This window comes from Terrapene carolina, unplaced genomic scaffold (genome assembly GCF_002925995.2).
Source record: "Terrapene carolina triunguis isolate 2854851 unplaced genomic scaffold, T_m_triunguis-2.0 Scaffold58, whole genome shotgun sequence".
Taxonomy (NCBI): Eukaryota; Metazoa; Chordata; order Testudines; family Emydidae; genus Terrapene; species Terrapene triunguis.
Window position 1 is genome coordinate 37,079,628 of NW_020664409.1, and position 144,179 is coordinate 37,223,806.

At 42.3% G+C, this 144,179-nt stretch overlaps 3 protein-coding genes across 8 annotated transcripts in view; 2 read left to right on the top strand and 1 right to left on the bottom strand.

Moving 5' to 3' along the window:
* Positions 1–19,775: 19,775 nt before the first annotated feature.
* SS18 (SS18 subunit of BAF chromatin remodeling complex) lies at positions 19,776–80,631 on the bottom strand. 5 transcript variants are annotated; one of them, XM_024202673.3, is made up of 11 exons: positions 80,463–80,631; positions 78,089–78,165; positions 76,105–76,189; positions 56,758–56,911; positions 43,639–43,860; positions 31,582–31,752; positions 30,469–30,573; positions 28,030–28,122; positions 27,160–27,282; positions 25,468–25,601; positions 19,776–21,484 (listed from the first exon to the last, which is right to left on the bottom strand). In XM_024202673.3, exons 1-11 carry the CDS (start codon positions 80,529–80,531, stop codon positions 21,458–21,460), a joined length of 1,260 nt encoding a protein of 419 aa, XP_024058441.1. In that variant the 5' UTR covers positions 80,532–80,631; the 3' UTR covers positions 19,776–21,457. The 5 variants fall into 5 exon arrangements, with proteins under 5 accessions (XP_024058441.1, XP_024058442.1, XP_024058445.1 ...); XM_024202674.3 differs by lacking the exon at positions 80,463–80,631 and adding an exon at positions 79,965–80,083; XM_024202677.3 differs by lacking the exon at positions 30,469–30,573.
* A 14,902-nt stretch (positions 80,632–95,533) lies between these two features.
* Positions 95,534–111,383, top strand: PSMA8 (proteasome subunit alpha 8). 2 transcript variants are annotated; one of them, XM_024202651.2, is made up of 7 exons: positions 95,534–95,635; positions 100,815–100,941; positions 103,244–103,368; positions 104,287–104,409; positions 105,750–105,869; positions 105,970–106,032; positions 110,859–111,383. In XM_024202651.2, the coding sequence occupies exons 1-7, from the start codon at positions 95,534–95,536 to the stop codon at positions 110,946–110,948; spliced, it is 750 nt and encodes a 249-aa protein (XP_024058419.1). In that variant the 3' UTR covers positions 110,949–111,383. The 2 variants fall into 2 exon arrangements, with proteins under 2 accessions (XP_024058419.1, XP_024058420.1); XM_024202652.2 differs by lacking the exon at positions 105,750–105,869.
* A 5,001-nt stretch (positions 111,384–116,384) lies between these two features.
* TAF4B (TATA-box binding protein associated factor 4b) overlaps positions 116,385–144,179 on the top strand; it is a 111,186-nt gene continuing 83,391 nt past the window's right edge. Inside the window, exons 1-3 of the mRNA XM_026659456.1 lie at positions 116,385–116,775; positions 139,483–139,631; positions 142,920–143,027. Coding sequence (XP_026515241.1) covers positions 116,385–116,775; positions 139,483–139,631; positions 142,920–143,027 — 648 coding nt within the window. The remainder of the gene's footprint in view (positions 116,776–139,482; positions 139,632–142,919; positions 143,028–144,179) is intronic.

The window sequence follows — 144,179 nt, forward strand, 5'->3', positions numbered from 1 at the left end:
TTGCAAGATATTTACGTGCCAGATGGGCTAAAGATTCATATGTCCCTTCATGCTTCAACTACCATTCCAGAGGGCATGCTTCCATGCTGATGATGGGTTCTGCTCGATAATGATAAAAAGCAGAGCGGAACAACGCATGTTCATTTTCATTATCTGAGTCAGATGCCACCAGCAGAAGGTTGGTTTTCTTTTTTGGTGGTTCGGGTTCTGTAGTTGCTACATTGGAGTGTTGCTGTTTTAAGACTTCTGAAAGCATGCTCCACGCTTCGTCCCCCTCAGGTTTTGGAAGGCACTTCAGATTCTTAAATCTTGGGTCGAGTGCTGAAGCTATTTTTAGAAATCTCACATTGGTACCTTCTTTGCGTTTTGCCAATCTGCAGTGACAGTGTTCGTAAATCAAACAACATGTGCTGGGTCATCATCTGAGACTGCTATAACATGAAATATATGGCAGAGTGCGGGTAAAACAGAGCAGGGGACATACAATTCTCCTCCAAGGAGTTCAGTCACAAATGTAATTAATGCACTATTTTTTTTAACAAACATCATCAGCTTGGAAGCATGTCCTCCGGAATGGTGGCTGAAGCATGAAGGGGCATACGAATGTTTAGCATATCTGGCACGTAAATACCTACACAAGTGCCATGCAAATACCTGTTCTCACTTTCAGGTGACATTGTAAATAAGAAGCAGGCAGCAGTATCTCCCGTAAATGTAAATAAACTAGTTTGTCTTAGCGATTGGCTGAAGTAGGACAGAGTGGACTTGTAGGCTCCAAAGTTTTACATTGTTTTATTTTTGAATGCAGTTATGTAACAACAAAAAATCTACATTTGAAAGTTACACTTTCACAATAGAGATTGCACTACAGTACTTGTATGGTGTGAATTGAAAAAATACTATTTCTTTTGTTTATCATTTTTACAGTGCAAATATTTGTAATAAAAACTAATATAAAGTGAGTACTGTACACTTTGTATTCCGTGTTGTAATAGAAATCAATATATTTGAAAATGTTGAAAAACATCCAAAAATATTTAATAAATTTCAGTTGGTATTAAGAGTGCAATTAATCGTAATTAATTTTTTTAATTGCAGTTAATTTTTTTGAGTTCATCAGGTGAGTTAACTGCGATTAATCGACAGCCCTACTCAACATATATAATATTCCCAAGGGAGTCCTTCAGGCAACATAATTTGGCTTCGCAGAGGTTGATCTCAAACAATATTTGGGCCTGCTATTACATTTTCTTCTCTCAAAGAACAACTTAGTCCTTATCTGATGGCATCACTTGACAACCATTATCTAATTAATCCTCACAAAACCTCTACAAAATTGCTAGAGGCCTGATCTACAGCCCATGGAAGTCAATGGGTGCAGGCCCCAGGTATGAAACATTGACCTCATTTTATAGATGGGAAACTGATGCAAAAAGGTTAAGGGACTCGTCCAAGAGCACACAGCACACATGAAGCCAGTGTCAGAGCTGGGATTAGCATTCTGATTCCCCCATCCTGCACCCTGGCAAATAGACCATGGCTCTCTCCATATTAAATTGAACAAGAATCATCCTGGTTTGATGTCTTAGAAATTAAAATACAGATATCATGAACATTATAATACCTAACAGCACTTTTCCTCCATTGATCTCAAAGTGCAACATTCATGAAACAGAGAAAATTGCAATCCTTTTAATACACAATCCTACTGATACCCAGTCTCATTCCATTAAAGATATTTAGAAGAATATCATGATACACAGCACATGACCACAAAAATGAGCTTGGGCAGATTTCATTTGGAGGCATGAAAAGGAGTCAAGTTTCATTGATCTACAACCTCACATTCAATTCTTGCAAAAAGAACAAGGCATTTATAATCTATTAAAAATCCAGGCTAGTTTTAGTCTTTTTGTTGGATAAGTCAGTCTCTCAGAATAACCTGAGAGTTGTGAATAAAGAAAAACTTTGCTGTGTTTATTTAAAGAATCTAACCCCTTGGAGCCAGAGTATACACTAATGCATTTTACATTAGTGGGCTGCATCAGAAAATCTTGATTTTTAGTGCCGGGGGGGTAATTAATATCAGATCATGTTTGCACAATGGTTGTGTTTATGTGGGAACGAGGACTAAGCACTAACTTGTAGGGTTTGATGTATTCAACTTTAATGTGGAGCTGGAGCTGGCTGAAGAGTGAAATACTGAAAATAATGGACAGGAAGTAGGATTTCTATGGCTAGAAAATGCATTGCTGCTGAAGGGGGTGTCAGCCTAGGTGCTCTGCTCTTTCCCTAGGAATTTTGTATTCAAAGAGGAATGGTAGGTAGAAGCTAGAAAATGGTTCATGTGACCTTAGGAGTCACATGTATATATTTGTATACTATGATTCTTTCCTAGAGTGTCACCTCATAGTATGCTGTTTTCCAAGTCTGCATGCTTATTGTTCAGCCAACGTCAATATATGCTCAGAAAATATTTCTGTTCTCACATGTAACTGGAAAAGTGGTTGCTTGGGTGTGAACAATGTGCGTTGCCATACTGCATAGGCATGGGGAAAACCCAACCTTCTGTGTGACCTGATTCAGACACTGAGGAAAGTACGATCAACAAGGCATTGCTCTGAACTGAAACATGCCTCCGTTTATGTCTCCTAAAGTCTATAACAATCTGAACTAGGAACCTCAGCTCAACTTCCTAATACCAAACATTAGGTTCAGAGCTGCTCAGTCAGTTTTTCAGAGCACCAGCTGTGCTTGGAATACAGAAGTGCCGGCTTCCTTTCCCCAAGCCTGCCTTTAGTGCCTCCATCCCTCAGAAATACACCCATCACGGCCTTCTTACCCAGCCCAATCCCGGTGATGCCATCCTCCTCAGACCCCATCCCTAAACGAAACATCTGCTTCCATTCCCCGGAGCCCACAGCCCTGTCTCCCTTGTCTCTCTCCACATACTGCCCGTGTTCCCAGGAACACACCCTCACCCCCAAATCGCTCTCTCCTTCCCAGTTACACTTTTCAGGAATAACCCCATCCCCACAAGTCCCTCCTTCACAGGGCTGGCTCTAGGCACCAGCAAAACAAGCTGGTGCTTGGGGCGGCACATTTTTAGGGGCGGCATGGCCGGTGCCAGAATGCCGCCCCTAAAAATGTGCCCCGGCCGCCCTAGCTCACCTCCGCTGCTGCTGCCGCTCGCGCGCCGCTACTCGCCCTCCCTCCCAGGCTCTCAAACCTGGGAGGGAGGGGGAGATTCCGAGCGGCCGCGGCGCGCAAAACAGCCGTTTCGCGTGCCGCTGAGAGCCTGGGAGGGAGGGGGAGACTCTGAGTGGCCGTGGCGCGGGCGCCGCTTCTCCCCCTCCCTCCTAGGCTTGAGAGCCTGGGGGGAGGAGGCAGGGAAGGGGCGGAGTTGAGGCGGGGCCAGGGGTGGGGTAATTAAAAAACGGGGGGGGGGCAAAATTGTTTTTGCCTTGGGCGGCAAAAATCCTAGAGCCGGCCCTGCTCCTTCATCTGCCACTATTCCCCAGCACTGCCCCCCAAATCAATTAAAGCCTTTTACTGAGCCCCCATAATCTCCCTAAAATTAATTGCTGCCACCCCCTACTTCTTTTTGTCGGGCTGCTGCTGCCCCTCTTCCTAGTGATCTCTGTCCCAGGAGCCCCAGCTCCTTCTCGACTAGCTGCTGTGCTGTTTGATTGCTCCCATCCTTCCCGCCCCCCGCCATGAAGACTACGTGGCTCCAAGCCCTGTTTGCTCTCTCACTATCTGCTCCCCCCTTCTGAAAGAAGCAGGAGCTCAGAGGCTGCTTTGCTCTTTATTGGGGAACACGTGTTGAGTTTGTAATCACTGCACAAATACAAATTTTCTTGTTAACACAGATAACGTCTGAGGCCACAGCGTTGGATAGCTTCAATTTAGTGGTACACATTGGAATAATATTGGGTTAAACAAACGAACTAGATGGGTGTTCCTAAGTATCCAATGAGTGTCAGGTTTTCCTTATAAAAAGGGAACTGATAAGATAACAATAGTATTCAGTATTTATGAAGGGCCAGTTTAGTAAGTCTTGGGGCATCCGAAGCTACCTAGCGCATCCCCGGGGTGATGGGTGGGGGAGCGTCCACATGTGGACAGCTCCAAAAAATGAAAAAGGAGCGATGAACCTAAAATTGTGCATGGGGCTGGTAATCCCACCTCATAAAACAAACTTACTACAGAAATGTTTACCCGGAGTCATATCGTTATGCAGCAGGCTTGAACAAGAGACCAGCTTCAGGAAGAATATGATAGGCAACCCATTAAGAAAGCCCAGGTCCTGAGAAGTCCCTAGCTCAAAGCCAGATCAACAATAAAAATAGAATTTTGGAATTTGAGAACAATGTACGAAGCTACTAAAACTGCTCAAGTAATTACCATCTTGATGTCCTTGGAATCAGTGAATGTAGATGGGCAGGTTGAAATGAACTACACTTTAGAGAAACAAATAAGACCATCATCTACTCCAGGAATGTGGATGGCAGACATGAAGATGGTATAGCGTGGGAATCAGTCAAGCAAAGAATTATTAGAGTTCGCTTTCAGATTAGAGTCTTCAAACTAACAGTCATACCATACTATGCATGAACCATTGAAAAGACAGATAAGGAAAAAAAGATTATTTTTATGATTTATTAAAGAATGTGTTAACCAAGGTCCCAAAACACAATATCGTGACTATGAGTGATTTTAATGCAAAGGCTGGAAGTAAGAATGATGGGCTGGATAAAGTTATGGGCAAATGCATCAGGGGGTTGGAAATGAACCAAAATGGTGAACAATTAGTACAATTTTGCAGTGTGAACAATCTAGTAATAGGTGGAACAATATTTTCTCATAAAGTGACATGGAACTCCCCAGATGGTAGAAGAAAGAACCAGATAGATCATTTCTGCGCTACAAGAATATTTCTCAGCTTGCTGGCAGATGTATGTTTGTACAGGAGAGCAGATGTGGCCAGTGACCAAAACCTTTGTATAGCCAAATTGAAGATTAAGTTAAAGAGGATGAAGAAAGCTAAAAAAATACCATGCATCAATAGTGCACAATTAAAACACCGAAACACAAAAAGTGCTTTTCAGCTTAAACTGAAGAACAGGTTTGGTGTTCTAATGGAGTTAACTGAAGAAATCCAAGACATTGATATTCTGTGGGGAAAATACCAGAGAGTGCTATCTAGAAAGGACAAAGACAGTTCTTATAACAAAGAAATCTAAAATGGAAGAATGGATTAGCGGTGCTACCTGGGAAGCAGTGGAATAGAGAAGATGTGTAAAGCAAAAACTCATGAATGCTAAGACATGTGAAGAGACAAGCAAGTAGAAAGAAGAATACGAGCTCAAGACAGAGAGGTAAAAAGAAGGGCTAGAGATAAAAGGACATATGTTGATAGAAAATGTCAAGAGGCTAAAGATGCCAGCCAAAGAGGTGACCTTATAACTTTGTATAAGACAATAAAACAGCTAACAGGAAACTCTGGGAGTATTGAAGGCCCTATTAAAGATGCAAATAGAAAGACTCTTAGTACAGAAGAAGAACAAAGGAAAAGATGGGTAGAACATTTTCAGGCTGTTTTAAATAGACCAAGCCCAACTAAACTACTAGAAATACATGATGAAGACCTATCACTAGAGCTTGAGATTGATGTAGTAGATATTACAATGGAAGAAGTTAGAAAAGCCATCAGTAAACTCAAAAAAGGGAAAGCACCTGGAGAGGATAACATTACCGGAGAAATGCTTAAAGCAAGTGATGAAAGAGCCCTCCAGACTTTCCCTGTGTTTTTGGATAGAATATGGAATGAAAAAACGAACCTAACCCAGTGGAAGAGAGGCCTTATAGTAAAATTGCCAAAGAAAGGTGACTTTGCCAACTGCAATAATTGGAGAGGAATAGGTGTCTGGGAAAATCATGTGCAACATCATCCTGGAACATATCAAGAAATTAATTATAGAGTGGCTTTTGAAGGGTTAAAAATAGAACATTTCAGCTAAATAGTGGCAGGAGCTTGGTACTGTCATGAGCAAGGAATTCACCTACATCCCCCAGCTTTATCCCCCCTCCTGCCCCCAGTTTCAATGGAAGAGGGTGGTAGGCAGGATGTTCTCTGTGAGGGAGTCTCCACACTGGAATTTACTCTGCCCCATGCCCACACCTGTACTCTTAGCTGGAATTTCAGGGATATTTGGTGGAGGGAGAGGACTGAAGGCAAGAGGTAGTCTGGCAAAGGGCCTGCCTGCCCTCTCACACCCTTTCAGGACAAGTGTGGCTCTGCAGCACCCTGCCTCGGTTTCCCCTTCTTTCAGGGCCCCTTAACAACTCCACACAGTCCAAAGGTATAAGACAAAATCCCTTTTTGGGGGTTCTCCTTTATGAAGTCTAAATAAAGTTGAAATAAAATCTCTTCCATCCAGATTAAAAATAATCCTTTAATGCCTCCCTGGCAGGTAGCCTCCCCTTGAGGTTACACAGCCCTCCTTTCTTGGGGCCTGTGTTTCTGGGCTTTCAGCAGCACCTTCAGCAGTTTCCTCAACTTCTTCCTTCAGGAACCCTTTCAGCAGCTCTCATACAATATTTTTCCATACCTCCCTGGGCTAAGAGAGGTTCACAACTAGCAGTCTTTCCCCTCATGCTGTCTCCCCCTCTTTATATGGCCTAGGTGCCTTCCCTTAAGCTCAGTTGGGCAGCAGGTAATTAGTCACAGGTGCACTGGTCCCAGCTCCCTCATAAAGGAGCCAGTCACCCTATAACAGTCAGATATGAGATTGTTGTTATGCTGGGCAAGCATTATTGTGGATCACATGGTTAGCCCAGTCCATATGATACATATTGTGAATTTTATGTTCTATTGACTATCTTAAAATGAATAAAGGGGCCTTGATCCAGAGATCTGTGTCTAAATTATAAAGTAAAATAAATAAATGAACTATAAGTGAGAAACTAATTATGCCAACTTCTAACCACTGGAAACCAAGCAACCTTGACTATGTCACATAGGATAGTTAATTTCACATGAGCAGGCTTCTCTGAAGAAAGTGAACAATGGGAACCATTTTGTTTTGTCACAAGATACAAGGAGAATTATGCTCTAATAAATTTGTTAGTCTCTAAGGTGCCACAAGTACTCCTGTTCTTTTTGTATTCAAGTGAGTTCAACGGCAATCAATCAGAACTATACACTACAAACATTCAAATTAGCATCAAGTTGGCTGAGCCCAAGTTAAAAAGAAATACTGCGTAGTTGGATTCTTTTTATTTACCATCTTATCTTTAAGGCTTTAGTGTTCACAGTGACACACACACACACACACACTTCTGTACACCTTTCTCACACAGAGAGCATGATCAGCCAACCAACCCGACCCTCCCTGACCGGCGCTCTCTGCCCTCCATGCCTGGCTGAGCCCCCGGGACGGACCTGCCTCTCCTGATACCTGGTGCCATGTCTTCCTATAGCAACACAGGGGAGTGGGGGCGGGGGGGGCAAGTAGGGTCACATTCCCCCCCACCGATTTCTGCCAGGGTTCACACCAGAATGTGGCCAGCAGTAGCCTTTCAGCACAGTGCAGGAGGGAAGGGATGGGAGCTGCTTCCAGTCGTAGGGGAGGAGGGTGGGCGGGAAGGGATGAGGTCCATGTCTTTACAGAGCTCATCTCTTCTTCTTTCCTCCGCCCCCCCCACGCCCCCCTCCGGTGGCTGGAAGCAGCTTGTTACTTCCTGTCCGCACAATGTGGAAAGGCAGCTAACATCTCCAGGCTGCTGCTGGCCACCAACATAGCCCAGCTGCCTCCTGTCCCATTCCCCCACCACCACCTCCCCCCGCAACTACAGCATGGGCAGGAAGGGGTTAAGCCCTATGGGTGCCTTGTACACCAGGGCCCAGGGAACCTGACTGCAGGGGCTTCAGCGAACCCAGCCAGAAAGGTGGCTCAATGGGTGAGGGTGCCTAGGGGACAGAGCAGCCCCACGCTCCCTGGGGGCAGGACTTAGGGCAGGGGACTGGGCGCTGAAGAGAGTGCTAAGCCCCCACCCTGGGCAGGGCCAGCTCTACCATTTTTGCCACCCCAAGCAAAAAAAAAAAAAAAGCCGCTCGGACTGCCACCCGAACTGCTGAAGTTGCTCTGACTGTGCCGCCCCAAGAATAGACAGAATGCTGCCCTTTAGCACGTGCCGCCCCAGGCACGTGCTTCCTCCACTGGTGCCTGGAGCCGGCCCTGGCCCTGGGGGCTGCTGTGGAGCCTGCAGGTTCAGGGCATGAACAGGCTGGAAATCGCTCTCTCCCCCCGCCACTCCAGAGCTTAGCTGAGGGGCAGAGAGGCTGCCCCATGCCCATGCTGTGCGGGACTTTGGCACATGCAGGTCTCAGCTCCTCCTGGCCAGCGCCCTGGAACAGAGAGTCTTGGGCTTTCCTGGGGCACCGGCTCAGCTAGAGGCAGTGGGGGAAGGAAGGAGCCTGCCGGCCAGGCTGTTGGCGAGCTGAGCGCTCCGACCAGGGGCTGGTTCTTCAAACAATAGGGATATGGAGGAGCAGCGGGGCTGGGGAGACGAAGGGGCAAAGCAGGGAGAGGACAGTGAGAGGGGAGCACGTAAAAGGCTGATGGGTGGGCAACAGAGGCGACACGTAACTGGCTGCTGCCTGGAGCCTGCCTGCACTCACCAGCCACCGCAGCTCACGCACCAGCAGAGGGAGCACCAGCCCCATGCACTGCATCTTCGCCCCACCACCAGAACTGCACACCCACCCCCATGGTCGGCCACTAGACCCCCCTCCCCACTGTGAGGAGCACCGCTGGCGAGCAGGGATCTGGCCAGTAGCAGGACCTGCCAGTACTGATGGGAGGGAGATAGAAAATATGGGGAAATTTGCCCATTTTAAAGAAAAAGCCAGGACACCTGCAGGAGGGCTTAAGTATGGGACTGTCCCTTTAAAAACAAGATGTCTGGTCACCCTAACTATATGACATTGTGCAGAATTGGGGCTCTTGAGGCCATATGGAGCAACAATGGAATTTTTCAAGACTGTCAGACTCACCAGAACAGTCACTCTCCATGACAAAGTGATGATGGCATTCACATCTGCCATTGTACATGTGCTCCAGTGAATATATGGCAACGTTTGACTTGTCAGTGCACAGATGTGATTGCTAAGACTGATTAAAGATTTCCAGTTACCTGTTGGGAATCCATTTGCAGGCCTGAAAACAGCCATCTACCAGCAGTCAAAACCACCCAGGATGTAGCAAAGGCTTCCAACTTTGCCACATATTTTGCTCTGCCTTTACATTACTCGGTCCTGGGAGTACATGGATGTCTGAGGAGAGGACAAAAGTGCAAATTACTGCCAAGTTGGTTAGTAATTTGCTACACTTGGATGAACTATTCCTCTGGTACAGAGAAGTTAAGAAAACCTTGTGAGAAGTATTTATAGCTGATATCCCTCTCCATGAACATTAATTATTTTTTTATATGCTATCTCATGGCAAAAGACAAATATTTCATCCGAGCTGAGGAAATGGCCCTGGGAGCAAACAGATAAGGGCAGTTATCTAGGCTCTCCAATAAAAACAGCTAGCTCTCAAAGGATCTACATCAATGAGGGGGGAACAACAAAAAATCCAGACACACAGATCAGAGTTGGACACCTTGGAGATTGACATCTGATCCACATATCAATTTGACAAGAAGGAATCTCAAAAAGTAGGGCCGTAACCAGTGTTTAGAAAGATACTGTAAGAAGCGGTAGCCCTTGGTTGTACTGTACTTCATGAAAAGGAGCAGAACAACAATCTGAAGACTGTGTGCTGAGAATCAGCAATCAAAAGAGCAACCTTTACAATTGCATATCTAATTTGTTCTCTGGACTTAAAATTAGCTGAAAACAACAAGGAGCTGGTGAATCCTAATGTACCCCAATTTCATAAAAATAAAAAGGACAGTTACCTGTTCCGTAACTGGCCTTCTTCGAGATGTGTTGCTCAGGTGTATTCCACAGGAGGTGTGCGTGCTCGCCACGTGCACCGGTGCCGGAAGTTTTTCCCTTAGCAGTAGCCGTACGGGAGGAGCACCGCTGCGACCCCTCGAGTGGCGCCTCTATATCGCTCTATAAGGGGAGCTGCGCATTCCCCCCACCCTCAGTTCCTTCTTGCCAGACAACTCCGACAGAGGGGAAGGAGGGCGGGATGTGGAATACACCTGAGTAACACATCTTGAAGAACGCCAGTTACGAAACAGATAACTGTCCTTTCTTCTTCGAGTGATTGCTCCTGTGTATTCCACAGTAGGTGACTCCAAGCTATATCTGAGGGTTTCCGGGACGTAGTACCGCCCTACCAAACCCGGCGTCATCCCGTGCTTGGGAGACAATCGCATAATGCGAAGAAAAGGTGTGGACAGAGGACCACGTGGCAGCTCTACATATGTCCTGGATAGGGACGTGAGCTACATAGACAGCCAACGAGGCCTGAGCTCTCATAGAATGTGCCCTAATGATAGGTGGCGGGGGAATCCCTGCCAGGTCATAACACGTGCGTATGCACGAGGTGATCCAGCGGGAAAAGCGCTGGGTGGAAATTGGTTGCCCCCTCATACGTTCGGCCGACGCAACGAACAGCTGTGAGGATTTCCGGAATGCTTGGTTCGGTCCAGATAAAAAGCCAGCGCCCTACGCACATCTAGCGTGTGGAGGCGGCGTTCCTCGTTGGAGGAATGGGGCTTAGGACAGAGTACCGGTAGGAAAATGTACTGATCCATATGGAAGGCGGAGACCACCTTCGGGAGAAATGCGGGGTGTGGGCGAAGCTGGACCTTATCCTTGTGGAAGACAGTATACGGGGGTTCCGAGGTCAAAGCCCTAAGCTCCAAGACACGTCGGGCTGACGTGATAGCAACAAGGAATGCTACTTTCCATGACAGGTGAGACCAGGAACATGTGGCCAAGGGTTCAAAGGGTGGACCCATGAGGTGGAATAACACTAGGTTTAGATCCCATTGCGGAACGGGGGGCCTAGCATACGGGAATGAACAGTCCAGGCCCTTTAGAAAGCGGGAGGTCATACTGTGGGAAAAGACCAATAAGCCCTGTACCGGTGGGTGAAAGGCCAATATGGCAGCCAAATGCACCCTGACGGAGGCGGGAGCTAGCCCTTGGGTTCTAAGGGACAGGAGGTAATCGAGAATGAGTTGGAGCGATGCGGACGATGGGGAGGTTCCCCGCTCCCCCACCTACCTAGAGAATCTGGACCATTTGGTCAGGTACATCCGCCGTCTGGACGGTTTTCTGCTTTTCAACAGAACTCGTTTGACGTTCTCCGAACACCTCCCCTCCTCCTCATCTAACCACAGAGCATCCACGCTGTCAGGTGAAGCGCGGCCAGGTTGGGATGGAGGAGGCATCCCCCTTCCTGGGAGAGGAGATCCAGGTGAAGCGGCAGTCTCCGTGGGGGAGCCGCTGAGAGTTGCAGGAGGGTCCCGTACTAGTGTTGACAGGCCAAATCCGGGGCTATGATGACCCGCGTCCTGTCCGCTTTTACTTTTTGCAGGACCTTGCCTATCGGGGGAAGGATGGGAAGGCATAGAAAAAGTTGGCCCGACCACTGCAGGAGGAAGGCGTCCGAGATCGCCCCCCTCCCTACCCCTTCCCTGGAGCAGAACTGGGGGCAGCGTCGGTTCTGTTCGGTTGCAAAGAGGTTGACCCGGGGAACTCCCCACTCTCGGAAGAGCTGTAGGGCAACCTCCCAGTGGAGTGACCACTCGTGCTGGTGGGAAAAAACCCCGCTGAGGTGATCGGCTCGCACATTGCGGACGCCGGGTAGCTGGAAGGCTGGCAGGGAGATATCGTGGGCTATACAGAACTCCCATAGGCTCAGGGCTTCCAGGCATAGGGCCGAGGAGCATGTTCCCCCTTGCCTGTTGATGTAATACATCGCAGCAGTATTGTCCGTGAGGACTCTGACCACCTTCCCACGAAGGTGCATGCTGAAAGCTATGCACGCCAATTGTATTGCCCTGAGCTCCCTGACGTTTATGTGCAGGGACAATTCTGAGGCTGACCATCTGCCCTGGGTTTGAATGCTCCGTATATGGGCTCCCCAGCGCAGGTCCGAGGCATCTGACACCAGGTCTAGTGAGGGGGAGATTTCTCGGAAGGGGACTCCTTGCAGCATGTTGTGCGGGAGGAACCACCATTGTAGGGCAGCAACTACCTGTTGTGGTATCATGATAACCTTGTCCAGCCCATCCGGGGCCTGGGAATACTGGGAAGCCATGCTCCGGGTCCCCGAGGCTCGCAGGGGGTGAGGTGAACTGCAACACGTAGCCCTTGGAGATGGTGTTGAGGACCCACTGGTCCGACCTTATACGAGACCACTCCACTCGGAAGGCAGACAAATGGTTGCAGAACACAAACTTTATTAACTGGGGGGGTTTCCCTGGCAACAGGCCCGTTGGCCCCTCGCAAAGAGTCAAAACCGCCTCTTTCCCTGCCCTTTGCCCTTCGAGGGGCCTGGCCGCAGGGCTGAGCGGGACTGCCATTGGGACCGACGCCTCTGTTCCCTCAGTCTCTTAGGCGGGGGCTTGTATCTGCTCCTAGCAGGAGGAGCCGAAATTTGCGGCCTGGACTTGTCCTTCGCCAGAAGGACGTACAGGCCCAAAGTTTGCAGGGTGGTGCGGGAATTCTTCATCCCATGCAGACGGACATCTGTTTGGTCTGTGAACAATGCTTTCCCGTCGAAGGGAAGGTCCTGCATCAGGGACTGGAACTCCGCGGACAGTCCGGACAGGAGAAGCCACGATGCCCTGTGCATGGATATGGCGGAGGCCATCGAGCGGGCTGCCGTGTCGGCTGCGTCCGACACCGCCTGGAGGGCTGCTTTTGCCGCTGCCACTTCTTCCTCTACCAGACCCCTGAACTCCTTTTTGTCCCGCTCCGGGAGGAGAGGTTCAAATTTTGTTAGGGATCCACATAAGTTGAAGTCATACCAACTCAGTAGGGCTTGATGGTTGGCCACCCTGAGCTGGAAAGTCGCTGAGGAATAAACTTTCCTGCCAAACGTCTCCTGGCATCCTTATCTTTGGGGTGGGTGCGCGGGCTGACCGTGTCATTCCCGGTGGTTTACTGATTCCACCACCAGGGAGTTAGGTGCCGAGTGGGAATACAGGTACTCATGGTCCTTAGCCAGCACGAAATATTTCCTCTCCGCTTTCTTGGAGATGGGGGCCAAGGAAGCCAGGGTTTGCCACAGGGTAGTTGAGATGTTGGCTATTCCCTGGTGGAGAGGCAGGGCCACACGGCCTGGTGCCAAGGACGAGAGTACGTTAAAAAGAGAGTCAGACGGCTCCTCCATCTCCTCAGCCCGGAGCTGGAGATTGGACGCCACCCGCTTAAGGAACTCTTGGTGTGTCTTGAAGTCCTCCTGTGGGATGGGCAGCGGTGCCACTATGGCATCCTCCGGTGCCGACGAGGGGACTGGTAGGGAGCCAAGGGCGTCGGGCGGTACTGGTGGGTCGATTCCCAGGTCAGAGTCCGGGCACGGTGCTGTCGGCTCGAGACCCATTGACTTTTCCCTCTGCCGAGGAGGGGAGGCCGAAGGAGCCCGGCACGCTCCGGCCACCGAGCGAGATCTTGCCTAGGCGGGCATCTGCGGCCACGGTGCCCATTGACACCACTGCCCTTGCCACGGTGCCCCGTGCCACTGACCGACTTGGGGGCCGGGCGGCGCAATTTGTTCCAGCTGAGCAGCACGACTTGGTGACGGGCGGCTGGGTGCCGATGCTAAGGTCACCATCGACTGTACGGTACCATAGGAGCGGCAAGAGCGGCGGTGCCTGCGACGGTGCCTTCCGCAAAACCCAGACCTCGACGTCGAGGATCGGTACCCGTCTGAGGTGCTGCTCCTGTACTCGCCCCGGCTGCCGGAGCTATGACGTGTCGGTGCTGGTGAACCGTGAGGGGAGTCCCGAGTGTGATGCCTTGCAGAGCGGGAACTCGAGGTGGATCATCGACGTCGATGGTGTTGGGATCGGCTACAGTAGCTGCAATGCTTGTCACGGTGCCTGTGTCCCTGGTCGCGAGGTGTGGAGGAGCCCTGAGACCCCCGTGTGGGCGGCGAGCCAGTCAGCCTGAGTGGAGTAGAGGGCTGGCGCAAGCCGCGGGAGGACCACGTCGAGCGAGGCAGCGAGTGGTCCTCAGAGCAGGGACTGTGCCGCATCGGGGAGGTCTGTTGTGCTCCCAGTGGCGGCTTCCCTCGAGACCGGGGGCCCGTCCCCAGTGGCGCCCCGGGTACCGGGAGGGTCAAGATGTCACGCGCAGCCTGAGTGGCCTCCAGCGTCAACAGCATCCTGACCGCAGGAGAGGCACGCGCGGATGGGACCAGGCTGCTCCGCTCGAGTCGGAGGCCTGAGTCCCGAGGGGGATTGCGGGCTGCCTGCCTCGGGCCCGGCCTCACCCCTTTCCTTCTCTCGACGCCGCTGAGTCTTCCCCTGCTTCTTGGAGGGGGAGCGGTGCCGGCTAGTGGAGGGGACTTCACTCCGCACCAAAGACACAGTGCCGGGTGCCAAATCCGTTCGGCGTGCCGGTGCTGGGGCCAACGCTGAGCGCGAAGCTTAATGTCCCTCTCCTTCTTAGTCCGCGGCTTGAAAGATCCCCAGATCCTGCAGCGCTCACTTACGTGAGTTTTGCCCAAGTAGCGGAGACACTGAGAGTGCGGGTCACTTCTTGGCATAGATCTGCGACAGGAGTCGCACGACTTGAAGCCTGGGGCACGAGGCATGCCCCGAGCCCAGTCAATTAACTTGAGAAACTATTCAACTATTGGAATAACTGTACTACTAAGGCTAACTAGAGAAAGCTGCAGCAAAGCTGGAGCACGAAGTTCCAACTACCTTCACTGGCGGCAAGAAGGAACTGAGGGTGGGGGGAGTGCGCAGCTCCCCTTATAGCGCAATATAGAGGCGCCACTCCAGGGGTCGCAGCGGTGCTCCCCCCATACGGGTACTGCTAAGGGAAAAACTTCCGGCAGCGGTGCACATGGTGAGCACGCACACCTTCTATGGAATACACATGAGCAATCACTCGAAGAAGAATGGGTACTTCCACTACTTAACCCGCCCCAACAAATTATCTTTTTCTATAAAATATTTCCAATGGGTCTATTCAGAGATGCCAGCGTTCTATTCCTGGCAACACCCTCCTGAAGTAGGAAATTAGAAGTTATGCAGTGTAAAATTAACTTTTAGCTGAAGTAAAAATGATAAAAAAAGAAACTATTTTTTTAAAAGGCTCCATAGTGTGATTCACCTACACTGATTGCTTTAAACAAAAAACACCAAGTCAAGCAAACACAATGCACTGTTCTGAAGATTTCACAAACTGTAATAGCTTTGGTTAAACTAACAAAAAAGAGCGAGCTAATATGTTTCTATAATATTTATGATGCTGACATTCTTCATTTCTGATGAACAAGTGGTAAAGCAGTATCAGCAGCTTAGAAAAAAGTTATGGGTTGTTTTGTTTTTTATTTGCTGGACACTGAAAAAAAAAAAGAAAAGACCTACTTAAAAATGATTAAATCCCAGGCATGTGTAAATCACACATTCTGTTAAAATAGTCTAATATTTTTCTTGTAGAAGGATATTTTTTCTCTTTTTTCAGGGAAGTTTGTCTGCGGTCAAAAGAAAGCTGCACCAAACATGGATTAGCGCTTTTCCTCTCTTCCTGATTAAATTAAAAGTAGATGTTTTGTTTGCATTTAAATGGTCCCAATCAGGAGCTGGAAACTCTTCCTGGCTACACACCCCTCCCTTGTCATCCCCTTATAGGCTCAATTCCTGCAAGATGCTGAGCACTTTGGCACTTTAAGCACATGAGTAGACCTGTTAAAGTTAATGGAACTACTCGCAGGCTTGCTGGTCTGGGGCCAGCACACTGGGCACCTTGAAGACTGGATTCCTATGTGGGCCATAGAGGAGAGGGGGAAGGAAGTAGCTCTGCAGTTCGTGCCTCTCTCTGTGAGAGACCTGGAAGCCTCTCTACGTGATCACTGCATTGTGAATTCTGAAGAGCGAAAGCTGAGACAGTGGCTGCTCTAGGTGGCATGTTACCCAGAGAGCCCAATCCAACACTGACTAAAATCAATAGGGGTATTTTCACTGACTACAGAGAGCACTGGATCAAGCCCTAAACTAGCAAGTGTGCCCCCTCAGTGGCTTTGGCAAATAGCAACATGAATCCTCAGTAATCTACTGTCCACCACCCAAAAAACAAAACAAAACCTCCCACCCCCAAAGAGCTGCAGTTTCCAGGGCCCCCAGTGATCAGAGACTGAAATTAAGCAAAGTAAAGACAATCTGTACGTTATTAGCATGTTTCACCAAAATGCTAGAGTTGGAAAGGTAATCATATACTTAAGAAATACTTAAATTTATCATACAAAACTAATTGAGTTTTTGTAAAGTTTGAATCAAATATAAACTTACATGTTTATACACATTCCCACATCTACATTACAGATTTCGCTCTTGTAGATTTACATCAAATCTGTACTTTATCATAAAAGCCACAAAATGACGTAAGGATTTCATGTTCAGAAATGGATAAGAATTGCCATACTGGTTCAGACATGGCCAGTACCAGACATGTCAGAAGATGATGATGAAAAAATAAAAAGTAACCCAGACCCACAATGGACAATGAGGGAAGTTTCTTCTTAACTTTAGTGGGTTAGTTGTTGGCTTATTACAACAGAGCATGAGGCTGCATATCCTTCTAAATAAACTCTTTCATCTGATCTAATGTAACTGGGGATGTTCTCATCCATATAAAAATTTAATTTTTTTTTAAAACCTACTAAGCCTCTGGCCTCCGTGATATCTTGTGGATTGTGCAGTTATGCATTTCCTATTATCAGTTTTAAATGAGTTGCCTTTCAGTTCCATTGACTATTCCCCTTGTTCTTGCATTATCAGAAAAAAAGGAGTAGAAATGCTCAATTTACTTTCTCTTTTCTATTTATAATTGTATATACCTCTACCATATGCATCTCCGCTCTGAACTAAACAGTCCCACTCTTTTCAGTATCTCCTTATATTGAAGTTTTTCCCATACCTCTAATCACTTGTTGCTCACCTCTGGACCCCCTCCTATTTCTGCTATCCCTTTTTTGAGATGGGGTGATCAGAACTGACACAGCATTCCAGGTAAAGACAGAAAATTTAATATAATGGCAATCCCCTTCTTGACATTTTGTTTGCATTTTGACCCTGACTGCATATTGAAAAGGTTTTCATTGAACTGTGCACAAAGGGTATATCTACACAGCAACTAGACACCGACAGCTGCCCAAGCCAGCTGACTTGGGGTCACAGTTCACTGCTGTGTAGACTTCTGGGTGTAGGCTGGAGCCCAGGCTCTAGGACCCTGCAAGGTGGGAGGGTCCCAGAGCTCAGGCTCCAGCCTGAGCCCAAAGGTCTACACTGAAACTGCCACGCAGCCCAAGCCCCATGACCCCGAGTCAGCTGGCACAGGCCAGCACGGGTTTTTCTTTGCTGTGTAGACATACCCAAAGGGGTCTAGGTCTTTCTCCTGAGCAGCTAACATTATGTATGAGTAGTATGTTATTCCTTCCAATGTGCATTACCTTGCTTTTGTCAATATTGAATTTCATCTGCCATCATTGCTGCCTATTTGTTAGCTTTGTTATGCCCCTATGAAGTCTCCCAAAGTATCTAATCTTGATTAACCTAAGTGTTGTCTATTTCAAATCTGGCCACCTTCTTGGTCATCCCCTTTTCCAGACTATTTGAGAGATACAATAAACAGTCCTCATAATCTTGGTGCACTCCAATGTTAAACTTTACCATGTTAAACATTTACGCCTACTCTTTGTTTTCTCAATCTTAACTAGTTTTCAAACTATGATGGTACTTTTTATCTTATGACTAGTTTCCTTAGGGCCATCTTTGTTGAGGTTATTTTTTTGAAAATCCAAATAAATATCAACTAGTTATTTACCCACTATATTGCTGAAACATTCAAAGAATTCTAGTAGACTAGGGAGGCACAATTTTCCTTTACAGAAAACACGCTTGCTTAGCATATCATATTCATCCAAGTGTTGTATAATTCCATTTTAAAATTACTGCTTCAACCAATTTGCCTGGTACTATAGTAAGGTTCATTGGTCTGTATTTCACAAGATCAGGCCTCCAAGTCTTCTGGCACAGTAGCTGATGTTAATGAGAGAGCATATAAAAAGCAGCTCACAGCCACCTTATTCTCAAATTCCTTCTGAGCTATTGAATAAATTCCATGTGGTCCTGGTGACTTGTTACTCTTTAATTCATCTAGTTTATTCACCCTGAAGATCCCCTGAAAATAATGGGTAATTCCTCAACATTCTCTGTGGCGAAAACTGTAGAGAAGCTAAAGGATATTTTTTTGCATCAGTGTCCTTAACCCTCTTTACAGGAGCACCATCTATTTAAAAGTCACATCTACATGATTTTTAATGAACTTTTATTACAAGTAATATCTGAGATTACTTTAACTGAGAGCCTTTATAGCAAAAGTATATATTTCTCTATTTTTTTCAGTTTGTTTACTTTGTTTATTTGACAGAGCTTTGTATATGGTCAGTTTCGCCATTTTTCTCCCGAACAATTAGTCAATTTTCTGTTTTTGAGAGTCTCTCACACAGCAGCAAGGGAGAGAAAACCTTTTTTTTTTTTTTTTTTAAAAGAGGAAAATGGTTGTTCAAATCAATCACAGAAACTGTCCATGGACTAATGTGGTATCCGAAACTGCTTTTAACTCATTAATCGTCCTCTTTACTCTCAGGACATATTATTTCACAGGCTTCCCACATCTGATAAGCTAATTATGTTTATGTTTCAAGTGGATGTTCAAATTCCTTATCAGCCCTCATATTTTCAACAATCCATTCTAAATCCAAGCTTAAGATCCTTTCTGTTGGATTTACATGGGTTGGATTTCCATTTATTGAAGGATACTTGGCTCAAATAACCTCTTGTACCTTGCCATTTTGTCTCCTCCTCTCCTTTCCCACCCCCCCATACCTGGCATACCTGCTTCGTTTTTTGTTTAGGGGGATGTGAATAATGTATAGGTATAATTTAAATGGGAATACTAACTTTTACGGGGAACTACCTCCTCTCAAGTTGTTCTTCTAATGTGGTACCAGAGGAATAAAGTAATTTTTGTCACCACCAATTAAAAACTTTTACGAAACAGGACCGTTATAAAACAATTAAACTTGCAAATGCACTAGTCTCTAGGAGGGAAACCCTGGAGGAAATTCTGCTTATTAAAATTGCAATTTTAGTTTCCATTAAAAAGGAGAATAAGACAACAGAAGATGGGTTGGCAAGACAAATTATTTCTTAATGTCAGTTGAGCTTATTTCAAATGAGATAACGTATCTTTACCAGGTTGGGTTCAGCACATTTTTTGTCTCTTCAACTCATTTATCTAATTCAGTCATCTTGATTATAGCCTCATGGACCTTCATTTTCAGAGGAAGAATTTTGTAACAAACAGCCTACACAACATGCTGATTACTGAACAGTTAATTCTAATTAACTTGGCTATGGCAAGAGAATTTTGATAAAGTCCTAGAATGCAAATATATTTTGGTTATCCTGGACCAACGTCTATAAAATAAAAACTCTCAGCAAAGTCTCCAGATGAGACATCAGAGTGATAGAAATCTAATTTAAAGAAACAAATGAGAAAATTAAAATCACAAATAATTTATTCTTCCTTTAGAGTTGATGGAATACAGTTTTAAATAGCAATGAAGTACACAGTGGTGGAAAATTGGCACAGAACCTACAAGCATTTCATTCATAATAATGCTCCTCATGCGTTATCTGTTCAAACCTTGATGTGCATTTTCTACCGATCAACTTTAAGCTTAAAAAAAAAAAAAGGTCTCCCTTTAAAAACAATGGACAAATTGAAACTTTTGTTTTCCGTGTTTGTTTTGCTCATTCAAATACGATGTATTACAATTGCTTTCTCCCCGTTAAAACATTATGGCCAACTGTGAAAAAAATATTATTTTACTCCTGGGCTAATTTTATTTTTAAGTTATGTCCTTCATAAAGGTTGCCAAGAAGTCCTGAACGCATGTATTCTTGCACAACAGAATATCCCTTCACATATCTGAACTACAGTCGCAGGATGGTCTCAAAACCAATTTGTCTCCTATGCTATTGATCAGCGTGCTGCCTCTATCTCACATGCAACACTATAAGCATCAATGCAGTTCACAACAAAATTTGGCATTTACCTCACCAGCAGGTTTATATGTGATAATCTAAAACATACCTTGGTCTCATATTAACCAGTAAGAAAAATGGATACACACAAAAAATGCCTCCTTTCTAAGGGTATTAATTCCCAGTTAAGAAAGTTTAGATAGAGGTTTACAAATTCTTCTATCCTAGTTTGTTACATACAAATTATCCAACTAAAGGTTAAAATACACTTATACAATACAGTTTGACCTGTCTTCAGTATTAGTTTTTTAATTCTTTGCATATTCAAACCAGGTAAAATTAACATTGTCATATTCTTTGTTACTGCATTTAGAAAGGGATTACGGCTTGGTTTATGTTAAGCTGTGACAAAATACCTACAGTTTGAACAATTTTTCTGGGTACCAAACCATGTTGCAAAAAATTGTCAAACTACATTAGAAACCTTCTTTACAAAAATGCTTCACTCAGAAAAATTGGAAAGCTTAAAAAATTAATTCTTTGCACAAGACTATATCATACTGTTCTTGATTACCTTCCTGTTTAGGTAACTGGGATTCAATTCTTTGTACAAGAGCCTATCGGTAATGTACAATATACGATGTCTTTATTCACCTTTATTATACACCATTTTGAGACCAAAACAATCAAGCATTTACCATGCCCCCAATCCATATTAACAGCAGATTTTTGATCCTGCCCAGTGAGTAGTGTACTGTCTTGCATATTCACCACATGAAAAACAATATACAAAATATTGCTGCTGTAAAAAGTGTACATTTCCCCCTTCCCCTTACAAAAGAATTTGTGGAAAAAATATTAAATTCCCATAACCTTCATAAACATACAAAGCTGTTCACGCCTTTCAGTCTGTAACAGTCTGTTTGATGCACAGTTCCGAACTCACTGAAAACTGGTTATGTCAATGCATTTTCTGTCCAATATTGCCATCTAGAGTATGGTTGTGAAATCAAAGTTTTTGAGAGGCTACAGCCTTTATAACTAGCCCATAAAGACTGTATATTGTAAAACAGCCATTTATCCACAATATTTTTCCAAAAGCTAGATGGAATGGGAGATTCTCTTCACAGGGAGATGTCCACAGTGCTGAGGAGACAATATGGCTGCTAATAGATACTGGAATGTAAGTACTTTTTCACTGCTGATAGTTTCCATATTGCCCCTAAAAGATAAATTTAAAAATATGATTAGATAATGATTTTGTTTTTATAAAGTAAAAGTTGAAACAAGGCAGTATCCAAAAAAGTCATGTCACTAAGAATCAAACACCCTTGAAAACATTCATTTTATTGATATACATGGTATAGTGTTTCACCTCAGAAGTTCTCTAAATTCATCTGTAAATTACACTGCTGATTATATGTTTATGGCCTGGAGTTTAATTCTGACTGAACAATTTTTCTTGAATTGGTATTGGTAATTAATAAAAGATTAAATAAGAGACATTATAAATTTAAGACAGATTATGGTAAAACTGTCTCTCTAACAAAGAATACAACAGAACGGTTGAATACTAAATTGGAATTTGAGCAGCACTGCAAGAATTCAATTACATACAAAAGCACAGAAATTCAAAGTTAAGGTATCCACTCAGCCTGTAACTCATAACTATTGTCCACATATTTTCAGAGCACCACAGAATAGACTAACACATGTAGTTCAAAACTCTGTGTGTGATCCAAGGCACATCTAGGCAACCATAAAGATGTAGATGGCCAACTTGTCCTATAGGAATCATAGAATCATAGGACTGGAAGGGACATCGAGAGGTCACCTGGTCCAGTCCCCTGCACTCATGGCAGGACTAAGTTTTATCTAGACCATCCCGGACAGGTATTTGTCTAACCTGCTCTTAAAAATCTCCAATGATGGAGATTCCACAACCTCCCTAGGCAATTTATTCCAGTGCTTAACCACCCTGAGAGTTAGGAAGTTTTTGCTAATGTCCAACCTAAACCTCCCTTGCTGCAGTTTAAGCCCATTGCTTCTTGTCCTACCCTCAGAGGTTAAGGCAGAGGTGGGCAAACTACAGCCCGCAGGACCGTCCTGCCTGGCCCCCGAGCTCCTGGCCTGGGAGGCTAGCCCCCGGCCCCTCCCCTGCTGTCCCCCATCCCCCGCAGCATCAGCTCACTCGCTCCGCTGCGGGCGCAATGCTCTGGGCAGTGGGGCTGTGAGCTTCTGGGGCAGCGCAGCTGCAGAGCCTGGCCTGACCCGGTGCTCTGAGCTGCGTGGTCGCGGTGGTGTGGCCCAGCTCCACCCGGGCGGCGCGGCTGTAGCGCCGCCAGCCACCAGTGCACCAGGCAGCGTGGTAAGGGGGCAGGGGGGGTTGGATAGAGGGCAGGGCAGTTCGGGGGGTGGTCAGGGGGCGGGGGTGTGGATAGGGGGCAGGGTGGTCGGGGGGATAACAGGGGGTTGAATGGGGGCAGGGGTCCGGGGGGAGGAGTCAGGAAGGAGGGGGGTTGGATGGGGAAGCAGGGGGTAGTCAGGGGCAGGGGTTCCGGGGGCAGTCAGGGGACGGAGAAGGGGTGGTTGGATGGGGCAAGGGTCCCGGGGGGGCTGTCAGGAATGAGAGGAGGGGTTGGATGGGGCAGCGGGGGTCCAGGGGCGGTCAGGGGACAGGGAGCGGAGCTGTGTGGATGGGGCAGGAGTCCCGGGGGGGACAGGGGGGCAGATAGGAGGTGGGGGCCAGGCCACGACCCCCTCCCCTATCCGGCCCTCCATACAATTTACGAAACCCGATATGGCCCTCAGGCCAAAAGGTTTGCCTGCCCCTAGGTTAAGGAGAACACTTTTTCTCCCTCCTCTTTGTAACAACCTTTTATGTACTTGAAAACTGTTATCATGTCCCCTCTCAGGGCAGGTCTACACCAGAAGCGCTACATCGGCGCAGCTGCACTGATGCGGCTGTGTCTCTGTAGTGTGTCTGGTTAAGATACTCCATGCCAAAAAGAGAGCGCTCTCCCATCGGCATAATTACTCCACCGGCACGAGAGGTGGACGCTATGTCGGCAGGAGAACGTCTCCCGCTGACACAGTGCTAGAGTGGACAGCGCTTAGTTCGCTCAGGGGGGTGTTTTTTTCACACCCCTGAACAATATAAATTACATCAACTTAAGTGGTAGTGTAGACCTGCCCTCCGTCTTCTCTTCTCCAGACTAAATAAACCCATTTTTTTCAATCTTCCTTCATAGGTCATTCCCATACCATAATCTGTCATTCCTTCATAGGTCATATTTTCTAGACCTTCAATCATTTTTGTTGCTCTTCTCTGGACTTTTTCCAATTTGTCCACATCTTTCCTGCAATGTGGTGCCCAGAACTGGACACAATACTCCAGCTGAGGCCTAATCAGCATGGAGTAGAGTGGAAGAATTACTTCTCGTGTCTTGCTTACAAAAGTCCTGCTAATACATCCTTAATCCACAGATTTGATGCATATGATGCATAGAAATACTGGCCTCATTACTCTCCTCCAATTCCTCTGATGGAAGACATCTTTTGTGAACGGCAAAGGTTGGAGCAGAGACACCAATAAATACTTCTCATGATTATTCACAAGCTCTCTGCAGGTATACCATGGCGTTCAGGATTTGCAGAAAACGAGAGGGCATGTTTCTGCACAGCATTGTCACCCCTCAATCCCACCAAGGTAATGCAGCATAAAACACTTCTGATAATGCCGGCATTATCTTAGATTGTTTCTCTCACCATAAAACACTGCTCACCCACAGGAGGTGGTTTTCAGGGCATCTACCAAAACGGAGCTCAAATAGCACAGTTCCTAAGGTAGTAGTGCTACTGTGGAGAACAGGGAAAGCCTTCCACAAATGGATTCCCCTTGGGACTTGGATTATTCAAGAAACTGGAGGACTAGAACCTTTGCAGAGGGAGGGAAGTTATCCCTGGCCCACACCAAAATGATCTGTAGGAAATCCAACAAATTAAAACTTCTTTTCCCCTCTATTCCCCCTCCCTCTCTCTAAGCATTTTTCTATGCCTACTTCTTGCATTTGGAACTATGGCCCTTGGTACACTAAATTATTTTTTAAGACTTGGGGCTAAAAAGTAGTTGCGCTTCTCAGGTTACCGAGTTTAACAAGGTTTTGTTGCCTTCCCCCCCTTTTTAACATATTTGTGTACAGAGAGAAATCTGTTCTCCCTGAAGGAACTCTAACCACTGTTACTCATGGGAAATATGTTTTTCTTATTCAAAGTCTAAATAGTTGCTTATGGACAAATTATTAAGATTTTATTGTTAAAAAAACCGATCTGTGTAGTAATATATATTCAGTCATAATGTCCAGCTTCCTTATGCCCAGGAGAGTAAAGGCGTCTATTTTAATAAAGTTTACAATATAACATTCAGAGAGATATTAGGCAACATTTGCTGTTTTGTAGCTTGTAACACACAAAGGAGAAAATCCTCTGCTCTATGTCTAATCTTAATAACTAGGCATATGTACACGGAACAGAGAGGAAGAAATCAATTCTCCCTTCTCCATGGCCATTACGCAGCTGCTGAGCCACTCTGGTCCAACGGCTCAAATAGCCTCGACAGGCTCTTACTCAGCTTCCTGGGGATCCTCTTCCCCCCCTCACCTCCCCGTACACTGCCATGCAGGGAACCAGTACAAACTGAGGCTTCCAGTCTGCATGGGTCCCTCCCAACATCTATCCCAACACCTATACAGCACAATTACACTGCTTGGGCAGGCAAGGTGCCCTTTGTAGATGCCAAGGAGGGGGGCTGGATTTGCCCCTAAGGGAATGCTTTTTTAAAAAAAAGCATTCAGCCATGTTCAATACAGAGCAATAGTAAAATGTGACCCTGCAAGATGCTTAGTACCCTCAACTTCCACTGAACTCTCTCTCATCACTAGGCTAAAATGGTTCACATTAATTTTGATACAATGGTGAGCTGTTTATAACACACAAGCTTTCCGAAGTTTAGTATAGTCTGGCCAAATCAGAAAAGCGTGATATAGACTAATCAACTCTCCTAGCTGTACGTGAATAATTCCAATGGAAATAAAAGCTATGAGAGTTACATATATCCATCCAGGGGAGACAATTCCCCAAAATTAATTAATAAAACAGTAAAATGAACACACAAGAATTAGTACATTTTACTAAACAAAGTTGTACCTGGTCATATCCATAAGGCCTCTGTTGTGGTGGCTGTGGTGGTCCAGGCTGTGTGGGCCTGTATGCTGCATACTGCTGGCCTTGCCCTTGTGGATAGTTAGGATACTGAGGTCCTGGACCACTCTGTGAAGGACCTGCAAATCATTAAAACAAATCAAAAAAGGGGAGGAGTGAAGAACAGAATTGTAAATGGGAGCGGCGAACCGCAGCCACAGGGAGCTGAGGGGCTCTATGCCTGCAGACGCTGCAGGTAAACAAAACGACAGTGTATTAGATATTCAATTCAATGATTCCATAGAGTTTAAAATCATCAGATAAATATTAAGTAATGCAGGATACTACATCCCAAAACGTACTTTGTTCATCTCACAAATGTAGTTCAGTTTTATTTATGATAATTCTTTACTGTTTACTAGTAAATGTTCATAAGAGATTTTGTAAAAAAGAGTTAAATATATTAATTTAAGACTTCATTATCTGCTTAAGAAACTGTAATTGAAAAGTGAGCTAGTTTGGGTGTGCAAATCATGGTGTGTGTGGACAAGGAGTTCTATTGTATTTGTTTCACCTCTTTCTTCTAATGTTTTTATTCTAAACCCCAGATTTTCAAAATGAATGTATGGAAAAAATTAGTCAAATTTGTCAGATTTTATTTATTTCCTTTTTTAATGCTCTGGATACACATACAAATATTTCAAAACTGTAACACTCCAGTCCCAACTTCAAAAAGAAACTCTCCCAAATCTAACTAGATCCTTTACAAAGCACTACCACTAACACAACTAGGTCAGATGTGAAACTAGTATTTTCAGGCACAATCATGATTGCATATACAATCTCACATACAAATTATGGAACTGGTTTTCACTGTCTCTTTTTGAGAGGATGTTTATTTTAAGATGAATGTGTAAGTCTTTTTACAGTATGACAGCAAGAACAATTTAAAATGTGTAGTATGCTCTGTTCTGATTCAAAATCTTCAGAAAAAAAAAAACCTGCACTCTGTGCTCCTTGTTATGGAGCACATCCTTGAATCCAAGGGGTTAACGTTCCTAACAATAATAATGTGGTTTCCCAATGCTACAATACATTAGCGTGGGGAAATTCTCAATACTAGCACAAAATTATCTCTTAAGACTACAACTGTGCAAGTATTTTTTGTTACAGTAGTGGTACAAATATCATCAGAGAAAGCAAGAACTTAATGATCCAAGCTCGACTCTAATAAATAAACGTTAGGTGAGAGTCTATGCTGAGTCTCTAAGAGGTGCAACACAGAACTAGAAACCCAGCAGTACAGGGAGTTAAGATGGCTTTATGGGGTTAAGATGGCTATCTTTGTGCTCGCCTGACCCTAGGCTCCTGTATGGACTGGAAAGGCCCCCAGTATAACTTAGCTCTGGGACCAGCCTAAGTTACATATACCTCTCCTATGGGCCGCAACACAGTCTAGAATCTCTGTAGTGATATGTGCTGCCCCAACATCCCCCTTCCGGCCCCAGCTCCATCCCGTCAGGAAGCTGTATTCTGCAGAGTCTGTGATGGGTGACTCCTCCCCAAGCTGAATACAGGGATTTTAGGGCCCCTTTATATTGGTCCAGCCATTTCACCCATCATAAAGAGGCTGAAGCAGAGATGAGGATCTCACCCATAGTCTTTCTTGTGAGAACTAGCTTTTTGTCAGCTACTTACCATAACCCTGCTGTTGTCCTGGATAACCTTGCTGGCCTGTGTACTGCTGCTGTTGTGGAGGGTAACCCTGCTGCTGAGGAGGTCCTTGATATGCATCTTGCTGCTGACCATACTGCGAGTTTCCTGCAAAACGGTTGCAAGAAAAAAAAAAAATTAAAAATGTTTACTACACTTCTGTTTTTCTCTAAGATGGACAGCCAACAACACATGAACAAAATGAAAATGCAATCTTGATTTCAAAAACTTAATAAAACAAAGAAAACTCAAACCAAACAGAAGGAACTCGGCCAAACAAACTGCAGTTAAAGCCAAGTTTGCAAGGTTGAACTGCAGCTTTTTCAGCATCTCTGCCAAACAAGCAGTACATTTACTGGAATATCACAGTCATAAGATCATGACTATGCTAAATAAAATAAAAAAAGACAAAATTAAAGACATCTACGAGAGCACAGACTAGCTACACAAGATCAGCAAGCTGTTTCCTAATGGCACTATATTTATATATATACATATAAATATATATATATATATATACACACACACACAAAAATATATATATATATATACAAATGAACCAATGGATTTATGTTTAAATAAAAAATTTCCATTGGAAAAAAAAAGTTCTCTAACAGTGTTTTAGTCATTTTACTGTTGTTAGAAATGGCAAATTATGGTTATATATTTTAGATGTTTGCAAGGAATTATTTTGAATGCTTCAAGTTCCCTGCAATTTTCAAGACAGCCAGCAACTAGTATTCTACAAGAGCTTTGCATGGGCATAAATTGTTTTGTGCAAGGATTTTCGTTCCCATAGGAGGTGGGGGAGGAAAGGGAATGTATGTGCGTATGTGTGTGAAGGTATATAGATACCTCCTTCGTAGTAATGTTGTGAGGAATCCTCATAAGGCCTATCGTAGCCTTGTTCAGGATACGACGGTTGCTGATAACCGTAATCATTATGACCTACATCAATTCGACAAGAGACAGGAAGAAACGTTAATGGCCTCTGAGTGAAAACCCTAAAAATATTTCATCTTTCAGAAAAATCAAAAAAAAGTCAACTGGAAATACATAAAAAAGATTTTTCAATTTTATTAGCCAAAGATTTACCAATATGATTTCCTTTCATATTGAATTAACATGTGACAGGGAACAAAAGCTTAATGCACTAGTTTTAGCAACATCACAGCAAGGGATGGTCTTAACCTTCTGATAATCTTTGTTGGTGGGAAAAAGTATTTTATCTTTTATTTTAAAAAAATGAAAGCATTTAGGCCTTTCACATGTAAATAACCTGAATTAAATTAGAATGAACAAAGGAAGCAATTATCATACTTTGTCTAACACCTGTTCGGCTGATCTCCAATTCAAAAGCATACGCTAAAAGCAGTGTGAAATATAACAAAGCTCAATGAAGTTATGAATCACATATTTTTATAGTAAATTTTGCTCTGAAGTGTCAAAAGAAAAACTTCTCAAGGCTGATTTTTTTTCCCTCACAAACATCATTCCTAACAATCTTAAGAAGACATTTTCCCTGGAGAATCTCATACATCAGCACAATCATTAAAAAAGAAGCTTCAATTTCAGAGGCTATGGGCCCCTCTGGCTTAGAAACCAAAACATGAGAAAAATAGCCTACCTGTTTGTTGTTTTAAGACCCAATATATTACTTCTGCAGATTACTAAAATGTACTACATCATAGTGTCCTCTTGTGAAACTCAAGTCATGAGAACAAGCTTTCATTTTGTTAAAATTTTAGCACAAATTTTATCAAAGTGCCTAAATAAGGCAGAGAGCAAGAAGTTCTAAAAATAAATGGTCTTTGGTACAAATGAAGAACTAAACCCAAACTTCTTAAAAACTGACTCTGATGTTCCTACATCATTATTAGTTGACATTTTTATAGATTATTATTTTAACATATCCACTGCTGTTTAACAATAATACTTGCCCAAGTTAACAGAATATGGTGGATCTTTGTAAATTCATCTATACTGCCATATAATTTTAATTGATAATGTTCAATTGTATGCATTAAATGCATGAATTACCTTTAACTATTTGAAAGTTATGAGAGTCATACAGCTAACTCTTTTTTGTACAGAGAAAATGAGGTCATGTGTATAACACAATATAAGTTTCAGAATTAAGAGTGTATGTTATGATTTAACATAGCTTGTGAAATATCTTTGAATGTACACAAATGAAAATCAGATGCCTACACCTATCTATAATAGCTTTAGGCCTGGCTAAAATATTGATTTAAAAAAATTAAAACTTTAAATTCAAATAAATAATTCATTTCACTAAGTATTTACAAATTTTGCTCTGAAATGTTGATAGGATTTGGGAGTTATTGAGCTATGAATGTTTTTAAATTTGTTACTATGACCATGTTCCTTGGACTTCATAAAACACATCATTAAGTGGCAAGCAGGCTATCACAATAGCTATGAGTCAGCCAGTATTTTTCCACAAATACAGTTTGTTCACCCAACCTCTCCCTCAGCAAAACCAAAACAAATTAAAAAAGGAACCCCATCTTCTAATTTATAGTATAATCCTGATTCCCCTTGTTCAAATACACTATATACAGATCTCTTACTTCAAAGAGGAAAAAGGACTGATTTGGGTAATACTAATTTAGAGTCTGATCCTGAGAGCACTGAGGGAATTCCACAGGACCATGCCTTTCAACAAACAAGCTCCTCAGGGCTGGGATTATCTTATGCCTTTATCAAACAGTATGTATGCTTAAGGCCCACACCACAGCAGCAACAAAACATTTGTGCAATTTGTTCTTAAAATCAAAAATAAATTATGTTATAGGATAAGAACAATCATAAAAAAACAAAACATTATGCTTATAAGCAAGTTTTTTTTATTTCTGTATACTAGCTATAAAAAGAATATATTACTCTGTCTCTTTCTACACATACAGTATCATAAAGCAGATGTATAACATGACTGCTTTAATTCAGATCAGCTATTCTACATACACTGAAGAACCCTCCATACTTGTAGTTAAATGAGAGGATTCTCATTATAGAATATAAAAGCCAATATTAGGATGTCAAAGTAAAAGTATTACAAATGATGTACTGTGAGCAAGCTGTAAAATTAGTTCTCTTTAGCATCTTAAATTATAGTAACAATTCCAAATTTAGAAGCTTTTATAAATACAAGATCTGTTATGGTGATGGATTACTAACTATTTTCACCCCATTCTATAGTTTTTGAGTAGCTCTCTACATTGATATTGGGCAGGTATAGAAAATGGGAAAGTTAACATTATGAGAGATTACCATCAGGGTAATATTGCTGGTTCATGCCTTCTGGAGGACCTTGTCCACCATGACTGTATTGGTCCCCATAATAGTCTTCCTGGCCTGAGTACTGCTGTGGTGGGCCTGAAAAACCACAACCAGTCAATACGTAAGTATCTTGTTTTTTCTGTTAACAAGCTTGCTAATTTCTGGTTTTAGTATGAGAAATGTTTCTCAAATGTACTCCCCACCCACCCTGTTGCATTTCAGACAACATATTTAATCTACTTGCTTGGCTGCACTAGACTCCATACAGTAGAACCTCAGAGTTACAAACACCTCAAGAATGGAGGTTGTTCGTAACTCTGAAATGTTCATAACTCTGAACAAAACATGATGGTTGTTCTTTCAAACGTTTACAACTGAACATTGACTTAATACAGCTTTGAAACTTTACTATGAAGAAGAAAAATGCTGCTTTCCCCTTTATTTTTTAGTAGTTTATGTTTAACACAGTACTGTACTGTATTTGCCTCTGCTGCTGTCTGATTGTGTACTTCCGGTTCCAAATGAGGTGTGAGATTCACTGGTCAGTTCGTAACTCTGAGGTTCTACTGTATGTGAATCTAGCTCAGAGTTCATTTTAAGAACACATGTAAAACAGCAACAGCACTAAGCTATGCATCAAGAAAAATACAGACTCTCTTTTAAAAAGGACTGCAGTTAAGAAAAAAATTACAAGATTGTGGAATATAATTATATTTTCTCTCACTTTCCTCTAGTGGTTGAGCAATTTTAGAACCAAATGGGTTATTTAATTATTTTCCATACGTATCAAACTTTTGTGACAACAAACTGAATTCTACTTCATACAGCAGGTTCTATGGGGTGTAAACTTTTTGGACACTCTTTTTATTCAGAAATGAGCTTGAAACAAAAGAGATATAAATCTCAAAATTCATGTCCAAACTAGTAGCTTTTCTGCTGCAAGAGCTACCTTTAAGAAGGAGGAAAAAATATGCTGGAGACAAAGAAACCTGAAATTGTGCACATAGCAATTTGGTTCAAATATGATGTAGACAAAAAAATATTTACAAAAATTTCCAAGATGGTTATTTAAACTAATCTGAGAAGTTCAATGTAGAGTCTTACCTTGCTGTGGTGGCCTATACGGAGGAATCTGTCTCTGACCCATCATGTGATTTCCTTGGTTAACTTGGGCCATCATTCCCATTGGTGGCTGCTGTCCCTGGTAATGTTGCCCACCTCCCTGTGGCATATTATATTGCTGGGAAGGAGGTGGCTGCTGGTGCATCATTGGACCTGTAGAAGAAAAAAAAAACTATAATGTCTTTTCTAAATCGTGATCTGTATTAAAATCCTTTAAAACGCATAACAAATCAAATCTTAAACTATTAATAACCAAATCCACACAGATATGTCAAAAGCAGTACCATCAAGCATTGCTTAATTCTGGACCTATGCAAGCTGAGGTAACCAATTCAGTCACAAATTTACAGAACAGAACTTCTCCAAAAGGATGAAGATGGTTGCAAGAAGGTGTTGCGGCTTTTTAAAAAAACAAAACAATGGGTATATTGTATTTTTCATTCCTATTTTCCTCATGTTCAAAGTTAATGGAACCATTTCCACTCCATTTACATACTGGATCAGACCAAAGGTCCATCTAGCCCAGTATACGGAGTATATCTTCTGACACTGGCCAATGCCAGATGCTTCAAAGGGAATGAATAGAACAGGGCAATCATCAAGTGATCCATCCCATAGTCCAGTTCCAGCATCTGGATGTCAGAGGCTAGGGACACACAGAGCATGGGGAGGCATCCTTGAAATTCATGGACCTACCCTTCATGAACTTATTTCTTTTTTTAATCCAATTATAGCTCTGGCCTTCATAACACTCCTTGGCAACGAGTTCCACAGGTTGACTATGCATTGTGTGAAGTACTTCCTTTTGTTTTAAACTTGCTGCCTATTAATTTCATTGGGTGACCTCTGGTTCTTGTGTTAAGTGAAGAGGTAAATACACTTCCTTATTCACTTTCTCCACACCATTCGTGATTTTATAAAACTGTAACTACAGAGGTCACTTCGTTCCTACAACAATATTCTCAGATTAAAACTACACTGCAGTTAAGGTTGGAAGTACACATCAGTTTTATGATAATTTTTTAAAATGTATGTTGGATTAAAAGCTGTCTAGAGTCAAGATAGTATTTTGGTTACATGTATAGCACAATGGGGTTCTAGTCCACGACTGGGCCACCAAGGCACTACCACAATGCAAATAAATAATAAAAATAATTTTAATTATCCTAAAACAAAGCATTATAAACTCAGGAAATTCAGAGTTAAGGCTAAATTTATAACAGCATTCAAACAACCTTAACTTTGCCCTGTACTGACAATAACCATATGATTATGATTACAGATTATATTAAACTACTTTTTAAAGAAATATTAGAATCCCTTCTCCCTTCATGGTGTCATCACAGGGAGGTTAAGGTACCAGATTTCACTAAATCTTAACAAGATGTAAAATGTGAAGAGTCTACGTTATTCTGCTATTAAGATCACTAGGGCAAGAAAAGTCCAACAAGGTGCTAAATTGTTTGTATATCTGTTTCTTTTTCTTTTTTAAATCCTGATCTGTATTAAAATCCTTGAAAACAGCATAACAAATCAAAACTTAAACTATGACAAACCAATTTTTTCTTTTCTTTTTTTTAAATGGTCAGGTGCTAAACTTGGAACAGATAGTATTATAGCAGAAATTTAATGGTGGAAAATTAGCTAAAAGCAGCCAATTTTGAGGATGGACTTATAAGAGGAATATTACATGGTAACATTCAGGAAAGGTAAATCAAATTAACTGAAGGTGTGATTGTAAAGTGCATTAAACCCCTGTATGCATGCTCTCATTCAGAAGTGGCCAGACTTCCGTTTAATTTAAACACATGGTAATTAAATTAATTAAGAGCACTAGTAAGAGGGAGGCTATTCTACGTGTGTTAGTGGGGGAGGTAGCCAAAAAGTTTTCAACAAGAGGAGGCAAAAAAGCAGCATTATGGAGAAAACAGAGATGTTCTGCATTTTCTTTTGAAGATAAATATAGACCATTAATTAAGATCATGGAATTCAAAATCCTGCTTCTATTCTCTAGTATGACAATTTCTATGTTCCAATTTTAAAGTACTGCATAAAAGCATTAAAATGAAAATGCTGAAATTATTTTTCACTTAACTGAAACTGTATTTCATATTCTGGATTTTCTGAACAATTGGACAATTCAGACCATTCCATTTCACTACAGCTCTGTCTGAATGTACTGAGAACAAGAACACAGTCTTGAAGAATCAAAAACTAGTTGCCATAATATTCCTAGATCTCAGGAAAGCTTGTTAATTAACAATATTAATATTAGTCACAATACAATGTGATACAATGTGTTGGCTCCCCATGGTGCAATGCAGAGGTTTTCTATTTGCTTTTTAAATTAGAACTTCATTAATGCTTTGTAAAGCCACAATGAGAATCCACTACTCTGCATCAGCCTAACTGTGTATAATATTAATAACAGAGCACTTGGCTTCTTTCCAGTTTGGTCCAGGTCTCCTTTATAAGAATGGACCAACAAGGTGAGCCATGAGTTCTATCAGTTTTCAGAATGGAACCATTTCATGGAGCGGGGTTGTGGAGGTGTCGTTTTTTTTGTTTGTTTGTTTTTTAAAAGGGTTGGAGGGGTGGGGTCCAGTAGTGGTTTTTTGTTTTGTTTTTCAGTTACAGTTTTATATCATATTTAGTTTCATACTTAGTCAGAATACAAAACTGAATAAGACTATAACAAAAAACCAATCCCCACTCCGCAAAAAAACAAACTAAAATATTAAATGACAGGACTCCCTTTTTGATCTGTTGGTTTTTTTGTTTTTTTTTTTGCTATTGTTATTAATGATTTATTTACAGCCCATCAGCTCTAGAACATATTCCAATGATTGTGAATTGTTCATTTTGGAAGAGAAGCCTAGAATGGGGATGTCTGTAAGGACTATTGCTGACAGAGGTAGAAGCTTGAGTTCCTTTAGTATGTTACATTTTAATTCTCAACGATAGGAAGACTTGAGAATTTTTGAAGGAATGGTTAAAGATGTAGTCATGCTGAAGTTTACTGCCACCCAATGCTGCAATGGTCTCATCTATAGTTGCAGATAAGAGGTTACTTCATGGAAGAAGCCACAAGATTCCTCTGTGTGAAGAAAATCACGCTGATCTTTGCGGGATCTTTTTCATACAGCAATCATTCAGAAATGCACCTATAAGTATTCCCTGATGCAAGAGGAATACTTGCATGCATGTTGTCTCCATGACCAGATATTTGGTATGAATTCCTGGTGCTAAAAAGAGGCTGAAGGAAAATAATTTAAATTGGTAGAATTGTGTCTCATGGAAGAGCACAGATAATTTTGGTGAATCAGTCTGAAAGTCATGTGAAAGCATGCACCTTTTAGACTGACAGCTCCAAACCAGTTTTGCAGGGAAAGGGATTGGATGATGGAAGCCAGTCAGCACATGGCATTTGAAATTTTTACTGAACTGTTCAATTTCCTTAGGTCCATAGTAAAACAACAGTGGTCTCTCTTTATTTTTGGAATTAGAAATAGTCTTATTAGAAGCCTCTCCCTCTCTACACTGCTTTGGCAAGTTTTCTATGGCTCCCATCTTTGAAAAGGAACCCATCTCTGCTCTGAGCAATATCTCATTACATGGATCCGAGAGGAAATGGGGGAAGGGAGAGATGGAAGTCAGAATGGAATGGAATTAGATTGCATATCTGAACCGGATTATCTCCAACAGCCAATGATCAGTGGTAATTCCATGCCATGCCCATAGGAACTGACAGACTAATCTTAAAACATATGGGAAAAATGAAGAGTAAGGTAAATGCAGACTGGAAGTGTGCTCCAGGACAACCTAACAAATTTGAGGCCAGGCGGGTACTGAGGATGAACAAGCGATAGAAAAATTTGACTGTTTAAAATGTCTCCTCACATTTTTGTCTTCCACTGGATCTTAGATATCAAAGTGAGAGGGTACAATATGACAAGAATACAATAGCTGCTGACATGGTTGAGACTGCTGGAGGAGAGGTAAGGGAAAGAGGAACCAGATGAAGCGAACTGTCTTTGGACCCAAAAATACGACACTACTAGGTCAAACCCAAAGCCCATGCTGCAAGATGTAGTCTCTTCCATCTCCAGAATTTAATAGGTTTTGCTGCTCAATAAACCTCTGTTATTAAAGGGCAGATCTTTCACCTTTGAGGTTGAGCTTTAATAGGAAGGCCAGATGACCTAAGCCAGTGGTTTTCAACCTCTATTCATTTGCGGACCCCTAAAAAATTTTGAATGGAGAACTTCTTTTGAAATTCAACCTGTGGTCCATGAAACTTTATTTGCATAGTCACCTTTCATGGACCCCTTAGACATAGTCTGCAGATTCTCAAAGGTCTGTAGACCACAAGTTGAAAAACACTAACCTATGCCAAGAATACCATCAGAAAGTGATCCCAGATGTCATAGTTCTGGCCAGTGTACCCAGGGCATTATATGAAACACAGAGTGCATGTCTAGAAACAACGTGACATTCAGCAAACTTTTTCTACCTTATTTTGCTCCTCTGAGAGGTCGCAAAATAAAGGGAGTACTTGGTCACAAACCTGGAACTGACCGCTAGCCATGATGGGCTGATAACTGGTGATAAGAATTCCTATAACATAGTAGCTCTGCAGGAGCTGCTGCAGCATTTAGAAACTCCAATGAAGCATACATTTAACTGCTAATGTCTTCTAGGATCTTTGCAGCTTAGAAACTACACAGGTGTCTGGAAGCCCAGGCAAAAGATAAACAGACAAAACTTCATACCTTTTGCAAGCCTTGCTAATGTTACAGGGGAAACTTAAAAGATTCTTCAGCAGGATCTCAAAAGCCTTGTAACGTGTCAAGGGAGCAATTTGCTATTCCTAATACACCAGAAATATCTTTCCAATATGTACCACTACTTGAAAAATAGCAGAAGGAACTACCGCTTTACAAGGCCTTCACCTTGCAAACTAGATTTGAAGTTTCTAGGCGTCCTCATTTTTGAGAGGACATTTAAGAAATAAAAATAATAATTTGCCAGATTGGCAAAACACCTAATATTTCTAATTCAAAGCAGTTCAATTATTTAAACCTTTGCACTTGACAAGTAGAATGTGGCATCTGTTGAAAGCAGACTCTTTTCACAATCAGCCATGCCTTTTTTTCTTTAAGGTATGATTCCTATAGGTAGCTACTCTTTAAAACCATATGAAATTGAAGTTAGTACAGAATGCAGTGCATAAGTTTACGGTGGTGGGTTTTTTTTACTTATGAATTCCAAATGGTTCGGTCTTGGCTTTATTTGAGACTGCCTTTCCTTGTGTGTTACACCATGGCAATTGCAATCAGCAGAGGTGTTCAAACTAACAGCCCTCTGTTTAAATGGGAAGGGGCTGGTAGCAGGACATTCAGAGTGAAGGGTCCTCAACAATGGAAATCACTTCTTCCCTAGTGCTTGAATTGTGTGACAATCAGCACCCTATGTTAGGCTCATTTATCTTTCCAGTCTTTTACTGATTGGGTAGGACAGTGCTGTTTAGGGTTTTGGGGTAGACAGAAAGGGAGAAGTTTGCTTCAGTGGAGTCAGTGGTGTTTGTGATCTCTTATGTATTTGTTTGTAACTACTGCACAGTAGCCAGAAGTCTGGAAGGATATTTTATATATTTAAATAAATGAAAATGTCTTTAAAATCTTACCATCAGGTTCAGCAAACAGTCCTGTAATGAGCCCTCAACAACTGTCAAGGCAAACATGACATCCAGAGCTATAGTTCTGCTGTTTAATTGGGCAGGCAACATGTGTCTAATATTTAGTACATGGAGACTGGTGAGTCAGAGATACTTGGCTCTCATCTCAGCTCATGCAGGGGAATGGGGTCTACCACAGTGGTCTGCAGAGGGACATGAAAAACAGGATTCCTGAGAAGGCTGTGTTATTTATTTTGGCCTTTTTCTTTAATCAAAGTATTTGAGTTCTATAGTTTGTCACCATAATGCAGATGTGAAAAATTCTATTCAATCTACGTAAGGAGTCCTAAGTAAATAGAGACTTCAGTTTGTTGAAAAATTCTGCTTACAACAGTCTCCAGCAAAAATGTCTTGTTAAAAATGGCAGAATATCTTATTCAATATACTGTACCAATAAACTTGTAGGATTGTATACAAAAAAAAAAAAAAAAAAAGGGAGACAAAGGGTTTTTGTTCCACATTCGCTCAGCCACCTTACATTCCCATATTCTTCATAAAGGTTGGCTAATATTCCTTGCTGTTTTCTCAGAGTGGTACAACAGCTTCATTATGAGAGTCACCTGTGGAACTTTCATTTTCTACAACCCAAGAAGACTAAAATTTTCAGTTGTAACAGGACTGACCTTGTAAAACCATCTTGTGAAGGCTCTAGATTTTCATACACGGCATTCCTTCAGCGGGTGTCTTATAAACTAGTGCAAGTCAATGATTCATACAGTAGATACTGATAACAAATCATATTATTGCACTTTTTGCCATACTAAAAAGTGTTTTCATTCCTATCCCACTGATACCATCAGACTCAAATGATAACTTCTGTATGACTCCATACTAGTAACTACACACACACACAAAATGTTAAAAGAACATTAATGTTGCAGATTCAGCACTCAAAAGTTAGCAAGTGCCATAATTAAAGGTTATTATCTATATGCAGCCTTAATTAGCCCCTGAGCATATGCATTCTGATACAGTCTTTAATTACATGATCACATACATTTTTCCACAAGACCACTCACTGCCTCATTCAGTGCACAGGATGGACAGTACTCATTGAACAAGCAGCTATACTATAATATTTTATCATCATTGTTCAGTGTGTGGCTCATGCCTTATTTCCATCACATTATTCAAACCCTGCTCTAAAGACTGAATTATTAATTTCTTCATGGGCTTTTCTATGGCACACATCACTATAGTATCTGACTATTTCACAAACATTAATGAGTTTATTTTCACAACATCCCTGAGGTGAGATGGTATGATTATCTCCATTTTGCAGATAGTAGGGAACAGAGGCACGGAGTGATGAAAGTCAAAAATATCCACTAATTTTGGGTGCTCTATTTCATAGATTCCACAGCCAGAAGGGACCATTGTGATAATCTAGTCTGACCTCCTGCATAACACAAGCCACAGAACTCCCCTGTTTTAATCCCTGTTTGAACTAGTGTTTATCTTTTGAAAAACATCCAATCTTGATCTTAAAGTTGCCGGTAATGAAGAATCCACCACAACCCTTGGTAGGTTGTTCCAATCATTTTTTATCCTCACTCTTAAAAATGTGTGCCTTATTTCCAGTCTGAATTTGTGTACCTCAACTTCCAGACACTGGATCTTGTTATAACTTTGTCTGCTAGACTGAAGAAAATTTCCCCATCTAGGTAACAAACATGATCAAGTCACTCCTTAACCTTCTCTTTGTTAATAGATTGAGCGCCTTAAGTCTATCTTTATAAGGCATGTTTTCTAATCCTTTACTCATTCTCATGGTTCTTCTCTGAACCCGCATCAGTTTATCAATATCCTTCTTGAACTGTGGACATCAGAAATGAACACAGTATTCCAGTAGCAGTTGCACTGATGCCAAATACAGAGGTAATATAACCTCCATACTCCTACTTCAGAAACTGAATTAGCTCTTTTGATCAAAGCATTGCACTAGGAGCTCCTGTTCAGCTGACAGAGCCTTCATCCTGTAAGGCCTTTGTTCCTAGATGTGTAACTTTACATTTGGCCATATTACAAAGCATACATTGTTTACTTGTGCCCAGCTTAACACGCAATCCAGATTGCTTTGTATCAGTGATATGTCCTCTTCATTGTTTTGCCATTCCCCCAAATCTTTGTATCATCTGCAATCTTAATCAGTGATGATTTTATGTTTTCTTCAAGGTCACTGATAAAAATGTTAATCGGCATAGGGCCCAGAATCGCTCCCTGAAGGACTCCTCTAGAAACACACCTGCTTGATGATTCCCTGTTCACAATTACATTTTGAGAACTGTCAGACAGACAGTTTAAAATCCATTTAATGTGTGCCTTGTTGATCATTTCTAGTTTTTTAATCAAAATGTTGTGTGGTATGAAGTCAAAATCTAAGTATATTCCACCATTACTATTACCTTTATCAACCAAACTTGTAATCTCATCAAAAAAAGATACCAAGTTAATTGGACAGGATCTGTTTTCCATAAACCCATGTTGACTGGCATTAATTATATTTCCCTCTTTTAATTCTTTATTAATCGAATCTCATATTAGCTGTTACATTGTGCTGCCTGGGATCAATGTCAGGGTGACAGGCCTATAATTAACCAAAGTCATCCCATTTACCCTTTTTAAATATTGTCATAACATTCGCTTTCTTCCAGTCTTCTGTAACTTCCCCAATTTTCCAAGAGTTAACAAAAATCAACATTAACTGTCTAGAGAGTTCCATGGCCAGCTGTGTGATACTAGCAGTGTTACCAGCTCCACCAATATAATTGTCTCAGCAACAGTTCCTGCTCCACGGTGAAGCAAAGTAATGATTTGTTTAGATGCTGCTCCATCCCCTCTTTGAAAACCCATTAAAGTACTGATATTTGTTCAGTAATGGAACTACCATATCAGCTGCTTCAGCAACCAATTTAGAAAGTGTAATCTATTCCAACGAATTGCCACAACTTCTTATTAACTTATTGTTTCAAATAATTCTTTTACAGTCTTAACAAATCTACAATTGTTTTTGCAGTTTCTAATGATCAATTTCCAAGTTTGATGGGGGGGGGGGGGAAAAATAAATGTATTGGGCAAGTATTATAGTACAAAGAATACTATGAAGAAATATGAAGTATACTACTTTGAAATAGGTGAATCACTAACTTCCTAAGTTTAAAGTAGATCAATTACTTACAAAATAAACTGATTTTTGCACAGATATTTAGTTTGCATTCTTTCCTTGTATTTACTTCTACCTACATCATTTACTTTACTTATTAAGAGTGAAGTCTTTATAATTTAGGTAAACTTCAGCTGCAATATGTCCAATACTTTTCTAAAATAATTCATAAATATTATAAAAAATGCTCCAGCCCACTGCCTAATAAACACACAACATTTACCAACTTACAGCCAGAGGTATATTTGCTCCAATTTGCAATCACAGCCGTGTGTCTACTGTACTTTTTCTTAACTACCAGATTTCTTAGAGCTGTGTAACTACGACTGTGGCTAATCTCAGAATCATCCGTTTTCTTGCTTTTGCTAACAGTAACCAAACTCGTGGCTGGACTGTCTTCCGTACTAACACTGACTGGATCTTCCTGTTGATTTGAACCTCTAGCTGACCTAATAAAAAGAAAAAGTATTCCTTCACGGACAACAGACAGATGTGCAACAAAACATGGAACAAAAGACACTACTGGAGAGCAAAACTCAATCTCAATTCACAGTACAGTATTATGCATATTAGTGACCAAAGACTCATAAACTCATAGACTTTAAGGTCAGAAGGGACCATTATGATCATCTAGTCTGACCTCCTGCATGATGCAGGCCACAAAAGCTGACCCACCCACTCCTGGAATAATTCTCTCCCTTGACTCAGCTGTTGAAGTCCCCAAATCATGATTTAAAGACTTCAAGTCGCAGAGAATCCTCCAGCAAGCGACTCCTGCCCCATGCTGCGGAGGAAGGCGAAAAACCTCCAGGGCCTCTGCCAATCTACCCTGGAGGAAAATTCCTTCCCGACCCCAAATATGGCGATCAGCTGAACCCCGAGCATGCGGGCAAGATTCTCCAGCCAGACCCTCCGGAAAAAGTTCTCTGTAGTAACTTTTAATATCCCATCATTGACCATTGTTACTAATTACCAGCGATGGCACGTTATTGACCTATTGACTAAAATCACGTTATCCCATCAAACCATCCCCTCCATAAACTTATCAAGCTTAATCTTAAAGCCAGAGAGGTCTTTCTCCCCACTGAGAGAGCCTTCCAAAATAAAAAACATTTTCTCTCATAGCAGAAGTAGTAAAGGGAGCCCCACATGTATTCTTTAGTTGACTTATTTGCAATACAATCCAGATAGTAGATAGAAAACAAACATGTTTTCATTACTGCATTTACATTTTGGAGTCCATAGTTTGGTTTTTAGAGGACGGCGTATTCAAATCAAATGCAGCAAGACTTCACAACGAGCAAGCGGTGTTCTGCCTGTCTGTTAAGAGCATTTGTGTGAATACATAGCATAGAAACAAGTGAATAGTTTTGACCATTGTGGTAGGATCATATTTTTATACTGCAGTGTACTTGGCACTAACACAAGGACTACACTGTCAACAGGACAGAGCATCTCTGCTGTTTATTCTGGATAAATATCTTAGACACAGAATCAGTTCTGAATTGTTACTTTATGCATAAAGACATCATCAGAAAATACTATGTAAAAACAGATTTGTATCTGGGAATGAAATTCTATTACTAATAGAAAAGAAACAGGTATTCCAAATTAAAAACATGTGTGTGATAAAGAACAGGGATACATATGGATACATAAGATTAGATAGTCTCCTATAAATGTTTATTGGGACTATCTAATCTTAATTACTCCATTTATCCATGAGACTGAAGAGTGACTTGTGTGTCAGTACTTAAAAAGAAAAATGTATTGTTTTACCATGGTACATTTCTACAGGAGATACATACAGCAAAGTAATAACTCTTTTATATCATGATCTTCACTAAATGCAGAATGTTACATAAATAACACTACAAAAAATACATAGGTTCCCTTCAGATCTGGCAAAAACAGATATTTCCAGTGGTTCACACTGTGTCTGAATGTGGCCCAATGACTGAAAACACTGAAGTGACTGAAACACAGGAGAAAAGAAACGAAGGGTGGGATCCACAAAGGTACTTAGGTGCCTAATGCCCATTTTTAGGCAACATTGCAATCCAGAAAACTCCAGCTCTGCTGCTGTCTAACTTCATAGGTACTTAAACTCACTTGGCACCTAAGCTTTTGCCTCTGGACATGCGAACTGCAGCCTCACTCCTGGGCACCTATCTCCTCCACAACTGCCCAGTCTAGGCAACCAGATGCCTGTCTCCCACCTAAGAGCCAGAATAATTCACAAACCAGAAAGACAGGCATTCAGCCACCTAAGCTTAATATAGAGGCCCTATTCATTAGATAGCATCTGAGCACATTTACTGGATCAGCCCCCTCAGGCTAGTTCACATAATATAGCCTGTGGGAAAAGGGGAAGAGAAAGAAAAGGAGGACCTCCCTTATAACCGTTAGCCGAGTGGATAGGGTATTCACCCAAGATGTGGGAGAGCCCCCAGTTCAAGTCCCCATCCTCCTGAATGGGTGAAGGAATTCGAACAGGGATTGGCCACCTCTCAAGTGAGTACTCTAACCACTAGGATATAGAATCATTCTAACTCTATCTCTGGCCCAATTAATATTTAACTATTCAACTGTTTCATTAAAGTGGACCAACTTCAACAGGAGAGATTGAGGGACACGCATATCAGTCTATTTCCACAGCCTAGCGGTTAGGGCACTCAACTGAGAGATGATCGACCAAGTTCAAATGACTTCTCCCACTCAGGCGCCTATCTCCAAGAAAGGAGAGGGGCTTAGCATACATCCTGCTGAACAGCATCTCCCATGGGCTAGCTTAGGCAGTTCCCCAGCTAGTGTGCTGGCTTTTGTGGATCATGTTCTTAGGTACCTATTTCTCCTCATTCATTGTATAGGGAGTCTTTGTGCCTAACTCAAGCTTTGTGGACTCTAGTGGTTCTAATGATTTTCTAGGCGCCTACTAGGTGCTGTGGTGCTCAGCATTGCTACACCTAAGTCCCCTCATGGATCCCACCCAAAGATCGTTAGGTACATAAAGATAAAGATACTTAGAAAAGGAAACACTTTAACTAGGAATAAAGGCTTTTTTCCGCCTTTAAAGGCTTACATAAGAGGCCTCGTTTTCTAGCTGACCCCCACTTAATAGGAATTAAATTTCATTTACCTTGGTTTGGTTGCATGTTTATGTTTGGTCTGGGGCCATAGTTGCCCATGGGCTGTCCTTGGCTCAGAGTCATCTGATTCTGCACTGGCATGCTTTGCGAAGATGGCACTGAGTGATTATAACCGCCCATGGACCCATGGCTACTTGAAGGCATGTTCATGGAACTGTTTGTCATACTGAGTTGATTAGGCCCAGGTCCTTGCATAGGCATATGGTTAGGTCCTTTGGAGAGAAAAAACATGTTATGTTAAGTACCATTAAATAATCAACAGCAGTCACAACACTAATTATATTATGTACATTTATTAAATTAGTGGGTTGGCTTATGATTTGTTGATCTGATTAAATCATAAAACAGAGTTTGCAATTGTCATTAGGTTTAGTTCCACTGTGACTTTACATTATCTCCTATATAATGGCTGAAACTTTTAAGATAAAAGTTGCAAATAATCATTCAGCCTTTCTTAAATCCATACTCTGTGCAAAACTAGCCCTTTTAGCACTTAGCTCACATACACCTTGATTTCAACACACCCCTTATTGATCAGTGCAACAGTAGGATCTCTAGGTTCAAGAGCCTGGCTATATAGATTTTAATTTATTCATACTAGTTAACCTAGATATTCTTTTGAAACTGGTATTTAATACTTGGGAAATAATAACAAGTACTGACCTTCAGACAGCGCAAAGAAACACACACACACACCACATGATTATAAGCATATTTAACATTAGGTTCTAACATCAACTACGCAGCCAAAAGCTTACAAATATATTTACAGATTACAGAAAAAAACAGTTAACCTCTCACCATTGCTCCCAGTGAAGACCCAAAGGATGAACAACCTGATCACACACCCATATGGCCAGTTATACCTCTTCACCCTTTACTCCTCCCTTCCTGGCAAGACTGGTTGGAGTTTGATTGATCTCTTGATTATACGCACTCTCAATGGATATTTTAAAAAGAGTATAAACATGACTGCTTGATAGGACACCATCTGATCAGTTTACCTATTCTTTTAGCTGGGAGATGTGAATTGAAGTCCCTTTTCTCCCAATCTGAATATCAGCTGTTCACATTCTAAATATTTATTTTTTGTAACTGGAAATTGCTTCTATAAAAGGAATTTTTTTTTTTTTGTCTCTCTAAAAAGAGTGGCAGTGGAATACAATTTTATTTTGTACAGCTTTTTTCATATAGGCTTTATCCCCAAAAACTTTACACAGTATTAGATAATACAGTTATAAAGTTAAAATGAAAAAATACGAGCAGAGAGAGAAAAACAGGCAAGGGAGAAAATTTTCTAATCAGATATGAGGGTCGAAAAGGTAGTGAAATCAGGAAGGCTTATGTAAATGACAGGCATCCTAAGAGGGAAGTACTGTATGACATGCGGTACCTAAAAGTAGCCCCTGTAACTCTCATATTCATCATTCGTATATGGTTGTAATATTTCATACAAGGCATGCCATGTAAGATACCATATGAAAGGTCATGAAACCCATTGTTCTGTCAAAATACGTATATTGTTAGTGTGTATGATATTATGAGATTTTTCTGTATGGTTGTTATTGAAATATGTTGAGAGTTTGGGAGTCGCCTATTGCTAGTTCTCCAGTGACAACAAAGGAGGTGACCCACACACAGGAAGGTGTTAAACAACCATTGATCAGCAGGAGAGTTGTAAACAAGAGATTTACAATTCTATAACAGAGTTGCGTAAGCACTACACAAATGGGATTGCTCAACTCTATGACTCAGTTGCAAAAGACCACACCAGGTGGACTGCTCAACTCTGTGACTCAGCAAGGCCCACCAGGACATATTTGGGCCAGTATTTTCCAGGCACATGGACTGAGGGTATAAAATAAGGGGCAGTGGCATCATGCCTCTCTCTCCTCTCTCCTCCCCCACCTACGCTGAAGGCAACAAGAATGCTGGGAAGACAAAGACTTGAACTGAGGAGACTGGTCCCAGGCTGAGAAGGAAAGTCAGTCTGTGTATTAAGAACTATAACCTACCTGCAACATTCAGTGGGGTGAGAAAAGCTGTTTAAACCAGAGGTGAATCAGTCTAAAAGTTCAGGATTTAGACTGCATGTTTACTTTTTATTTTCTTAAGGTAACTATCTCTTACCTTTATGCTTACCACTTATATTCATTTAAAATCTATCTTTCTGTAGTTAATAAACTTATTTTAATATTTTATCCTTACCAGGGAGTTTGTCTAAAGTGTTTGGGGAATCTGCTCAGGTTACGAAGACTGGTGGCATGTCCATTTTCCTTTGATGAAGTGGCAAATTAATAAGTTTACACTGTTCAAAAGAACGTCTTGAGCAGTGCAAGACAGTATATTTCTGGGGTGCAAGGCTGGGGGATTAGGAGACTAGCTGTGTTTCTCTGCATATAGCTCATGAGTGGTTTGGAGAGCACTCAAATTGGCTTGGTCTGTCTCTGCATGCTGGTGGCTGAGTGATAACGGCACCTGGAGGGGTTTGCTGCTTGTCACTAGCAAAGCATTGTGAGAGACAGCCCAGGCTGGAGAGTTAAGGGGGCACAGCAATTCCACAGTTGCAGGTTGTACCCCAGGGAACCCGTCACAGGAAGGAAGTCTATCATACTACCAGTAGCAAGATTATGTGATGGGGCAGAGAGGGGAGGCCAACGCTACACAAGCTGAGTGGGGAGTGTAGAAATGATAGGTCTATAAATAGGCTCAAGGCTTTCATTGTGAAATAGGCTGCATAAAGGATATAAAACACAAGGCAATTTTGAAATGGATCCTAAAAGAAACACGGAACCAGTAGAGCAGTATGAGGACATAGCAATTTGGTTTTATTTTTCTGTATGTTTGAAAAGATGCACATCAGCATTCTATATGTCTGGAGAGCCAGGTCTTGGCCAAGGAAACACAGCTGCAATATTCAAAGTCAGAAGAAACTAAGGCATAGATAAGGATTTTAGATGAGGCAGTGTTATACACCAGAGGTTCCCAAACTGTGGTCTGCGGACCACCAGTAGTCTGCGAGCTCCATTCAGGTGGTCCGCGGATAATGCCCTCTAAGGTGTGCGCCTGGGTGGCCGCACATGAGAGAATGAAGAGCCACCCACCCAATTAGTGAAGCCGTGCAGGCGTGGCTCCACTAATTAGGTGCCTGGACCCTGGAGAAGACACACATGTAAGGTGAGGTGGTGGCCTTGGGGAGAATAGGGGGTAGGTGGGAGGGGGCAGTGGGGTGAGAAGAGGGGGTGGGGGGAATTTGGGATGTGCAGGGCTGCGGCGGTCAGAGAAAGAGGCAACTTTCCCCAGTTCCAGGGCTGCGGCTGCCGGGGAGAGACGGCCCTCCTTCCCAGCCTCAGCTCTGTAGCTGCTGTGGCAGGGGAAATACCCCCCTCCTTCCCAGCCCCAGATCGGGGGCTGGGAAGGCAGGGGAGAGGGGAAGAGACCCCCTTCCTTCCCAGCCCCAGCTCGGGGGCTGCCGCGGCAGAGGAGACCCCCCCCCCTCCTTCCCAGCCCCAGGTTGGGGACCGCCACGGTGGGGGAGAGAGGGCACATCCATCGCATTAGAAAGGTAAGACAACTGATGAGTTGTTTGCTTTTATTTGTAGAACAAAAAAAGTTAATTATTATTGTTTTTTTTATATAGTGCTTTCATTGAAAGCGCTTTACAATAGTTAGCTAACGGTACAAACAACATTTGGAAAGATCATTAAGTGGTCCACCGAGACCCTCAGCAATTTTCAAGTGGTCCGCAAAATAGCAAGTTTGAGAACCACTGTTATACACAGTGTTACAGAGGCAGTCACTGGCAGATTTGCAAACAACAAGATGTATACGAAAAAAGTGAAGGTCAAGGATCATACACAAACAAAAAAGCCAAACGGGAAGGAAATATAGAAACTCACCCTTGAGGTGAGCTTGTTGTCTGGTTGGTTGGTGGTTTTTGTGTGCCTGCTTGATTGAAGTTTGTAGTGTGTTCTGTTTGGGGGAGCTGTGTGCTGAGCCAAGCGACCTGCTAGCCTAGGCAAGGCTGAAAGCTTCCTAACAAAGCTCTAGCCTGCTCTCCTTTGATCCCTAATCCCTAAAGGATCCCCTGACAAGGGGGCCAGGGATAACTCAGGGAGAACAGGAGTTTAAAAAGCCAACTCCTATACGACCAGAGGAGCTAGCAAACAGGTGAGTTTTGCGAGGGAGATTAGAGAGGGAGCATGAGAGCCAGATACAACTAATGACCATTCTCTAAACTTAAGCCAATAAATGTCCCCCTCAAAAAACAAACAAACAAAAAAACCCTCTGCAAGAGTTAAAATAATGCAGGCAGATGTCCAGCAGCAAAGCAGAGGCTATCCAGTTTATTGCCCTGAATGCAGCATGTATAATTACCTGCCTTGTGGGCAGGGGGCATATATGTGCATGCAGTGCAAGTAACTCATGGTCCTCAGACACCAAATACAAGACCTTGAGATCACAGTGGCTGAATTGGAGGAGCTGGGGAGACAGAGAGGTACATAGACGAGACTTTCTGGGACACAGTAGAGTGGTCCCACCCTCACTCTGACAGCCTCTGTGCTGTTGAGAAGGATGAAATTCTCACCGAAGGAGAACATCAAGCTGGAGCAGTGGGAAACAAACCTATAGTTGGGACCCTCCTTCCAGATGGAGTCATGATATCCTATTGCACAGAGGCTACCTCTCCAGAGGAAGGAATCCCTGTTTTTTGGAAGAGACAGGTAATAATAATGGGGGATTAAATTATTAGAAATATCGATAGCTCGGTTTGTGATCACTGGGAGAACCACATGGTGAATTGCCTGACTGGTGCGAAGGCTGCAGACCTCTTGAGACCTCTAGACAGATTTGTGTGCAGTTCTGGGGAAGAGCAGGTGGTTGTGGTACATATAGGTACCAATGACACAGGGAAAAGTAGGAGAGAGGTCCTCGAGTCCAAATTTAGACTGCTAAGGAAGACATTAAAGTCCAGGATTTCCATGGTAGCATTCTTTGAAATGCACAGTTCCACGCACAGGGCCAGACAGGCAGAACTGCAGGGTCTCAATGTGTGGATGAGACATAGTGTTGGGAGGAGGGACAAAGGAACTGAGGCACCTTTTGGGAACAAAGAATGGTATTCAGGAAGGATGGGCTCCACTTAAAACAAAACAGAACCAGATTGCTAGCTGGTAAACTGAAAAGGTCATGGAGGAGTTTTTAAACTAAAGGCTAGGGGAAAGCCGACAGCCACAGAGGAGCACATAGTTCAGACAGACACATCCCAAGGGGGAGGATTTATTAAAAGGGATACTCTGTACCCTAGTAAAGAGGAGAGGATAGAAGGTGATAAAGAACAGGTCGGAACTGAAGAGAAACAGTAAAACGAAAGAGAGTCCCATTCAATTACATCACATGAAAGAAGACAACTAAATATTGACAAATTTCATAAGTGCTTGTATACAAATGCTAGAAGTCTAATTATTAAGATGGATGAACTTGAGAGTCTGGTATTAAATGAGGATACTGATATAACAGGCATTACAGCAACGTGGTGGAACAATGATAATCAACACCAGAGTACAAAATATATAGGAATGACAGAGTAGGTCGTGCTGGTGAAGGAGTGGCACAATATGAAAGAAAGCATACAATCAATATTGTAAATACCTTAAATAAACCAAACAGTACCACAGAATCTCTTTGGATTGAAATTCCATGCTTGAATAATAAGAGTATAGCAGTAGGAATATACTACTGTACTGATTACCTGACCAGGATGGTGACAGTGCTTGTGAAATACTCAGAGACAGTAGAGAGGCTACAAAAAAAAACCACAATAATAATGGGGGATTTCAACTATCCCCGTATTCACTGGATACATGTCACCTCAGGACTGGATGCAGAGATAAAATGTCTAGACACCATTAATGACTGCTTCTTGGAGAAGCTAGCCCTGGGACCCACAATGGGAGAGGCAAGTCTTGATTTAGTCCTAAGTGGCACACAGGATCTGGTCCAAGAGATGAATATAGCTCAACCGCTTAGTAATAGTGAACATAATGTAATTAAATTTAACATCCTTGGGGTAGGGGATACCAAAGAAACCAACCACAGTAGCATTTAATTTCAAAAATGTGATCTATATAAAAATGGTGAGGCTAGTTAAATGGAAATTAAAAGGAACAGTCACAAGAGTGAAATGCTTGCAAGCTGCATGGAAACTACCTAAAACACCATAACAGAGGCTCGAACAATATGTATGCCCCAAATAAAAAAAACAGTAAGAGGGCCAAAAAAAATGCCACCTTGGCTAAACAGCAGAATAAAAAGAGGTGGTTAGTGACAAAAGGGCATCTTTATAAATAGGAAGTCAAATACTAATGAGGAAAATAGAAAGGAACATAAACTCTAACAAGTCAAGTGCAAAAGTATAATTAGGCAGGCCAAAAAATAATTTGAAGAGCAACTAGCAAAAGACACAAAATCTAACAGCAAAATTTTTTTAAGTACACCAGAAGCAGGAAGCCTGCTAAACAACCAATGGGGCCACTGGACGATCAAGGTGCTAAAGGAGCACTCAAGGAAGATAAGACTGTTGTGGAGAAGCTAAATGAATCAGTCTTCACTGTAGAGGATGTGAGGTAGATTCCCACACCTGAGTCATTCTTTTTAGGTGATGGAACTGTCCCAGAATGAGGAGTCAATACAGGAGGTTTTGGAACAAATTAATAAATCACCAGGACTAGGTGGCATTCACCCAAGATTTTTGAAGGAATCAAATATGAAACTGCAGAACTACTAACCATGGTATGTAACCTATCGCTTAAATCAGCCTCCGTACTGGAGGACTGGTAGATAGCTAATGTAATGCCAATTTTTTTAAAAGGCTGCAGAGGCGATCCTGGCAATTATAGGCCATTAAGCCTAACTTCAATACCAGGCAAATCGGTTGAAACTATAATAAAGAACAGAATTATCAGACACATGGATTAACACTATATGATGGGGAAGAGTCAACACAGGTTTTGTAAAGGGAAACCATGCCTCACCAATCTATTAGAATTCTTTGAGGAGGTCAACAAACATGTAGACAAGGGTGATCCAGTGGATATAGTGTACTTAGATTTTCAGAAAGCCTTTGACAAGGTCCCTCACCAAAGGCTCTTAAGCAAAGTAAGCAGTCATTGGATAAGAAGGAAGGTCCTCTCATGGATCAGTAACTAGTTAAAAGACAGGAAACAAAGAGTACGAATAAATGATCAGTTTTCACAATGGAGAGAGGTAAATAGCAGGGTCCTCCAAGGATCTGTACTGGGAGTTGGGACCAGTGCTGTTCAACATATTCATACATGATCTGGAAAAAGGGGTAAACTGAGAGGCAGCAAAAGTTTGCAGACAATACAAAATTACTCAAGATAATTAAGTCCAAAGCAAACTGGAAAGAGTTATGAAGAGACCTCACAAAACTGGTTGACTGGGCAACAAAATGGCAGATGAAATTCAATGTCGATAAATGCAAAGGAATGCACATTGGAAAACATAATCCCAACTATACATACTTAATGACGAGTTCTAATATTAACTGTAATATTCAAGAAAGAGATCTTGCTGGAGTCATGGATAATTCTGTGAAAACATCTGCTCAATATGCAGCAGCAAAAAAAAGCTAACAGTTTTGGGAATCATTAGGTAAGAGATAGATAAAAAGACAGAAAGTATCAAACTGGCACTTTATAAAGCCATGGTACACCCACACCTTGAATACTGCATGCAGTTCTGGTCACCCCATCTCAAAAAAGATATATATTAGAATTGGAAAAAGCACAGAAAAGGACAGCAAACATGACGAGGGGGTATGGAACAGCTTGCATATGAGGATAAATTTAAAAGAATGGGATGGTTCAGCTTAGAAAAGAGACAACTATGGGAGGAAATTATTGAGGTCTATAAAATCATGAATGACATGGAGAAAATGGATAAGGGAGTGTTATTTACCCCCCTTCAAATAACACAAGAATGAGGTTCACCCAATGAAATTAATAGGCAGCAGATTTAAAACAAAAATAAGGAAATACTTTTTCACACAACACATGTGGAACTCATGGCCAGAGGATGTTCTGAAGGCCAAAAGTATTCGTGGGCTCCAAAAAGAATTAGAGAAATTCATGGAGGACAGGTCCATCAATGGACATTAGCCAAAATGTTCAGTGACTCAACCCCATGCTCTGAGTGTCCCTAACTTCTAACAGCCAGATGACAACGGATGGATCACTCAATAAGTTGCCCTGTTCAGTTCATTCCCTTTGGAGCATCTGGCACCGGCCACTGTAAGAAGACAGGACACTAGTCCATTGGCCATTGTTATGTTCTTATGGAGTTGTGTTTAAGAAAGCTCCTCTTAACCAAAAGAAGCAAAGCCATAAGTTTACTTGATCTGGCAGATAGAGATAATGGAAAGGATGAAGTGTTGAAGGTGTCAGATGTGTACAGTAAATAGCCACCTTTGTAGTGATGGTAAGGCTAAAGATAGAGAAGATAAGCAGAAAGATGGGAGACTCAGAATCAAGCTCTTGCAGGACTCCATAAAAGAGGGGTTCATGGCACAGAGGAAGATCCAGAAAGAATAATTTGGTAAGCAGGAGTCTGACCATGACAACACAGAACCAGAGAGGCCTGCATAATCACGTCTCCAAGAAAATCAAGCACTGCTTAAGGCTGCACTGGCGTCAAGGGGAAAAAAGGACGTCATCAATAACTACAGGGTTGAGATAGGTTTCAATGTGGTAGAGTAAAACTAAGATTTGAAAGAAAACTCAAAGATATCATACAAGAAATTATTATAGGGATGACAGAAGGCTACTTTCTCAAGTACAGACGCTCCCCGACTTACGCAAGCGTTCCGTTCCGGAACGTCCTGGTAACTCGAATTTTGCTAAGTTGGAAACGTATCTCCGACCAATACGCAAAAACAAAACAAAATAAAAAAAACCTCCTATTTCTAGCTTACGGAACTTTTTCCGTAAGCTCGGATTTGTATACGTCGGGTTTATGTAACTCGGGAAGCGTCTGTACCTTATTGAAGGGAAGGATAGAAATAGGATAGAGAAATGTGTTGTCAGTAGGAGAACACTTCAACCTCTCTGGTCACTCAGTAACAGACTTAAAGGTGGAAATTTTGCAACAGAAAAGCTTCAAAAACAGACTCCAACGAGAAACTGCTGAACTTGAATTAATATGCAAACTAGATACCATTAACTTAGGCTTGAATAGAGACGGGGAATGGCTGAGTCAATACACAGATTGAATCTATTTCCCCATGTTAAGTATCCTCACACCTCTTGTCAACTGTCTGAAATGGGCCATCTTGATTATCACTACAAAAGTTTTTTTTCTCCTGCTGATAATTGCTCATCTTAATTAATTAGCCTCTTAGAGGTGGTATGGCTACTTCCACCTTTTCATGTTCTGTATGTATATATATCTCCTCACTATATGTTCCATGCTATGCATCTGAAGAAGTGGGCTGTAGCTCACGAAAGCTTATGCTCAAATACATTTGTTAGTCTCTAAGGTGCCACAAGTACTCCTGTTCTTTCTTCAAACTGGTCTTCCATTAGACTGCATCCAGAGAAAATTGGTTATGACTGCCTTCTGTGATCACAGGACAACAGTGCCAGTATGCCAAATAATACAATTAAGGGCCTCTGTAGTACATAAAGCCTTTTGTTATCTAGGCCACAAGCTTTTGAGCAATCATCTTTTGCCTGATTTCCTTGCCCAGCAGTTATGATCATCAGGAAATTGGTCTACGCTAAGTCCTTTGGTTTGCTCAGCACTGACCATTGTTGGGCAGGTCTTTTTCCATCACAGGACCCTGGCTGTGGAAGACCTTTCCAATAGTAGGCCTTCCTGAATCCATTAAGGGCATGAATTCTATTTACTTCAGGTAGGTCTATTCTTGATAATTTTCCCCACAGCTTCCTTGGTTTTGCATGTTATTAAATGTGTACTGTATTTGGACTAATTATGTCTTCTTAGATTTTTAAAATTTTGTTTTTGGCTTCTATTACAAAGTGTTTATTGGGATCTGTGACGGGGTGGACTAAGCCGACCTCATGACTCTGCCATATCCCACCCCAGGAAAAGGGCAGCAGAGACAGTCCTCCAAGCAGCCAGGAGCAGCAGCAGCATAGTATGCAACCAATCAGAGAGGGACTGCAGGGAGCAGCCAATCCTGGCCTCGCAAAGCTATATAAAAGGAGCTGCAGTGCAGTGCAGAGTTCAGTTCCTTGCTGGAGCTGGAGGAGTGTGCATGCTGTGTCTGGCTGGCTGAGGGAGCTACAGGACCTCGGACAGAGCAGTGCTGGCAGAGACTGGGGGAACACGAAGGAGTGCCGGGTTGGCTGCTGGGACTCAACCAGGACAAGGCCCCAAGGTAAGGGTGAAGAATGAGCTGGGGCCGTGGGAAAGTGGCCCAGGGAATCATAGCAGCAACACAGTTTAACTAAAGGGATGTGGTGGATGGCTGCTATATATAGGGTCCCTGGGCTGGGACCTAGATTAGAGGGTGGGCCCTGGTTCCCCCATCAGCCACTGGGGAAGTGGCCTGACCTTTGATGTGCCCCAGAAGAGGAACTGAACTCTTTTAGTGGCCCAGCAGGAGAGCTGGGGCCAGAAAGACCTAGAGAGGTGAAGAGTCTCTGCGTGACATGGCCCCACACCAGGGCCAGAACTGCTTGAAGAGCAGGGACAATTTGAGAGAGCCCAGAAGGGGCTGAGAGACAGTTCAAAACAGGGTACTGCGATAGGCCCTCCTGAGCTGATTAAGGAGTGAGACCCAAGATAGGGCTGCAGATCAAGAGCTCTTACAGAGGGCGCTGAGATAAGCCCCTGTTGGACTTCTATACCAGAAGGGGTTTGGGTGTTTTGTTCTTTTTGTTTTGTTTTTTTATAATCTCATATAGAGACTGTGTGACTTGGCCAAAGGGCTGAGTCACTGAAGACCCACCACAAACAGAGGTGAAGGCATAAGTACTGAGACAGGGGTGCTCACGAGAGGTGTTCGTGACCTCATTACAGATACTTATTCTGAGATATCTACATACATAAACATGTACACAAAATAAAATAACTGACTGCAAGCATATATGTCGATTACTAAAGGTCTGGGAACCTTCCACAGACTTAAAAAAAAAAAAAAATGAATTTGCTACAGCTTTGAGCAGCGGGTTGGACTAGATAACCTCCTGAGGTCCCTTCCAACCCTATGATTCTATGACACTTCTATTTCAAAGTTGTACATTTAATATGATTTTTCCCCCCCTTTCTCCAAGGTGTAGGAAAAAATATTCAATGGATTCAGTGTCACCCCCAATATCAGAAAATGACCCATTGTAAACTGTTTATCTTCACATTCTCAGAGAATCTGAAACAGAGAGGAGAAGGAGCAGATGTATATTTTAAAAAAAGAATATGTTGCAGTAGAGGGTAAATTAAAGCTTGGTTAGTAACCATATTTAAATATTCTCTCTATTGGGAGAATACCCAAACAAAATTTATTTACCTTTCACATATTTTCATAAGCGCTCTTTTTGTAGTCTACCGAACTGGCAAAAGATGTACCTTTTTAAGCACAGTAACTTCACTGCAGAACGAAGGGTCAATGCTGACATTGTGAAAATGATCTTTTCCAAGGAAACACATTACAATCATAAACACAATATTATGACTTTACTAGTGGCTCGAGACTGAATTGTGAAGGACAATGCCATTTTCAATGTGAGCAGATGGACGCTAGGAGAGGCAGGAAACTCCCCACTGAGAATCCCTTGGTTCCATTTAGGAAGTGAACATCATCATATATGACGAAGCAAAAGAGGTCTCTTCTGCCAAATGTGGCCTGTGCTACAAATAGATGATTTAACTAAATTCTGCTCCACCCATATGACACATGTCACTAAAGGACCACTTCTCCCTCTCTAGAGGCTAGCAGCCATTTTTCTCAAAAAGAAATCTGATCACTATCAGATCATTTGAAACCTAGAGTTGAGGGGAAGCTAGGGACTTGTTACTCTGATAGGAGCTGGAGCAATCACAAGATTTTGACCCTCATGTTTTAAATTCTATCCGATTTATTTATATATCTGTAGAGTTTATCCATGTGCTTGTTTGAGAGGGGTGAGTCTACGGGGAACCTTTGATGGCAGCTTCCTTTCTCTGGAAGAATCATCATCTTAGAGCTTTGGTCTGAAGAGCTCACTTGCACCCACTGTGCGGAGAACTGAATAAAAGAAATCCTGGGAATGTAGCTTTTAAGTTAAAAGCTAAACTATGAGAAATAGGCACTAAGACTTTGAAACTAAATTCTGGGAAGCTGATTCCCTATAAAGAAGTAAGCTTTTCCACAACTCTCTCCATTCTGCTCTTACTGCTAACAGGAGCACTTATCTCTGTAGCCAGGACTGGTGCAGTGTGGAATTTTATCATCTTATTTCATTGCTTTGTTTTTCTACTTCTCAGGTACAGACTTTTTGTTTGTTTGGTTTTTTTGCAATTAAATGACTTTAAATTTACACCTGAAACAATAATCTTCAAGCAATTTCTTCACAAATTCCTTAACATTCAATGTCTTCAATAATAAATGGAAACAGAAAATTATAAAAAAATTATCTAATTTCCACTAAAGTGTTCTATTTTTAAAGCTTACCCAAATTGAAGCATTCTCTTTAAGTTATATTTACTTTGTTACTCTCTCGTTATTTAGCTATGATGATTTTAGAGTCTTTCCTTTATGGAAGGATTTGTATTTCTTCAGCCATAGGCCAATACCTTTCCCCAATAAGCCTTCTAAAGCCAACTGTACTGCATGGTTTCAGACAGACTAAATTTAGCCAGTTCTGTTCATCAGAGGAATGCTGTATGTCAGCTACATCAAAGCCCAAGGGCAGCCTGATAAACACTGAATACAGGTCACGTAGCTCTGTAGCTAACAAACTCTAAGAGAGCTTGTACTCGGGGGCATTCAAAGCAGTTTTGTCATCAACAATCTAGTATCCCTTGAGCCCCCATGTCGTTTCAGTTGCTAAGCAACACTGGTGTTAATGTCTTAGAGGAGAAAAACTTACCAGGCATCTGGCCGTTCATCTGGCTCTGCATGTGTGGTGCAGGAGGGCCCCCACCTACCATACCATCTGAAGACATGTTGTGAGAACGTGGAGGTGGGGGAGGGCCACTCTGACTCATCCCTCCTGGACCCATAGGCATATTCTGTGTGGGTGGCTGAAAGGAGACAGTTTAGTCAAACAAGAGAAGCATTTAGTCTGACAAAAATATTATATGTACATATGGTACAACAGTTGCCTATATTGTTAAGTGGGGTATGAAGGAAAGCACTGTGAAAAGCATTTCTTGTCTCTTCTGATGCATTTAACTCCTTTTAATATTAACTTTAGTAAAACATTTAATATTTTACATAATGTATTACATCAATTTTACATAATGTATTAGACACACAGCATCTTTCAGCATGGCTATTAAATAAAATACAAATCAATGCCTCATTAAAAAAATATCAGAACATTTTAAGATTGCTTAAAAAAAATTAACCCCCTACCCATCCACCCCAAAAAAGGGCATTTTAAAGAACCACCCCTTTATATCTGCTCTTTCAAAGCAACATTTGTTTGGTATAAAAATAAACATTCTATAATCTTCTCTCACCAACAGTTCCTGGTGCATCCACTGCTGATAACAGACTTTGCACCAGTAAAAAAGTAGTTACAAGAAGAGATGAAAACCCCTAAATGCTGAAAGCATGCCAAAAATCTGCAGTATTACAGAGGAGAACTGTGGGTGTTAGAAGGTCTGACATCCCTTCTTTTCTATCCCTCTGAAGGTTCATAATTTTGTGCTGAACACCCCCTACAGACTGGAAGCACATTAGTGCTGCTCTCCAAAGGTCCAGAGACAGCTGCCTAGAAAGGATGTTTATGGCAAATTTCCTAATGAAATTGTGAGGAAAATCGCTGAATAACCTTGAGAGTTCAAAGAAGGAAAGCAAGAAAAACAATATACATGAGCAGAAATTTACCACTGGACTCTACTGAGGAGGATGTATGGGGGTACAGAAACTGCTGCTAGCTAGCTTCACTGTCCCACGCAACCCTCGGGAGACAATACTAGCCCCCTTGTACACCTCAGCCAAATGCTTTCTGTGGGATAAAAATGCTCTTTATTATGAGAGGGCTAAGATTCTCTCATCTGGGGCTCCTCAGACAACCACCATGATACCCCATGCAGGCTACCATGCTCTGGGGCACCCTCTCCTATGACACAGGTATGTGGTTATTTTGCCAGATTCCCTTTTACAGAAAGAAATAAGGTGACCAATGGGTGACCTCCTGTGGGCTAATTCCCCTGCAGCCTTGTCCTTCCCTTCACTATGTCTATTCATCGGGGGTTCAGAAGAAGATAGAACTGGAAGTGGCCACGGTCTTAAAACAATGGATATAAGTAGCCACCTCTCATTTTTCAGACGAGAGGGCATTTAGTTTCTTGACAATTTCTTTAGGAAGTCTGCTAAAGTTCTTCTTTCTAGGCAACTGTCTCTATACCCTTGATGGCCAGCCCCAATGTACTTCCAGTAAGCAGGAGGAAGAAAAAAGCAGTGAAGGAGATGGCTTCCCCACTAAAACCCTTCACCTTTCTCTACAATGACAAAAAAGCAAAGAGGTGGATTTTCATAACCAACTTATCTCTCACTGCAGCAAAAACAGCAGGAAATGGAGGGGGTAAAGAGTGGAAGGCAGCTACCATTCTACAGCAGAACCTCAGGGTTACAAATACCAGAGTTACAAACTGACCAGTCAACCACACACCTCATTTGGAACCGGAAGAACACAATCAGGCAGCAGCAGAAACAAAAAAAAGCAAGTACAGCACAGTTAAATGTAAACTATTAAAATAAAAAGGGAAAGCAGCATTTTTCTTCTGCATAGTAAAGTTTCCAAGCTGTATTAAGTCAATGTAGTTGTAAACTTTTGAAAGAACAACCATAATGTTTTGTTCTGAGTTAAGAACATTTCAGAGTTATGAACAACCTCCATTCCTGAGGTGCTTGTAACTCTGAAGTTCTACTGTACTTGATCTTCCTCTTCTATTAAAGAAGAGGGAGGAGGGAAGGCCTTTTAGGTCCAGCTCATCTTCCTTCTACTTCAAGAGGCTGACCTTTCCTCACTAAGGTTGTGGGACTCTTTTTGAATTGAGCAAACTAGCTCAAAAATATTTGTCAATAGACACAATAAAAGAAAACTCAAGATTTTATTTCTCATTTTATTTTAGATGGATTGCTTATTTGGAATCTGTGGAGCACCAATATAGGGTCAATAGCATAACATAATACAGGAAGAATTCTCTCAGGGTAGAACCACACAAGTTGAAAGAACTAACAATCTATGTCATTTTTTTTCTTGTTAACACTTTCCCAGATAAAGATTAACTTTGCTAATGATTTACAGTTGGATTTAGAAAGATTGAGAAAAGGTTAATGTTTACACAGCACTTTCAGGATGAAGATTATCATCAAGTTTCGGCTGTAATTAAGAATGAAGTGGTGAATTCCTTATGGTGGTACTTGCAATAAAGCTAAAATATAATAATAGCCAAAGAGGTTTGCATACCCCTAAGCAAGAAAAAACTGACAGGAAGGCAAGGGGGGAAAAATATGGCTAAATCACACGGTTCCCAAGGCTATTTGAGCCAAACAGGTACAATACTTCAGAAAATGGAAATCCTACTTTAGTGAAGCCAACAGAAAAGACCATAAACACAGATAGCTTAAAATGTAAGATATAAACTAGAATGGCTAAGAGAGAATTTAAGCAAATAATCAAGGACACAAAAACGTAAATTATACTTGAAACAGGACCTACTGTGAATTAGTGGGTCCACTGAGAGTTACCAGGAAGTTAAGGGATCAATTAAGGAGAATAAAGACATAGCTTCTCTGCAACAATGATTTCTTTGCAACAGTCTCTATCATAGAAGACACTGGGGAAAATGCACCTCAGGCCCATTCTTTTCAGAAGAAAACAATAAAGTACTGTCAGAAACTGAGTTGCCAGGAGGAGGTGCTAGAGAAAAATTGCTAACTTGAAGTGCAATACCAGAACCAGATGACATTCATCCAATAGTTCTGAAGGCAGTTAAGAACAAAGTGTCAAAGTTGTTAACATAAGCAACCTCTCACTACAATAAACTACTCTGTAAGAGGACTGAAGGGTAACGAATGTTATACCTGTCCTCAAAAAAAAAAAAAAAAAAAGGCAGTGCAGCTGATCTAGGAATTACAGACCAGTGAGCCTTATACTTCAGTATCAGGTAAACTGACTGAAATAATTAAAAACTGAATTATAAAACACCAAGATGGACACAGGATAAGGACAAATTATCACAGCTTCTATAGAGGGAAATCATGTCTATCTAATCTATTAAAAATCTCTGAATGTGTCAACAAAAAAAGTAGATAAAGGAGAACTAACTGACTAAGTTTATTTAGAATTTCAAAAAGCCTTTGGCAATGTCCCTCATAAGGGTCTACTGAGGAAACTAAGTAGTGCTGATGTGCATACTGTCATGGATCAGAAGTTGGCTAAGAGAACAGAAATATTTAATAAATTTAAACATGGAAAAAGGCTACTAACGTGATGCACCAAGGTTCTGTAGAAGAACTGGTGTTTAATATATTTATTTATTGTACTGAAAAAGGGGGCATATAGCTGACAATCTGCAGATGATACAAAATTATTTACATTATTCAACTCTAGAGAGGACTGTGAGGAAGGAATAAGCAATATGATGGCAGATTAAATTCAATATTGATAAAAATAAGATAACATACATTGGAAGGAATGATTTGAGCAACTCAAAAATATTGCAGGGTTCTAACTTTCCTGTAACTGCTAACAAAAAAGACCTGGATATCATTGTAGACAGCACAGTGAAAAATGCTCAAAATGCAGAGGCAATCATAAAACAAGAAAAGAAAATGTTGGTGTATTAAGAATGGGATAAGAAAATATAATGCCATTATATTTATAAATGCTCAGTTCAGTACCATGTTCAGTTTTGGTCACCCCATCCCAAAAAGATATAAGAGAAATAGAAGCACTTCAGAGACAGGCATCAGATGATTAGAGACCTGGAAAGTCTTTCATATAAGAGGTTGAGAAGACTGATACTGTTAATTTTAGAGAGGAGACAAATACAAGGGGATATGATAGCAATACAACCTCATGAATGGTATGGAGCAGTTAAATTAGGAACTCCAATTTACCCTTTCATAGCAAAAAACAAGGGGACATTCAATGAAACTGAATGGAAACAAATATATAACTGATAAGAGGAAATTCCTTTTTATACAACACACAAACTGCTCAAGGAATTCACTGAGAAAGTTTTAGGAACAAGTTGTAAGTAGGAGTCAAAAAACAATTACACATGTATATGGATAATAACAACACACAGTTACATTAGATGAGATATACACCCTCATACTGCAGGGCATAAGTCGACCACTAACTGATGGGGATTAGGAAGAAATTCACCCTACATATATAATTATCCACTATGGTGTTTCTAGCACCTTCCTCTGGAGCATCTGGCACTGGCCATTATCAGAGGAAGGATACTGAACTAGATGGACTACTGGCTTGATCTAATATAGCAACTTCCACGTTCCTATACGTGATACTGCAAATAGTGGGACCTTATTCAACAGATAGTCAATCACTTTCCAGCCTGCTTCAAAAATAATGTAACCAGCTATCAGATTAACAGAATCATAGAATTGTAGGACTGGAAGGGACCTCAAAAGGTCATCTAGTCCACTCCCCTGCATTCATGGCAGAACTAAGTATTATCTAGACCACCCCTGACAGGTGTTTGTCTAACCTGCTCTTAAAAATCTCCAATGATGGAGATTCCCCACCTCACTGGGCAATTTATTCCAGTGCTTAACCACCCTGACAGTTAGGAAGTTTTTCCTAATGTCCAACCTAAATGGCCCTTTCTGCAATTTAAGTCCATAGCTTCTTGTCCTAGCCTCTTAAGTTAAGGAGAACATTTTTTCTCCTTCCTCCTTGTAATAACCTTTTATGTACTTGAAAATTGTTATCGTGTCCTCTGTCTTCTCTTCTCCAAACTAAACAAACCCAATTTTTTCAATCTTCACTCATAAGTCATGTTTTCTAGACCTGTAATCATTTTTGTTGCTCTTCTCTGGAATTTCTCCACATCTTTCCTGAAATGTGGTGCCCAGAACTGGACACAATATTCCAGCTGAGGCCTAATCAGCATGGAGTAGAGCAGAAGAATTACTTCTCTTGTCTGGCTTCCAATACTCCTGCTAATACATTTCAGAATGATGTTTGCTCTTGTTGCAACATTGTTCACTATTGACTCATATTTAGCTTGTCATCCACTCTGACCCCCCCCACACACACACACTCTCTTTCTGCAGTACTCCTTCCTAGGAAGTCATTTCTTTTTGTATGTGTGCAACTGACTCTTCCTTTTCTATTAAGTATTAAACCTTTTTGCTTAATATTAAGCTATAACGTTCTGTTTTTTAAAACCAGATGAAATCTATGTCAATGGCCTCAATACTTCTTTCATAAGTTAGATCAACTATAAGCTTCTTGACCACCTCCAATAAGAATGCTAAAACACCAAACAGAAAGAACTTAAATATAAACTGACTTCATATTACTGAAAGGCTAAAACATGAAACATCTTCCAAGTTAATGTTTTTCTTTGAAAAGCAGACTGGCCCAACGTGAAGCCCAGTCAATCTCATACTTAGTCTTAGTGTAAATCCATGTTAAGAGGAAGTTCAGATCTGGAGAGAGTAAGGATGAAGGCTGCTTGGCATGGAAGGATTTTTTCAGGATTAAATGCAGAAGGGAATTAGAGTCCATGTTTTTATTCCAATTACAAACTGGAATCAAATTCAGTATTTTAGAATAAAGATCTATTTTAAATTATATGATAACAGTAACTTAGGGAAGCCAAAAGTCATTCTGAGTTGTGCACTCACGCCAACAGTCATGCAGCACTTTTCAATGCCGTAGTGAGGTTTTCTTCAGGGTTTTAATACAGGACAAAAACAAAGCAGCAAACAAGTGCAAGTCTTGAATTTTCTACTACGACCCTGACTCATATCAATCAGAATTATTATAGCCTTCCTGCTGTCAGTAAAGGACAAAAGATTTGTTTGCAGAGTATTGACAAAGTTAAACAAGACTGAGATATAAGACTAACTATAGCAGAGACTCTGGAAGGATTAAAACATGTAGGAGAGGAAGTAAGCATTGCTAAATCCTACTAAAACTTTATTGCTAATCTGTAGGGAACGCAAAAGCATATTTTAAAGTCTGCTTTGAAAACCTTGTTTTTCCTGTAATCATTTTAGGGTTTTTTATTATTGTTTGATATGCAATGTAAACAAACATTCCCCCACCCTCCTATGGGCAGAAGAGAAATGGAACTAAATCAGGATTTAATAATTTGTGTTCAGGTCTTTGAAGCACAATTCTCTGTAATATAAGATTTCTCATCCCATGAGCTACCCTAACCTGCAGTCTATTGCTAATATCTCAGCCTCTGTCTATTCTATTGATAGGTGGCAATGGCATCTGCAGAGCACTTACTGAGGTGTGAGAGTGGGAAATAAGGTGACAAAAGGCCTGAACTTCTGAGATTTGAATACGCAAAAATGTGAAAGAAATGTAAATATAGTTATGTTTATTCTGCTACTTTCAAAGAAAAACAGTGGAAGTGTTAGAAAAAAAGCATCAATTTTTTCAAAATGTGATTTTTTTTCATATAACGAAGTATTTGTGACCATATGTAGCTGTGAAAATAAAGTTTAATTACAAGTGTAATTTATCATCACACTGCTGCTGATCTTACTGAAAAGTGATATCAGTGGTAAGAAAGTCCAAAGTAAGAATGACAACCAATTTCCAGGCTGATTTTATATTAATGCTTTTAATATCAAAAGAGAACTTTGATTTAAATATTTGGATAGAATGTTCACCATGTACACAGTAAAATATTTCATCATTAAAATCAGCTGACCAACCAGAACAACTTTATTAGAATACTTTTAATGTTTACAGAGCAACCAGTTCTGCTGTTAAAAACAATATGAAATCAGGATAACAACTGGCTTATGATTATATTTTAGGCTCTAATCTGCTGTTAGATGCAGCTATTATGAATAAAATTTATACAGGATACTTAAACTTCCTTTAAGACATTTATATTGCCACAGACAATAAGTGAACTTAGGGCACACTTGAGATTCAAAGCTGGATGGGTGTTTGGGGTACTCCATGACAGCAGTGAAAAATGGGTGGATCACTTCTGTTATTAAAAAACTGATCTTGTCCACCTAGAATAAACCTGTTTTTAAAAAGGCTTTCTTCAAGACACATATAACCTTAGAACAGGTACCTTCTGCTCTTCAACTGTGTAGCTCCTTCTTCTTGGGGAATCAAGGAGGCTATTGCTGAGTTTAAGGCCTGGTCTATACATGTTTTGTTGGCATGGGGTGGGGGGAGTCAGTTGTTGGGGGTGAAAGCATGTGTGTGTTTTTAAAAAAAAAAAAAAAAACCCACCATCCCTAACCAAAGTAGCTACACTAAAAGCCCGAGTGTAGAGGCAGTTATACCAGCAAAGAAGCTGTTTTGCCAGGACAGCTCATTTTTTTCAGGGAACTGGCATAAGCTATAACAACAAAAAATGTTCTTTCACTAGTATATCTGATGCTACTCCCCTAGATGGGTTTGCTGGTGTAGGTGTACTGGCACACTTCTTAGAGCATAGATAAGGTCTAAGATATCAGCAGAAATTGATTTATTGTAGAAATGTTTTAATGGTATTGTGCAAGACTCTGTGATTACTACTGAAGAATTTGCGATCACATAGGCCAGAGCATGAAGACAAGATTTCAGAGAGTGGTTTAGAATCTTAATGATAAGAGAAAACAAGGCTCTCTGAAGCAGAATGGACAAACTGGTGAATACTGGGAGTCCATGGTACTCCTGAGCTAACTCATAGGCTGGATGATGAAGGTTTGAGTTTTTAAAAACACAGCGGCCCAATTCTCCACTTTATACCAGTACACTAGTACCAACAGAGACATACCAGCATAAAACTGGTGTAGCACTGTAGATAATTAGGCACCAAATGGTAAAATGAGGGGCCTACTAAACTCAGTTTACAGCAGTGGTCTCCAACCTTTAGCATAAGATCACTTTTTGAATGTAAGTGCAACCCGGGATCTACCTCAAAGAAAATATAGCAATAACCGTAATCACACAAACCCAAACACCCTTGCCCTGCCCCTTCTCTGAGGCCCTGCCTCACTCACTCCATCCCCCCTCCCTCTGTCATTTGCTCTCCCCCACCCTCGCTTACTTTCACTGGTCTGGGGCAGGGGGTTGGGGTGCAGAAGGGGGTGCAGGCTCTGGGAGGGGGTGCAGAGTGGGCTCAGGGTTGGGACAGGGGTCGCAGCAGGGTGAAGGCAGGCTCCCTGCATGCCCGGGCCCCGCGCTGCTCCCAGAAGCGGCCGGCACGTCTGGCAGCGGCTCATGGGGGAAGGAGGGGCAGGTGACTCCATATGCATCTGCAGGCACCGTCCCTGCAGCTCCCATTGGCCTCGGTTCCCTGTTCCCAGCCAATGGGAGCTGCGGAGGTGGTGCCTGAAGGCGAGGGCAGCATGCAGAGACCCCCTGCCCCTTCCCCTCCCCAGAGCCACAGCCAGACATGTCAGCCACTTCTGGGAGTGGCGCAGGGCCAGGGCAGGCAGGGAGGCTGCCTTAGCCGTGCTGTGCCACCGGATTGTTAGAGGCCGATCTCCTGGTTTGGCTGCAGGAGGGTCAGCAACTCTACGCGATTGACTGGTTGACTGTGGAGCCTCTGACGATCTCAGTCTCACTGACTGAGACTGAGACCGACTGTCAGAAGCTCCCCAATCGACCAGTCGATTGCGATCGACTGGTTGGTGACCACGGGTTTACAGGAATCTTTGATGTTGCCTAGAGGCTTCCTGTTTTTGTTTTTTAAAGTCTTTCCAATGTCCTTTACCACTCATAGATTCATTTTTTGTCTTAACATGACAGAAGTTTCGCTGTTTGCTGGGATTTACAGCTGAAGTATTCTCCCTCCACACTCAGCCAAAGGAATCTGACTAGCTGTTTGTAATGGACTAGTGCTCTTTTGGAAAACATACCCAAACCATACATTTAAATATGAAGTCATATGTAACTATAGTTTTTGACCCTGCAAAGAGTGTGAATAAGTCATACAGCATCAGAAACATGAAATATATGGAAAAATTACTAACAGTGATCTGCTGCTGCTTTTAGACCAGGATCAGCTAGCCATTGCAAACACACTGGTCACTCAGCAGGATTTAATACAATTGGACCATAGGCTGTTGCTCTGATGATTAAAGGATATAGCTAGCAGTTCCAGTCATATCTAGACATTAGTCAGTATGTAACAATGAGCAATTGTGTGTCATAAATAAAAGGTTTGAAATGTGGTATCCTACCTGGAGAGATCCTGGCTATCATGCTGTGCAAAATAAATACAAACTCTCTTGATGAGATCCCTTCTAAACACATGGGGAATTCAAATTCAGTCTCTGCTCTGACAAAATGCTTGCACTACTATAGCAGGACCTTAGCTGTGCCAGAATTATCATCCTCTACCTTATCAAGATAAATCTGATTGTTGAGAAGAGATAGTCTGTATAAAGAGGCTTACCCCTAAGTTTCCCTACTCACTGGGAGCTTTGAGTGAAGAATCTGAGCATCATACATGGTTTAATCCGTTCGCGGGTCTCAGGGAAAGCTAACTGATTTCTTAATTAGCATTATATTGATATCTTTTAAATTGTACAGCATCAACAGATATAAAACATGAGGCTTGATTATTGAAATATCCTCCGAGCAAGGCTGCTCCATCACTTACTTGTTCACACTGTCTGTTGCTAAATAGCAGCATCTAACTTAGCACTTAACAGTATTGGTACTTCCATGTTCAAGAACTGCTCCTTGGACTTTGTACTGATGCAAATACATTCACCTACCTCCATCCATCATAGTAACACATAGGTACATTTCAACCCCTTTCCTTCCTTTTTCAGAATACAAACTCATGTTTCGTGCAGGTTATATTTTCAGAATGCTACTGTTATAGATCATTTGTTTCATTTTATTATCCAGCATTCTACATACTGTGGTTATTGCATTCCCTCTAGTAAATGTTTTTTTTTAAAAAAGGTTATTTACACTGCTCCTAGAAAAGCTTTGTAAGAGAAAGACAGAGAAAGTTAATAAAAACACCTATTGGAAATCGTGGCCTGTCTTCTGACTCAACAGTGAATACCCAGGGAGAGACGCCATAAACAACACCATTACCCCCTTTGTTCTCAGCTATTTGTAAGCTGAATGAACAGGGTAGAACCGGTGAATTTTATGACTTCTTAAAGTATTTTATAAAAAGCAGATAGCCTCTGCCAAAGCAACACCATACCCGAGGCTAACAGACCTTATCCATTTCTGTTTTTAAACCATACATATCAACATCTACCCTACTACGATCAAGACTGCTAGTCACAGCACAGACACACACCCAATGAAATGTATGCTATACTACCTAGAATATTATCAGACCTTACCAGCTATGTAGGGTCAGATCTGGTTATTGCTTATTCAAGGTTTAGTTTTGTTTTTAAAACTATATTTAAGGTTTTGTTCTTTAACTGATTAGATCTTTACAACTAGATACAATGATTAGAATCTAATAGTTTACTAACTATAGTCTTCCATTCAGAATCCTAACATGCTTTTTATAAAGCAGGAGTCTTAAAACTATAATTTGACTACTATGTGCAGATTAGGCAATTTCCACATTCAATTTAAATACAGAATTTTCAGTGAGCAAAATTTTATTCTCCCCGTTCTGTCCTAAAAAGTTGGAGTACTGCTATGTATGGATATATTCTATGCAAAAAGTTGGTATATTTAAATTTCAGATGAAGCAACTCCTAGAGATGTCTGAGATCCTTCTGCCTGAAGAGGAACTATATGAATACAGTAACTCCTCACTTAATGTTGTCCCGGTTAACGTTGTTACGTTGCTGATCAATTAGAGAACATGCTCATTTAAAGTTGCACAATGCTCCCTTATAACATTGTTTGGCAGCCGCCTGCTTTGTCCACTGCTTGCAGGAAGAGCAGCCTGTTGGAGCTAGCTGGTGGGGGCTTGGAACCAGAGTGGACCGACAGCCCCCCTATCAGCTCCCCGCTCCCCTATGTTCCCTGTGTGGTAGCTGCCCAGCAAGCTATCAATTGCCAAGCTGTCCCTCCCCCCACTGCCATGTGCTGCTCCTGCCCTATGCCTTGGAGCTTCTCCTGGGAGCCTCCTGCTTGCTGTGCAGGGAAGGGAGGATAGAGGGGGGCTAATGTCAGGGTGTCCCCCTCCCCCATCTCCATAGAGCAGGGGGGACAGGACAGGGCTCAGGATGGAGGGAGCTTGCTGGCAGCAACTGCTGCCTCAACTTGCTGATCTACGTAAAAAGGCAATGTACTTAGAATGGGCTCAGCATACTTAAATGGGTAATGCGCATCACAGACACACACACACACACACACACACACACACAGTGTATGTCTCTGTCTGCCAAGGTGTCTCCCCTCCCTCCATTTGTGCTGCCTTGTAGAGTGTAATGGCTACATTAACGTGTTAACCCCTGAAGGCTCAGCCGAGTGCTAGTTCAACATTTAGCAGTAAGGCATTCCCTGGGAAATATCCCACCCTCTGACTTCACCACCTCAACCAAGCTTCACAATCATCATTGCTGTGTACAGTATTGTTTGTTTAAAACTTATACTGTGTGTCTATATATAAAAATATAGCCTTGTCTGATGAAAAAAATTTCCCTGGAACCTAACCCCCTCTATTTACATTAATTCTTATGGGGAAACTGGATTTGCTTAACATAGTTTCGCTTGAAGTCGCATTTTTCAGGAACACAACTACAACGTTAAGTGAGGAGTTACTGTATAAGATTTTATTACATTAACACTAGCTTTTAGAACCAAAACATTCATGCCTATGAAGGGACTGCATACATATCTGACTGCCACAGCTTTTTATCTAATACAACAATCATTAATTTGAGCTGAGAAACTTATAACAGTTTATTGGGGTGCTGCTTGTAGCGTTAGCAGTTTCTCTTCTGAAGAAGTTACGTTAGAAGCAACTGGTATTTCAGCTGCTGCTGTCTGGATTTTTGGAAAAAGAAACCATCACTCTGCATTTAAAAAGCTTTTTGCACTTATATAACAGCAGAGTCCTGTACTAATGTTCTTTTATAAGCAGAATTCCCATATTTGACTAAGGGTATGTTTATACTATCCACCGGATCGGTGGGCAGCAATCGATCCGGGGGAGGGGGTGGGGGGTGTTGATTTATCACGTCTAGACTAGATGAAATAAATCGACCCCTGAGTGCTCTCCTGTCAACTCCTGTACTCCATCATGCCGAGAGGCGCAGGTGGAGTCGACTCACAACAGTGAAGACACCGCGGTGAGTAGATCTAAGTATGTCAACTTCAGCTATGTTATTCATGGAGCTGAAGTTGCTTAACTTAGATCAACCCCCTCCCACAATCACAGTGTAGACCAGGGCTAAGTTTCATGCATGAAATGATTACACATCACATCCTCCAAAAATGTGTTAGCTTCATGAGTCAAGTTTCTCATGCTTCCACTACACACACATTTTTCTTAGGGTATGTCTTCACTACTGGCCGATCGGCAGGCAGCGATCGATCCAGTGGGGATCGATTTATCGCATCTAGTCTAGACACGATAAATCGATCCCCGAGCGCTCTCCCGCCGACTCGCCTCGGCGAGAGGCACAGGCAGAGTCAACGGGGGAGCGATAACAGTCAACTCACCGTAGTGAAGACACCACGGTAAGTAGATCTAAGTACGTCAATTTCAGCTGTTGCTTAACTTAGATCGATTTCCTCCGCGGCCCCCCCCCCCCCAGTGTAGACCAGGCCTTAGTGTTTTATTAAACCTCTTTCCATCATTTGATATAGGATGAGGAAGATAAATGGATTTTAGTTAGAGTTTCAAGGTTTTTCTTGGCACTTTAGAAATTCAAATACCTTCTTTTTGAGGAAAGTCACTCCAATTGCAGAATATATAGTTTATCGTCTACTTCATTAAAAGGACTGAAGTTATGGCAATTTTAAAACTGAGCAGGTGCACATTGCTTTGATAAGTATGCAATGAAGTGAAATGCCCTGAATATTCAAATGCCAGTTTCACTATAGAAGAGGAAAGGGGCAATGACTGTGTGTACTAGGAACTCTGGCTCTGTGTTCTACTTTCCAGAGTGTCTACAAACAATTGGGGAAAGGGCTGCACCTATTTCAGAAACAAGAAGCATGGAAGAAGAGTTCCATTTAATTTTTTCAAGGAGCTAAACAGTCAGATTTTGACAAAGACAAGAAGTTTGGGGTTTTTTTTTGTAAACTCTTTAGTCCAGTGGTCTCCAATCTTTTTACGCCCAAGATCACATTTTGAATCTAAGGGCAACCCAGGATCTACCCACCCCGAGGCCCCACCCCTTCCCCAAAGCCCCACCATCACTTGCTCTCCCCCACCCTCACTCACTTTCACCGGGCTGGGGTAGTGGGTTGGGAGGAGGTGAAGGCTCTGGGCTGGGGCCAAGGGGTTCACAGTGTGGGAGGGGGCTCTGGGCTGAGTCTGGGGCAGGGGGTTGGGGTGCAAGCTCTAGGAGGGAGTTTGGGTGCAGGAGGGGGCTGGCTCTGGGGGGGGTCAGGGTTGGGGTGCAGGAGGGGGTATGGGGTGCTGGCTCCAGGAGGGGGCTCAGGGCTGGGGTGCATCCTCCTGCAGGGCAGCACTTACCTCTGGCGGCTCCCAGTCGGCGGCAGGCGCAGCGAGGCTAAGGCAGGCTCCGTGCCTACCCTGGCCCCACACCGCTCCTGGAAGGGGCCAATGTACCCCTGCGGGAGGGGCAGAGGGTACATGGCTCCGCAAATTGTCCCTCTCTGTAAGCACCACCCCCACAGCTCTCCCGGCCATTGGGAGCAGCGTGGGGCCGGGGTAGGCAGCGAGTTTACCTTAGCAGCAGTCACACTGCACCGCCAGAGATCACGATCAACTGGGAGATCCTCTAGGATCAATTGTCGATCACGATCGACCAGTTGGTGACCACTGCTCTAGCTCTGATTAGAGATGCAGCTGGGGATAGTTTCAGTATCTGTCTCCCACTCACTCATTTCCTACAGCCAAGGGGGGTTAGTTCACCATTGCTTGTCACCCAGCTTTCCAACTGCCCTTCTTCCTACCTTGAGCAGAAAATAGCAATCTTGGGCCTCTGTTCATAGATCCACATTCCAATGTAGGACCCCACCCCACTCTTTACACATGCCTCACACAACCCCATGTGGTGCTGGACTATACAGCCATATTACGGTCCACCATTGTCCAGGAAATAGAGGAGGATCCCTGCAGGTGTCCAGGCGAAAGGCAGCAGAGTCCAGAGGTCAATTCTACCATGCTTGGTCAAGTGGGAGGGATATCCAAGAGTAGCCCCACACCTAGAAGCATTGCTACTCCTTCCTCCATCAGATCAAGGGGCCGGTGGGGAGGGGTGAAGGGGGAAGAGGGTTCCAAATGAGGGGTTTCCTTTCCTACATCTGCCTTGCTGTTGTGAACAATGGAAATTTCATGCCATTAATGTTATTTTCATTTAATAATTCAGCATTTTATGATGTTTGCAAAGATGCTAGGGGCCTTGATAGGTCATCACTGCTTCCCCCACCCACCATACCACTTCCCCTGACCTCTGAATCTGCACCTCTTGATCCACAGCCAGCAAAAGTGTTACTTCACCTCACTGCTGCTCCCTTTAGTAGAAGTTCCTCCCCCATTCCAGGAGCACCACTCCTTCACCACACACTCCTAAGAGAAAAGGGTGGTAGATCCACACCTACACCATAGTCTGTTCCTGGATGGGAGACCGAGAAGGAATTTAAAAAAAAAGAAAAAAAAATTATGGGTGAAATACATGCCTCGTGTCTAACTACAGCCGCTTGATTCTTTGAAAGCCTTCCGAGCTTTTCTGGCTAAAGTTATTGCCTCCCCTTTGCAATTTGGGAATATTTAGTTCTTAAAAATAAAATTTAAAAACAAAAAACAGGGCTGTCAAGCGATTAAAAAAATTAATCACAATTAATCGCACTGTTAAACAATAGAATACCATTTATTAAAACATTTTCGGAAGTTTTCCACATTTTCAAATATATTGATTTCAATTATAACAGAATACAAAGTGTACACTGCTCACTTTATATTTATTTTTGATTACAAATATTTGCACTGTAAAAAAAAAAATAGTATTTTTCAATTCACATAATTCAAGTATTGTAGTGCAATCTCTTTATCATGAAAGTTGAACTTACAAATGTAGAATTATGTACAAAATATAACTGCATTCAAAAATAAAACAATTGAAAATTTTAGAGCCTACAAGTCCACTCAGTTCTATTTCTTGTTCAGCCAATTGCTCAAACAAGTTTGTTTACATTTGCAGGAGATAATGCTGCCGACTTCTTGTTCACAATGTCACCTGAAAGTGAGAACAGGTATTTGCATAGCACTGTTGTAACCGGTGTCGCAAGATATTTACATGCCAGATGCGCTAAAATTCATATGTCCCTTCATTCTTCAAACACCATTCCAGAGGACACGCGTCCATGCTGATAACGGGTTCTGTTTGATAACAATCCAAAGCAGTGCGGACTGACGCATGTTCATTTTCATCATCTGAGTCAGATGCCACCAGCAGAAGGTTGATTTTCTTTTTTGGTAGTTCGGGTTCTGTAGTTTCTGCATTGGAGCGTTGCTCTTTTAAGACTTCTGAAAGCATGCGCCATACTTCATCCCTCTCAGATTTTGGAAGGCACTTCAGATTCTTAAACCTTGGGTCGAGTGCTGTAGCTATCTTTAGAAATCTCACATTGGTACCTTCTTTGCATTTTGTCAGATCTGCAGCAAAAGTGTTCTTAAAATGAACATGTGCTGAGTCATCAACTGAGACTACTACAACAACATGAAATATATGGCAGAATGCGGGTAAAATAGAGCCGGAGACACATAATTCTCCCCCAAGGAGTTCAGTCACAAATTTAATTAACGCATTATTTTTTTTAACAAGCATCAGCAGCACGGAAGCATGTCTCTGGAATGGTGGCCAAAGCATTAAGGGACATATGAATGTTTAGCATATCTGGCATGTAAATACCTTGCAATGCCGGCTACAAAAGTGCCATGCAAATGCCTGTTCTCACTTTCTGGTGACACTGTCTCCTGTAACAAACTTGTAAACAAACTTGTTTGTCTTAGCAATTGGCTGAACGAGAAGTACGACTGAATGGACTTGTAGGCTCTAAAGTTTTGCATTGTTTTATTTTTAAGAGCAGTTATGTAACAAACAAACAAAAAAATCTACATTTGTAAGTTGCACTTTCACGACAAAGAGAACACCACTGAACAAAAACACTGACCCAGGAACCTATCCTTGCAACAAAGCCCGATGCCAACTCTTTCCACATATCTATTCAAATGACATCATCATAGGACCTAATCACATCAGCCATGCCATCAGGGGCTCGTTCACCTGCACATCTACCAATGTGATATATGCCATCATGTGCCAGCAATGCCCCTCTGCCATGTACATTGGCCAAACTGGACAGTCTCTACGCAAAAGAATAAATGGACACAAATCTGACATCAGGAATCATAACATTCAAAAACCAGTAGGAGAACACTTTAACCTGTCTGGTCACTCAATAACAGACCTGAGGATGGCAATTTTGCAACAGAAAAGCTTCAAAAACAGACTTCAATGAGAAACAGCTGAACTTGAATTGATATGCAAACTAGATACAATCAACTTAGGCTTGAATAGAGACTGGGAATGGCTGAGCCATTACAAACATTGAATCTATCTCCCCATGTAAGTATTCTCACACTTATTAAACTGTCTGTACTGGGCTATCTTGATTATCACTTCAAAAGTTTTTTCTCTTACTTAATTGGCCTCTCAGAGTTGGTAAGACAACTCCCACCTTTTCATGGGGGGGGGTGTGTGTGTGTGTGTTCCATTCTATGCATCCAAAGAAGTGAGCTGTAGCCCACAAAAGCTTATGCTCAAATAAATTTGTTAGTCTCTAAGGTGCCACAAGTACTCCTGTTCTTTTTGCGGATACAGACGAACATGGCTGCTACTCTGAAACTTGAAAAATAATATTTCTTTTGTTTATTTTTACAGTACAAATATTTGTAATAAAAAATAATATAAAGTGAGCAGTATACACTTTGTATTCTGTGTTTTAATTGAAATCAATATATTTGAAAATGTAGAAAAACATCCAGAAGTACTTAATAAATTTCAATTCGTATTCTACTGTTTACAAGTCCAATTAAAACTGCGATTAATCATGATTAATTTTTTAAATCACAATTAAGTGTGCGTTAATCATGTGAGTTAACTGCAATTAATCAACAGCCCTAAAAACAACAACCTTATTCAGCATCAGACAGGTCTGTAAAAATGTTAATTTTAAATATTGAGTAAACTGTTTTCCATTATCTGGTCAAGTTACTACACAGCAAACCAAACCTTTGAAGATTTGGCTGAAAACTTAAATCCACTTATGGGAGAATGAACGTACATTTGTTTTTACAAAATCAAATGAAATACAGAACAGTTCTTAAAAAAAACCGGCAACCAAGAAGTTGTTGTTTTCCCCTAAGTGTAGCAGTCATAAAAGGAAAAAAACATTAGCTAGAAACTGGCACATTGTGGAAGCTTCCCCACACATCATTAGAAATGCACCTCAGTCCTGACCTGCAAACCCCCTCTTATCCCAGTCCTCCTTCTTGAGTGCATACCACCACCACATCCACTTGTGCAAACACGGAAGTGTCCACTAGGGACCAGGATTAGGTCAAGCTCATTTCCACTTGTGACCAGAACCAAGTTACCAATCTACAATAGGTCTCCAGAAATGAAGGGGGTTAATGCATTAATCGCCTACCACACACACACACACACACACACCCCTCATAATTAGAGTGGCTCTAGTCAAGCTAAAATTTTACTTTTCCAATAGGATATTACAAGGGTAGTTTTACGAAAAAAGCCTAGAGAGGCACTGTTTTGAGTTAAACACAACTCAACACTTTAGGTACTCAATTGTAGGGATGCTTCACTATGGGAAGCACACTTCTCCAGAGCCTGAAGAAATAGTAATTTATCTATTTTCACCAACTAAAACTGTATCTGGCAATGGAGGTGTGTTTATCTTTGTGGTTACAGAAGTGAAACAAAATATATTGGAAAAAGCTTCAACTGTATATTAATTTCAAAGAGTTACATTACCAGAAATGCAGTTCTTCACAATGACTTAATCAGACTTTTTGATTGGGACTATGTTATGTGGAAGCTTGGCATGGAAAGTTAAGAGGACGCAGACTACTATATTATCATCAACATTCTTCACTCCTTCCTTTCCCTTACTATGGCAGAAGTCAGGTCAGTTAATCATGGCCAGATTGAAGAGCAGACAGGAAGAGTTAACAACTCAACTGAAAAAAGTTGCAAGTGTATCTATTCACAGGAGTTAAAACAATATAAAAACAATGTTCATTAGAAACTGAAGCACTGAACATCCAGGAAATGGTGAAGGTAACATAGGATTCAACTAAGATTGCATAGGCTATGTTTGCCATGATATGGTCTAGTTACATAATCACATACTGGCACAAAAAGGGTAGAAGACATCAAGTAGCCAGTCTGCCCCATCTTCAGTCCTGGAGTGGGTTAGAGCCAGCTGGGGGCTGACTTAACTTACAACAGCTGAGACTGCCAGAGAGCAACACACTCTAGAAATGAACCTTTCCCCACCTCCACAAAAAAGGGCTGGAGGGTGGGAGGACCACTGGTGTAAGAACCAGCTACACTAGCTGGATAACTACTCTCACACTTCAGGAATCCTTAGTTGAGGAGATATAGGGGCTTTCCACTGAGTCACACAAGGGACATCTGGGTGCTATTTTTATCACAGCACCAATCTTTCTTTAGATAGCATAACATGTGTGAGCAAAGGGACTCCAGCAGCGAGAGTTATTGGTCCCAAGGAGCTATGTGAAAAGATCTTACTTTTCCCACCCAGGGGAAACTGAACTCAATTGTTCAAATCTTTGGGCCATCTCCAAGTACCTTCTCAGAGTATCAAGAGCCCACATGAAAACAGCCTCAGTTTATAGTGTTTTACAGAGGTACTTACTGCTGGTAGTAGAGACTGCATGTTTTGATTGGAGTCTGCTATAGTGGCTAGGTAGACCAAGTTTGTATGCAACATCTGCTGATACCTAGCAAAATGAACAGAGCAAGACAGGTCCAAAAAGAGCTAAGGACACAATAATATTTAAATTCACCTCCTTTTAATTTACATACATAGGCAGAGTGAACTCTGATTTCAGTACATCAAGAAATTATGGGGATAGTTCTAGGAATCCCAAGCTTTCCACATTTCCCTACCCCCCATGTTTTGACAATTCCCTTGCAAAACTACTGGAACCTCTCAGGCACATTCTCCTAGTAACTATTACAGAAGCAGCAACAGAGTGACCTTGTTCTTGTCTATTTCATGCCCTGCTCCAGTTGAGTTACCCAGGATATGTGTTGTTTATGAGCCCCTACATGACCATTTGATGCTGCTTGAGGCATGTATTAGCGACAGACAGCTCATTTCTCTCTCCTTCTGATGCACCCAACAGCAAAAGATCATACCTATATATCAATCATATAATCAGAATAAGCAGCATATAATCAGGGCCCCATGTATTCCACAATTGCAAAATTTACCACAAAGAATTCAATCCTTGCTGCATAATAGTGCTCTAGTATCTTAACTTCCTTTTCTTAAAGGGAAATTACGTTTCTAATCTTGGTTGCAAAAATAATCTTGAAAGCATGACCAGAGTATAAGCCAATATCTATTGGAGTCTGCAAAAAGCCTCAAACATGGCTCATAGGTGTGGACACCCTCAGTCATCTCACTCAGGATCCCATGGCTGAAAGACTCTGGAATTTGGCAATTTTCCAAGATACCACAGAATTCAGCATTTTGCTGCAGAATTCATTGTTCAAGAGGAATAAGAATGAAGTGTATTTAATGCGGATACAATAAATTAACATTGAGGCAGAATATAGCCCCACTGTGACACAGAGCACAGAAGACCTTGTACAGAGTGTCTTCTGGGCTACTGGGGAAGCAGAGTGAAAAATCAGAAATCAATTTCATACATGTAGAGGCACAGGCATAATCCTTTTTTGGGATGGTGCTCACCCAGGGATGTGGAGCAACCCTGACAGGAAAGGGAGCTGGCCTACTGGCAGGAAGCAGCTCAGGACCACACCATGCCCTTCACTCATGGCCTATCCATGCTTGCAAGTACCATTAAGTTAATGCGTTCAGATGTCTGTTGGAATGCTTCTCAGCATTGGCTCACTCTAGAGCAGTGGTTCTCACACTTTTGTACTGGTGACTCCTTTCACACAGTAAGCCTCTAAGTGCGGCCCCCCTTATAAATTAAAAACACTTTTATATATTTAATACCATTATAAATGCTGGAGGCAAAGCAGGGTTTGGAGTGGAGGCTGACAGCTCACGACCCCCCCACGTAATAACCTCATGACTCCCTGAGGGGACCCAACCCCCAGTTTGAGAATCCCTGCTCTAGAGTGAGCCAATGATGCATCCAATCCCTCTTCGCCAAACATCAGGCTTGTCATGATACATGGCCTTTCAGGAAGAGATTGGCTGCTTTGGGATAGGTGGAGGAGTATGAAGTTCTTGGATATGTCCCCAAAACAGAGCCTTCAAAATAGTGTCAGCTCCTCCCCCTACTACTTTGAATTACTAGGGAAGGTTTGAAGCATGTAATCTAACTCCTCCCCAAAGTAATCAAAGCACTGACACACACAATAGAAAAGTCTATATATTTTTATTATGAAATCCCTTATTTTTTTACCCTACATTACTGTCACTGTATACTAATAAATTAAAACCAGAATTTCAATATTTCTAGAGGAGGAAATGTTAATGATATTCATATACTCGTTTAAAGTCAAAGATGCACTATCATTAGCAGCGGTTTTGTATGTTCGCTAGCACAATTCTTCAGTGAGCTGATCTAAACAGATTGGGTTTACAGTTAAATTACCAATATCACCAGGTACAAAATACATTTAGATTAAAATCTTACTGAGAGCATTCTGAGGTCTTTCCTTTGTTCTGATAGTCCATTATACACTGAATAAGATGGTTATTTTCATCCAACATCTGAAATAATAAAACAGAAGTCAGGAATAAGTTTCACACCCTTTTAATGTAAGTGAACTAAAAGTGAAACCAATCTCTGCCATCCACATCACATCACCATTGAAAAAGTGCTTTTAAAAAAACCTCTTATTTTATTTTGAACAGACATCATTTGTAGAACTTTCCCCTCCTATTCTTTTAATTCTCCATTTGTTTTATGGCTTTTAGTTTAGGGTTTTGGATTTAAGTCACTGCTATAGTTAAGGCTCCAAAAACATTTTCTTTCTAATTCCTATTCTTCCCTTGCCACAATTTTCTATAAGTTTCCAAAAGTTTCATTTTCCAAGCTCAGAAATATGTTTTAAATAGCTTAAACAAAAAAGTTTCTCCTCCCCTACTATGAAATGCTAGTGATTTGAAAAGAATATCAATAGCTATGGGCAGAAAATTGAACATTACTTTGAAATAGACCTCACTGCCTTTTAAAATTAGACTTGATTAACGTATGAGCTTTTAGCACAATTGCACTCTATGAGCATAGAGAATAATTGATATAATTTTTCTATCACGTTTTAGAAGTATTCAAGATTGTGAATACGTGTAGCTAATTTACTTTTCAGTAAAAAAAAAAAAAAATGTTGTAGTCACATAAATGAAAGAGGCACACTTCCTAATTTTCCACAAAATGGGTTTCTCGTGAACTTCTTATGGTGTCCAAGACATTATTTTGGAGGTATCTATAGGCAAATAGTATCTTATGTTTACCCCAAAAAGGGAGAAGAGCCACTGCCAGAGATTCCATTGAGACCATTAAGGACTTAGCTATTATCGATTTTATGTGGAAGGTGCTCAGATACTACAGTGATGGGTAGTACTATAATAGATTTTTGAAACATTTCCTATGTAAAGGATATTGAACTTGTACAATTAAGCAAACAGAAATCAGGGAATGACAATTAAAATTGCATGTGCAACCTTAACTGTGCCAGTGTTAGAATTCTGTATTTATACACAAACTATTTTGCAAATACAAGATATACTGAGGCTATGACCTGGTCTACATTGGGGGGGAAATCGATCTAACATACGCAACTTCAGCTATGAGAATAGCATAGCTGAAGTTGACGTATCTTAGATCGAATTAAAATTACTTACTTCGCGTCCTCACGGCACGGGATCGATGGCCACGGCTCCCCCGTCGACTTTGCTTCCGCCTCTTGCCGAGCTGGAGTTCAGCAGTCGACGGGAGAGTGATCAGGGATCGATTTATCGCATCTACACTACACGCGATAAATTGATCCCCAATAGATCGATCGCTACCTGCCGATCCGGCGGATAGTGTAGACATACCCTACGTCTACACTACAGATCTTACAGTGGCACAGCAGTACCGCTGCAGCTGCAGTAAGGGAGAGCTCTCTCCTAATGGCATAATTAAACCATCCCCAATGAGCAGCGGTAGCTATGTAAGCATGAGGGGAGAGCGTCTCCTGCCGAAAAAGTGCTGTCCACACCAGCGTTTTTGTCAGTGAAACTTATGTCAGTCAGGGGTGTGGTTTTTTTACACCCGATCGACAAGTTTTACCTACAAAAGTGCTAGTATAACCATAACCTTAAATACATGCATCTTGCCTCCCACCCCAATTCTTGTTTACTTACACAAGCACATACCAAGGTAGTGGCAGTGCCTAAAACAGTACCTAGAGAGACCCAAGTCCCAAGCCTCTACTCAAACCATAATCCCACTTTATTAATATGCAAAGTTAAAAAAAAAAATCTTATCAATAAAACTAAGTTTAGAAGCTACAGTTTTGACTTACCTCACCAATAAGCACTAGACAAAGACCAAAATTATAAAAGATTACTTATCCAAAAAGGTGAAATATGACCGTTAACTAATGAATACATCTCATGTATAGAGTTAATTGTCAGACATATTACCCCAATTAGAAAGACGTGGTATTGGGGGGCGGGGGGGAGAAAGAGGAGTAATATCTTTTATTGGACCAACTTCTCTTGGTGAGAGAGACAAGCTTTCAAGGCATAGAGAGCTCTTTTTCACATCTGGGAAAGGTACTTCTACCCCCCAACCCTGCACCCCCAGCCCCCCCCCCGGCCCCCCCCCAGCCCCCCCCCCCAAATCCTGCATCCTCATCCCCCACGGGCCCCTCCGCAGTCCCAGCCCTCGCCCCTAGTGCCACAGCCCAGCCCTGCCCTTTACCCTCTGCCCTCAGGCCCAGCGTGTTCCCAGCCCCGCCAGTCGCCGGCCCCCGGCCCGGCCGGAAGCAGCCCCTAGTCGGGCCTGGCCCCTCCCTCACCTTCTGGATGGCGGCCGGCGTGATCTCGCCCTTCCCCCGCTGCCTCGGGGCCGCGAATGCCACCGACATGTCGGGTCCCTGCGCGCAGCAGGCTCCAGCGCCCTGGCCGCGGACGAAGCAGCGGCGGGAGGAGGTAGCGATCCGAGAAGAACATTCACCACCGCGAGGGGGAGGGGGCGTGACGGCTCGTGGGGCCAGCCCATCCCGGTCGCGAAGAGGGGGAGATAAGCCTCCGTGCCACTACCCCCTCCTTCCTCCGACCGCGGGTGGCAGCGCTAGCAACACTGGGACCCGCTCGCTCCGCTTAGCGAGAGGCGGCTCCACTAACAGGGAGCGCCCACTTGGCTGCTTTAAACGCGTCCTCTTCGTTACACATTCCGCCCCCCTTGCGATTATGGTACATTCCTACCCAGAGCTCTCAGCCTTAGACAGGCTGTAAGTGGTACGGCCGGGAGCAGGGGGAGCCCGAAGTGCTCACTTTACAGAGTTCCACCCTGCCCCAAGCCTTGGTTGCGCCCACTCATTACGCTCCTGGCCGGGGCAGTCAGGGGCCTGTGCGAACAGCGGAGGGGGAGGAGTCTTGGGAGGCGCGTGATGCTGTCTTTCGGGTCTGCTCCGCCGCTCGTTCAGCCTCCGGGGAATGCTCCAGCGACTCCACTGGTGCAGGGTCAAGGCTGCTATAAAGAATCCGGCTGGAAAGCTGCAGCTGTGACGCTTCAACATGTGCAGGGACACAGATGGCTTTATTTTGGAACTGACTTACCCATAATTTAGTTGCCAGAACCGATACACAAAACGTGTCAAGGAACAACCCTATATGGAATTAGATTACATTGCTAAATCTCTCCGAACACCTTTGGCTGCTTCAGATAAAACTGCTTGGTTTAGTTTCTTTACCTGTTAGCTTAGCCAACAAATCCAAGTGCACTACCACCCAGTGCTGCTTTACTTCTGAAGCAAAACTTACTAAAACTACCTTAGTTTAATTCACTACAGAAAAAAATTACTAATTAAAACTCTTAGCCCTGATTCTGCAATAATACCTATGTTTGAAAGCCCCCCAAAATAAACCAATCTATAAAGTAAGATGATTCTTTACTAGATTAGCAGAAAAGAAAGGATGCAAAGATTGTAGGCACAAGTATAGGATGCTAGTTGCAAATGAGAGCAGATAATTTCCAAACCATAAGTTTAGGAAATAGTTTCTTTTAAAGTCCACTGCTGTTTGGAGAGGAGATAGTCTTAGGCCATATCTATACCCAGCAGTGCAGCTGTACCAGTACAGCTACACCACTGCAGCGCGTATGGTGAAGATGCTCTATGCTGACAGGAAAGAGCTCTCCTGTCAGCATAAAAAAAACCACCTCCATGACTGGCATAAGCTACGTCAGCAAGAGAGCTGTACACACTAACTCATGTTAGTATAACTTATGTTGCTCAGGGGGGTAAAATAGTCACACATATTTTTAGTGTAGACATAGCCTTAGACCAGGGGTCAGCAACTTGTCAGAAGTGGTGTGCTGAGTCTTCATTTATTCACTCTAATTTAAGGTTTTGTGTGCCAGAAACACATTTTAATGTTTTTAGAAGATCTCTTTCTATAAGTCTATAATATATAACTAAACTATTGTTGTATGTAAAGTAAATAAGGTTTTTAAAATGTTTAAGAAGCTTCATTTAAAATTATATTAAAATGCAGATCTTATCAGGTTAGTGTGATCCTTACCCTTGCTTTTTCTTGTTGAATTTTCCAATGTCTGGCACGTATCTGGATACTTTAAGCTGCACACAGGCTTCTGAGGGATCAGTCGTTAACCGGCTCCGAGAGGAACAGAGAGGACAGATTTCATGTATGAAAATACCTGTTCACACAGGTATGTGGATCCAAATGCTGAAAGCATTGCAAATACAATTTTCTTCAAACAGTTCCATTTCACTGGCAGGGACGTCCAGCAGGTCAGAATAGAGGCCCCATGATCTCTCTTGGTAGCTTCAAGTGCACTCTGCAGATCTCCAAACTTTGATGCCCACAATTCTGAGCTTTTTAACTGAATGAGTTGCATTTTGAAATCTTCAACACCCATCCACTGAAATACAGACAAATCCAAGTCACTTTTGTTGAACTTTTCTAGTTTAATTAGAAAAGAAAGCATTGAGCCAAATAGCTGGAAATCTTGAAATCTGTCAGAAAATTCTGATTCCAGTTCTTGCATGTACATTCCAGTCTCATTGACACTGACAATGCAATGTGTCGATAGCTCTTGTATGTGTTGGAAGTAGCGGAAAGTAGAAGTTCGAATATCCCAAGGAAAAACTTCTAGTTTTACAACAAATACAGATCCAGAACAGTTTGCCCTGCACCCTGGAGACAGAGGTTGAGTTCGTTTAGGTGAGTGGTGATGTCAGTTAGAAACATGAGCTTACACAGACATTTGTCATCATCCACTTTGGGGTAGTTTTGTCATTTTTCCGACAAAAAGGGCTTGATTGCATCAAAACAGTTTACAAAGCGCACCAAAACCTTGCCACGACTTAGCCACCGAATGTTGCTGTGAAGTGGAATGTTGTTATAAGCACTGTCCATCTCTTCTAGCAGTGCTTGAAACTGTGAGTCAAAGCAGATCGAGCAACAAGGAAATTCACAATTTGCACCACTGTATTCATCACATTATTAAGCTCTGAATTAGAAATTTTAGCACACAGGTTTTCTTGATGGTTGATACAGTGAAATTTGACTGCCGGGCGGCCAATTTGATCTTCAAATAACTTTACAAATCCCTTCCGTTTTCCGACCATGGCAAGCGCACCATCTGTTGTCACACAAAATATTTTTCTGATGTCAACTCCTTGTTCTTCAAAATGGTTTACAAAACTTTCCACTATATCTTCCCCCTTTGTTGTGCAGAGCCCCCCCAGGACCGGTGGCCAGGACCCGGGCAGTGTGAGTGCCACTGAAAATCAGCTCGCGTGCCGCCTTTTGCATGCGTGCCATAGGTTGCCTACTCCTGCCTTAGACTGTCATTCTCACAGGCCTGTTCTTCCTTACCTATTGCGTTGTGGTGTTGTGTTGGGAGCTCTTCACATGGTTTCTTTGGTGTGGTTTTGGTCAGTGTCCTTTGATGGATGATTTCTGCTTTTTGGGTGACAATACATAATACCACACCAAGAAGTATAAGCAAGTCTGCTCCCAGACATTGATTATTGCTCTCCTTCAGCTGGTTGCTGGCTCAGATCCTTGGCTTACTGCTCAGACCACTCTCCTCAAGCACTAGCCCCACTGGTTCTCAGGAGCAGCCTGGCCACCGTGCAGGCGTGCTGCTGACCACCTACCAACCTACTCTCACCATCTCAGTCCTACTCTGGGCTGGCCTCTTTCCTCAGCTTCTGTTCTCCCAGGATTTAACTGTAACTACCCATCAGGTCCTTTTACCTATTTTTTTCTGCCACAGCCAGTTCCCAGAAGCTTACAGGCATCAGTCTATCACATTTCCTTACCGCCCCTCTCTCTCTCACACTGGGCCTGATTCTTTCTGCTCCCACCAGAAAGGGATTCTTTCTTCAGGTTATACAGTGCCTTCTATTGACTTGATACTGATCTGGCTTGCTGCCCTTTCCAGAAAAACCTTTGGCCCAATCCTTTCACTCCAGGTCATTCTAAGGAGGGAGAGTAGTGCCTATTAATGATTCAGCAGCTTCATTACACATCTGTCTAGGTTTTTATGTCACTCAGCACCATGGTATCTTTTTAGTTTCTTTCCCCCTCTTCCACTCAGTTTTATTATTATTGTGGGAAAGCAAAAATCAGAAGAAAACCTCTCTCTTTTGACATTTTGTTCTGAATGTCAGAACAAAATGACATTTTGGTGAGAGCGATAGTCATTCTGACGTATTCTGGGAGTGAGCACTGCACTTATGGGATAACTGCCAAGATAGCTCAATGCCCAGATTGACTTCAGGTTTAGAGCAGTGATACCTCAGTGGTTCAGGAGCCAAATTAGCAATCAACATTACCCAAAAAAACCCCACAGTAGTGTGAATTTATTGTTTTATTTACTTTAATACTATATATACAGTTTACATATGAATGACTGGGGAAATATTTATATATACAAATAAAATTCTCACAGCAAAATGACTGACCAACTATTTTATCAACTACAATTGGTTAATAACATAGTAAAAGCATCCTAATTAGTTAATAATTAACCAAAGTTATTAAATCACACACTGTTTTAATATCACATGCTGGAAAGAGCCACAGGAGATGCATTAAAGAGCCACTTGTGGCTCCAGAGCCTCAATCTGAGTATCACTGGTTTAGAGAGTCTATTCCTGAAAAACTCTAGAGGTCATGAGTGCATAGATCACTGTGGCCAAATCAGATTCTGATAGAAGAGGGTGCAGTTACCTAGCCAGCTGTAAATGGAATTTTTTTTTTAAAGCAGCTGCAGTTAATTGGGCCTCAAAAAAAAAATAAAAAATTAAAAAAATAAGGCATTCAGGAGGATCTCAAGTCAGCAGGCTATGCTGACAATTGAAGGGCCAAGGCCCTTGATGGATGTTAGACATTGACAAGTCTTCAAAGTGCTTTCTTCTGCCCACACCCATATCCTGCTTCAGGGCCTACTGCAGGATTCTTATGTGCTTTTTTAACTGAGCACCACCTCCCAGGGCTTTCTGCCTGGAGACACTTTTTCTTCAGCAGGTTCCCTCTGGCCTGCCCAAGACTCTAGCAACCTTTCCCAGGGAACTTCCTGCTGCTTTTGCTCCCCCTTCCTTATTGACTGCTGACTCTTACAGTCCTAGGTGCTGCCCTGCCCTCTTAATTGACCAAACTGGGAGTACTTGTTCTAGCAGTGAGGCCTGGACCTGCTTCTTTTAAAGGGGCCATCCACCCTGTGACAATGTTTGATGTTGAAGTGCAGAGCTAGATACCATCCACATATTGGTCACTTGGAACCTATGTTGTCACCTCATATGCTCCCATGCTATGATATAAGTTATGAATAGGATGTGTGGGAGGGGACTGAGCCTTGGGGGATTCCTCAAGTAAAGACCTAAGATGCAAGTAGTTACTTATCACAACCCTCTGAGACTGGTCCAAAATAAAGTATTGGAACCATTTCAGTGCATTCCCCTTCATCCTTGTTACATCTCAAATGTGGGAAAGCAATATTTGGTGGTCAGCAGTATCAAATGTTGCAGAGACGTCCATGAATAAGAGTTCATGCAACCAACAAACACTTTGTCCCCCACTGCTGATAGTTTTATTGTAAAACTATCTGTACCCCTTCCTCTAGGATAGTTTTACATTCACAATGTTAATGTCAACGTTGCTGAAGGGTTTCCTCATTCATTAACAGCAATTGCATCTAATCCAACTGTAAGTTTATGGAAAACACTGTAGCCCCCTATTTTAACAGGGGGAAATATTACACACCAACTATATTTAAATAATGGCACAAACTCATACAGGCAAGGAAATAGCTAAAATGGAAGTGTACGACATGTCTCAGAACACATAACCACAACAGGGTGTCTCCTTTATGACTTTCTTAATGCGCTGCAATGTGCCTTGGTTTTGGGGGACATATGGTACATTTTCCTCTTAATTGTGCATTTCTTTGCTTTTGCGAATTAGTCACAACCTTAACATTATTTAATTGTAATTCTGATACGTAGGTCTAGATCACCACCAAGTGTTTCAAACAGCAAACAAACACATGATCCTGCTCTTTCTACCACCTCTTTTCCAGCTCCACTTTTGAGAGTTTACTCCCTTTATTGTTAAGAGGATTTTGAGGTTTTACATATTTTGGATGAAAGTGATGGATCACTTATTATAAGGTACTTTCCCCCCTGTCTTTCACTCCTCTTCCCAGAGCCACGGGGAGAAAGGCTGTTCTCTGGAGGCAAGTCTCAAGGACAACAAAGAGAAAGCTTTTTACTGAAACGAAGTCAATGGCAAGTCAGAGATGGTTAGCCCCTTCATGATTGGGCCCTGTCATAACTATAAAGGGAAGGGTAACAGCTCTCCTGTGTACAGAGACTCCAAATCCTTTTACCTGTAAAGGGTTAAGAAGCTCGGGTAACCTGGCTGACACCTGACCCAAAGGACCAATAAGGGGACAAGATACTTTCAAATTTTTTGGGGGGGGAAAGGCTTTTGTTTTGTGCCCTTTGTTTAAGGGGTTGTTCGCTCTTGGGACTGAGAGGGACCAGACATCAATCCAGGTTCTCCCCATCTTTCTAAACAAGTCTCTCATATTTCAAACTTGTAAGTAAAAAAGCTAGGCAAGGCATCTTAGTTTTACTTTGTTTTCTCAACTTGTAAATGTACCTTTTACCAGAGTGTTTATCTTTGTTTGCTGTACTTTGAACCTAAGACAGAGGGGGGTCCTCTGAGCTCTTTAAGTTTGATTACCCTGTAAAGTTATTTTCCATACTGATTTTACAGAGATGATTTTTACCTTTTTCTTTAATTAAAAGCCTTCTTTTTAAGAACCTGATTGATTTTCTCCTTGCTTTAAGATCCAAGGGGGTTTGGATCTATATTCACCAGGAGTTGGTGAAAGGAAGGAGGGGGGAAGGGTCAATTTCTCCTTGTTTAAGATCCAAGGAGTTTGGATCTGTATTCACCAGGGAATTGGTGAGAGGTTTCTCAAGGCTTCCCAGGGAGGGAATCCAGTGGGAATGGTGGCAGCGGGACCAGAGCTAAGCTGGTAGTTAAGCTTAGAAGTTTTCATGCAGGCCCCTAGATTTGTACCCTAAAGTTCAAAGTGGGGATACAGCCTTGACAGGCCCAAACACCTCATTGCATTGTACTTGATTCATTTTACTTTTGGAGAAACAGAAATCTATAATCTATGCTGATTCTGGCAATGAGTCCAGTCTCCCAACAACAGTACTGCCTACCAAGGATTCTCCTGAAAAAAGGACTGCAATATCCAGCCTCTGTATTAGCTCTATTTCAAGAGCTTACCCAGAACAAAAGAGGAGCCAGACCAGAAGAGGGACCTGGAAAAATTCTCTTTCATAATAAGGCAAACATAAAGCTGCTTGGTCATTGTAACACCCTCATTTTCAAGGTTACAAGGCTGACAATCAGAGTTAGCCAAAGAGAATTTGGCTATTCCACCTGCTTGTGCCTACTTGGACATAATTGGATGGGAAGGAAATAAGTAATTAGGGGTTTGTTCTCTAGATTTTGTTTTGGTAACTAGGTGTATTTAGATCTTTATAATAGAGCAAGAGCTTGTGTGTGAGGCTTTCTTCAGGTGAGACTATTTTCTCATCCTATTAAGAAAGATTTTAAAACACAATATTACCACAGAACAACAACCGCAAAAACTAAGGGAGTAATAGAAATTAAGCAGCAAATGTTGGTAGCTGTGAAAGAAAAAGACAGAAAGATCTTTAGTGTCTCCCCAGTCTAACTGGGTTAGGCTGTGATCCTACTGTGACAGGTTCGGTCACAGATACCCCCTTGGGACTGTCACCTGATGTGCTGGAATTACCTCCGAGCCCGTTTACCCTGCCTTGTTAAGCCAGACACGCTAGCCTGCTGCAACACAGCCCCAGGGTCTGAACCACACCCCCAAAGCTGCAGGCTTTAACTAAAAAACACTCAGCAGGTTACCTATCTGCAGCACCCAGGCACCCAGTTCCCAATGGGATGAAAAACCCCAAATAAATCCGTTTTACTCTCTACAAAGCTAATACAGGGTAAACTCATGAATTGTCCACCCTCTAGAACACTGATAGAGAAATATGCACAGCTGTTTGCTCCCCCAGGTATTAATCACTTACTCTGGGTTAATTAATAAACAAAAGTGATTTTATTAAGTATAAAAAGTAGGCTTTAAGTGGTTTCAAGTAATAACAAACAAAACAAAGTAAGTCACCAAGCAAAAACACGCAAAAACACTCACTGCCACTACCCTCTGGGGCCCTTTAAATTGCCACCCGAGCCCTGCTGCTGGAGCCCTGGGGTAGCGGCAGCAGGCCTCTGGCAGTGATTTAAAGGGCCAGGGGCTCCTGGCTGCCGCTACTGCAGCGGAGACGCAGGCCCTTTAAAGCTCCGCCAAAGGCAGGGGCCCCGGGGTAGTCGCAGCAGCCGGGAGCCCCCTCAGATGGTGATTTAAAGTGCCCGGGGCTCCGCTGCAGTAGCAGCAGCTGGAGCCCCGGGCCCTTTAAATCACCCCCAGGGCTCCCAGCTGCCTCTGCAGCTGGTAGCTCAGGGGTGATTAAAGGGCCCAGGGCTCCCAGCTGCTGCTACCACAGCCCCAGCCTTGGGCCCTTTAAATCCTGATTTAAAGCACCTGGGGATTTAAAGGCCCCGCCTCTTCCGGTAGAGGCCACGCCTCTTCCGGTTGAGGCCCCACCCCTCCTAAGGACTCTGGAGTACCGGTAAGTCCTTTAAGTTACACCTCTACCTCGATATAATGCTGTCGGGAGCCAAAAAATGTTACCGCGTTACAGGTGAAACCGCATTATATCAAACTTGCTTTGATCCACCAGTGTGTGCAGTCCCCCCCACCCCCCGGAGCTCTGCTTTACCGCGTTATATCCAAATTTGTGTTATATCGGGTCGCATTATATTAGGGTAGAGGTGTACTTTCACCCCTGACCTCAGAGTTATATTTCATATTTCTAGTTTCAGATACAAGAATGATACATGAATACAAATAGGATGAACACACACAGTAGATTATAATCTTTGTAATGATACATTACAAGAGACCTTTTGCATAAAGCATACTCCAGTTACATCATATTTACACTTATAAGCATATTTCCATAAACATATGGAGTGCAATGTCACACCTGCAACTAGATCTGCTGGTGCAGTGACCTCACTGGGGTTCCTCACAAGTGCATAGGTCCATGCTAGTGAATCCCGTTGTAAAGTAGTGTAGATGGTTGTAAAATCACAAATGGTGTGGAGAAAGTGAATAAGGAAATGTTATTTACTCCTTCACATAACACAATAACCAGGGGTCACCCAATGAAGTTAATGGGCAGCAGGTTTAAGACAAATAAAAAGTACTTTTGCACACAATGCACAGTCCACCTGTGGAACTCATTGCCAAGGGATGTTGTGAAGGCCAAAATGATAACCGGATTCAAAAAAGAATTAGATAAGTTCATAGAGGATAGGTTCATCAATGGGTATTAGCCAGGGTAGTCAGGGATGCATCCCCATGCTCTAGGTATCCCTAGCCTCTGACTGCCAAAAGCTGGGATTGGATGACAGGGTATGGATCACTTGATAAATGCTCTGTTCTGTTCATTCCCTCTGAAGTACCTGCCATTGGCCACTGTCAGAAGACAGGATAGTGGGCTAGATGGACCATTGGTCTGAGCCGGTATGGCCATTCTTATAGGGCCTGCATTTTGACTTTTGCCTACTTGAACAGTTGAATTTTAAACATAAGTCTTTAATTATTTATTTATTTAAATTAATTAAATTAAATGTTTATTTAATTAAAAACTTTCCTTTGTTAAACATATATAGTGTGCTGTAGGACAGGCTGCTACCCAGGTATCTCCAGGTCTGTTTTTCTCTTCCGGAGGCCCCAATAATTCTATTCAAACATTGCAAGTATAAATAGCTCACAGGGTTCATTACAAAAAAGAGAAAAGCCCTGTGCATACACTTCTACCCCGATATAACATGACCCGATATAACACAAATTCAGATATAACACGGTAAAGCAGCGCTCTGGGGGGGCGGGGCTGCGCACTCCGGTGGATCAAAGCAAGTTCGATATAATGCGGTTTCACCTATAACGTGGTAAGATTTTTTGGCTCCCAAGGACAGCGTTATATTGAGGTAGAGGTGTATACACCATAACAGAAGTCCCGCAACCATAATCCAGAATTCTCCAACTCAGTCCAAGTAGTACATTCAGTCTTTCAAGTCTGCACAGTCCATCAACACACTAAATACAATTCTCTTTAGACTCCCTGAGACCTCTCACAATGTGTCACTCCAAGGCCTCCAGCTGAGGCAATTCTCCATCCTGTTACATTCTCACATTTGGTTCTAGTAACCCAGAGACATGGGCAGGCTCACCCCTCCATCACTCCCCAGTCTTCAGCTCTCTCTGCTTCAGCTCAGACCAGAGTGAAAGTGGGCCGGTACGGTGTACTGGTAAGAAGCCAGTACCAGCCCATACGCAGCCCACGCTAAAGCGTCCGGAGCCCCAGGCCCTTTTAAATCACCGCCGGAGCCCCAGGCGGCGAGGGCCAGGCAGCGCGGATGGGCTGGCTGGGGGAGGCTGACCCCCCAGCCCTGCCCCTTCTGCCTGAGGCTCCACCCCTTCCACCCGAGGCCCTGCCCCTTCCAAGGGATGGAGCCGGCCACCATACCTGTAAGAATTTAATATTACTTTCACCCCTGGCTCAGATATCCCCCTCTGCAGCTCTCAGCCCTCTCTAGCCATGGCTGTCAGGCCAGGGAAGTTTGTAGGTGACCTCCACCCAACTTGCCACCACCTGCCTGCCTTCACCAGTCTGATCGGGCTCTGCTGCTCAAGTAGGGAACATTCAGTGCTCCCTCCTTCAGGTATATCCCCTCCCTGCAGCTCTCAGCCCATGTCTTATACTGAGCACACACTGTACTTCTCTAGAAACCCCCAGCTTGCTCCTTGAACTCTAGGTTCTGCACTCTCTGTAGTCTTACCGTTCTCGCTCATTTATAACTCCTAGGGGCAGCCCCATCCTCCTTATTCCATCAAACTAGGGAGGACTTGGACTGGAACAGGAGCGGTGGGCCCAATTTCATTTAAGGGGCCAGCTACCCTGTTACCGAGCACTACATTGGCTGGGGGAAACTGCCTTCAACTGTGGTGTGGTTTGACTCTTATAGTGCTTTTTACTTCATAAAAGAAATTATATCAAGAGGGGAAAGTTGTTTTGAACTTGTTCTATTTATTGACTAGTTACTTCTTGCCTGGTTCTTTCAATTTTGACATTTATGCCTTGCATTGGCCATTGTGTGGAATATTAATAAAGAGTAACACTTGAAATATGAGCCTCTATGTCCTGATATAAAATGAACTACCCAAACAATATTGCACATTACAAAGATACTGGTGTCTATGCCATCTTCCAGAGAGACAATTACAAACCCAGAGAAAATCATTGTGATGCTAAATTTTGATTCTAGTATCTGACATGTTAGTTTGCAAATATAAATACTTAGAATAAGAAATGCATGTCATGTTCAACAGTCAGCACAAATGGGAACAAGCAGGGCTGCAGCCGTGAGAAAATCTTTCAGAGCCTTGATTTTATTCTTCAAAGGGGAATCTCCTGCTAGTAGGAATGTATGCTGTAAATAAAAAAAATATATAACACTGTCTAATCTAACTCCCCTTAGAGCTGAAAGTTCTATAAAAATTCCTAAAGGTTAACATTTTCTTTCAGGACAAGTAAGGCAAAGTATTACAGTGCAGTGACTTTTTCACTTCTGTGTGTCAATACAGCAAATCAGAAAAGGTACACATGGGATGGCATCTGCTACCAAGTACTGCTGTAGCAAGGTCTTGGTGACTTGCTTCCTCCTTTGAAAAACAATAACGCTGTCACGGAGAAGCCTTTCCTGCAGAAATGGCTCCAGGCACCCTTTCCCCTTTATGAGCTATCATTGGCCTTCTGAAGAATCATCACCATTAACGAGAGAGAAACAAACTTTGAATTACCACAGGAAGTGATTCCTGCTTTGCCAGCACTCATCAGCAATATGCAGCAGCAAGATGGAGTCAGAATGATACCAGATATAAGTTTTCTGTCAGAGGGCCTGATCCTGAATGCAGAGCATCTGCAACTCCCACTAAAACTGAGTATCACCATCACCAAAAACACTATGATCAAGATTCAGAAAGGGAGCACAGCTCATTTCTTATGATCTTATGAGTATTGGTAAAAATTAAGAATTCACAAAGCTTTTATGCAGGTTTGTATTGGCTTACAGGGAAATCTCCCAGGAAGCCTCAGGACTTGGAGACCCCAAAACTCATTCATTAACTGGGAGATAAAAACAGATCCCATTGATCTATGAGTCTGGGTTTTTACTGGCAGGGGGTTCAGATGCAACAGAACTTGGATCCAAAGATGTATCTTGGGGGAGGAGCATGACCACTGGAGAAGCCTGGGGCCAGGAGGGCGTAGGCCCTCTGTTGTTTCTTGTGTTTGAATTTAGCATGTTATTGTGTTATGCATTATGCGACATGATCTGAGATGCCCCATAATGCATACTATGTTAGCATACCAAATTCAAATACTAGAGGTAGCAAATGACAGGAGGGCAATGTATGCGGCCTACCTCTGAGGCACCAAAACATCACAACATGAAGCAGCTGCAGTGACATTTCCAACCCTCTTATCTGAGGGAAAAAAAGATTGTCCCCCACACCCCTGACCTCTATAAATGGTAATGGTGATGATTGGATAGATCTCCCACTGTCCACATCATCCTTGCAGATCCCTCTTCTCTCTTTATCCTGGAAGTTCTTGCCTCCCAGTCTGAGGTTGCTTTCATGGTTTAACTCTATCCTATTTGTTTGACCTTTTGGCTTTCTACTCTTCAATCCACTTTATTTATTTATATTCTCTTTATATTACTTTTATTTTAATCTCAGAAGGATAATCAGAGCTGTATAGTATTATGGGTATTTTCACACTGTGCTCTTTGGTTATGGAACTTAATTTATTTATACACTACAATCTCAGAATCACCGTGTATTATTTTTAGGAGAGGATCTTCAATAAATCTATTTCATTTGATAATAAATGACCAGTAATAAATGGTACAATGAAACACAAAAGCAAGGAATACATAGCTGTGTTTGATCAAAAATAGATTGCAGAGTTGGTTTTGTCAGCATTAATGATCATTGGTGCCATTTCTCTTATATAGTGCCTTGGTGACAAAAAAAGCACAGAAAAGAAAAGAAACAATATACGGTATTCATAATTCTGCAGATATGCTCTGAGTATTACTGTTCTTGAAAGCAGTTTAGAAAATCCTGCTCTGTAACAAAAATCTTGAAATGCTGAATGTACATTTATTATTTTCCACTTTAGAAATCTGTAGATCACTTTATTTCCCATTTTCATTATTTATTTATAAAAAATTCTCAGTATTAATTATTATGAACCCAATCCTGCAATCAGATCTGCACAGATGGATAAAATTGCACAATTAGGGTATAAAATGTTATCATTAGTTATAAGTGACTGAAAATAGGGGAGTTTATGAAGGATTATAACAGGGATCTTTTCCTTCTCAGCCCTCCCTATACACAATATCCAGAGGTTCACTCTCAACCTGAATCTAGAAGTGCAATATATTCACATGTAACAAGCTTTAAAAAGGAACCAAAAAAGACTTATGTAGCATAATCATATCCCATCAAAATCAGTGCTGTGCCCCTTGTCCTTGACCTAGCCTGTGATACCCCACCCATTTGGCCCAATCCAGCAAGTGATGAAATGGCATGAGGATGAAGTAATTTAAATTAAAGGGACTCCACCAGGGCACAGGACTCATTGTAGGACTGAAGTCAAAGATTCTGAAAATGCAAACACTTATGCCTGTGCTTAACTTTACTGCTAGTTGTAGAGCTGTTTTCAAGGGTAGTGAAGTTAAGCTCAGACATAAGTGTTTGCAGGATCAGGGACAAAGTTAGTAAAAATAGCTAGAATATTTACAAATTTCTCTTTTCCTTTCTCTGGCCCAAGTTTCCAGCCTGGACTGCACAAATACTTCTAATATGCAAGCAGGTGAAATGGTGGGCTTTCTAAAAGATGCCACACAAAAACAAGCTGTATTTCTTTAAATATTTTTTCTTTTCAAGCAATGTCTCCTTTAAAATAATAATGTAGCACTTTTTATCTTTAGATCTCAATGTGCTTTACAAGATAGGTCAGTATCATTATCCCCATTTCACAGGTGGAGAAACTGAGGCATCGCAAAGTGAAGTGACCTGCCCAAGGTCACCAAGCAGACCAGTGGGAGACCCAGGAATTGAAGCAAGGTCTCCTAAGTCCAGTCTGGTGCCCTTGTTTGCAGATTTTCAGGTAACACTATCAAAGTGTTAACGCAAAATGCAAATATTGGCCTCAATCCTACAACTGGAAAAACAAGGTTCCCAGTGGGCATGGGGCTCTGACTCTGCAGTTCCAGCTGGAGGACTGGGGTAGTGCCAGTACGTTTTGGGAATGGTGGGAGGAGGTGTTTGCTCGTATATGTTACTTGTGCATATGGGAAAGCTACTGACAGGAGCACTGTGGTGGGGTCGGGAAACTGGGGATACATTTCTTAACTCCATTGAAATGCATAGGACTACAGAGGAATAGACTTTTTTAATGGGGAGGGGGACTCTAGAGTTAAAAAGGAACAGAACAGCTGCTGAATATCACTCTAATGAGGAGCCAAAGTTGGTCAGGTGATAGCTTTTCTCATTGGCTCTCCGGCTGCAGAATAAGCCAAGCCTTTAGGCTGCCCAGGGCTTTTCCTGGGGGTGACAATCAAAGCTGTTCCCTGTCTCTGATCTCCTGGGGCCAGCCGCACTCCAACCACCCTCCAGCCTCTAGCGCCCCAGCAGCTTTTGTCCCATGACTACATGCGTCCACTTGTAACGAAGCCACGCTCGTTTCCAGTTTCCCCCCCAGTGTTTCCCCGGCTGGTTTGTGCAGTCCCGAATGCCTGGGGGCGAGGAGAGCTCTGAGGAGGGAAAGGCTCGTTTACTCTCCAAAGACCCGGGCCTGTGTCCTCCCTCTGAGGACAAAGGGGCACGCTCAGGCCCTGGCAGGGTCAGGCTGTCTAAGTGCTAGGGCTGCCTCCAGCAGCGAGCCTGCCTGCGCCCCCCGCGCCAGGGCAGCCCCCAGAGCTCCTCTCCCGGCGGCTGGCGCGCTCCCTAGGCAGCCCCCTGCCGGCCGGCTCCGGAACAGCAGCCAGCCAGCCCGGCAGGCAGGGAGGGGTCTCTCGCCCGGAGCAGCAGGTGCGCGGAGCCGGAGCGGGAGCGGCGGCCGGGGCGTCCCCAGCGCGCCGCAGGAGGAGCATGGCTGCCCGCTATGACCGCGCCATCACCGTGTTCTCCCCGGACGGGCACCTCTTCCAAGTGGAGTACGCCCAGGAGGCCGTGAAGAAGGGCTCCACGGCTGTGAGTGCGCCCTGTGCAGCCGGTCCCCCGGGCAGCGCCCGCCCTGCCTCCCCTGCGCCTTCCAGCAGGGAAGAGACAGCCCCTGGCACTGACCTGCCCCCAGAGGGAGAGGGAGGAAGGAAAGGAGGCTCCTCATCTCCTCGGGGTGTGATAGGGAGAGACCCCCATGGGGAGGGGCTGAAGAAAAGAGAGACTCTCCTCCCCCAGAGAGACTCCTCCATGCGGGGCTGGGGTACGGACAGGGCTGGTGCTACCATTTAGGCAAACTAGGCGGTTGCCTAGGGCACCAAGATTTGGGGGTGCCAAAAAGCGGTGCCCCCAATTTTTTTTTACGTCGTTCCTACGCCCCCTCCCCGAGCGCGCGGTCGCTGCTCCACTTCTCCCACCTCCCAGGCTTGCAGTGCCAATCAGCTGTTTGGCACCGCAAGCCTGGGAGGGGAGGAGAATTAGAGCGGGGGCAGCGTGCTTGGGGAGGAGGCGGAGCAGAGGTGAGCTGGGGTGGGGAGCTATCGTGGGGGGGAAGCTGCCGCAGGGCTGGGGTGGGGGCGCGCAAGGTGGAAGTTTCGCTTAGGGCGCGAAACTTCCTTGCACCGGCCCTGGATATCGAGACACTCCCTCATAGGGGCTGTGATAGAGGAGACTCTTCCAGGGGCCATCAGAGGGAGAGACTCACTCCCCCATGGGGTGGGACTGGGCTAGAGAGAGACTCCCTTATCAGGGAGAGTTATGGTTTTGTATGCCCATTGGAGCGACATGACACACATTGATGGTGTGACCAACTGCCCCAAGTACATACGAAGAGACTGCCCCAAACCATGAGGAGAAAGGAGCTGGAGGCTCCCTCCTGGCATCCGGTATTGAGTCTCACCATCCCTGCTTGGGATGGAGGATGTTGTTTTGGTGTGTTTCAAAGTGACATTTACCTTCACAAGTCTTGTGCCATTTAAAAAACAAACAACAAAGGCCTCTCTCCATCAGATTTTCCCCAGAACTCATGATACCAGCCCTGGTTGGTTTGCTGCAGAAAGAGAGAGCTTTTTAATAGAAGCCAGTAACTTCACAGCAGTGACCCCCACTAAAAAAATGAAGGAAAAAAGTGCCTCTACAGGTGTAGTAAACTAGGAGATGCCCAAACTGCCTAGCTCTGGGACCCATGTGAGCAATTTGCCAGAAGCCCAAGTGGCATTCCAAATATGCATAAAACAGAACAGACAGCTGCATTGTCTGTAATACGCAAAGGTGTGGCCTGCAGGGTTGATTGGTTGTAGCACACTATCCTCTGGCTTGATCTGTGTTGTGGCATTGAGCATATAGACATACAGGAGATGCAGGCTTAGGTAATGACAAGAAAATGTTGATTCAGGTATCCCACTCACAGAATAGGTGACTCCTTGCCTAGTTCATGACTGCCTAGAAGAAACTGCTTACACACTTACAGAGTCATGCAGAAAGGTCACAGAAAAGTCAAGCTCTAAAAGAGACAGACCTCCTATGGCGTACTCCCAAATAGACCTTCACTACGTACAATCTGACCTGTTGCCACTTGGATCAAGATAGAAAATTGCATGTTAGAACTTGTAGTTTTCAGGTTGCACGTGTGTATTAAGGTGTAATAAGGCTACGTTGTAGAACCACATGACACACATTTTAACCACCGTGCAAAAAGAGTTAGTTAAAAAACATGGAAAAAAATAAGTGGGATGATTTTAGTGTTTACTTTGTTTAAAGAAACTGCAATTTTTTTCTGCTAACCCCATGTTTAGATCCATTCTATAAGAAAATTTAAAGTATGGCTCTACTCTGAACAATTATTCTGTAAAACTACCATTGTGACATTCTGTAATTGTCTGTCTCTCGTGCACTTCCATCTAGTGTTAGCTTAGCTTACAAGTAAAACAATTATTTCTCTTATTGCCAGCTCTGGAAGTTTAGTCTGAAAGTCAAGTTGGGTTCTTTCTGGGTATCATATTCTCACCAGTATAAAAATTCTACAATTAGAGCTTGATTAGTAATTTTGTTGATGTGGATGGCAAGGAGGGATCATTCCCAGGTTTCTTGCACACCTATAGTGACTCAGCTGTGCTAGCAGGAGTAAAAAAAGTAGTATTTTTATAAATAATGTAAATAGATATAACTGAAGAAGATGACCTTTAATGTAATCATTTTTTTACCATAACTGCACTTTAATAATTTTTTAGATTTGTAGGGGAAAACCTTTTTGTGACCCAAACAACATCTATATCAAAATAGAATCCTTTTTATCGCCTAGTGTTTAGAAAATTGTGTGTGCGCATGCACCCACACACAGTCCTTAATCCTGCAAGAAGTTGTGCAGAAGTAGACCTCACTGACATGGATGCAGGGGTCTGCTTGCATAGAACAATTTGCAGGACTGGGACCTTAAAATCAAGAATAAAAGATGTAATGTGGAGAAGATGGAAATGTCATAAGAACTTATCTACAGAAAACTCCTGGACTAATTAAAATGTCTTGGGAAGCTGCAACAAATAGAATTGATGGACATACTGTCACTTTTTAAAGGATAGGCGTTTTTACAGTGGGCATTTTTAAGATGCAGTGAAGGTATGAGACCACTGGGTATATCTTTCCTAAACATTCTAAAACTCCAGCTCATATCTTCGTTTGTATGCAATGCTTCCAACATTCGATATTGTGACCTTTTACCTCACGTGAAGTTGAACTATATTTGTGTCCAAGGGTGACACAAAATGTCAGGAGAAGCTTGTCATTGGTTAGAATGCAGTAAATGTTTAGTTTTGGGAAGGTGATAGGGGGATGATATTGGAATGCTTGTCACTAGTTAGTAAGTTGTGTCATGTAAGGGACATGAGGTTTGGGGCACTTTGCACTCTGAGGTGCTTTTCTTGGCTGCCAGTGGGAGACGTGAGCTTCCTTCTGGGATTGAGGCATCTCCATGATTTCTGCTTGCCTTTCCCCACCCCACCTCCTCCAAAAAAAAGAAAGGAGAGAGTATTTCTTCTGTTTGTTTGTCCTCCCCTGCCGGGTAGTGGTACTGTTTTTTGGAAGCTCTATCTTGGAGGAGTGGATGTCTGTGAGCTCTTTGATTCTATCTTGGGACCTAGCAGCTCCTAAACTCTGTTCCTGTGCCGGGATCAGCTGCTCATCCCGGCTGGGCTGGAGGCAGTAGAGAACGGGATTTCCTCTTCCCCTGCAAGAAGTGGCTGGGGCTGTGTCAGACCCACCCCCCAGAAGCCTCTCCCAGCTGCAGGAAGTTCAGCATCCTCCCCTGCTTCCTGCCCCCATTGCTCCTCAGCTGTGGGTGGAGGGGTCACTGTACAGGGAGCTGCTCCCCCATCCGCCCAGGCCCCATGTATCCCCAGGGCTTTGGAGCTGTGCTTCGGCTCCGCTCCAGCTCCAGGCAAAAACCTGCAGCTCCACGGCTCCGGAGCTGCTCCGCGCTCCAGCTCTGGGCTCCGCTCCAAAGCCCTGTCTGGACTTTCCATACCCAGACACCCCCACCAAGCCTCACCCTGTACACCCAGAACCTCCCTAGCCCTCCATACCTGAGCCCCACCCCATTGAACTTCAATCCCTGATTCTGGAGCCCCCTGCACCCAGACCCCCTGCCTCCGGACCCCCATCCCTGCACCCAGACCACCCCCCACTGAGCTCCCTGCACTCAACCCCCCCACTCTGAGGAGCCCCACCTCCCTGAGCCCCCACATCCAGACCCTCACCCCACCAACCCCCAACTAGCTGCACTCAGACCCCCACCCTACTGACCCTCAACTAGCTGCACTCAGACCCCACCCCACCAAGCCCTACTCCCGCAGCATGGGACTCCCCTGCTGAGACCCCCACACCCAGACCCCTCCGCTGAGCCCCAACCACTTTCACCTGGAAGCCCCTGCAGAGTCCCATTGCCCCTGCACCTGGAACCACCCCAATGAGCCTCTGTGCATCCAGATCCCCCCCCCCCCCCCCCCCCCCCCCCCCGCCCCGCCCCCCCCCATTGTCCACAGAGAATCCTCTCATCCCACACCTGGATCCCCTCACACTGAGCCCCTCCACACTTGGATCCTGCCTGGTTGAGCCTGGTGCAAAGGGACAGGGCCCTAGGGTATTTCTGGGGCAGGCCCAGGCCTTGTGCTGTGTCAGGTTCGTGTGCAGCCTCACCACTGAGTCTGTGTCCTGGGAGTGGGGAGGCTGCAGGGTGATCTCTCACCTTCGTGCAGTCAGTGGCCTGTGTTCCCCACTGCTGTGCTGGAGCCTCTGCCTTTATTTATTGACAAATAAAACTTGCAGAATTTTAAAATATTGCGTGCAGAATTTTTAATTTTTTGGTGCAGAATGCCCTCAGGAGTATTTAGAGCACTTTGAAGTCTGACAGTGATTCAGTCATCCAGGGAATAAGTTCTGATTCGAATGGGGAGAAAATACCAAGTAATAAATAAAAGAAAGATAGAAACAAAGTTCTCATACACTATTGAGATGTTGAAAATTGTCTCCGCTATAACAATAATATCAGCCTTTGTTGCCCATCTCTCTCATTCTGCCCCTTACGCATGGTTGGAGCTTCCTGTAAACATCCACAAAGTACATCTTTATCCTTTTAAAAACCCCTCCTTTGCCATGATGTCTACAAAAAAATCTTGACATCAGTTAGGCAGCTGGCGTGCTGATACCACAGGCTATCATGCTGCCCAATATTACCTCATTGGTTCCTTCTGCTCCTCTATCTGTCTGACCATATTCACCTCTTGTAACTTGTCTTATACTTAGATTGTAAATTCTTTGGGCAGTGATTGTCTTTTTGTTCTGGGATTGTACAGCACCTACTACAGTGAGATGCTAGTCTGTGACTGGGATTCCTAGGTGCTACTTCAGTACAAATAATAAATAAGACATCCACAGCTTCTCAGTATGGCAGCATACCCACCCTACCATTTTCATTTCTAACAGAGGGTCAAATATTATTGTTTATTACTTATTGAGTACCATCACCGTGGAGACTAACAGTCTAAGGCTCTTATTCTGCAAAGAATTAGGCATATACATAATTTCATTCTCATAGCTTGGGGGCTTAAATGTAAAGGGTCATTCTTACCCTAAGTACCATAATATCTTCATTATATTGTTAATGATGAAAACATTTCTGTTTCTAAAGTTTAATTATTTTTTTATGATGACTTAACAGGTTGGAATTCGAGGGCTGGACATAGTTGTATTGGGGGTAGAGAGAAAGTCTGTTGCCAAACTTCAGGAAGAAAGAACTGTGAGAAAGATTTGTGCACTTGATGATCATGTCTGCATGGCTTTTGCAGGTATTGGTTATAGAGTTATTGCTCTATGGAGCATCTTATTGCAGATGTATGTTGTGCAAGAGGCCTTTAAAGACCTGTTCCTGGATTTAAGAAAAAATATTACTGAGGTGGTCAGGATAGTTCAGGAGACTGGTAAGGCTTTTGCTTTTACATCATAGATTTGAATGTAGTGACCAGAAATCACTGCCTAATGGAGTTTTTTTTTCTGTGGCTGGTGGGAAATAATTTGGTCTTTTAGAAAATTCTGAACATTTAGGGATTTTTTGATTGACCGTTTCCTTTTTCCCCCTCGTGCTCAGGTAGATATGTAGATCATTAGCAGTGATGGGGCCAGTTGGAGCAGCAAGCTGCCTGTAGATTGGCTGCAATAGCCTTAAACAGACCAAGAGAGAAGAGAACACTGTACCTGTGACTCCATCCCCAGAAAAAGAAATTGGGGTAATATTGGGGAAAACCCCACAAATATGGGAGAGACATTATGGGACTGGAAAAGCACACCCATCCCATTCTTCTTCACTGTGTCTGCCCCTGGAATCACTTTCTGAGGGTAGGGAGAGAAATACCCTCCCAGGCAACTGGTGCAGGGGGGAAGGAGCACTTGTGAACTCCTGCTGCCCCCTCCCCCAGGGAGTAGCTTGGGGGGCATTTAGACAAACATCCCCCTTCAGAAAAGGTTGGGGGAAGAAGAACTCAGCGGTTTGTTTACGTGTTTGCAGTTTCCCATTCCCTCCTTATTACTGCTTGCAGGGAGAGAGAAGAGAGGGGACCATAGAGAGACCCTAGAACTCCTCTTTTTAGGCTGTGGGTGGTGCTCCTTTCAGCTCTCCCTTCCCTTGTTTATTTTAGGGCTACTGTAGTTTCTACAGCCTGCTTCTGCTAGGCCTGAGTGCCTCTGCTAATTATGTATGAATCTGTCTGAACAGGGGTGAGACTTCTACCTGCAGAATAGAAGGAAAAGGAAAGGATCAGCTAGGGGTCCTTAAATGTTCAAAACACATGCACAGGCATGCATGTACATACACACACAGAGCATAATTAGTCATTTACCCACCCTAGCCCTTACTGTTATAAAAAGTGATAAATTAATAAAACTGCTAGGGTTTTTATGGAAGATTCAGCAAGAACTTCCTAAGATGTCCATTTGCCTCAACAGCTCTTTAGTGCCCACCTTGCTGCACCATTTTTTGTACGAGAAAAGAAGTGTAACGTAATTAGATCCTGTAACACTTGTGCATGTGTTTAATATTAAGTACACAAGTACCCTCATTGACTGTGTTTGCAGGATTGAGATCTGAGAAACTAGAGTGGAAAGACATTTTGAAGAGGACATAAGGGTGTATTTTATTCTAGAAGAAGGTGTAACAAATAAGTTTTTGATTGTCACTTGACCCACTTGATAATTTAAAGGTTTCAGAGTAGCAGCCGTGTTAGTCTGTATCCGCAAAAAGAAAGATACACAGTCAACATAAATCAAGCTTGGAGGAGGGATAGCTCAGTGGTTTGAGCATTGGCCTGCTAAACCCAGGGTTGTGAGTTCATCCCTTGAAGGGGCCATTTAGGGAACTGGGGTAAAAATCTGTCTGGGGATTGGTCCTGCTTTGAGCAGGGGGTTGGACTAGATGACCTCCTTAGGTCCCTTCCAACCCTGATATTCTATGATTCTGTCTCAAAATGTCTTGCCTACTACTGTTACAGGCAACATGGAAGATTATTATAACTAAACAAAGTAGAGAACAATGTTTTTTCAGCTTTATGTTTTTCTTTCCTTTTCAGTTTGTTTGCTTTTGTGCAATTGACCATACTTTGTGAATGGTCAGTTTCCCTTCTGTAGTCAGACTCAGACAGAGGAAAATGACTTTCACAAAGCAAGAGGGAGGAAAAAAAGTAATGTTTGTAAAAACACAAAACTTGGAAAGAGGCTCACGGCAGGTGTAGTAACTGACTTTTTAAATGTACGAAACTTCAAGTTGTCAGTATCCTTTAAGGTGCAATGATTTGTTTTTGCTGCTAATGCAAGTGCTCAGTAAATCCCTATTCCTTAATCTTAAAAATTTACATGTTCTGAAATGTGCATTTCTTACAAAAATGTTTATTTTAAACACTATTTTCTTAGAATAATTTGTGTTCTATTTATAGCCTGTATTTATGTCTCTGTTAGTCAGGTTTTGAGCAAATTGGTTTTTGATACTAAAGAAAAAACTTTATTTTAATAGTATATTTCTTCATAAATGATACATGTATTGTTTGATAAAGAAAAACTATTCACTTTGTTGTAACATATTTGATAATTATGATTATGTAGGTCTGACTGCTGATGCTAGAATAATAATTAACAGAGCCCGTGTGGAGTGTCAAAGCCATAAACTTACTGTTGAGGATCCAGTCACAGTAGAATATATAACACGCTATATAGCATCTTTAAAGCAGGTAAGTATCTTACTTAGTGTTGTTAGTTTTCCATAAGGGCCTTTAGATAACACTATTTAAAAGCAACCAAGCTGCTTCTATTTCACAGCAGTAGAAATAGAAGCCAGGTGTCAGATTGCCAGTAAAAATGGGAGCCTGGTTAAATTTTCTTCACTGGACTTTTAAGAATGTATATAGTGTTTAAAAGAAGTAATACTAGTATTTTCCACAAGGAAATAGTTTCCATTATTAGCTTTTCTGTTTGGCGGACCACCTGCAAATATCGCTCCTGCTCTACTCTCATGTGCTGTAGTCCCTTTCATACATTTCCTATCTTATTTGGAAATGAAAATATATTATTGTATAGCAAAAGTTAAGATAAAACAAATTTAAAAAAGCTTTTTTCAGATCAGTACTAGATAGTGTGAAGGGCTGAATTTAAGGTAACATTTAAATGCAGATCCTTAATCTCAAAATGTCCTTCTTTCTTCATATTAGTGGAACAGTTAGGAATAGTCTCATCAATCATAAATCTATTGGGAGATGTCTGTTGAAATCTGCTAATGACAGTACCCTGAACCCTGTTTGCAATAGCTTCATATGTAAAAATATTTAAGCAATATGTTTATTTTTAAATTCCTACAATTAGTTTAGACCTAGTTGAGAATATTTTATAGTGTACTTTGTCTCTCACTAAAAGCCAAATTCTGCTGTCAGTTACTCTTGTGCAACTTCACTAGGGTTGTACAAGTATAACACAGAGTAGAATTTAATCCCAGAATATTTAGGAATTGCATTCTCCCAATAGTAGGTTAATAATAATCAATTATAGGTTAAATTGCTGTGTAGAGCCTTTTCAGTTTTATGCTGTTTCATATGTACTAGACTGATAACATTCCATGAAGGTAAAAATGTTAAAACTGTACATCTTGTTCATAGCGCTATACACAGAGCAATGGACGTAGACCTTTTGGTATTTCTGCCTTGATTGTGGGCTTTGATGATGATGGTAGTCCCAGATTGTATCAGACAGACCCATCTGGTACATATCATTCTTGGAAGGTAAGCTCCAACTTAATTCATAAATTGTATTATCTTAGTGCAAATATTTACATAGGCAGTGTATCCCAATGAAGTCTGATGTTGCATTTTGTACTATGGATTCACATAACCAAAGAATCTGTTCCATGCTTTCAGCAGGCTAGTTACAGTTGTTTGAGCACCAAAGCTAATTTAGGGTATGTTTACATTGGAATAAAAGACCCGTGGCCCAGCCATGGTTGGTCCAGGTCAGCTGACTTGTGTTGCGGGGCTACAAATTGCTGCGTACGTGTTTGGGCTCAGGCTGGAGCCGGAACTCTGGGCTCCTCCCCCCAAGCAGGGTCCCAGAGCTTGGGCTCCATCCTAAGCTCAAACATCTGCACAGCAATTTTACAACCCAAGGCAGATGAACTGGGTTAGCTGTGGGTGTTGAATTGCTGTATAGCTATACCCTTAGCCTTATAGTTAAAGAATTAGTGAATCCACAGTAAAATAAGAATATAAATTTAAAATATTTACAACAGCAAACATATCGCATGGTGATTGCGTGTACGCTGTCACCGATTATGAGGAGATAACCTCTCCATAGTGAATGTTGAAACCAGATTCCATTATAAAGCCCTATTTCAAACTTCCCCTCTCCTTTTAAACTTTCCCATGGAAAAATGGAGGCATGGCCTGAAAATTACCATATCTACTCTGAGAGCAAAAGAAAACATAGGAGAGATATTTAAAGACAGTGGGTCCAACCTTATGAGTTACAGGTCATTAAAAACTACCTTACTTTAAATTTTATTTGTCTCTTTTTGCTCAAAAACAGCTTCTTACTACTCTTTTAAGCCTTCTGTTTCCATTTATAGGCATCACTTGGCCCCTTCTCAGCTGGGTCTGATAATTGCACAGGACTGCTGGCCCCAGGCCCTTAAATGGGGAGACCACCCTGTTAAAGCAAGGAAGTCCTAGCGTAGTCAATTTATGGAAAAGGGGGTTCTGGTGTGAAAAAGCTTGAGAACCACTGTTCTAATATTTTCATGTCCTCAGGTGTTACAAGACCTAGGACCACTAATGATGTTTTCAAAGTGCTTCAAATTAACCAGGTTTATTATGCCCTTTTGTCATCTTTCCTTAAAAACGTAAGGGCCTGGGGCCATCTTGAAAATGTTGCACTGTTCCACATGGAAACAGTGAAATAAAGTCTTTGCTGCCAATACTGCAAAACCCAAATCACATGTTACATAATGATAGTGGGGGATTGCCAAATTAGTATCGTGTGAGAAATGTGTGCAGACCAAATGGGTTTGATTAGGTAAAACAAATTAATGTACATCGTGGTGAGATACATAACTGTGTGTCTTCTACAGGCAAATGTAATTGGTCGCAATGCTAAAACTGTGCGTGAATTTTTGGAGAAGAATTACACAGAAGAAGCTATAGCAACTGACAAGGAAGCTATCAAATTAGCAATCAGAGCTTTGCTAGAAGTATGTAATCCAGTAGAATGCATACAATAAATGCTTTCAGAAAAGCTTGTTTTTCTTCGTTTTGAAACGTACTTGTAATGATGTTTTTGTTGTATACTAGGTTGTGCAATCTGGTGGAAAAAACATTGAACTTGCAATAATAAGGAGAAACCAACCACTGCAGGTATGAGTTATTGATTACATAGGAATAAAACGATAATTCCTATGCAGAATCTTTTGACAAAAATTATACCAGTTTACACCTGTGCATTTCAACTGGATGTAAGTGTCCCTAACATCTGGTAAAACAATATTATGTGACTTCTGTTGTGTCTTTGTAGATTGATGATGCTGTGAGCTATATAGTAACTGCTGATAACACTACTCTACAGCCAAAATGCTTCTGAAATAAATGTAGTCAAACTTTACTAATTCTGGGTCACTGAGAACGAAAATGATGCTTAAAATTGTTGATTGGCTCTAGTTTTCAAGATATGCTATTGGGTCAGTATATACGACCCTTGACTTGGGAATGGTGGAGGATAAGTGAGTTATAAAGGGAAGGGATCTCAATTTAAACCAGAAATGACTAAAATACATCTTTGATTGGATCTATGAATAAATCTATGACTGGGTTTGGACAGTACTTGCTTTTTAGGCAAAACAATGAATGATGCAATCTGAAGCTGGTATTGTATCATACATGATATGAATTGCATCATGTTATTCCTAGAAGTCATGGATGATGCAATCATAACGAAGCTTACATCACTCTGCTGAACAAATTGCCCTATATCAGCTCTAGAAATCATAGTGTCGTGCTCTCTTATTTGTCAGTGTTTGATTTTTGCAAAGGGACACATTTCTGTTTAGCCAAAGTGAGCAGAGATTCCTCGTACTTGTGCGAACAGTGCAGATAACTTCTGCTATGTTTGTGGTAAAGTGACTTTTGCATCACAAAAGCGCAGTATAACCACTATGGTTAAGAAAGCCTATCACCTTTATTTTGGCTGCAAAATTGGAGATCGGGACAAGAGGTGGGCCCCACACATATGCTGCAACACTTGTGCAACAAATCTTCGCCAGTGGTTGAACAGGAAAAGGCAATCTATGCCTTTTGCAGTGCCAATGATTTGGAGAGAGCCAACAGATCATACCAGCAATTGTTACTTCTGCATGGTGCCTCCAGTTGGGAAAGGTGTGTCAAAGAAGAAAAAGTGGACTGTGCATTATGCAAACATTCCATCAGCTATACGCCCAGTACCCCACGGAGAAGGAATACCGGTTTCTGATGCACCAGAATCATTCTCACTTGAGTCAGACGAGGAAGAGGAAGAGGATGAAACTTCTGGTCCTGAACCATCAATGTCACAGGACCCACATTTTCTCCCCTCCTCCTCCTCTGAACCACACCTCATAACACAAGGTGAACTGAATGACCTTGTCAGGGATTTGGAACTACCCAAGAGTAAGGCAGAGCTGTTGGGCTCCAGACTACAGCAGTGGAATCTCCTGGCAGGTGATGTTAGGGTTTCCATGTTCCGTGACCGTCAAAAGGATCTTGTCCCATTCTTCTTCATGGAAGGTGATCTTGTAGCCTGCAACAACATTGATGGTGTGATGGCAGCCCTCAACATCGTTCACGATCCAGATGAGTGGAGACTGTTCATTGATTGATCGAAGACGAGTCTTAAAGCTGTTTTACTGCATAATGGCAATGTTTTGCCATCAATTCCAGTTGGTCATGCAGTCCATATGAAGGAAACCTATGACAACATGAAACAACTTTTGAGGTGCATAAGCTATGACCAACATCAGTGGCAGCTTTTGTGGCGATTTGAAGGTTGTTGCTCTCTTGCTTGGTCTGCAGACTGGATACACAAAGTACTGCTGTTTTCTCTGCGAATGGGATAGTCGTGCAAGAAATTCCCACTACATCAAGAAAGATTGGCCACTCCGACAGTCATTGGAGCCTGGGAGGAAAAGTGTTCAGCATCCACCACTTGTTGAATCAAGGAAGATTTTGTTACCACCCTTACACATCAAGCTGGGTCTGATGAAGAACTTTGTCAAGGCCATTGACAAAACACAAGCAGCTTTCAAGTACCTCCGTGGAAAATTTCCAAGGTTAAGTGAAGCTAAGATAAAGGAAGGTGTCTTTGTTGGTCCTCAGATTCGTGAACTTCTTCGAGACGATGCATTTGACCATGTACTGCGTGGCAAGGAAAAGACGGCATGGAAAGCCTTCCAGTTAGTGGCAATAAATTTTCTCGGAAACAACAAGGCAGACAACTACAGGTTGTTGGTGGAAAACCTCCTCAAGGCATACAAAAGCCTTGGTTGCAACATGTCACTAAAGATACATTTTTTGCACTCTCATCTAGATTTTTTTCCACCGAACCGCGGAGCAGTGAGCGATGAGCACGGCGAGCGATTTCACCGGGACATTGCAACAATGGAGAAACGCTATCAGGGCAAATGGAGCCCATCAATGCTTGCAGACTATTGCTGGACAGTGACAAGAGATGCTCCATTTAATGAATACAAGAGACAAGCCAAGAAGGGCCGAGTAGACACTGAATAGGACTAAACTATGTACAGAATAGTTTTTTGCCTTTTGTTTCATAATAAATTTTATTTATATAACCCTTTTGCTGATTTTTAAAGTGTTACGTAAACAGGACAGATGAAATATTATCATGTAAAGCAACCATAAACACATGAAAAGACCTAGGTTTACAATTTATGATTAAAACTCTACTATCTACACAATATACATAGACATAAAATGTAAAAACTTAAATACCTTAGAAACAGTAGCCAATCAGTTGTTTTAATTGTCATATTTGAATTCTGCACATCAAAATACATAGCACATTTTATCTCTGAAGCAGACGACTTCTCAAAAATTGTAGACCAGTGTAATTTATATTGTACTATAAGAAGCTGTGTTGGGAACATTCAGTGCAGGAAACAGTTCTGGGAAAGCATATCAAAACATACTTTTCTATATTGTGTGTGGGAGACATTTTCACGTAGTTTACATGGCGAGACTCATAGTACATTTTGATACTGTACAGTTCTAAAGAAGCATTTTTGCAATTTAATATTTCTGGCAAACATTTTGAGACCCCTTTTGTAGCTGCTATTACAGTGAAAAAGACAGACTCCAGGCATGACAATTTAAAAAATAAGATTTCCATAGAGTATTTCCCTTCTTTTGGAATAAACAGCTCCATTCTTCTGCATACATTACCCCCATAATAGATAAGTGTACATAATCTCTTTAAGTAATTTTAACTGTTTGAGTTGTCTGGAATTTTAGTAAGATGTGATATTTAGTTCTCAGTCCCAAATGATACAATATTCCAAAGAAATTCTAACTTTTCATTATTTCTGCTGCATCTGAAAGAAGCCCAGCTCTAGAATAAATTCTTGGCAATATAGTCAAAAGATTTTGACTTATAAAGATAAATGGTGGTGTGTGTACACTCTTGAAATAAACGCATCTTCTACAAACTGCATTCATCATTACACCCTTAGCAATGTATCACCATTTCCTGCAGTAACACCCACATCCTGTAGACTCAAGTTCAGTAAACCTTTATGTCCATACATTACTATCGTGAATTCTGTATGCTGAGGGTGAATCGAATGATGAATTGTTGATAGAAGATAGCTGGCTAGAAGTTTAGCCAAAATTACATATGTGCTTTATCAAAGATAGAGTGATAAGAAAGACACCCTGTTAGGACAGGTTTATTGCTATGAAGCCCTGGAGAGGTGGAGGGGATGTGAAGGTGCATCAACTCAGCAGGAGCTCCCTAGGACATTTACTCCTGGGAATACAGGGGAAATGAGGACACTGCCTAACCCTTTGAAAGAGTAGGGCATGTACTTCATAGATTGGGGTGGCCAAACTGGCTCATGAGCCATGTGCAACTCTTTTACAGTTGAAGTGCGGCTCGCGGAGCCCCTCAAATTCCCCCATTCTCCACCTATGGATGATGGGGTATGGGCTTTTCCCCAGTGTGGGGTCTCGGGGCTTCAGCCCTGTGAAGCACACCTGCCAGGGCTTGGGGCTTCAGCAGGAGCAAGGCTGAAGCCCCGCGCCCCATCAGGTGCCTCACACAGGACTAAAGCCCTGAGCCCCGGCAGTTGCGCCCCGGCTCTTGAACTTCTGAAGATTGTCATGTGGCTAGGAGGGTCAGTAAGGTTGGCCATCTCTGTCATAGATAAAAGTGGCCCTTAGTATTCTTCCTTCTGTTATCAGGGTGGTAGAGGCATCATGGGAAAACATCACCCTGGCATAGACATTTTTTCCCCCAGTCCATAAACATGGCTTTAATTCTTATATTCACTATTTTCTTTCAATGATGTTATATGGATTTCTAACATTTGTAACCAATCTGAAGGTTTGGGTAACAACATATTTATAAAGAACTAAGGGGGTTATTAAATAAACCATTTGCCTTTAATTTCTGGTAAGATCCTGTTAGGATTTGGTTCCAGCTGGAGGTCTGAGTGAGTGTCCACAAAACTCATTTAAATTGCTAGTGGACAGCCCAATAAAATGAAACCCTCACACATAATTTGACAGAATTGCCAGTCTGTACTGAAGAAGCCTAGGTTCGTGCCAGTATAGACACTAAATTACCTTCTGCTGTTGAAGTTAAAGTTGTTAATGGAGTAGCTCACGGTACAGCTATCTCACAATATCTGGCCTGTGAATTTACTTATAAGGAAAATAATCATCCCTGGCAGTCTCTTAACCTGTCAGGTTTATAAATGCAAATCTGTATAAATACACGTCTTGACTTCAAAGAATTCACACAATTTTGCTTCTGTCAATTTGTGTCTCAGATGGGAGCTTTTGAAACATTTTTTTCAACACTTCAGGAGTACATTTTGGAGCTGTGAAATGTAATTGAATCTGTGGATTAAAAAAGTGCAGATGGAATCCGTATTAGTTACATTTTATACAATTCTTTGTCCTATGTTCTATTTCAGATTTTTAGTGCAAAGGATATTGAATCACAAGTTGCAGAAATAGAGAAGGAAAAAGAAGAATCTGAAAAGAAAAAGAAGAAAAGTATTTAAATCCCAGATAAATGCTGATTGCTGCTTATTAAAATGTTTCCAAAGTTTTAAAAAATACTAGCTGACCACAGTATTTACAGCTGCTGAATAAACTTGTCTCTTTCATTATCAAATACTCTAGTTTTCTGAAACCTGTTACAATTACAAATGTGCTAGTTCTAATGTGCTTGTATTTACTATGGTGTGCAAACAGGCAGGTATTTGCACCTTGCCATTCCTCCATTTATTTATTGTTTACATATTCAGCATTAAAAGGCATTGTCAAACTTCCTGTAAGCAAATTATCACCAAACTATGGGCACATCTCTGTACAAGATATTAAAGGTTTCCAAGTGTTCAATTTTTTCTTATGTAACTTTTTGCAAGTTTGATAAGTCTGTGTTTACATACTATTATTGTTACATATGGAATTCAATAAAGTTCTGATTTATGTTTTGACCGTTTAATTTCTTGTGTTGCATTTAGCAGTGCAACATGCTTTGGAAGTCTTTCTCTATCGTAGATGGCACAACACATTGAATTGCACCACTGTTTGAATGATAGAAACACCTTTCTCCTATTAGTGGATTGTACAAGATAGTGAATGGTATTTTTCTTAATGCATTTGTATTATATTTAACTTTCAAAATCTTAACTGATGAAGCCTATCATTTGTTGGACCAACTTCTGTTCTCCAACAGAAGTTGGTCCAATAAAAGATATTACCACACCCACTTTGTCTGCCTGATATCCTGGGATTGATATGGCAACAACTACACTGCATACAAAGCCTATCATGTTAGTACTCCACTGAGAATATATTTGTCGCACAGTTAAACATTGCACAACTTCTCAGGAGTATTTTTTTTTTTTTATTGAATCTCTCCTACCACTGCAACCTTTCAGTTGCCCAACTTCTCTCTCCCTACCCATTATTATTTTTCTTCCTCTCTTCCCTCCTTTACCCTCTCTCTCCCTCAGTTTCTCTCTTTACTTACTCCCCTGTCTTACTCCAACAATTCTATTCCCATTCTTCTCCTGCACTCTAACCCCAACCAGTTAGGTCCTCAGGATCCCATGACCTTGCCACCTCACTGAGCCACTTTATGGGCTGCATTGGCTGGTTATGTGTCTCTGGTGCAGCAAGAATTGCAGATATACTTCCAGGGAGGCTTTCTACTGGTATGAGCAAGCTGCCCTGAGATACATCTGCTGTCTTACCTCATGGCTAAATCAAGCTCCTGATTATTATTGGTAACTAAATACTTTCTAGCAAGTTCTTTAGAATATACTTCTTTTACCATGCATTCTTGTATTTTTAGACATTTTATATTAATGTAAAGTTCCATTGTATTATGGCTGTTCTTTTATTCTGATATTTATGAAGACAATGTGTAAATTTTAAAATACTGTTTGATGTCTACAAGTCTGAAAGTTCAGAAGAGAAGTCCACCCATATAAAAGTTCAGCTAGCACAAGAGGACGGAGGAGGAGACACAGGTGAGGGGGTATTTGTGACATCAGGTAAGAATTTCAAAAAATGCATCTACAACTGCACACCTAATATGCTAGTGTGATTACTGAGGTTGTATACGAATAGCCAGTTATGCACCCAATTGGCCATTTGAATCAGTAAATACATGATTTGCATTCACTGTTGTAACTACACCTTCATTGCTTAATCTCTTCTCTCACTCTTCTCCTTTTCAGAATAAATAGTCTTAGTTTTTTTTTTCTCTGTTTGTATAGCATCTCCTTTTCCTTCCTGACTTTTACTGCTCTGCTTGCTGTCTCTTTTGGCAATTCATCCTGAAGAGCTCAAGTTCTCTGGTGTGAAGTTATGCTGCCACTTTAATGCATTTGGAATGCTGATAAATGTAGTCATGATCATTTAATTTTTTCCATGAGAATGTAATTTTAATTTAACTAGTGAGATTGATTCCTCAAATACATTTCCAGTTGTTGCAATTATGTGAATGAATAAAATTGTCAGCAGGCCTCCCAAGCCTCCCTCATTTGAGTTGAGTTTTAAGGCAAGTGTTAAAAGTTTCTCACTCTGACAAAGAATTTCTGTGTTCAATTAAAATTATAAAATGTAACTGTTTTAAAAGGGTCACTGTCAGATTAAAAATCTTACTTAAAATCATTTCCTTCCCAGCGTTATAACCCCTTAGATTATTACTGAAATAATTTTAAGAGTCCAGATTGCATACTCCTTACTATTCTGGATTACTTTTGCTTTTCTTTCAGCTTGGTCAATGGAGATTGGCTAATTAAAGTTTTGTTTATTATAACTGAAATATTTATTCAGTACCCACAAAGCAAGGATTAAAGACTAGCCAAGGTGAAAAACTGTTCCCCTACTCCCCTTGCAATTTAATGGAATAATGCAATTGTGTACTCTTCATAGATTATCAACTCTCTAGATTTTTTTTTTTTTAATATAACTTCCTAAATATCTTCTGTTTTTCCCTTCTGGAGTTCTCTGACTGTCTCTCAAACCCCCTCCCCCCAATCATGCTATATTGTTGTTCCTCCATTACTTTCACTATCTTCAGGTACTTCTCTTTCTCATACTTCATTGTGTTCTCTACTTTTTTTTTTTCCCCTCCCTTTCAAAAACTCTCTCCCATACTCATCTCTCAGCTTCACCCATCCATGTCCACCTACTTCACATACACCCTCTCACCCTGGTCCATTCAGATATGGGTTTTTGAAATTTACCAAACATTTAATGGAGAATTAATCCTTCTGGCCAAAGAATGGTAGGTTGACACCAAGGTACAGAGGCAATGTCCAAGTGACATGCCTGCTCCATTGCGCACCTCAATTGCTGGAAAAGTAGATGTTGCCCATGGACACTGCCTGGTGATCTACTTTTTGTATCCACCTCCAGCTAGTGTCAGGTCACTGATAAATATTTATGCCCCACAACCCCTCTCCTTGCAGGAAGGGAGAAGAGAATTCTTTCTCTGTTCCCATCCCACCACAGAATCACTTTGCCATTGGGAGGTCTCACACTACTCTACCTCTTCCCAGTCTCCTGGCTCCTGTGATGGAAGTCTCTTTGCTACTCTTTCCCTCACTCAATCTCTCTTTTAGACTCCTCTCCAGTGATTAGCTCCAGTGCCAGCCTCATGTGTTGTTCATAGCTTTTTCAAGCAGCAATAGAGTGAAATTGTCCAAAGCTCTGAACAGAAATGGTAAAAGTTGCAAAGACTGTAGTTAGTTTTCACCCTGCAGCAGGTTGGCAAACCTATGAATGTCAGCATGGAGCTGTCCATCTCCATGTTAGGAAAACAATACTGCATCCTTTTACACTCAGTTCATGTTTTTTGTATCCATCAAGACTAGCATTTGTTTTAATGAAAACTTAGATTCTGTGGATGCTAATGGAAGCTTTTCCAGGCAAGTGCCTACTTATTGTGTTCACGATTTTCATGCACTGATTAAAGTAATACTTTTCATTTCTACATTTTCCATAAAAAAATCCTCAAAATCTTTACAAAAACGAGTGTCTCAATATGAAAATCTCACATTTCTGTTTGAAAATATTGCACCTATTATAGTTAAAAGAAACACCTACCATCACCAGGACAAAGGTCAATGAACAGCATTTTGCTGCAGTTTTAATAAATTGTTTACATTGTGCATTTGATAGCACTTTACATATGATCAGTTTCACTATTCTGTATAGTAGGCCTTGATTCTGCAATCACATATTTGCAGTTAACTTTATATGCATGACTTCCACGGCACTAATTATTTGCTTAAAGATGAGCATATGTATATGCATAAACATTCACGGGATTGGGACTATGGCCCCAATCCTGCAACAATTTCATTAATCAGCTTCAATTTACCACAGTGATGGAACTACTCACGGTAGTAAAGTATTGTTATCCCTATTAAACAGGCAATGGAAACTGAGCCAGAGACAGAAGAGGCATTCCACTCTGAAAAATTACATCTTGTCTCCTGTTGACTTCCATAATAAAATATGCTTAGTTTACATGGGAAAATGTTTTCATTTTTTCTCCCTGTAAATTCAACCTGGGATCTGAAAGTCAAGCTGGGTTCTTTCCTTCTCATTCACCAAAAATAGGCCAAATTTTAGTCTTGAACATTAGTCCTGTAATGAGGTCAACCCAGGCAATTGTTGTGGCATCAAGATCTTAGTTACACCCAGGTGTTCTGGAACAATTTGTATAGTGGGGATGCTGAGCACCATTGAACCAACTGTAAACCCTGTATATGGTTAGCACCCACACTTCCAGCACCTGTGGTTACACCTCTGCAACTATTGTTTTTAAATTGTCCCCTCAATGACACCTCAATTGCTTTTACAGCATTTGCACAGGCATAAATGACTGAGGGTGCCTTAGAAGAAATATAATCTAGTTCATTCCCTTTTATCTTTGTCAGTTCTGTAGTGGTAACAACTGTAAAACCTCACTTCAATCAGCAGGTGTGACGTGTGAGTCTCAACCGGCAGTAGATGGGGTGAGTAAAAAGGCAGCTATTAATATGGTCGTTTTTCAGAACAGAACCACTCTTTAAGAGCTCCTGTAACTTACTGAGCTCCCTCAATTCCTATTTACTTTAGAGGGAGCAGAGAGGCGCTCACACTACCCTGAAGGGGTTTTTTCATCCTATGCGACTTGCCCAAAGATACCCATGGAATCTGTGCCAGAACACGATATTGGTTGAAGGTGCTCTAGGAGGATTTTTACATCCCGCCCTCCAAAGTGTAATGTTTAAAACGGTCTGACACGCTTCTTTGGCTTTGCGGGTTTGTAAGAAAAAATGCCAAGCGAACCCGAAATGTTCGGCCTGAACCCCGCGGCTCCCGCTCGAGAGCCCGACCAGCTGCTTCCCCCGAGGAGAGCTCCCACACCTGCCTCTTCAGCCTCCCAGCTGTTTGGAACGCAGCCCCTATGACGCCACAAAGCTCCGCCCCATAGGCTCGTTCGGCGCCACCAATCCGAAGGCAGAGTGCCCAGGGAAAGCCCGGCTGCGGCCCCGCGCGCCTGGGGCGCGTGCGCGGGGGGCTCCGCGTGGCTCTATAAACATGGCTGGGGCCCGCCGCGCGGGGGCGGGTCCAAGTGCCAGGCACCAGGAGCCCTGGACGCCGGCGCAATAGCGTGAGCCGGCTCCTGTACCCGGCCGCCGCCGCCGCTGGGGGGGAGGCCCAGCCCGCCCCACGTGTGCGCAGCCGGCAGGGGACGGATGACCATGTGTTTTCGCCAGTGTGGCAGCGGGAGCCTCCCGGAGCAGCCCGCGCGCCGAGGCGGTGTGTGAGCCCCGGATCCTGCCGCGCCGCTGAGAGACCAGCCTCCCCCTTCCCGGCTGCTATGCTGTGGGATAACGCGGACGCCCCGGGAAACTCCAACCCTCCCCGCCTTGGTCCCGTTCTCCTCCTCCATGAGCACCTCTGCGGCAGCCCCGGTGAGGGTGATGCCCGCCGGGCACCCTGAGCAGGCAGTGGCGGCTCCTGCAGCGAGCGGGGCCGGTGGGGCTCAGCCGGCACCTGCCCTGCTCTGCTCTCAGAACACTGTGCCCCCTGCTTCTGTCTCCGCCGCTGGCGCTCCCGCGGGGGCCCAAGCAGTTTGCTTGAGCCACGCAGTGACTAAGGTTCCCATCAGCCTGGTGCCTGCCGTTACCCAGCAGTCACGGGTGGGGACTGCCCCCGTGGGGACTCTGGTGGCTAAAGTGGCCACTGTCACCGCTACCCAGCAGCCACCCAAGAACTCTGGTGGGCCTAGGCTGGCTGCTCCGCAAACCGTGGCTCCCAAAGCCCCCCAGACCACTACAATACAACTGCCTGCAAACTTCCAGATCCCACCAGGTGAGTCTTCTGCTTTTCTCTTCTACACCCGCTGAAAGGCATCGCACTGCTAAAGGACCGCTGTTGTGCTAGGAGAGTTCAGTGCCCTGTGAAACTTCTTTAGCAAGCTGACTACAGTCGTAATGCAAAGTGCTCCACTTTGATCCTGAAGTACTGGTCTAGATTCTTTTGTAAAGCTCTCAAGTAGGAGGAAAAAATCAGGAACGTTTATATCTTTCTGTTTATATGTTCTCATGTATTCACTTAAGAATGGCCATACTAGTCCCTCTAGCTCAGTATCCTGTCTTCTGACAGAGCCCAGCTTGGATACAAAATTTATGTCTGCGGATATAAAGCAGATATCTCTGGAGTTGCCGGGCTCTAACAACAACCAGCAGGGCCGTGGCCAGTGGACCGGGCCAGGAACTGCAGCGGCAAAAGCAGCAGCAGCATGTCAGGCCACCACTTGCAGGAGCCAGCGCCCAACCTGGGCAGCTCCTCTGGTGTGGCTATACTTCCCCCATCCCTGCCCACTGGGGCAGGCACCAGGTTCACCGGCAGCTATCCCTGATCATGCTAAGCCCTGGTCATGCTAGTGGTTCTCAACCTGTGGCCTGTGGGCTGCTTGCAGCCCAATCAGCACAGAGTTGCAGCTCATGTGGCATCCTCAGGCCATACAGATAGTATTGAATGCGTCCCACAATGGTAAATAGGTTGAGAACCACTGCGCTAGTGCGTGCAAGCGGCTCGTGCGCTTCCAGACAGGAGAAGCACTCAGCTGCATGGAAGGGACTCCTGTCAGGGAGCATGTGAGCCATTTGCACACAATAGCATGATAAGGGACAGCTGCTGGTAAGCCTGGTGCCCACCCCAGTGGGTAGGGCTGGGGGGTGGTACAGCCACACTGGAGGAGCTTCTCCAGACTGGCTGCTGCAGTTCCTGGCTTGGTCGCTACAACTCCATGGATATCCACAGCTAGCCGCATCCACGGATATACATTTTGTATCAGCGCACGTGCTTCAGAGAGAATGAACAGAATAGGCAATCACTGACTGATCCATCCACTGTTGTCTACTCCCAGCTTCCGGCAATCAGAGGCTAAGGGCACCCAGAGTATGGGGTTGCATGGGATCCCTGACCATCCTGGCTAATAGCCATTGATGGACCTATCTTCCATGAACTTATCTAATTCTTTTTTGAACTCCTTTACAGTTTTGTCCTTCATAACTTCCCATGGCAGCGAGTTACACAGGTTGACTGTGTTGTGTGAAGAAGTACTTTCTTTTACATTTTCTTTAACCACTACCCATTCATTTCATTGGGTGACACGTCTGGAACTTGTGCTGTGTAGGGGTAAATAACGCTTCCTTATTCACTTTCTCCACACCATTCATGATTTTATAGACCTCTCTCATATCCATCTTTAGTCATCTCTTTTCAAAACTGAAAAGTCATTCTTATTAATCTTTTTGAGATGGTGTGACCAGTATTCAAGATGTGGGGGTACCATGGATTTATATAGTGGCATTGTGCTATTTTCTGCTTTATCATCTATCACTTTCCTAATGGTTCCTAACATTGTTAGCATTTTTGACTGCTGCTGCGCATTGAGCAGATGTTTTCAGAGAATTATCCGCAATGACTCCAAGATCTCTGAGTGGTAACAGCTAATTTAGATCCCATCATTTTGTATATATGGTTGGGATTATGTTTTCCAATGTGCACTACCTTGCATTTATCAGCATTGAATTTCATCTGCCATTTTGTTGCTCAATCACCCAGTTTTGTTAGGTCCCTTTGTAACTCTTCACAGTCAGCTTTGGACTTAACTATCTTGAGTAATTTTGTATTGTCTGCAAACTTTTGCTACCTCGCAGTTTACCCCTTTTTCCAGATCGTGTATGAATATGTTGAACAGCTCTGGTCTCAGAACATATCCCCAAGGGACATCACTGTTTGCCTCTCCATTCTGAAAACTGACCATTTCCTCCTACCGTTTGTTTCCTACCCTGTCTTTTAACTAGTTGCTGATTCATGAGAGGACCCTCCCCTCTTATCCCATGACTGCTTACTCTGATTAAGAGCCTTTGGTGAGGGACCTTGTCAAAGGCTTTCTGTAAGTCCAAGTACACTATATCCACTGGATCATCCTTGTCCACATGTTTGTTGTTTTCCCCTCAAAGAATTCTAATAGATTGGTGAGGCGTGATTTCCGTTACCAAAAGCCATGTTCACTCTTCCCCAATGTGTTCATCTGTGTGTCTGATAATTCTGTTCTTCACTACAGTTTCAACCAAATTGCCTAGTACTGAAGTTAGAATTGCTGTCCTTTAATTATCAGGATCCTCTCTGGAGCCTTTTATAAAAATTGGTGTCACATTAGCTGTGCTCCAGTTATCTGGTACAGAATCTGATTTAAATAAGTTACAGACCAAAGGTAGTTCTGCAATTTCATGTTTGAGTTTCTTCAGAATGCTTGTGTGAATATCCTCTGGTCCTGGTGACTTATTACTGTTGAATTTATCAGTTTGTTCCAGTACTTCCTCTATTGAGTCCTCAATCTGGGACAGTTCCTCAGATTTGTCACCCTAGAAAGAATGGCTCAGATATGGGAATCTCCATCACATTTTCTGCAGTGAAGAATTCATTAGCTTGTCTGCAACAATCTTATCTTCCTTGAGTGCTCCTTTAGCACCTCGATTTTCCAATGGCCCTACTGATTGTTTGGCAGGCTTCCTGCTTCTGATGCACTTAATTTTTTTTGCTATTAGTTTGAGTCTTTGGTTGCTCTTCAAATTCTTTTTTGGCCTGCCTAATTATGTTTTTACACTTGCCAGAGTTTATGCTCCTCTTGGTTTTCCTCAGTAAGATTTTACTTTCACTTCTTTAAGGATGCCTCTTTGCTTCTAACCACTTCTTTTACTTTGTTGGTTAGCCATGGTAAAATTCTTTTGGTCCTCTTACTATATTTTTTAATTTGAGCTATAGATTTGATTTGAGACTCTATTATGGTGATTTTAAAAAAGTTTCCATGCAGCTTGCAGGCATTTCACTTTTTTGTGACTGCTTTTTAATTTCCATTTAATTAGCTTCCTCATTTTTCCCCTTTCTGAAGTTCAGTGCTATTGTGGTGGGCTATTGTGATCTTAGTGAAGTTACTTAATTGCTCTGCCTGAAGTTTCTTGTAAAATAAGGTTAGTTCCCTACCTTGTAGAGGTGTTGTGCAGATATATCCATTAACATTTGTGAGGTGCTTGGATAATACTGGTGGTGGAAGGGAGAAGAGGACCTCGGTCGATCACCTTTTTGCACACTGAACTGTGGATTAAAAGCTGAACAGCCAGGTGGTGATATCTTCAAATGATAGAATTTAGTCCTGAAATGTTGTTTGGTTCTAGCCACCCTCTCCCAAAAAGCAGATAGCAGAAATAGACTGGATTCAGAGACGTATACCAAAAATGATTGGAGGTGTAGAAAAAGTCTTCATGAAAAGAGATTGAAAGGATTGGAACATGCAGTTTAGGGGGCAGGTGAAGTGACGATATGATATATAGAAGATTGATCAGGTGCTCCACTCACCCTTCCTCATAATATTGCAAACAATGGGTTATTCCTCTTATCAGTGTTAAACTTGCTTTTCTGCCTGCCTCATCGCAAAGCTCTGGATTAGATGACCGCTTAGATAGTCCCTTCCATCCCTACGTTTCTTTGAGTCTGATTCACAGACAGCTTTTTTTTTTTTTAAAACAGTCTGTTCACTGGAATTCACTGCCACTGTATATCGAGACCACAAGAGTTTAGTGGAATTCAAGAGCTGATGAACACTGATCTAGATTAGATGAAGTTCTTAACATTATAAGGGAAAGAAACAATCATACTTCTGTTGGAGGTTAACTTATGCCCTGAAAGTTCATACCCCAATTGTAGTGAAAAAATATTTGTATTTCCATAATTGTCTACCACCAGGAAAATTCCTATATTAAAAGCATTTGTTACTAACAGTCAGATAGGATACTGGAGCAGATGGGCCACTGATCTGATCCAATATGGTAATTCCTATATTCCTATTACATATTATCCACAATTTTCAGAACAAATTCAATATCCTGAAATACACTTTATGTATTCTTTTGTATTAAAGAATACTTCACAAAATTCCTGTTATGGAACCCTATCAAGTTTTAAAAAAACTAACCTATTTTCATTAGTCAGTTTCACTTTCTGGTTCTCAGACTCCACCACAATGATGTGGTGTTCTGGGTTGTGAGCACATCAAGGACAAGTTTAAATCCTATCCAGCTTTCCATTGAAATGAAACATTGCAGAAGTGTGAGTGTTAGGTTTTGTGAATCCATTTATAAAAAAAATCTAAGTTTTGGCCTCTAATAAGGTCTTTTTACTACATACTGATTTTTGACATGAAGATGGGTTTAAGAAAAAAAATTGAAGTGCATGCTCACTAGTGATTATCATAGTTTGGGAACTTTCATATGACTTTAAATCTATTCACTTTCCATGTGTTTTTTCATAACTTGTGTATAATCTGTATTGAAGATGTAGTTTTATACAAGGCTTTTTTTCCTATCAGTTGTCTTTCCTACTTAAGTGAGGAAATAGTGTTGAATATGGTATCTATGGAACTACGCAGATGTCACAAATGCAGCATTACATTGCATCTTCTGTTTGAGCCTGGGATAGGAAAGGGTGAAGCTGAGCTAGGTTTCAGACTGGAGTTTCGAGGTTTTAATATTTAAAAATATTGCAACTTGTCTCTTAAAAAGCACATGGAGTTTCCTTCTGTGCTACCAGTGTACAAAGTTAGTTAAAACTCAAATGTACAAACATCACTGGGTGATGCACTTTGAATGATTATTTTGATCCTTTAAAAAGAGACTCTTACACTTGAGAAGGCTTTATTCTATTTACATCTTCTGTCTTATGGATTTCATTCTTAATTAGCAAAAAAAAAAGGTAATTCAGGCAGGTAGTTCTGATGCTGAATTGTAGCATTATAACTATGTAAGTGTTCACGTGAATGCCTCAAACACATGGTTGACTTAATCACTGAGTGTCAAAGCTTATATTTGAAAACAAATAGCTACAAAATCTAACAGGCAGCAATGAAAAATGGTAGGTACGAGAATACAAATAGCCTTCAAAATAGTGGTGTTCAATCTGTGGCCCTTGAGAGCAACTATTGAGAAAATATGCATTTAATTATGAATTAAAAGCATGTTCCCTGTGATTCTTGAAGTGTTTGAGTTGGCCCTGTTGCTGTGGGAAGAGGTAGGGAGCACCACTTACACTGTTCGTTTTAAAGCACTTGCAGTGTGAACTGGGTGCACTTTTTAGCAGCAGATGCCCTTTCCTGGTTGCAGCTGCTCATTAGTTCCTCTGCTGGCTGCCTGCTGCTTTGTGAGAGAGATGGGAGGAGAGAGTTGCGCTGGGCTGTGGGAGTCCTGAGGGAGCAGGATAGGAGTTTGCCTGGCTCTGCTGGGTCTAGTGGACCAAAAAGAACAGCAGCAATCCTAATTTCAGTACTCTATCTTCCTTTCCCCCCATCCTTGTTCTTGGATCTCCTTATATTCTTTTTTGCCCTTTCTGTCACTGTTTCCCTTCCCCCTAAACAGCCATCCTGGGAAGCCCAGGGGAAGAGGAAAAACAGTTATAGCTCCCTGACTCTCTGGCCTGGGACAGGTTAGTCAGTCTTGTGCCAGCTGGCAAACTGTCTGCTAAGGACTATCTAGCAGATAGGCAGAGCACCGTGCACTCAAGCCACTCCCCACTGTGCTTGAGGTATATGGGCTGTTGTCAGTTTCACAGCCACTGGAGGATGTACTGCACCAGAGGGGGATCCCTAGCAGGCACTTGCAGGTGGGGGACTATCAGGTCCCTTTGTATCACCAGAACAGGGCAGAGAACCTGCTCCAGAGTATGTATTTTGGCGCCTTCATCTTGAAATGTAATAAACACTCAGACTAAATAAATTGCTTCCTTAAAGGTAGGGTTTTCATCTTTCATCTGAGACTCTTTCTGCTCTGCCTTCTCTTTAAAAAAGTGTGTGTTGTTTTTGAGAGAACTTTACAGTCAATGCAGTCTGCATACAGAACACGAACAGCATGTGCAGTATTTACTTCCCGGCTGTGCAAATATGCCATTGTCCTGATCTGTGTTCATTCAGTCCTTGGCCTATACTGATACTGCTAAGGGTGGTTCAGATTGTGAGAGAGTCCGTGACACACAAGACAATCTGTTTGCTGAGGAGTGGACTGTGACTACTCACTTCAATTTACGGTTAGAAAAATAGTGGTGATAAATGCTGTGCAAGTGTCAGTGATGGAAATAGTCGAAGGCTGGGTTTAGAGGATAAGGTTCCTATTAATATTTTTGATATAGCTCTTATCTTCCAAAATGGCTAGTAGGGTGAACAAGCTTTCTCACTGTCTTAGCACATGAGTCTACAGGGCTACAAAAATAAAAACCAAAAAACCTCTGGTAACTGACCTCACGTTCTGGGGTCCAACACCTTTATGGAGGAGAGAAATGACATAGAGCAAAAAGAACAGCAGCAATCCTAATTTCAGTACTCCATCTTTCTTTCCCCCCCATCCTTGTTCTTGGATCTCCTTATATTCTTTTTTTGCCCTTTCTGTCACTGTTCATCTTTTCAGTTGTCTATCTACTTCTTCTCATCCTTACTCTGTTTATTTGGGGGATGTTTTAAAGGCCATTTTTGAAGGGTTGCCAGCAGCCAAACGGGTCTGTTTCCCTTATGAAAGGGCAGTGCAGTGAAGTGTGAAACTTGCCTAGATACTGATGGATTTACCTTTGTTACTTCAATATGCTTACGGTAGGGATACTTTTCAAAAGCCTTACAACTATTACTAAATCTGGTCTAGCTCTACTGGTGTTAGCAATGTTGTCATGTACTAGGGCTGCCAGCTACTGTTTTTTGTCAGGTATGTGTCCCGTGAACAGGGTTAGATGATGCTTAAAATAGTAGCAGCAGCCTGTTTACACTAGGGGTGCCAAAATTGCTAACGCCAATGGAACTGAACAGGTGTGTTAGCAACAGTGGATAGGTAAGCTTGAAAAACAGCCCTAGTGTAGGCAGGGCCCTACAGTGCATAACATGCTTTTCTACTTGCTGCAGAAAGCAAGTGACTAAGATTATGGGAATTTAGTCACTTTCTCTTTTCATCTGGGTCCTCTACAAAGAACTGTTTTACTTGCTTCTGGCAAGTTCACTGCCACCTAAGGTCTGTACAAGCTGATTTTGGCTAACTGTTCAGAAAGGTTAGGCCTTGTCTACACTACACAGTTTTGTCAACAAGTCAGCTTTCATCAACAAAACAGTGAAGGTGTACACACTGAAATGCTCTTTCTGCCGATGTAACTCCCCTGCTATGCCAACACAATAAAACCACCTCAACGAGCAGCATAGAGCTTTCTTGCGACATAATTAGAGCGATGCTGCGTCACTCTGGCTCCTCACTTAGTTATGTCACCCTAAGTGGCCTCCAGGAGGTGTCCCACAGTGCCCATCATGACTGCTCTGGTCAGCAGTTAAAACTCTGCAGCCCTGAAGATACACAGGTATGCACCCCTCCCCTGTTTAGAAGCCTGGGAATTATTGAAATTCCTCTTCCTGGTTGCTCCTGGTGCACAGTTCACACAGCATCTTCCCAGCTGACCTTCACACAGCAGATGTGCTTCCATGTGGCACGCACCGACGCTGTCTGATCTGCTGAGTATATGGGGAGACGAGGCTGTGCAATCGCAGCATTGCACCAGCTGTAGAAATGTCAATACTACGGGCTGATTGCATGAAAGGCACACGCAGCAGTGTCATGATAAAATCAAGGAGCTGAGGCAGGTGTACCAAAAGGTAAAGGAGGCCAGCTGTTGCTCTGGAGCAGCATCGAAGACATGCCACTTGTATAAGGAGTGGCACGCTATCCTTGGCGGCGACCCCACCTCCACCAAGAGCCCCGTGGATACTTTGGGGGGGACTGGAAGCAGCGGCCAGTTGACTCAACCCCGATGAGGACCTGGTGGACGAGGAGGTGGAACTGGAGGACGATGTGGAGCACAAGGCAAAGTTGTCCAGATGCATGGCGAATCAGGACCTCTTTTCCACTCCGGAGGGGTCTAGTCGGTCCCAGCACTCCAACTCTGGCTTGCAGGATGCAGGAGAGGGGAGCTACGGTAAGTGCTCATTTTGCTTTGATACTGCAAAGTGAGAGGAGATTGAGCTCTCATGTACTTCGTTATATGGTAGAGGAGGGATAAGGGACAGAAATTAATAAAGCCTGCCCATCTATGCAGTGGGGCCACAGCAAAAAGTATGTTAATGTACACAGGGATGTCTCTGGAATCCTCCACAGTGATCTCTAGGAAACTGTCCTCTAGGAATTCTGCCATCCTCTGCTGAATATTCCTTGGGAGAGCTGCCTTGTTTCTCCCCGCCACTATAGGAAAATTTGCTGTACTACCCAGCAATTATCTCTGCAGGGACCAAAGCAGCACACAGGCAATCAGCATACAGAGCTGGTCTGAAGCCACACGCATGCAGGAGATGCTCCCTTGCATCCTGGGTTACCCTGAGGAGTGAGATCTGGTTCGATTCCTAGCCTATGGAAAAGGGAACGGTACCAGTATTCAGAATAGGCTCCCTAGCCACTTATAATAGCCCCCTTTGCAAACCGTCCTTTGTCCCTTCTTGCCTTTTCCCCCTTTTCCCACCCCAGCTGTGAACTCCCCATAATTGGGACTCTCAGTGACCTGTATGCTAGCCACAGGACCGTGAGAAAGAGGTGTGTGTAACTTTTGTGATTCACGGCTGTGAGAGCACTCACCATATGGTATCTTTTGATTGTTTCTTTGCCTTCTGCAGATGTGCCCTTGAGAACACACTCCTCCACACCAGCGACGCGCCTCCATCAGATAAGGCAGTGACCCAGGAGGAGTAAAGAGGATATGTTTCTTGAAGTGCTGCAGTGAATAGATGCAGCACATAGTGAAATGAGCATGGAGGGAGACAGTAACTGAAAGACTGAGACTGGATAGCTGCGAAAGGACACGGGTAGGAGTGGAAGATAAAGTTCCTGGAGGACCAGCCAGAGATGTTGAAGTCCCTCATTAGCCTGCAATCAGAGCAAATCCATGCCTGACTCCCCTTCCAGCCACAACAGAACACCGGTCCATGCCCTCCCCAAACTCCCTCACCACAATCGTTGCATGGTCCTGGTTCCTCACTGTACCCTGTGCACTCCACACCTGGGGACAGGTTTTCCAATGAAAGCTGGAATTACACCCAGTTGTGAGCCCTAACAGCAAGACTGTTCCTCACTTTCATGTTCCCTGTTTGTCCAAAAGTTTGTGTTTTATCCAGTTATTAAACTCGAGTCGTTGAAATAACGAGTCTTTATTGGCGACATACCTACATCGCTCAGTGCTACCATTGAAACACAGTGGCTATAGGTAGGAATATTTGCTCCTTGCAATTAACGCTCAAGAAGCAAGCACTACAGGAGTAATTCATGGTGGCAAGTAAACATTGCCTGGCCAAATTCATCACATACAGGCACATTACTGGGAATTGTTGTCTTTGAAGGAACATTTGGACTCCTTGATTCAAATAGCCTTCTGCTGCGCTCCTCTAATTGCCCTTGTATCTGACTGCTCAAAATCAGCAGCCAGCCAATCAGTGGCCCACCCCTGGGGAAACTTCCCCCTTTGATTTGCACATATTATGGAGCATACATCAGCCCACAATATTTTCCTTATTGAGGTCTAAGTGGCCAAAAAGAGAGTGCCAGAGACCTTTTAATCAGCCAAAAGGGACATTCAATGGTCATTTGGCACCTGATGAGCCTGTTGTTGAAGCACTCCTGGCTGCTGTCTAGGTTCCTGGCGTAAGGCTTCATGAGCTATGGGAGCAAAGGGTAGGCGGGGTCTCGAAGGATCAGTATGGGCATTTGCACATCCCCCACTGGAATCTTCTGGTCTGGAAAGAAAGTCCCAGTGTGCAGCTCTCTGTACAGTCCAGTGTTCCGAAAGATGCATGCATCATGCACCTTCCATGACTACCCCGCATTGATGTCAGTGAAACAGCCGTGGTCATCCACTGGCACCTGCAAGACAATGGAGAAGTAGCCCTTTCGGTTGATGTACTCTGTTGCAAGATGGTCTGGGGCCACAATTGGGATGTGCGTTCCATCCATCACCCTGCCACAGTTAGGGAATCCCATTGCCTCAAAGCCAGTACTTTCAGAGATGAAAGGAAGTTCTCCATTTTTAATTGCTGTGTTTATATATTTATATTGCTGTGTTTTATATTATGGAGGAGGAGGACAGTGAGTCTGCTCTATCTGTCGCTCTTTTTAAATCTCTTGACTTTGAAATAAGCTCTGCTCCAAAGGCTGCTATTTTATATGTTGCTAATCACTCAGGTCTGTGCACATGAATTCAGGTGAAGGAGCAGTATTGTTGCTGGGTAGAAGAACAGTGTGTCATACTGTACCTATTCTACCCTTTCTCCTGCTTAGCAGATTCATCACAGGTTATTTGCGCGTGTGAGACTAGAAGGAAATATAAATGACTTAATTGGGAGAGTGTTCATTTGTCTCATTATAGTGAGAATAGAATGAATAAGATGCTCCTCACAAAGCCCTTGAAAGCAAACATAGATAAAAACCTATGAATGGATAACCCCCGGTTGAATTGTTGAAAGTGCTGCAATATCACTTTAATTTAATAATTCTTTAAGTGACAAAAGAACACTGAGCATCTGAATATCAGATACACTCCTTGATAGAAACTCATAGCATGCTAAAATGCATAGAATAGTAAGTTAATAGACATATTTAGGTTCTTACTGTGACTCTGGCAAAACTTACTTCTGATTTGGATGAAAAAGTGAAAAATGATCAGTGACATGATCATCCTGTTCAAATGTTTTTTTTGCTTTGTGTTTTACCACTTCATTTTGCTGAAGCCATTCTTGATTTTTAAAGCTGTTATTTTCCAGCAGAACAGTCATAATCAACAACATGGAAAGGATGCCAATTTTTAAAGTCAACTGCTTGACACTTGGCCTGACTATTCCAAGGTAGATCCAGAAATACAAAGAACTTACTCCTGATAATTTCTTATGGACTTCATTATGACGTGATCTTTCCCATGAGGATCTCAAGGAAATAATCAGTCTCTGGTGTATCCTTTGATGATGTGCAAAGATCGTCTGAAAAGCTCTCTTTACGTCTAATCGGGGGGCAAATTTCAGATCTAATATAAGAAGAAAAAATTTCAGCTCCATCAGCTAACTTTTTGAATAGAGGGAGCAATCAGAGGAAGGTAGCAAAGGTTGCATTGGCTCATTCAGCTTATGTTTGCTGACTTCTTTACACCAGTTTTCAGTTTCGCTGTCCTGTTGGATCATTGGCTGCTTCTGGATGTTAAACAGCAACTACTAAAGTTAGACATATTTAAAACAGCAGGTCTGGATAACCTGCATCCAAGAGTTTTAAAAGAGCTATCTGAGGAGCTTGCTGGACTACTAATGTTGATTTTCAGTAAGTCTTTGTAGGCTGTGGAAGATCCAGGAGACTGCAAGAAAGCTGATTTTGTGCCAGTATTTAAAGAGGGTAGATGGAACAACCCCAGTTGTCATAGGTCTGTCAGTCTGACACAGATCCAGGGAAAAATAATGGAGCTGATACAGGACTCATTGTTCAAGAATTAAGGGAGTAATATAATTAATGCCAATCAATATGGGTTTATGGAAAAATACACCGCGACCTGATATAACACGAATTCGGATATAACGCTGTAAAGCAGTGCTCCGGGGGCGCGGGGCTGCGCACTCCGGTGGATCAAAGCAAGTTCAATATAACGCGGTTTCACCTATAACCCGGTAAGATTTTTGGGCTCCCGAGGACAGCGTTATATCGAGGTAGAGGTGTAGATCCTGTCAGACTACTTGATATCTTTTTTGATTACAAGTTTGGTTGATTAAGGTAATAGCGTTGATGTAACATACTTGGACTTCTGTAAGGTGTTTGACTTGGTACTGCATGACATTTTGATTTAAAACCAAATGGTCTAAAATTAACATGGCACACTTTTAAGTGCATTGAAAACTGACAGGACAGGGAATTGTTATTGAACAGGTTTTTCCTGTGGGATCTCACAGGGACTAGTTCTGCACCCTACGCTGTTCAACTTTTTTTTTTTTTTACACCAATGAACCTGGAAGAAAGTCATCACTGATAAAGCTTGGAGATGACCCAAATATTGGTGGAGTGGTAAAAAATGAAGAGGTCACTGATATAGTGCAGTGTGGATTCCTTGAGCAGCTAGGTGCAAGCAAACAATACGTGTTTTAATACAGTTAAATGCACATGTATACACCTAAGAACAAAGAATGTAGGTCATACTTGCAGGATGTAGAGGGTGTTTCTCTCTATCTTGGGAGTCAATGACTCTGGGGGAAAAAAAAATTGGGGGTCGTGGTGGAGAATCAGTTGAACATGAGCTTGCACTGAGACACTGGCTGAAAGGGCTATTGTAATCCTTGAAGGCATAAACAAGGGAATCTTGAGTAGGAATAGTATGTTAGCACTGGTGCAATTGGAATACTGTGTCCAATACTGATGTCCACAATTCAAGAAGAATATTGATAAATTGAAGAGAGTTCAGAGAAGAGTCATGAGAATGATTAAAAGATTAGAAAACCTGTTTTATGGCGATAAACTCAAGGAGTTCAATTTTTTATCTTAGAGAAGATTAAGGGGTGACACGGTTCCCAATTTGATTACAATTTGTAAGTAACTAATATTTGACAATGAGCTCTTCAGTCTAGCAGAGAAAAGTATAATGTGATCCAGTGGCTCAGTCAAATATGGGTAAACTGGAAATACAGTGTAAAATTTTAACAGTGAGGCTAATTAATTATTGGAACAACTTATCAAGAATCATGGTGGATTCTCTATCATGGGTGATTTTTACATCAAGATTGGATGTTTAATTCCTAGCGCATTTTCAGAAAAATGTTGGGAAAGTTCTATGGTCTGTGCTATACAAGAGGCCAGACTTCTAGCAAGTTTCAAAGAAACAAGTGGGGCCAAAAGCACATCAATGGAAACAATCATACTTAGGGGTGCCCAAGATTGTGGTGTACTATTCAATGTAAGTACAGGTAGAAAAATTAGGCCCCTAAATAACTGTGTTGGTATCAATTTTTCATCTGGGTATTAAATTTTCACTTATGAAGTGATAGTAGTTTGCCTAGATTGCATATGAATTTTCATTGTTACTATTTAGGGGCATGTTTATACCCAAATTTCACAGGAGCTTTACATTTCCTATCAGAAAAGATGGTCATTGTTCAAGTTTTAGGCAACACTAACTTACTGAGGTACAGTCTTTGTTCATAACCGATAAAGTGTTTCACATTAGAGACGAAGAAATATGGCAGCTCAGAGCCTAACATTTTAGTCTGTCTTAATCATTTAAAATCCAGCAAGAATCAATGTAATTGGTGTTACCATTCAAACCTTAACTGATGGCATTGTGTTTCCACTGACACTTGAAATTGACTAAGCCACAATATAATATGAAAATTTCTCTTGAAGAAAACTACTATGCTTTGGTTCAGATTTGCCTGTTCTATACTACAGAAAGGTGAAGGGTGTTTGGGCCTAACTTTTCACTTCTCTTTGGGCAGAGACTATTTGAAGACTGCCACCGAACCTATTTTGACTGCTGCTCTGCAGCCAAGCCTTTGACCAGCTCAGACAGCTTTTCGTCAGCACTTCTGCATCCCAACTCTTTGCTCTTGTAGAACCTTGATAGATTTGCTGGCTTGAAAGCTGAATAATTGAAGTCTCAAGTAATACTGTCTGGACCATTTATCCTCAGTCAATTGTGTGAGATTTATTCATCTGAGCCCAAGTACTCCTGGGACCTTAGTTGCTGCTGAGGGAGTCAGGCTCCTTGAACTGCTGTTAGATTACTATTGGCTGAGCTGGCTGCTGGTAAGTAAAGTTGCCACGTCTTCACATTCAAAGAAACTGCTGCTCCATGAAGCATGTAATTCACACGCCACACCCTGTTCTTCTTTCTGCTGTGTATTGCTCGGTCTAGTTTATGCCCGCTTTAATTTAATTGCTTTGAATAGCAAGTCAACTGTGTGGCACATTCACACAGCACTATATATAGCTACACTGCAATATAGATCCTGTAATGCTCCCCCAGGACAGATCTTTTCTATTTGTATAGCTTTCATGTTACAATGGATAGAACAAAGTTCTCAAAGTTTTTGAATATGTGTCAGGAGGGGAACTTGATTCTCCCCAGCACACTATAAAGTGTTAGATAGTTACCTAGCTCTAGTTAGCATCTTCAAAGACCCCAGGCAAGATAAAGCAATTGTACTTTAGCATATGCTAAGAGCTTTGTCAAGTGAAAGCCTAAGGGCTAGTCTACACTGGCAATACTAAAGCACTGCGGCAGCAGCACTTTAGCATGCCTTGTGTGGTCGCGGCTCTAAAAAAAACCCCACCTCCACGAGGGGTGTAGCTCCCGGCCCTGGGGGGCGTAGCTCCCATCGCTGGTGCACTGTCTACACTGGCGCTTTACAGCGCTGAAACTTGCTGTGCTCAGGGGGGTGTTTTTTCACACCCCTGAGTGAGAAAGTTGCAGCGCTGTAAATTGCCAGTGTAGACAAGCCCTAAGGAAGCCCACATGCTACTACACAACTGCTTTGTCTTGACCAGGATTTTTGAAGATGCTAACTAGACTGAGCGAGGTGACTCAGTCTAACATTACGCTTTTAAATCCTAGTCTAAACAAAGCCTAAGGGCTTTTCTTCATGGGAAAATTGTTCCAGAATGAAGTGTTCTTATTTGCACTGAATGCCAAATAGGAGCTATGGTGAAATAGCTTATTCCGATCACTTTCCTCATATAGACAAGCCCTTATATAGAGCATTGACTGGTGGCTTAATTTGGGCTAATTAAAAAAAATAGAGGTGTTTATAAACTCTGAATATTAAACAGTGATGTAGGTTTGGAGTTATTTTTAAACAGAGCCCTTGGTTTTACTCAGTTATTTGGCAAATACTAAAATCCATTCATTCTAAAGTTGAAAGTTTATTGATTAAACACAAGAACAAGAAATTAAAATAAGCCTTTTTACTGAAACTATGGTTGAGTGATTATGCAAAACAAACCTAAATCAAAACCTTTGAAGACTATCTCCTTTTGGGGGCAAAATATTAGTGTCTCTTATTTTCACATCAACCTCTCGATGAAAAGGAAAGGGTTAATTTTACTTTCAGTCCTGATGCATAAAGGGTATTCATTTCTCCTTTTTCTAACAGACAAGGTGGAGGAAATACGGCTTTTATTCATGTCTTTGGAACACTGGATGGCAGGCCGGTCACAAATGGATGCTTTGGCTGGCAGACTGACCATGGCACCTGTTGCTTGGAACTTGGATCACTTTTCCAGTCAGGGACATCTGATTAGGTCTTTTCTTATTAGAGAGGGCAGGGTTATGGTCATCTCATCTCACTATGCTGATGCAATGCAACTGATTTTAGGGTTTGGAGAAAAGCCAAGAGGATTGGAAGAAAAATAGTGGGGAAGAAAGTAACAACATGGAAGGCAGGCAAAACAGGATCTTACGTGCCTCTGCAATGCTAGCAATTAGGTATCTTCACTGATGGGCTGAGGACAAGGTGTCACGATGATATTCAGCTCTCAGAGGTGACAGTTTCTTAAACAAGAGCATGCTTATTTCCGCCCCCCACCCCCCCCCAGTTCCTCATAGCTCCTTGTCAATTGCTGGAAATGGGCCATTTTCATTACCACTACAAACAGTTCTTTTTCTCTCCTGCTGATAAAAGCTCACTTTAACTGATCACTCTCCTTACAGTGTGTATGGTAACACCCATTGTTTCATGTTCTCTCTCTCTGTGTGTGTGTGTGTGTGTGTGTGTGTGTGTGTGTGTATATATATACATGTATGTGTGTATATCTATATATCTTCCTACTGTATTTTCCACTACATGCAGATGAAGTGGGCTGTAGCCCACGAAAGCTTATGCTCAGATAAATGTTAGTCTCTAAGGTGCCACAAGTACTCCTGTTCTTTTTGCAGATACAGACTAACACGGCTGCTACTCTGAAACCTGTCATTTAGTCTCAGTTATCATGATATCACGATAAGGTAGTCAGGGTCCACATCATTTAGGTGTCAGATGTCAAAATCACAAAGGCACAGACTCCGTGGGTGCTCCAGGGCTGGAGCACAGACGGGGGGGTGGGGGAATTAGCGGGTGCTGAGCTCTCCCCAGAGCACCTCTTGCCCGCCAGTGGCTCAGACAATCAACTCCTCCACCTCCCTCCCGGCACCTCCTGCCCACTGCAATCAGCAGTTTTGCAGCATGCAGGAGGTGCGGAGGGGGAGGAGCGGGGCGGGGCACGCGAGGGGGTGGAAAGAGGCAGGGAGGGGGTGGGAAGGGATGGGGTCAGGCACGGGGCAGAAAGGCGTGTCGGGGATGGGATGGAGTGGGGCGGGGGCCTGGGGCTGAGCACCCCCTGGAACAAATGGAACATGGCACCTGTGCAAAACCATATCCCTAATTGAACCCCAGAAGTAAAGGTTAGTCAGTGCAGACTGTGGGGCATCTGATATAATTCTTTCCAATTAACTAAATGGCAGCTGCCATTTAGCATCAGCTTAATTCTCCATGGACTTCAGATGAAGCGCCAAGTAGAGTACATTGGATGACAGTCTCACTAGTTATCCAGTTTGAAGGTCAGAGAAGGATTATTCCAAACAAGAAATTCAACCTCCTGGCCATGTGCAATTCAGGTATGTCTACCCTGCAATGTAAATCCAGGGTTGGTTAGAACTCAGGTTAGCAGAGCATTGTTAATCTAGCGGGCTTGAGCATTTATACTCATTTGTAACCCCAGGTTAGGAATTGTTGAAGTTTGGGTCCCAACCTGGGGCTACATTATGTGGGCCCGAGTGTAACCACCCATATCCCAGACTTCCTAGTGCTCTCCCAAAAGGTGGCTACTCCAGTCCTTTGTTCATGGTGCAATGTGGGAAAATTTGACCGCCCACCAAACTTGACTGTCCAGAGGACAAAGAAAGTCATCCCATGGGATTGTGGAATACTTTTGGCAGATTCCAGAGCACAAGTCCAGTGAGGCTTTGACTATACTGCAAAACAATAGGGCTTGAACCCTGGGTCCTGGCTTGTCTCAACCTTGGACCCTCCAAACTGTGGGGTCCTGCGCTCCTGGGTCCAAACCCAGGATTAGCACAATTTGTGTAGATGGAAGGGTGATTAGGCTTGAGCCTCAATTCAAACCCTGGGCTTACACTGCACTGTGAACATAGCACTCCTATTTTTACTATGTTGTTTTTTTTTAATCTGAATGTCCAGAGTCCAAGGCCAGGAGAGACACCATTGTGATAAGGCAATACATGAAACCTAGTTTGCTGTCCAAACATTAGCAGCTTTAGCACTTAGTATGTGCCTAAAAAGAGGATCTGCGCTTGAGACGTCGTTAATCCTTAACATACATCCATTACTGCGAGGTGTTCTAACGTATAAAATTAGCTTGGTTGACTTGCTGCACCCTACCTTGAGGACCTCCTTTATCCACCCCCTCATCTTGTCTCTTCCTATGCCGGATAGTCAGTCATTCAGTGGCCAGCTCGGGTGCAGAACCCTAGCGTAGACAGTCAAAGCTAGTATAAGCAACAATGTTCATCCGTGCATTTTACCCCTACTTGAAACTGGTAAGCTGCATGGATGCACCTCATGGTCTATAGCAGTTTTGCTAGCCTATGCTAGGCAGCTACGTTAAGGCAGCTAAACTAATGGCTGTAATTGGGGCTGATCCCCAGTGTAGACCAGGCCTAATGCTGGTTGCCTCCCAGTCTCTCCTCATAATCTGGCTACTGCTGCTAGTGAAATGAACAAGATAGGTCCATTTCACAGCTGGGTTGTAGGGAAACTGTTAATTTTACTCTGCTGCTTAGGAAAGCTAAGCTGTAGCAGATGCAAACACAGGAGCTATTCACAAGTGGGGAGGACCCCTAAAAGGCTATCTTCCCCAAAGTTAGGTCATAGTGGGAGTAGGGGAATGGGCTGATTCAATGGAAATCAGTTCTATTTTACTCAGAAATGTTCCCCACTCTATTGTGGGCGCATATCACAAGAGATGCGCAAAATCCAAATCTTGGTAAGGTTATGTAAGTGAAGGAGGAAGGGAGTGCCTTTAATGTTTTAAAATATAAGTGTATTTGCTATTATGTCTAGACACATTCACGTATTGGTCTGAGATCTGAAAGTCTTTTTAAAAATCTCTCTGCCTTCTTCCGCATTTCAATCAGGTCTTGAAAAGTGAATATTAACAGAGGTGGCAACAAACTTTTAACTAACAAAAATGAAGCTCTCCTACTGGAATACATTTAAATGCTCTTGCTTTGAAAGTTCAGCTGCAGTAATTCCTGTTCTATTAGGACAGTTGGGTCAAATTCACACATCACTGGAGGAACTCTGAATGATTTATTTTGTAGCAGACTGCTTTTTCATTTTCTAAGTATTGGGTCTTAGGCTCTTGTGGCAAGGAAAAGTGTTTTTAAAGAAATCATTTTGTTTAAATAGTATTCAAAATAATATTCCAAGAGTGACTATTTTCATTGACAACACAAGTGTAAATGTGATAACTAAGGCTACACAGCGACACTCAGGCCTGTTCTGTACTTAAAAATTAGATTGACCTAGCTATGTCACTCAGGCCTGTGAAAAATGTCATGCCTGAGTACTGTGGTTAGGTGGACCCAAGCCCATGTGTAGAGACAGTTAGGCTGACAGAATAATTGTTCTATCGACCTAGCAACTGCTTCACAGTTAGGTGAACTAATCACATCAATGGAAAAACCCCTTCCATTGATGCGAAAGCTTCTACGCTAGGCACTAAAGCAGCACCCCTATGTTTGCTGTAGCATCTGTGGTGTAGACAAACTTCAGGAAAGTTACAATTAAGCCATGTCTAGACTTCCACATATGTCAGCAAAACTTACGTTGCTCAGGGAGGTGGGTAAAAAACACACCCCTGAGCAACATAAGTTTTGCTGGCATAAGTGCTCGTGTGCACAGCGCTATGTTGGCAGATGTTCTCCTGCCATCTTAACTTCTGCTGCTCATTTAAGTGGTTTTATTATGTCGATGGAAGAGCTCTCTCTCATCAGCATAGAGCGGCTACATGAGCGATCTTAGAGGCACAGCTGTATCGGTACAGCTGTGCTGCTGTAAGCCTGCTAGTGTAGACGTGGCCTAAAAGTGTGAAGTTAAGTGCATTTAAACCCCTGTGCAAATTCTTGGATTAAGTGATAGTGAGCTAAGGCCAATTTACTTCTGAAAAAAATCCCCGTGTAGATGCTCTCAAGGTACTTTAACTAATGTGCTTAAGACCTTTAGTTAGTTCATCTTTACTTTCCTGAGTGCCCCATGTAGACAAGACTTTAGCTTTTACTGTATAGAAAGGCATTTAATATTTTAATCTTCCTCAGAGATGGTTAAAAGTTCCCCAGTATCATGTCATGATCCAATATATAATGGCTTTTGCAAGCTTTGCATTTTAAAGAAAGATATGTTTATGGATTGCACTTTAAGAACTTCCCTTGGTTGTGCACTTTTGGTGGGAATTGCTGTCACTTAAGCCAAGTCGAACTAGACAGCCCAGTGGTGAATTTAGGTAACTTGATGATAGTGAACTCTTCCAGACATTGTGTTTGAGTTTTAGCAGGTCTTAATATAATCAGGATTTAAAGTATTGACAAAAATCTGTAATAAACTGAGCTAAGTTATTTCTGGCAATTTACATGAGTTAGATTAAAGAGCATATTTTAAAAGTTCATTTACTTATGTGACCGAATACCCAAATTTATTAAACTTAAACACTAAAATTTTGACTGGTATTTATCTTTAGCTGTCTATCCTGAGAGAAGCGTATGAGACTAAGGCCATGTCCACACTAGCAATCTTATAGTGGCACAGCTGTACCAATACAGCTGTGCCGATGTAAGATCGCTCGTATAGCGGCTCTATGCTGATGGGAGAGAGCTCTCCCATCAACGTAATAAAACCATCTCCATGAGCAGTGGTAGCTATGTCGGCGGGAGAACGTTTCCTGCTGACATAGCGCTGTGCACACTGGCGCTTCTGTCGGTGTAACTTATGTCACTCGGGTGTGAAAAAACATCCCTCAGAGCATCATAATTTATACCGACAAAAGTGCTAGTGTAGGCATAGTCTGTGTCACTTCTCATCCTCTTCTGTCATTGCACAAAGGGCTGGTCTCCACTACGGGAGATCAATGCTGCTGCTGCTGCAATCGATGCAACAGGTATCTATCTAGTGAAGACCCAATAAATCGATGGCAGAGCACTCTCCGGTCGATCCCGTTACTCCAGCTCTTCGAGAAGGGTAAGGCAAGTTGACCGGAGAGCGTCTCCCGTTGACTCAGCACAGTGAAGACACTGGGATAAGTTGACCTAAGCTAGGTAGACTCCAGCTACATTATTCATGCAGCTGGAGTAGTGTAACTTAGGTCAACTTACCCCAGTAGTGAAGACAAGCCCAAAGTTAAGGTTGCAGACATGATAGGCAAATCTTTTGTTTAAAGAAACCAAAGGCCTTGTTTCCTCTGGAATGTTAAAAGCATGTTAGAAGAAAAAATTATTCATCTCAAGATTTCTTTAGATTTTGTAATATGGAGTTTTAAGTGTGGGCCAAAAACTGATCTGACAGTGCCCCTTTAATGTCTTCCAAATGTCAATATACCAAAGTGAATATATGCAGCAACAGTGAATTTCCTCTATCTACTTGGACATCTTTAATACCAGCAGAATGATTTACTGTAATTGACTGCTTATCAGATATTTTTCCTTCTCATGGAAACTTATGTATAAATAACGTAACTAATGCCTATTACATCATTAGTGAACACCACACTTGGGCCCCAGTCCTGCAAACACTTATGTATTTGCTTAACATTACTCATGTGAGTAGTCCAATTGAAGTCAATGGGACTGGTCATGTAAGTGATGTTAGGCATGTGCATAAGTGTTTGTAGGAGCAGGGTCTTGAAGACCAACTGGCTCCAGTCTGCTAAAAGATAACTAGTCTGTTAGTATTGTAAACCATGCCTCATTATGAGTATGTCTGCAAAGCAGCTAGGTGGCTAGCTAGCGGGCACACTTATTTTCAGGTCGAGGAGAGCTAGCATACGTATGTCTATCCATGCTGGGAATTATACCTCCTGAGTACATATGTGGGGTCTGGCAGGATTGTACTTGGGTGGCTAACCTCAGTCACCATCCAAGTTGTCACAGCCACGCTGCTGTATTTAGGCACCAACACACACATGTCTACCTGTGTTGCAAATTACACCTTCTGGTTGTTGTGTAAACTTCCTCCTTGTACGTGCAATAGCTGTCAGTTGAAGAAACTGTAGACCTTGAGGGGTTTGTTTCGTGGTTTGCACATCCTGAGAACTGATATTAGATTGGATAACTTTTAAAACCGTTCAGTCAGTGTATTAAGTTATGTGAGATGCCTTGAGCATGGGATAGGTGATAGAGAAATCCAACTATAGAGTAGCAAACTTGAACTACAATCTTGTTTAAAAGTACAGAGGCTAAAGAGTGTGAAGTACCTCAAGCAAAAAGTATCATGTTGAGCGATTCTGGTTTGTATTATGTAACAAATGTAGACTTGCAGAATGCTTGGTTGAGTTGTTTCATATGCTTACTAATCTTTCACTGCTATGGAACGCTCTGGAAAAGCTTGGTTATTAAAGATACCTTAAGTAAAATTTTAATATGCTTTTTACAAAAAGGTTTTGGATATTGGGAGTTGCTACAGTGAAAGAAACATATAGGAAAAAAGACAATTCAAAGACAGGAAAGGGGCAAAGAAAGCAGGATGCCTTTTTCCTGAATGTCTAAATAAAATTTCTTGTTTCAGTTTAAAAAATTTTAAACCTATTTTGAAGAGGCCTTCAGCCAATGGCTGGGTCTTACTGGGAGCGACAATTGCTTTCTAATTAATATTAGTCTGCCTACATATTTCAGTTTCCATTGCAAACTTCCTCTAAACTGTAAGTGCACACTTATGTTCATCTATGTTTAAGGGTACACTTGTTGGTTCAGGGAATTAAGTGCAAACAAATCTAGAAGAGCTCTTAAGCTCTCCGTCAGATAGTTGCATGAGCAAGTGCTGCCAACCAATCTGCTCTGGATTTTCTTCATATTTCTTTAAAAAAAACCAAGCAAACAAAAACAAATATCATTGGAAAAGCAAAAATCCAATTGTGTGTAATTAAAATCAAAATGTAATATGTGGTGTATTAAATGTGTGGCTCAGTATTGATATTTGTTTAATGTTGCTGTCTGTGACTGTAATAGTTAAATAATATTGCTGTCATGAAACATACATAAAGTGCAAGACAGTCCAGTTAAGACTGCTCTTTGAACCTTAGCCCTTGCATTTCCTCACTCTTGTCACATTGCGGGGATATTGATATCACATTACCTCAGTTCTTTGCATGTAATACAATTTTTAAAAATTCCTTAGGTACTCTTCAATGCAGTAATTCCTCTTAACAGTCTGTTCCTTTTTCTTGCCAACAGGTACAGTTCTTATCCGAAGTAACAATGGTCAACTAATGTTAGTATCTCAACAAGCAATAGCTCGAGCGCAGAGCCAGACACAAAATAACACAGGTGCAAGACCATCAATACCTACCAGCACACCTTCAGTCAGAATATGTACTGTACAGGTAAAACTTCTTCAAGCAGCTTGATTTTGCAATAGCTGTACCGTATTATGTTTCTTAATATGATGTATTTATAACTTAGTATTTGCAAACCTTGTAGAAGATTCATTAAATGTTGTTTGAAAGTCTTAATTTTTCCTTAGAATGAATGTCACTGTGTATTTTGCTTTCATACTTTAAAAAGTAGGCTTGCCCAGTTTCGATTTTTATCAGTAAACGTCAGTTTCACCATACATTCACAAACTGACTAAAATATTTCCATCAATAATAATCAGAATTTACAGATAGGCAAAGTAAAAAATGCTGCTCACATTTTAGAGTTTGATTTAAGAATATTTATTTTGTATATTTTGACGTGGTGATGACTGTCTTAACAGTTTATAAAGCTTTCCATTTTGGAATCTGTCATTAAATAATTTCTTGACCCCTTATTGTCTGACTCCTCTACCACATAACTTCGTGCAACTGTGAAAATTTAAATTGATTAATGAAAAAATTAAAAAATATCAATTCTGTTGAAATTAAAAATAAAAATCTGATTGTGCAAAGCCTATTTAAAACATACTCTGCTACTTTGCTCTGGATTGCGTAGCTCACATGATGAGAGAAGACTTTTAGAACATAAAATTTTAAAACAATTTGATGTTTAATTGTAACTAAACTAGCATTGGCTTCCTTTTCCTTTCAATAGACATATTACTTAAATTAGTATTGAACTTGAAAACCCTTCCAATGAAATCCTGTAAAACCTCCTAAGGTAATTATTTTTATAGCATAGCTAGCAAATAATCTCTAACAGTGGATTTCAGTCTTGCTGTTCTCACACACGGTCCCTTTTAACCAGTGTAGTGGCCCCTGTAATTGGCTCAAATGCTGATTTTTGAAAACAAAACTTCTGAAATTACTAGTTTAGTTTATATGCTCCTCCCTCATTTGCTGCTTGTTCCTCCTATTTAGTTTGTAAACTCTCTGGCAGAGGGCCATCTTCTTGTTGCACCTGTAGGTGTTACCACAATACAAATAGAGGGGCATTGCTGGGTATTCTAGGCACACTTTGTATGTCTTCAAAACAAAGAACAACAAAAACCCAACCCTGGAATTAAAAAAAAGGGGGGGGGGAACACTTTTAATGTTTAATATTTGCTTTGAAAGCACTGTATATGCTAAGTAGTTATATTTTGATTTTAACATTCCCCTGCAGTGTTTGCAGCTAAGGGCTTGTCTTCACTACCCGCCCAGGTCGGCGGGTAGAAGTCGATCTCTCGGGGATTGATTTATCGCGTCTCGTCGGAACGCGATAATTGATCCCCGAATCGACGCGCGTACTCCACCAGCCCAGGTAGGAGTAAGCGCCATCGACGGGGGAGCCGTGGCGGTCGATTTGCTGCCATCCTCACAGCGGGGTAAGTCGGATCAGATACGTTGAATTCAGCTACGCTATTCCCGTAGCTGAATTTGCGTATCTGAAATCGATCCCCCCCCCCCGTAGTGTAGACGTAGCCTAAGTTACTGTGGCAGTGCCTTCAAATTGGAGAATACTCACCATTCGCTATCTAAAATGAATAAAATAAAAGTAAATGATACAAGGTTTGCGTGTGGTTTTGAAAAAAAGAAACACTTGATTCGTTGATAAAACTCAGTTTTTCTAAGACTTAAAATTCATATTTAAGCACCTAGGTAGGTGCCCTGAATTTCAAAAGTGCTGAACTTGGAGGCCTATCTTTAGGCATCCTCCTTGGACGGAGTTATTAGTTATTAGTTTAGTGGTTAAGGGGGGAAGCTGTGGACGTGGTATATCTTGATTTTAGGAAGGTGTTTGGCACAGTCCCGCATGACATTCTCCTACGCAATCTAGAGAAGTGTGGACTAGATGGAATTACTATATGGTGTGTGCACAGCTGGTTGAAAGACCGTATACTCAGAGTAGCTCTCAATGGTTTGCTGTCAAAGTGGGGGGATGTACGGAGTAGGGTCTCTTCTGTGTCAGGTACTAATCAATATTTTCTTTAATGACTTGAATGATGTAGTGGAGAATGTGCTTATGAAATTTGCAGATGCCACCTAACTAGGAGGGGTTGCAAGCACTGTGGAGGATGGGATTAGAATTCAAAATGACCTTGACAAACTGGAGTACTGGTCTGAGACCAACAGGATGAAATTCAATAAAGACAAGTGAAAAGGACTACATTTAGGAAGGCAAAATCAAATGCACAACTACAAAATGGGGAAATAACTAGCTAGGTGGTAATACTGCTAAAAAAAAAGTCTGGGAGTTATAGTGGATCACAAATTGCATATATGAACCAACATGATGCAGTTGTGAAAGGCTGATATTTTGGGATGTGTCAACAGCAGTGTCATGTAAGACATGGGAGGTAACTGTCCTGCTCTGTTTGGCACTAGTGATGCTTCAGCTGGACTATTGTGTACAGCTTTGGGTGCCGCACTTCAGGAAAAATGTGGACAAATTGGAGAGAGTCCAGAGGAGAGCAACAACAATGAAAGAAGGTGTAGAAAACCTGACCTAGGAGGAAACGTTTCAAAAACTGGGCATGTTTAGTCTTAAGAAGACAGAGAGGATCTGATAAGGCTGTTATAAAAAGGACTGTGGTCAGTTGTTCTCCATGTCCGTTGAAGGTGGGCCAAGAAGTAATGGGTTTAATCTGCAGCAAGGAAGGTTTAGGTTAGATATTAGGAAAAGCTTTTTAACTAGAAGGATTATTAATTAAGCACTGGTATAGGCTTCCAAGGGAGGGTGTTGCAACCATGTCACTGAAGGATTTTAGGAACAGGTTAAACAAACAGCTATCGTCGATGGTCTAGATATACGTCATCCTGCCTCAGCACATGGGGCTGGACTAGTGACCCCTCCCAGCCCTACATTTCTGTGATTTATGTATATCTGAAAATACATAGAATTTTAGCCTTCATGTATGAACCACACAAATCTGGACATATCAAAATGAAGAGTAACCAGAGTGATTCTCTTCATGACATGGTCACCGTTTGACTACTTCTGTACTAATCAGCAAAAATGCCCAAACTATTTTGTTTACTGTACTGTATCTATTTATCTTGTTATAACATTGGTAGTTAAGTGGGTTTATTTACACCTGCACACTCCTTCCCAAATTCATTTTTAAATTGTTGGATTAAATTAATGCCTTTTAAAAAAGTTTTGCATTGGGCAAGAGTAAGTACTAGTTTAGGTAAATGTTTCTAACTCTATTAATTAGTCTAACTACTACTCTGTCTTCTGTATCTTAAATATTCTATCTTTTTATTTTAAAGAACACTGGCACCCATTTACTAAAAAAAGTAGTAGCAACTCCTGTGAAAACAGTAACTCAAGCAACAAATTCAGTTGTATCTCCTGATCAAAGACCTGCTATAGTACAGGTATGTCTTTAGCTTTTTTTTAAGCTGGCATTGAGTTCTTTAATATTTTTCCAGATAAAAATGAAGATTATAGAATATTTAAAATTTATAATTTTACGGGGTTGCCCAAACAGCTCAGGAGAGCCAATAATCTAGATCAGTGGTTTCCAAACTTTTTTGATCGCGCACCCCTATCAGTAAAAATTTTTTGAGCATGCACCCCCTGCCGCACTGCAGGGCCGGCTCTACTGTTTTTGTTACCCCAAGCGCGTCACACCTCTCCCCCCCCCCCCCCCCCCCCAAAAAAAAAGCCACTCGGACTCCCGTCTGAACTGCCGAAGCAAAAAAAGAAGCTGCCCGAACTGCCGAAGCGGCGCTGCTCCGGTGTCACTCCTCCTGCCGTGCACCCCGAAAGATCCTCTTGCTCACCCCCTGGGGTGCGCACACCCCACTTTGGAAACCACTGATCTAGATTAGAGAGACAAGATGGGTGAGGTAATATCACAGAGCTTTGTGTAAGCTCAAAAGCTTGTGTCCCTTATCAACAGCAGTTCATCAATAAGATATTCCCTCACCTACCTTGTGTCTCTAATATCCTGGGACCAACATGGCTACAATAACACTGTATGATTGTATACAGATTGGCAGTTGCTTGCATATACAATCTGACTTTAAATTCCATAGCTATATTTTTTTTAATACACTTCTATCTGGATATTGGGATAGAGACAGCTGTCTCAGTGTAATGTTTCACTATCTGCAGCAGTATTGTCTCTGGCCATGCTTTCTTTTTTAAAAGAATCCCTTGTACATCACAGTCTAGCTTTCTGTACAGGGCTACCTATCTGTTCTTAGGGAGCAAAATACTAGATAAACATTGTATAATAATAGCAAACTAATCCTTTCTGTACTAAAATATTCTCTACTCCTTTTTCTTCTTGGTGGCAAAGAAGCCAGGGTGGGGAAGTTGGCCTGGGGGAAGTCTGACATGTTAACCATGTTCTCTTTCCCATCATGAAAAGACAGCATGAAGGGACTTGGGCTGTGTCAGGTGGCTCAGAGTCCTGAGCAGGGGCACTCACCCCCACTGGCTGAGAGTTTTTGACTTGGCTGGTCATTAGGAAAGGGACTTCCTAGCCTACAGCAGTAATTAACAAGCTGATTTCTAAAGCT

Coding starts and splice junctions, on each gene's coding strand:
- PSMA8 (XM_024202651.2), top strand. CDS start 95,534: ATGGCTGCCCGCTATGACCGCGCCATCACCGTGTTCTCCCCGGACGGG. Junction 95,636..100,814: donor TGAAGAAGGGCTCCACGGCT/GTGAGTGCGCCC, acceptor ATGACTTAACAG/GTTGGAATTCGAGGGCTGGA. Junction 105,870..105,969: donor CAATCAGAGCTTTGCTAGAA/GTATGTAATCCA, acceptor GTTGTATACTAG/GTTGTGCAATCTGGTGGAAA.
- SS18 (XM_024202673.3), bottom strand. CDS start 80,531: ATGTCGGTGGCATTCGCGGCCCCGAGGCAGCGGGGGAAGGGCGAGATC. Junction 30,574..31,581: donor GTATAGGCCACCACAGCAAG/GTAAGACTCTAC, acceptor GTGGTTTTTCAG/GCCCACCACAGCAGTACTCA. Junction 27,283..28,029: donor ACAACATTACTACGAAGGAG/GTATCTATATAC, acceptor ACCGTTTTGCAG/GAAACTCGCAGTATGGTCAG.